The 144179-nt window shown below is 47.6% G+C and overlaps 2 protein-coding genes across 3 annotated transcripts in view; one reads left to right on the forward strand and one right to left on the reverse strand.

Annotated features, from left to right (window-relative positions):
* Positions 1-16530: 16530 nt before the first annotated feature.
* On the reverse strand, positions 16531-113252 carry CAPZB (capping actin protein of muscle Z-line subunit beta). 2 transcript variants are annotated; one of them, XM_068241744.1, is made up of 10 exons: positions 113121-113252; positions 52937-53026; positions 40773-40894; positions 39169-39282; positions 32325-32466; positions 30930-31046; positions 24017-24082; positions 23230-23306; positions 21615-21722; positions 17195-17283 (listed from the first exon to the last, which is right to left on the reverse strand). In XM_068241744.1, exons 1-9 carry the CDS (start codon positions 113121-113123, stop codon positions 21620-21622), a joined length of 834 nt encoding a protein of 277 aa, XP_068097845.1. In that variant the 5' UTR covers positions 113124-113252; the 3' UTR covers positions 17195-17283; positions 21615-21619. The 2 variants fall into 2 exon arrangements, with proteins under 2 accessions (XP_068097846.1, XP_068097845.1); XM_068241745.1 differs by lacking the exon at positions 21615-21722 and having other exon boundaries at positions 16531-17283; positions 113121-113250.
* Positions 113253-132273: 19021 nt separating this feature from the next.
* Positions 132274-144179, forward strand: part of MICOS10 (mitochondrial contact site and cristae organizing system subunit 10) — an 87940-nt gene continuing 76034 nt past the window's right edge. The window contains exon 1 of the mRNA XM_068243167.1: positions 132274-132419. Coding sequence (XP_068099268.1) covers positions 132356-132419 — 64 coding nt within the window. The 5' untranslated portion in view covers positions 132274-132355. The remainder of the gene's footprint in view (positions 132420-144179) is intronic.

Here is a 144179-nt window from a genome sequence, read left to right on the forward strand (position 1 = left end):
TGGCAGTCAGTTGACACAGGTGAGAGCTCAAATTACAACTTGTGATTAGTCACAGATGAGGGGGAATTAGACAGGCTAAACTCTCTAAATACACACAGGGTGCATTTCTCTTTAACAAATCAAATTTTATTGCTGGAGTAGAAACAATACAACATAGGGGAAACAGTGCAGAGCACAGTGCATTTCTCTGTTTTCCTTCTGTACTGTGCCAAGTCCACTTTAAATCCACATTTTTGAGCATAATTGAGCTGCAGCTAGTTTACTATCAGTATAAGTACAGAGTAGAAAATTATATTGTATAAATATATTGGAGGTAGCAGGGATCACACACTGCAGCTATTTTACTATCAGTATAGGCACATGGAGACGGATTATATTGTACATACTGGAGGAAGGAGGTACTGGAGGAATTTAAATAATCCAGATTAACTTTATTGGCAATAGACTGTAATCAGATGATCATCTTACAGTGCGGAAACAAAAACGATGTTTCAAATGAGCATGTGAGAGTAATACCTCGGAAATGTACGGAAATCCTTTAACAATACTGAAATTGTACTGCCTGAATGCGGAATACCGTCGGAATGTAGCTGCAGCAGAATTTTTCTTATTACGGTAGGCGGAATTACCGCGATACCGGAAATCGCCTCTTCCGACCATCCCTAATCAGCACACGCTGCAGCTAGTTTACTATCAGTACAGGCACAGAGTAACAGCTTATACTGTACATACTGGAGGTAACAGAGATCAGCACACACTGCAGCTAGTTTACGATCAGTACAGGCACAGAGTAACAGATATACTGTACATACTTGGGGAAACCGGGATCAGCACACACTGCAGCTAGTTTACTATCAGTACAGACATAAAGTAACAGCTTATATTGCACATACTTGGGTTGATTTGCTTGTATCTTAAAAAGAGGTAAAATACAAAGTCTACAGCATGTTGCTTTATTGATCAGAGCCTGTGTTAAGCAATGTAGAGCACATTTAATTATAATTACACTAATGCTTTAGGATACGTTTTAAAACTTGTGTGTGGGACAAAGCAACTCTGCTGGACAATATTTAGGTCAGCGCCATCCAGCAATTCACACTGTAGGAGGACAGAGCTCTGTGTGACGATTGTGGCTGAAGAAGGGGTTCCTGGCCAGAATCTTTGTCTGACTTGTGCTATAGGCGGAGCTTCTGGAGAGAGCTGAAGCAGCTCCGCCCCGATGCAGCTCAGGACTGAGAGATGGGGGGTGTTGGGTTATTCACTGTCACTAGATGACAAGATAATGTAAGGGAACGGAGGTAATTGTAGACCTCTGACATCACTATACTGTAAAGACCAGCCTCCCTGAAGGAGGCATCTGCTGCTTTTTGTACAGGCGATAAGGGAAGGGATTGTACAATACGAGATACTCGCAGATCATCTTGGGGCACTTTTGCCTCTGCACAATAATGTCTGAAGGGAAAGAGAATGACTTACAGAAGATGCTGCGGTTGCTTCTTTTGGGCCCTTTTTCACTAGCTATCACAATCGCTAAACACTAGAGTAGAGATTGCTTTTTTGTAAATACGTTTTTAACACGATTGTGATTTTGCAAAAAATCACTTTAATAACCGCTCCTGAACACGATTGTGCTATGGGCAAATTTGCTATGTTAAATCAATAGGATTAGCCATACTATGCCAGGAAAATACACACACCTACACCCACCTACACACACACACCTACACATACCTACACACACACACCTACACCCACCTACACACACACCTACACATACCTACACATACCTACACACACACACCTATACACACACACTCACATTCAAAGAGTTTTCTTTATTTTCATGACTATGAACATTGTAGATTCATACTGAAGGCATCCAAACTGTGAATTACCACATATGGTAATTACATAACATATGGTGGTACATAACCAAAAAGTGTGAAATAACTTAAAATATGTCATATTCTAGGTTCTTCAAAGTAGCCACCTTTTGCTTTGATTACTGCTTTGCACACTCTTGGCATTCTCTTGATGAGCTTCAAGAGGTAGTCACCTGAATGGTTTTCACTTCACAGGTGTGCCCTGTCTGGTTTAATAAGTGGGATTTCTTGCCTTATAAATGGGGTTGGGACCATCCGTTGCATTGTGGAGAAGTCATGTGGATACACAGCTGATGGTCCTACTGAATAGACTGTTAGAATTTGTATTATGGCAAGAAAAAAAGCAGCTAAGTTAAGAAAAACGAGTGGCCATCATTACTTTAAGAAATGAAGGTCAGTTAGTCTGAAAAATTGGGAAAACTTTGAAAGTGTCCCCAAGTGCAGTCTCGAAAACCATCAAATGCTACAAAGAAACTGGCTCACATGCGGACCACCCCAGGAAAGGAAGACCAAGAGTCACCTCTGCTGCGGAGGATAAGTTCATCCGAGTCACCAGCCTCAGAAATCGCAGGTTAACCTGCCTGGCGTTCTATTAAGATCGCCAGGCAGGCTGCGGGAGGGTTTTTTTTTAATAAAAAAAAAACTATTTCATGCAGCCAACTGAAAGTTGGCTGCATGAAAGCCCACTAGAGGGCGCTCCGGAGGCGATCTTCCGATCGCCTCCGGCGCCCAGAATAAACAAGGAAGGCCGCAATGAGCGGCCTTCCTTGTTTTGCTTACATCGTCGCCATAGCGACGAGCGGAGTGACGTCATCGACGTCAGCCGACGTCCTGACGTCAGCCGCCTCCGATCCAGCCCTTAGCGCTGGCCGGAACTTTTTGTTCCGGCTACGCTGGGCTCAGGCGGCTAGGGGGGCCCTCTTTCGCCGCTGCTCGCGGCGGATCGCCGCAGAGCGGCGGCGATCAGGCAGCACACGCGGCTGGCAAAGTGCCGGCTGCGTGTGCTGCTTTTTATTTGAGCCAAATCGGCCCAGCAGGGCCTGAGCGGCAGGCTCCGGCGGTACTGGACGAGCTGAGCTCGTCCAGACCGCCCAGCAGGTTAACAGCAGCTCAGATTAGAGACCAGGTCAATGCCACACAGAGTTCTAGCAGCAGACACATCTCTAGAACTACTGTTAAGAGGAGACTGTGTGAATCAGGCCTTCATGGTAGAATATCTGCTAGGAAAACACTGCTAAGGACAGGCAACAAGCAGAAGAGACTTGTTTGGGCTAAAGAACACAAGGAATGGCCATTAGACCAGTGGAAATCTGTGCTTTGGTCTGATGAGTCCAAATTTGAGATTTTTGGTTCCAGCCACCGTGTCTTTGTGCAACGCAGCAAAGGTGAACGGATGGTCTCTACATGCCTGGTTCCCACCGTGAAGCATGGAGGAGGAGGTGTGATGGTGTGGGGGTACTTTGCTGGTGACACTGTTAGGGATTTATTCAAAATTGAAGGCATACTGAACCAGCATGGCTACCACAGCATCTTGCAGCGGCATTCTATTCCATCCGGTTTGCGTTTAGTTGGACCATCATTTATTTTTAAACAGGACAATGACCCCAAACACACCTCCAGGCTGTGTAAGGGCTATTTGACCAGGAAGGAGAGTGATGGGGTGCTGTGCCAGATGACCTGGCCTCCACAATCACCAGACCTGAACCCAAATGAGATGGTTTGGGGTGAGCTGGACGGCAGAGTGAAGGCAAAAGGGCCAACAAGTGCTAAGCATCTCTGGGAACTCCTTCAAGACTGTTGGAAGACCATTTCAGGTGACTTCCTCTTGAAGCTCATCAAGAGAATGCCAAGAGTGTGCAAAGCAGTAATCAAGACAAAAGGTGGCTACTTTGAAGAGCCTAGAATATGACATATTTTCAGTTGTTCCACACTTTTTGGTTCAGTACTAAACCTCAACATGTGTTAATTCATAGTTTGGATGCCTTCAGTGTGAATCTACAATGTTCATAGACATGAAAATAAAGAAGATAGTGTGTGTGTATGTGTATGTGTATATATATATATATATATATGTGTATATATATATATATATATATATATAATGTGTATATATGTATATATCTTGATCTACTTACATAACACATGTATTATACTGTCCATGTTTTGATTTCAGTGAATGTAATATAGTATATAAAGAGAATATTGTTCCTGGTGGGGGCCATGTCTTTTGCTCACAGTTTAGGCTAAATCCTGATGTCATTTCTGCCCTTCACTTTTTTTCCTTTGCTCCTCCAATCGCTGAGTCACCTCAGCCTTGCTTGTAAACACAAGTGAGCAGAGGATCGTGTTTCAGCTAAGCAGCTAGACAGGGAAATAAAGGGAAGAGGAGTAATATATTATAGATAAAAAGAACCCCCAGCATGCAATTCTTTGGCACCGACTACTAAAAGGCCAGTGCTCCTTAAGTATGTGATAACTCCAAACCATAACAACAGAAAAAGTTTTGAATGCAGGATTAGCATCTTTATCACTTAATACACTCAGACCAGTTGCTGTTGAAATTTGATTTTTATGGTGACAAACCCGCTTTAATAGCAAAACCTAGTGATTTAAAAATCACTAGCATGTAGCCATTTAGCAGTGCCGTGGAAAAGGGCCCTTAGCTATAAAATGTTTGCAAGAAAAAAGTTATAGCAAAGCAATGTTTATTTAAAGGGAGATTTGTTTATTAATGATTAAAGGGAAACGTTTTTGCTCGTGTTTCTGGTTGTTGTTGTTGTTTTTTTTTTTTCTAAAGCGTTTGTAAATCAAATCTGTAAAAACAAAAATTTAAATACAACCTCACCTGTACACACGTGTAGCCAGCCTCCAGGTGTTCTGATGCTGTTGAGGGGGGTGGAGGGACGATGATTGGAAATAACCTTGATTGGTCATGCTCAAGCATTGTTAAAAATCTGTCTGTGAGCGTTCTGCGCATGTGCAAAGCACTCGTGGCCGTGGGAGCGCGATCAGGAGGCGCACAGCTCGAGGCCACACATACGCAGTAGCTGGCGACTCACAGCAACTGGCCAGCTTTGCGGGGGTCTCTGCTGCTTACTGGAGGGATACAAGAGGATATTGTGGGCACAGGAGCACTCCAGGGGGCTGCAAGAAGCTCCAGGTAAGTTAAAATAATTTTATTTTTTTTCTCACTTAACTGCTCCTTGAACTCCTGACTACCCTAGTGATTCTTGGCAGATACAAGGAAGAAAAAACTGAGAGCCCTTGATAGTGTTAGTATGTTAGTAATTATGGTATAACATAGCAAAGGAACGGTACTCACAATGGTGGGTTACCACTAAGGCAACCACTGTAACAGTAGGTGCGGAGAATAGACCTGACGCAACTCAGGTTAAAAAGTCGCTTTCTGTAGAGTAGGTAACATCCCTCCACCAAGGGTGGACTTAGATTGCTCCGCCTTCAGTCTCCCAGCGGCGATCGCCGCTAGGAGACTGTTAGACGGCGAAACCGCCATCTATTTACTTGGTACAGCGCTGCGATCTAAGACAGCGCTGTACAGGGGACACCCGGGTCACTCGGCTGTCCCCTCCAGAGGCACAAAAGTGATCCGCTGTGATAGGCTATCACAGCTGACTGCGCTGATTGGCTGGTGGGGAGGGAGGGAGGGCTGGGGAAATAATTAAAAGAGGAAATTTATTAAAAACAAAATTAATATTTATGAAAAATAAACATTGCTGGGGGTGATCAGACCCCACCAACAGAAAGCTGTTGGTGGGGATCACTTGTGTGCTGAGTTGTGCAGCCCTGCAGCAAGGCCTATGTGCGCGATCTCCTGCAAACTCCGCCCCAAGGACCTTACGCCAATCGGCGTGGAGTGGTCGTAAAGTAGTTAAAGAAAACCGGAGATACAGCAGTACCTTTAAAACAAACATTCCCCCCCCCCCCCCGAAAGTGTATGCCAAATACACACCACTCCTACAATTCTTGTTGCCCTCCTGTGCTCGTTTCATGCTTAATTTTTCTTTTTTATCCTGTCTAAAATCCAAGATGGCTGCCATCTGCTTCCGGGTTAGCGTCACTGTGTGTAAAGTTCTCCATCAAACAATGTATGCAAGGACATGGATATTAGGAAAAAAACCTGCAGACATATACACACAGGCACAATTACTTTTACTTATTCCTGTAAAACCAATGACAAGCTGCTGCTGCTGCCTGGGATCTGTTTGTAGTCATCATCGTTATAGAGCAGTGTCCCTGTATGTTCCTGGCTCAGATGGGGAGAGATAAGCGTGTAACGCAAGTCGGGACACTGATTAGCTGGGTACATAAATAAATCTGTTTACTCAGTTGTCTCTCCCATAAAGCCCAATCTACACGATACGATTCTTTTTGCGATTCGATTTTGATTCTATTTACGATCCGATGAAATCTGACACGTCCGATCGAGATTCGATTCAATTCGATTTGCCATTGCAAAACAATGGTAAATCAAATTGAAACTAATCCCAATCGGGCATGTCGGATTTAATCAGATTGTAAATTGAATCGTAATTGAATCGCACAAAGAATCGTATCGTGTAGATGGGGCTTAACAGGCACTGCTCTCTATGATGCTGTTCAGCACTCCGCACACAGATAAGGAGAGCACAGGCAGAAGGGGGGGCGGGCTTGAGCAGACTGCTCTCATGGATAGGCAGAACACAGGCATAGAGGGGGCGAGCTTGAGCAGAATACAGGCAGAGAGGGGGGCCAGCTTGAGCAGAACACAGGCAGAGAGGGGGGCAGGCTTCAGCAGAACATAGGCAGAGAGGGGGGCGGGCTTCAGCAAACTGCTCTCACAGATATGCAGAGAGGGGGGTGGGCTTGAGCAGACTGCTCTCATGGATAGGCAGAACACAGGCAGAGAGAGGGGGGTGGGCTTGAGCAGACTGCTCTCACAGATAGGGAGAACACAGGCAGAGAGGGGGGCGAGCTTGAGCAGAACACAGGCAGAGGGGGGGGGGGGGTAGCGGGCTTGAGCAGACTGCTTTCACAGATAGGCAGAACACAGGCAGAGAGGGGTGCAAGCTTGAGCAGACTGCTCTCACAGGCAGAACACAGGCAGAGAGGGGGGTGGGCTTGAGCAGACTGCTCTCACAGACGGAGAACACAGGCAGAAAAGGGGCGGGCTTGAACAGACTGCTCTCACAGATAGGCAGAACACTAGCAGAGAGTTGGGTGGGCTTGAGCAGACTGCTCTCAAAGATAGGCAGAGAGGAGGGCGGGCTTGAGCAAACTGCTCTCACTGCTATAGAGCCTCCTGATAAAGCAGCCAACTGAGAGCTCAGTTGGTGGTTTTTACAAGGGTTATTACAAGCTCCCAGGGCAGATCATAATGAAACAGACAGCAGGGTAAAGTGTCTGTTCTCATGTCCCAACTAGTGTATAGTAATAATTAAAGCAGGTTGCTTCATCACTGGTACATTTTAACTGCCAAAATAGTAAGATATCAGCCAGCCTCCCTACTCACTTGCACACTATTTTGTCAGACTTAGCAACTGCTGTTCAGGAAATGCTGTTGAAAAAAACCCCCAAAAACCTGAGAATCTCCCATGAGGAGGCCCAAAACCTGTCTGTTCTGTCAGATGTTAACTGCCTACTATTTTCGCGATAGTGGTCCTTTAACCTCCTTAGCGGTAACCCCGTGTGTGACACGGGGTAAGCCGCCGGAGGGTGCCGCTCAGGCCCTGCTGGGCAGATTTTCATAATTTTTTTTTTTTTGCTGGACGCAGCTAGCACTTTGCTAGCTGCGCCAGCACCCCGATCGCCGCTATCCGGTGCGGCGCGCGCCCCCCCCCCCCCCAGACCCCTGCGCTGCCTGGCCAATCAGTGCCAGGCAGCGCCAAGGGGTGGATCGGGTCTCCCAATGACGTCCCGACGTCGGTGACGTCATCCCGCCCCAAGCCCTCCACGAAATCCCGTTCTTTGAACGGGATTTCCTGATCGCCTATCGCCGGAGGCGATCGGCGGGGCTGGGGGGATGCCGCTGAGCAGCGGCTATCATGTAGCGAGCCCTGGGCTCGCTACATGATTTAAAAAAAAAAAAAAAAAAAAATCAAAAAAAAAACTGCTGCGCTGCCCCCTGGTGGTATTTTTCATACCGCCAAGGGGGTTAAGGCTTCCCTGATCCTCTGAAACACCAGTTCTTTTGCGGTTGCATCAGTGCAGCTTTACACACTTTACATTGTCGTCAGAAACCGCTCCAACTGGTTGCCTTTCTTAAAGTGGACCTGAACTCTGAACTTCCTCTTTGCTCTGAAAGATAGGCAACAGCTTAATAAGCTTTAAAGAAAAACCTTTTCTTTTTACAGCTTATAGAGCTCCTACAGCGATACTGCAGTGTAGTTACTTCCTGGTATCCTGGGAGCACAGAAAAGGTTAACCTCCTGTGTTTACATATTGCTCAGAACTCAGCAGATGGCTGACAGCCCAAATGACACTAGCTCAATTCCTGATAAGGTTTTTAGCCAGCGGTTTAGACATTAATGGCTGTGTGTTAAAGAGAATTTGAAGCCAAAATGAAAATGGCTTTTTAGCTTATATCCCTATGAGACGTGTGTGCCCCTGTTAAAACGCCGCTATTTCGCTGCATAATGAGGGGTTTTTACCCCTCAAATCCCTCCTGTGCTGCCCGGGGAGCTCTTTCGTGTGAGGCAGGACTATGAGCTGCAGCCCTGCCTCACACGTGTCTGTCAGCGGCGGATCTCCGCCTCTCCCCCGCCCCTCAGTCTTCCTTCGCCGAGAGGGGCGGGGGAGAGGCGGAGACACGCGCTGACAGACGTGTGTGAAGCAGGGCTGCAGCTCATAGCCCTGCCTCACATGGAAGCGCACAGGGGCAGCAAAAATCCACAACCAAGAAAGTCGTGGATTTTGCGGGGGGATTTGGGGGGTAAAGACCCCTTGTTATGCAGCGCAATAGGGTCATTTTAGCAGGGGCAAACATGCCTCATAGGGATATAAGCTAAAAAGCCATTTTTATTTTGGCTTCAGATTCAGTTTAAGAATTAAATAGGCTGTTCTCTATAAAAAGAGACGGGGTGGATTTGTTTTCCTTGTCTCCTGTGCAAGAGTTCAGGGCAGCTTTAAATGTAGTTTAAAGCATAACTGTAGTGAAAATAACAAATGTTTCTTACAATATTCATTTATGAATGATGTAGCCAGTTTGCTCATTGTGAAATCTTTCCTCACCCTATTTACATTCCACAGTTGGCAACATCTTTAGTCCAGTCATTTGCAGCTCTGCAGAATGTTTGTTTACTGAGAGTTCCAAAGCCAGTACAAAATATACCTGGTCTCCCAGAATGCTCTGAGAGGAGAATTACACATTGCTAAACAGTCTAGGCTGTGACATCACTAATAGGGCAGGGCTACATACCAATATACAGCTATATCTAGATATAGGAAGTGTTTCTGATGGTGAAATCTGGATAATTACTGTTATGGTGGCCATACATGGTACAATTTTTTCATACAATCTTACCATCTCTATGTAGTATAAGGGTAAAGTAAGTCAATATACTGAAAGGATAATTTAGGCAGTTCCCTTATACTACATAGAATTGGTAAGATTGGATGAAAAAATTGTACCATGTATGGCCACCTTTAGAGTGGGTATATTGAACAATTTACTGCACTTTGCTACTGGCTTTTGTACTGGCTTTGGAACTCTCAGTAAACAAACAATGTACTGCACTCTGCTATGTGTCTGTCTATACAGCGGTTTTAAAATGCACTAAATTGCAGTTTCATGCATTTGCCACAAGAGGGTAATAGACACTCATAAAAACCTGGTTAACATAAGACTATTATCAAATAGATCATAGTGATTGTCCATGACAATAATTCTGCTGGCATGCAAATTGCACTTTCTGCACTTCTAAATTGGCCTAATTCCAAACTATGCCCAATCTGCATGCAAGGCTGCAATGTTTGCATCACCTGACCACCTCTATCTACAGCATCTCAAATGGAAGAAACAATTAAAACCTGGAGCTCCAAAGTGCAGTACAGGTACAAACTGGAGCTGCTGACGGCTCATTCAGGCATGCTAATGGTGGCCATACATGGTACAATTTTTTCATCCATTCTTACCATTTCTATGTAATATAAGGGAATTGCCTAAATTATCCTTTCAATATATATTAACTTAATTTACCCTTATACTACGTAGAAATGGTAAGATTGGATGAAAAAATCGTACCATGTATGGCCACCAGCAGATAACTGTAACCAATCTCCACCCAGGCAGGTCATATGACAGGATTTCCTGGTTGTCTGCCTAACGCAGCTAAACTGACACTGGGAGTGACCTGGAATCTGCCCACTTCTCCATTCCCAATAGTGATCTCCTATTTAACACAGCTTTATTCTGTTAGGGCTTTCCTATTAGCATACTCCTTTATACCTAATAGAGTGGCTTCCATATATCACCACCAATAGCTGGGCTGCATAAACACTTCTTCCAGGCAAGACCCTGGTGGCCTATGTGAGATTTTGATGGCCGCATGCTCGTTTCGGGGCCGGTTCCGCCAGCTGTTCCACGTGGGTCAGTCCACTGGCTGCACACTTGTTCCTCATGTCACTGGCATTAGGGATGGTCAATGAGAGGGAATTCTGAGCTCATGCAGCATTATGAAAATGTTGTATGCAAATTTATGAAGCCCACCAAGGTTTGACTTCATTGGTCCATTTTCAAGTCTGATTTATTTGCATAATCTTGTATCAAATTAGAATTATTAGCATCTTATTAACCATCCCTAATTTGCAAAGATACAAAATCAGCAAGACAGCCGGGGAACTGGAACTTTCCTACAGAGAGATGGCCACCTCCACATTTCTCCCTTTCAGCCTGTTGAGAAGTCCTCCCATCCAGACTCTTCATTTAAGTTCAGCTCAAAAGTCAGACTCGTCACCAGACTGGCTACTGAATTACTCCATAGAGCCAAATTAATCCATGCCATGCACTGGTGAGGATCAAACAATCCGAAACAGTCTGTATGCAAGTTGGATTATTATGGCTCTGTACATATTAACAGGCTGACACATCATTTCATTCCAGCGGTTCTGGAGGTGTGTTTAGCGTCTAAGGGTAACAATGGTTAATTTGCATATATTCAGCAGTGATGCACTGGGAGACATCTCAAGCTCACTCCACCCTGAATTATCGCAAATTCATTCTGTTTTAGGAAAGCAAACTTTTGTTCTACTGAATTAGAATAAGACTACTTTTTAAAAATGTATTGACCTTCGTAAGTTACCAATTGCAAAATGTAACATCCCTCCCATTTCAAAAATTTAACAAATCATTCGGAGTGGAGTGTGGAGAGTCTAACATTCTAGAAACAACTATTTCAACTCTGTGTGACCTCATGCAGTAAGCGCACAAATGGATTACTTTATTTTTGCAGTTCTAGACAAATAACATTTATATTGCTCTTTTCTCCTGGCGGACTCAAATCCACTATGATAGCCACGACGAGACCTGTTCTGAGTGGAACCTGTCTAGTTAAACCACTGTAGTCACTGCTGCAGCTCAGTTGCAGCCAGGGTGTTGGCAATTTTCTTATAGCCTAGGCCAGCAATGGCTAACCTTGGCGCTCCAGCTGTGACAAAATTACAAATCCCATCATGCCTCTGTCTCCCCAAGTTATGCTTAGAGCTTTCAGAGTATTGCAATGCCTCATGGGACTTGTAGTTCCACCACAGCTGTAGTGCCAAGGTTAGCAATCACTGGCCTAGGCCATCTGTATGTAGAGCAACAAAAAGTTCTCTGCTATGAGGTGCCATGTTGAACTACCAGTGACAAACAGGAGAGCAATCGCACCAAATTTAACACACCTAAAGGTAGGTACACACATCAGATAGAAGTCTTTGCAAAATTAAAGATCAGACCAATTTTACCCCCTTCCATGTAGTATGAGAGCCATACTCTACACAGTCTATTGAGCTGAACTCCCCATCAGATACAATTTTTTGCAAGATGCTGCATACATGCAAAAGATTAGTATCAGCAAAAAAAATCAGTTCCTGCAAAACGCATTCATAGTCTAGGATATCTACATATCTTATACACACCTTGTTTAACGAACAATCATCCGCAGATCCAATCCACCAGGGCGGATCTTCAGATGATTGTCTGATCTACAGGTATATGTCCATTAAATATGAGATCTTCAGATATCATAGACCAGGGGTCTCAAACTCAATTTACCTGGGGGCCGCAGGAGGCAAAGTCAGGATGAGGCTGGGCCGCATAAGGGATTTCACAAAAAGCTGCAGAGCCCCCAAATCCCCCGGTGGGCAATCCGCCGGCATTTCCTGGAAGGGGCAGAGCTTTCAGCTTCAGCTCTGCCCCTCCTGTCAATCGCGGCGCATCGCCGCCTCTGTCCGCCCCTCTCACTCTTCCTTCACAGAGAGGGACGGGGAGAGGCGGCGATTGACGTCAGGAGGGGCAGAGCTACAGCTGGAAGCTCTGCCCCTCAGTGCAGCAAATCCACAAACATCGTGGATGTTTGCCCGGGGGATTTGGGGGCTCTGCAGCCCTCGTTTAGCGGCGGGAATGCGACGGATTACTTGGGAGCACTGAAGCGAACTAGAAGGTAATATAGGCAAAAATAGTTCGCTTCAGTGTCTCTTTTGCTGGCGCGGGCCACAAAATATTGTACCGAGGGCCGCAAATGGCCCGCGGGCCGCGAATTTGAGACCCCTGTCATAGACTATGATTGCATTTTGCAGGAACTGGTCTGTTGCGTGTGTCCAGCATCTTGCAAAGATTTTTATCTGATGGGGGAGTTCAGCTCAATAGAATAGACTGTGAAGATATGGCTCTCATACTACATGGAAGGGGATAAAATTGGTCTGTGATCTTGCCTTTTCCAAATACTTTTTTTCTGATGTGTGTACCCACCTTAAGACCTTGTAAGATGACCCCGGGGAAGGAAAATGTCTAATTGGGCAGAATTTTGACCTTCTTCACTTAGAGGTGCACTCACTTTTGTTGCCAGCGGTTTAGACATTAATGGCTATGTTGATGGGACAGCACATTTATGCTGGGCATACACGGCTCGATTTTGCCAGTCGATGCCGCACCCAATTGTTTTTCCCGCTCGATTCTGCAGGCGATTCGCTTATCTTCCGCTCGTTTTTCTTATCTTTTCCCATTGTCCTTCATGCTAAATGGTGCGCGGAAACGATCGGGCGGGAGATTGGACATGTCGCAAATTATCTATCGAGCCATCTAAATGGCTCAGAATCGAGCCGTGTATTCCCAGCATTATACAAGCTGTATGCTGACTATTGTACATTGTATCAGTGTCATATCTTCTTCATTTAGCTTCTAAGGGTAACAATGGTTAATTTGCATATACTCAGCAGTGATGCATTGTGGGAGACATCTCAAGCTCACTCCAACCTGAATGATCACAAATTCATTCTGTTTTAAGAAAGCAAACTATTGTATATCTTCACTGTTGTCCCATGAAAACCTATAATAAAATATCTCCAAAAATGTGAGAGGTGGACTCAGCTTTTGTTAGATATTTTACATTCGTGGTCTTTATAAGTCTTTACAATTGCAACTGCCATTTCAGTACGCATAACTGACTTGCTCCATTATCCTCTATCATTTGTAAGATAGCCCGCTCCATGTCCTGGCGGTCATCCCTGTAATGAAAACCCTTTCAAATATTAAAAAGGACCCCTTCAGGTCCTTACACTTCCACCACCTGGGAGCATAACACTAGCTCCTCCCCAAATCCACCTCTATAAAAATCACCTAATGGGGTCCAGCACTGAAATTTCTGGTGCAGACATTGCCGAATCTGTTTGTGCCTAAACTTCTGGGTGCTGAAATGAACCGAGCCAATATTATACCGTTTAAGATGTTTGGTACCTACAGATTCAATGCCAAGGGAGTTTCAGAATGTTTAAAGGGAACCTGAGGGGAGTCTCATATGGAAGCGGCCATATTTATTTCCCTTTTTGCCTGGCAGTGCTGCTGCAATTTCATGCATTAGTAGTGTCTGGATCACCCAACTGAAACAAGAATGCAGCTGATCTTGTCAGATTTCTGTCAGAAACTTCTGATCTGCTGCATGCTTATTAGGGGTATACGGCTAAAACTATTTGAAGCAGAGGAGCAGCACGACAGCCAGGCAATCTGCATTACTTAAAAAGGAAATAAATTTGGCAGCCTCCAAATTGCTCTCACTTCAGGTGTCCTTTAAAAGGTTTTCCTTTAAAGGACACCCGAGGCGAAAATAAACTAATGAAATAAATGATTTAATCTATCCTCCTTCTCCTAAAAATGACTTTAAAGAGACTCTGTAACATTAAAAACCTCCCCTGGGGGGTACTCACCTCGGGTGGGGGAAGCCTCCGGATCCTAATGAGGCTTCCCACGCCGTCCTCTGTCCCACGGGGGTCTCGCTGCAGCTCTCCGTGCAGCCGGCGACAGAGCCGACTGTAGCTGCAATATTTACCTTTGCTGGCTCCAGCGGGGGCGCTGTGGTGGCTTTCGGCACGGAAATAGACGGAAATACCCGATCTCCGTCGGGTCCGCTCTACTGCGCAGGCGCCGGAAACTTGCGCCTGCGCAGTAGAGCAGACCCGACGGCGATCGGGTATTTCCGCCTACTTCGGCGCCGAGAGGCATCAGAGCGCCTGCGCAGGAGCCAGGAAGGTAAATATTGCGTCACCGCTGCACGGAGGGCTACAGCGAGACCCCCGAGGGACGCAGGACGGCGTGGGAAGCCTCATTAGGATCCTGAGGCTTCCCCCACCCGAGGTGAGTACCCCCCAGGGGCCGTTTTGTCGTTAGTTCCTCTTTAAGATATTCCACAGTTTTATTTTATGTTTAAATCTACTTTTTAAGTTTTAACTGTTTCATTGTTTTTGCTCAATGACCCATCCAGAGCTACTTTAAGTTTTTACTGTTTTATTGTCTCTGCTCAATGACACATTCATTGAAGTATGCCAGTGCTAAAATCTAGGAACTATTGACCCTTTTTAATCGCTTTTCTACTCTAAGAAGCCATTTTCTGCTAGGAAAGTGTTTTATAGTTGGAATTTCTTATCAGTGAGGGTCACACTGTAGTCACTTCCTGTCAGTCAGGACTGAGTCAGCCACTTACATACCTTATTTTTAACTCTTTCAGGCAGAGAAAGAAAAAAAGGAACACAGCATAGTTATTTGTGTGCTAAGCACTGTACATACCCATGGCTATCTCATGTCACCTCGGGTATCTTTTAAGCATTATTCAACTCAGTAGATTGCAGAAGCTGACTGTTGAGCGTAAGCTATATTGTCACTTGAAACTATCATGAATGTTTTGGACAATGAATATCTTGCATGCTTATTTGGCTTTAGCACAACAGTTGTTGACACGTCCCTTTGAGAAAGTAGTACAGAGGCGCCAACAGGGTAAAAACAATATTTCTTTAAAATGGATAAAATGAAGTAGGTAGCGGTGGACTTACCCCTCCAAAACAGACACAAAAATTGCTGTTTTAAGCAAAAATCAGTTTATTTACATACTCCGAACAAGGTGCAACGCGTTTCGCGGGTATATCCCACTTCCTCAGGCAATAAATAGGAGCATATCGCCAATGCTGTCGGGTACATAGCCTGGCGCCTCTGACAGAGGCGCCAGGCTATGTACCGGACCACATTGGTGATATGCTCCTATTTATTGCCTGAGGAAGTGGGATATACCCGCGAAACGCGTTGCACCTTGTTCGGAGTATGTAAATAAACTGATTTTTGCTTAAAACAGCAATTTTTGTGTCTGTTTTGGAGGGGTAAGTCCACCGCTACCTACTTCATTTTATCCATTTTAAAGAAATATTGTTTTTACCCTGTTGGCGCCTCTGTACTACTTTTGCAGTTGTTTCCACCCCTGGTGGAGGGAAATTCTTGATTTTTCCCGATCTACAGAGAGCGACTTCTTAATCCTGAGTGGGGACAGGTCTAGTCTCCTCACCTGCCTTCATAGTGGTTACCTAGATGGTAACCCTTGTTTGTGAGTATAACCTCTCTATACTTACCTTCCATACCCAATTTACAGTACATACTACACTATACTGGGCTCTCGGCGTCTTCCCTTATATAAGTCCCTTTGAGAAGTTACTGTTAATCACAATTGATTACCACCTAAAGCCCGTGAACCACAAGCCTTTGTCCTCAACATAGAGGACACACATGTTCTACTTCAGTACAGGGTTGCTGGGAAATGCTACATTTATTGTCCTTACTACATAGTGTCACATGGTCAGACCACACTGACCCACCCACCAGCTGCTGCCAGAAGGAACAGGAAAAGAGCTGCAGTGGAGTTGGGTAAGCATATCTGGCTCATAAACCAAACTTCCGTCCACCATTTTCATTTACTTCTCAACCTGCTTCGCTATTATGAATTTACTATGCTCAGTTCTGGGTTCACTAGGACTTTCACACAATGTAGTTTCATAGCTATTGCTCATAACAAGAAAAAGAGGTAAGGCTTGTGTGTAGACAGCCTGCAATGGTGAGTCCTCGGGGGCGGAGCCTCTTCTCCGGGTGCTGCAATAGGTCGCAACCTTGTCCATCACACATTAGCCGACAGCCCGGACCTCGTATTTCCAATCATTTTATTGTTAGTATAGGAAGGCTCAAAAAGAAGACTTAAAGCTTTACAAAAAATATATATAACAAAACAAATGGAAAAAAACCCTAAAGCAATTCCCAGAGTCACCAGGAAAAAAAAAATAAGAGTAAAAGGGTTAGAGGGATCTGTTGTTCTGCGGATCAAGTCTTTACATCCACCCTTCAGTCGGCCATCTTTAGTACCCGGTGCTGGCGCTCTGTGGCGGGGGTGGGGGGGGTTTAAACAGTATGTGCAGTATACAGCAGGCAAAAAGGACCACTTGCAACCAGCCAGGAGTTGATGAACTAAGAGTCCCAGCATGCCTTGAAAGTTTGCCGGCTGACCACAAGCTGGCCATGCCCGTTACAAAGAACCGCGGGGGAGGGTCTATCCAAGAGGGGAGGGTTAGCACAAAAAGTGATGCGTAGGGGAGGGGGCAAAGCAGCAGTAAAAGATCCCCCCCAAGACTGTGAAAGGTTCATACAACTTTATTTAACAGGAGCGGACTGCGCTGAATGGCTATGTATGGGCTGCAGACTGACGTAACAAACGGGGGGGAAAAAAATTGGGGGGCAATGATGAATGGGCACGGGAGAGGGGGCGGGTGGCCAAAGTTTTAAGAAATAAAAAGGGTGTGGGGGAGGGGGAACATTTAACTTTGCTGCTTTCTCTTCAAAGCCTCCACTAAGTCGTTCTTCAAAGCCTCCTGTTTTGATTTGTCTGCAAATGTCTGAACGGACCTGTAGGGGGAGAGAAAAGAAGGTATGAGGGGACAAAAACAGTAATAAAATAACACTAATAAGAATGTCTACAATCTGGTACACCAAGGGCCCGATTTACTGAGAAATTTCCAGAGATTCCCGAAGATCTCCCAAGCGATTCAGCAAACCTGCACTGGATTCATTAACCGTTTAAGGAGTTCAGTAAGGCCACCCCATGTCCAATCCAACTAGATTGTGTAAAATGCGGTCCAGGGCTGCTGGACCCCTCATGATATCCCCAATGGGGCGATCTTTCTAAACCAGACCTGTAGACTTTCCAGTCAATGCTGTGAGGGGTGTGACAAGAACCAGCTTTGTACATTTTCAACAGCTACTGGCTTATTACTCAGTATCCTCCATGATCATTGGAAAAAGGGTAGGGGAGAGTGAGAGACCTACGGAATACTGAGCTATCTTGGGGGGGCCCAAATGGCTGGACCAGGGCTACGCATGGCCAACAAGGTTCTTACGTTTATGGTTTGGACCGAATTGAATACAGACTGTATTGGAAACTGCATAATCCAAATTGTCATAGAGAAGATTGGGGATTGGTCCAAGCTTGTATTAAACGTGATTAATTCGCATCTCTTTAGACCTCATTCCCAGTGGTGTGTTGCACTGCTGTGTAATGGGTGCTCTGTAACGCTGCTTACTGCTCTGAAATCCACCACACATGTTTATAGTGTAGCAGGAGCAATGCGGGATTGCAGTAAGGGTGAAGCATACTTCTTACTGACTGTATGCTTCACTGTACCTGACGTAACACTCGGATAACGTGCAGTGCCTCTTTCCCGCTGTCACAGGGAACACAACCCAATGGTCACTGTGAACGTGGCCTACAGCAAACTAGTCATGGGTAGATACTTACCTCAGCAGCAGGAACCCCTATCCTCCACCATTCCTTTACCAGACCATCTTCTTGTATCCGCACTCCCATCTGTGTAGGAATGCAACCGGACAAGCAAAGGCTTTATTCTACTGGACATGCCTGGAACTTACTTGCACATGCCCAGTCTGGATGTGCTCATACACAGCTGGAGCAGATTTGACAAGCTCTTCAAGTTTAGGGGGATTCTGCGCTGGAACACTGGGCTGCGGGGGGGGGGGGGATCTGGAACACCTCTGGACTATCCCACTAATGAGGTAAGTATCCATATTTTTTTTTTTATACTTAAGTTACACTTTAACCAGATTTAAATGTGCCTGTGCTGTTCTGGAAGGTTTTGCCCAATGGCCTGATGTTCCCCCAACGTCAGTAGTGAGCAGGAACGTTCTTGCAGTTTATTTAATCGTAATTAGGTAGCCAATTAATAAGGTGAAGAGGAAAAACTGAGAAATTAGGTAAAGCCAGGGTGATGAATGTAATAAAGAACACAGAGGAGGCTGCACTGCCCTCGTGTGGCTGCTTATGGGTGGCACAGTCACTTGACATCGTACGGTAAGTACAGTGGAGGCAGTGGTGGATCATATACTGTAGGTTCACATATAAGGCACCTCACCGCAGCTAAAGATATTTAATTACCAGAGCACTGGGATGAATTCATGATGCATGTAGGACGTTTCTCTTGACCGTTTGTGTCCTTGGAAAGCTGTAGTGAGGACAGAGTGTAAGCTCCTCTGGTGCAGAGACATAGCAATGCATCAGTGATCCCTGTATAGAGTAGTAGAATACACTGATAAGCAGCCCATTAGAACCACCCATGTAATACAGGATTGGCTCTTCCCTCTGGCACCAGTGCAGTATGGAAGAAAGCGATTGGTTCTTCCCTCAGACATCAGTGAAGTATGGAAGAAATTGATTGGCTGCTGTGAGGAATGAGATTTGATCTTCCCTCAGACACCGGTGCAGCATGAGAGAAAGCGATTGGCTCTTCCCTCGGACACCAGTGCAGTATGGAAGAAAGCGATTGGCTGCTGCGAGGAATGAGATTGGCTATTCCCTCAGGCGTTGGAGTAGTATGGGAGAATGTGATTTGCTGCTGTGAGGAATGGGATTGGCTCTTCCCTTAGGCACTGGTGCAGTATGGGAGAATGTGATTGGCTGCTGTGAGGAATGGGATTGGCTCTTTCCTTAGGCACTGGTGCAGTATGGGAGAATGGGATTGGCTGCTGTGAGGAATGGGATTGGCTCTTTCCTTAGGCACTGGTGCAGTATGGGAGAATGGGATTGGCTGCTGTGAGGAATGGGATTGGCTCTTCCCTTAGACACTGGTGCAGTATGGGAGAATGGGATTGGCTGCTGTGAGGAACAGGATTGGCTCTTCTCTCGGACACCAGTGTAAGCACAAGAGCAGAGTGCTGCTGCTTCTTGATGAACAAAGACACAATCTCTTATACTTATCCAGTCCAGTTAAACTGTAATAAGCAAATCACAGCAATCTGTAATATCCAATCAGAATCCGCCTTTTGTAACATCACCTGCAGTGAGGTGTAATCTGATTGGTTGGTTTGGGTTACAGAATAAGCGGCAGTGTGAGATGCGGTCACCCACTTGTAGTACACACGTGGTTAGGATACATGCTCAGTAAACTCCACTCTAGGGTTAGTCACTCCATGCATTCTATAGTAAGTGCTGCCACCCCAAACCTTCCCATCACACATTGCGCCACATTCAGCAGCCCGCAAGAGGAACTGTCTGTGCTGCCCATAGAGATCTCCCTTACGTATCACAGCCATGAAAGGGAATGTCTGAGTATTTGCTATGGGCGACACAAGGAGACCAAATGGAATGCTTGTGTCCATCACCACCCCGCTGCCCCCTGCTGGTTGGGGATAGAGCGCCAGTCGCTGCAAGCAGACATGACAAGGGGCAGCGAGTATTCCAGTTGTGGGCGGAGGATGGAACCATCTGGGGGCAGAGAGATTCCAGCAGAGACATTTTTGTTCCCTCCTCTGCCTCAGAGCCAATAAGCCTGTCCCCCCCATTTAACTATTAATGTCACCCACTCTCCCCCCCCCCCACCTAACTACTAAGACCCCCCCCCCCCCATTTACTAATGTCACCTGCTCCCTTGCCCCACCCAACATCATGCATCATGTACCCCCCTAAACTACTAATGTCAGATGCTCTCACCTAACATCACCCCCTCCCCACAAACTACTGTCACCTGCTCCCTCCCCACCTAACTAATATCACCTGCTCCCCGCCCCCTCCTAACAAAGGCCGCCCGCTCCTCCCCTCCCAACATCACCCATTCCCCACAGCCCGCAACTACTAATGTCACCTCCCCCACACACACTGCTTATGTCACCCGTCCGCTCCCAACTACTAACATCAACCCCCAACTACTGTCACCCGCATCACCCTCCCACCCTTACTAAGATACAATAACATTTGTAAAGCGCTTTTCTCCCATAGGACTCAAAGAGCATAGTTGTGTCTCAGATTAATACAGTGCTGCAGGCTGGGTTGTGTTACAGAGGAGATAGTCAGATGTTCATGCTCCCCCCCCCCCCCAAACTACTGACGTCGTCATTCCCCCTCCCACCTAACTACTGACCTCTCCCTGCTCCCCCCCCCCCCCCCAACTACTGACGTCACCCTTCCCCCTCCCACCTAACTACTTACTGACCTCTCCTGCCCCCCCCCCCCCCCCCCAACTAGTGACGTCATCCACCCCCCCACCTGCTCCCCCACCTAAATGAAAACATCACCTGCTCACCATTAATGTCATCTGCACCCCCACTAATGTCACCTGCTTCCCTTCCACCTCCCCACTATGGTCACCTACTCCATTCCACAAACAGAATAGCACACCAGTCCTTTAACAGAAAGTTCAGAAATAAAGACCAGTGAGGGCAAAGTGGGGGAGAGTTAGAATTCTGCCCAAAAGTAAAATAAAGACACACCTAGAATTTGACATTCAAATTTTACTGAAACCAACTAGAGATGTGCCAAGCCAACAAGTGCTTAACGGCTCCTCATCCACCCACAACTGGAAACCAGCAATGCGTCACCTGACCTCTGGCGGGACAACGGTCATGTGACCCCCTAGAAGCCGGGTATACTCACTCCGTGTATCTGCTGGCTTTATAGGCTTCAAGCTGGAGAGTTCTCATTTCTGCTATTTATTCAGCCCCAGCCATGCTAAACGTCACACACTACAAGACCTGGGCACGCTGAGGACCCGAAGCTCCTGGCAACTCCAGTGGAGAGACGCATGCACCATACTGAGGGCTCAGTGCTGCCGGAGGTATCCGGGCCATGCAGGGGGCAGCACTGCTGTGACAGGTACTCTTAGGCACACACCATGCGGCCACGGGCCAGCCAGTACCGGGCCAGTGGTGACAGGCTGGCACAGTAAGGGTACCTGGACTAGTTATCGGGCTGGAGGTAGATCTGCCGCTGGGTCAGGACCTGAGACAACTCTCGCTGGAGCTGCCTAAACTTAACGTTGTCGGGGATCGCGTCTATAGATCTGCACACGAGAGCGCAGGGAGAGGAGGAGACAAAGAGGAGATGGGATGAGACAGATACAGAACATATGAGAGTGCAGGAGCATATATGAGCAAGAGGAAAAGAGACAGACAAGAGAGACCATGATGTGACAACAGCACAAAGGAGAGGAGAAACATGACCAACATACAATTCAAGAATCATCCAATCAAACCTAGGAGGCAAAAAGGTAATGGTTAAGTCAACACAAATCTAGAGGTGCCCAGTCCAATTTTTAGCAAAGAATCTTTTGAGCGATTAGTTACATTTGAGCAGAAAGAACATCTCATAATACAATGATTCTTCGCTAAAAAACAGTGGGTGGCGCCTTAAATAGGAACTTTAACCCAGATTGAACTTCATCCCAATCGGTAGCGGATACCCCCTTTTCCCCAAGAAATCTTTACTTTTCTCAAATAGCTCATCAGGGACATCTGTGTGGCTGATATTGTGGTGAAACCCCTCCCACAGTGTGATGTCATAGCTATGACCGTGACCGTTTCCTGTCTGTGAACCTTGTTGCATTGTGAGAAATAACAGCTGTTTACAACTGCCAAGCAAGCAGCATCTCCCACATTCATGCAAAATACGGGTAAATTCACAGATATTCTACTACTAGAAGAGCAAATTACGAAAGTAAAATATCAGTAAATGATACCAAAATGTTACTATAGCTAAACCTAACCCTATTCACACACATAATCCTCCTACCACCTTTGCCTACACCTAACACCTCTGCTGATCCCCACAGGTGCCTAAACTTAACTGCTCCGCCAGAAACAAAAACATTTGTGCGCTGAGGGCGCCCCCTTTAGCCTATCATATTGCTAGTGGGTGTGTTTATAATTAAGGGCAGTTAATGCTTTCTGCAGGGCCGGTTCAAGTAACAATTGGGCCCTAGGGCAAAATTAGCCTGGGGGCCCCCTCAACAGGCACCCCCAGACCAAAAAGCGTCAGAGGCCCTTTGTTGCAGCCAAATTTCCCTCCTGGGCCCCTGACCTGGCTGCTGACCCTCCCCCAATCACCTCCCAACTTAACAGACTCTGCACAATCCCTGGGGAGCAACAGTTAAGATGGGGAGTGACACCTTGGGGGCCCCTACAGGCTCTGGGGCCGTGGGGCAATTGCCCATTTTTTTCTATGGTAGCTCCGGCCCTGGCTCTCTGTTTTTCCCCCATGCCTGCCAGCAGTAAAGATGATGAACTGCAGGCTCACAGTGGATCAAAGAACACAAACAAATGACACGGCAAGTATCAATCATTACGTGATCTAGCTTCTGTTTTTGAACTTTTCTCTTTGCAGTGTATTAATTTATCCCCCCCTCCACCCCAACTGACTTTTGGTAAAGTTCTCTTTAGGGATGACACGGATTTGTATTGTATAGTGTGGGACATTATTCTGTGATAGGAACAGAGGCTGGGACTGGTAGGAGTACAGCCGGGATGTGACAGGCACTCAGGACAGACTGTTGTGTAAAGTGCAGACATTACCTCAACCCGTTCACTATGTCCTTGGTTTTTCCAAAGTAGATCTCGTTCAGAGTGCTTCTTATTTTGTTCTCCATGTCCTAAGAGAGGAAACCAATGAAGAGCTTAGAGAGAAAACACGGGAGACTAAAAATGAGTGCTTAAAATGGACCTGAACTCTTGCACAGGACAGAAGGAAAACAGAGAAATGCACCCTGTATGTATTTAGAGCATTAAAGCGGACCTGAACTCAGAACTTCCTCTCCTCTCTAAAATATACGCAACAGCTTAATAACATTTAAAGAAAAACATTTTTGTTACAGCTGATACAAATCATGCAATAAATCTGCAGTGTGTCTACTTCCTGCTTTCATGAAAGTAGACATAGGGTTTACAGCCGTGTTTACAAATTAGCTGCTCTGCCATGGCAGAGGAGCTTCTGAGCTGACACAGCTGAGAGATCAAATTACGGTGGTGATTAGTTGCAGATGAGGAGGAATTAGACAGGCTCTGCTGTCTAAATACATACAGGGTGCATTTCTTTATGTTTTTCTTCTGTCCTGTGCAAGAGTTCAGGTCCACTTCAACCTGCCCGAACCCCTCCCCTTCAATAGCCGCACTAATCATATACAGAAAATAAGGTGTTTTACACATACATACAGCTATCCCACCACCATCCTCTATCATACCAACCCTGAACAGGTGATTTACTGATTGCATTGCACAAAAGGAAGCTATATGCTAGGAAGAAAATAAAAAAAATACAAATAACGATAGCAGGATAGATAGAGGGTGAATGGAGAGAACGTACCTCTACCAATCGGCCAATATTTGCTATATGTGGGGAAGAGTCGCTCACAGTCTCATCTTTCTCCATCTGGAAGACAAAAAACACCAGTGAGAGAATGCCCACAGATATGGAAGGAAGGAAGGGGGGGGGGGATTAGAGGAGTGGGTAAGTAAGGGACCTCTTCCTACTGAGTGAGGAAAGGAGGACCAGCCCGCCGGGTGAGGAAAGGAGGACCAGCCCGCCGGGTGAGGAAAGGAGGACCCGCCCGCCGGGTGAGGAAAGGAGGACCCGCCCGCCGGGTGAGGAAAGGAGAACCTACCTGCGGGGTGAGGAAAGGAGAACCCGCCCGCCGGGTGACGAAAGGATAACCCATCTGCGGGGTGACGAAAGGAGAACCCGCCCGCCGGGTGAGGAAAGGAGAACCCGCCCGCCGGGTGGGGAAAGGAGAACCCGACCGCCGGGTGGGGAAAGGAGAACCCGACCGCCCGGTGAGGAAAGGAGAACCCGCCCGCCGGGTGAGGAAAGGAGAACCCGCCCGCCGGGTGAGGAAAGGAGAACCCGCCCGCCGGGTGAGGAAAGGAGAACCCGCCCGCCGGGTGAGGAAAGGAGAACCCGCCCGCCGGGTGAGGAAAGGAGAACCCGCCCGCCGGGTGAGGAAAGGAGAACCCGCCCGCCGGGTGAGGAAAGGAGAACCCGCCCGCCGGGTGAGGAAAGGAGGACCCGCCCGCCGGGTGAGGAAAGGAGGACCCGCCCGCCGGGTGAGGAAAGGAGGACCCGCCCGCCGGGTGAGGAAAGGAGGACCCGCCCGCCGGGTGAGGAAAGGAGGACCCGCCCGCCGGGTGAGGAAAGGAGGACCCGCCCGCCGGGTGAGGAAAGGAGGACCCGCCCGCCGGGTGAGGAAAGGAGGACCCGCCCGCCGGGTGAGGAAAGGAGGACCCGCCCGCCGGGTGAGGAAAGGAGGACCCGCCCGCCGGGTGAGGAAAGGAGGACCCGCCCGCCGGGTGAGGAAAGGAGGACCCGCCCGCCGGGTGAGGAAAGGAGGACCAGCCCGCCGGGTGAGGAAAGGAGGACCAGCCCGCCGGGTGAGGAAAGGAGGACCAGCCCGCCGGGTGAGGAAAGGAGGACCAGCCCGCCGGGTGAGGAAAGGAGGACCAGCCCGCCGGGTGAGGAAAGGAGGACCAGCCCGCCGGGTGAGGAAAGGAGGACCAGCCCGCCGGGTGAGGAAAGGAGGACCAGCCCGCCGGGTGAGGAAAGGAGGACCAGCCCGCCGGGTGAGGAAAGGAGGACCAGCCCGCCGGGTGAGGAAAGGAGGACCCGCCCGCCGGGTGAGGAAAGGAGGACCCGCCCGCCGGGTGAGGAAAGGAGGACCCGCCCGCCGGGTGAGGAAAGGAGGACCCGCCCGCCGGGTGAGGAAAGGAGGACCCGCCCGCCGGGTGAGGAAAGGAGGACCCGCCCGCCGGGTGAGGAAAGGAGGACCCGCCCGCCGGGTGAGGAAAGGAGGACCCGCCCGCCGGGTGAGGAAAGGAGGACCCGCCCGCCGGGTGAGGAAAGGAGGACCCGCCCGCCGGGTGAGGAAAGGAGAACCTACCTGCGGGGTGAGGAAAGGAGAACCCCGCCCGCCGGGTGGGGAAAGGAGAACCCGACCGCCCGGTGAGGAAAGGAGAACCCGACCGCCCGGTGAGGAAAGGAGAACCCGACCGCCCGGTGAGGAAAGGAGAACCCGACCGCCCGGTGAGGAAAGGAGAACCCGACCGCCCGGTGAGGAAAGGAGAACCCGACCGCCGGGTGAGGAAAGGAGGACCAGCCCGCCGGGTGAGGAAAGGAGGACCAGCCCGCCGGGTGAGGAAAGGAGGACCAGCCCGCCGGGTGAGGAAAGGAGGACCAGCCCGCCGGGTGAGGAAAGGAGGACCAGCCCGCCGGGTGAGGAAAGGAGGACCAGCCCGCCGGGTGAGGAAAGGAGGACCAGCCCGCCGGGTGAGGAAAGGAGGACCAGCCCGCCGGGTGAGGAAAGGAGGACCAGCCCGCCGGGTGAGGAAAGGAGGACCAGCCCGCCGGGTGAGGAAAGGAGGACCAGCCCGCCGGGTGAGGAAAGGAGGACCAGCCCGCCGGGTGAGGAAAGGAGGACCAGCCCGCCGGGTGAGGAAAGGAGAACCCGCCCGCCGGGTGAGGAAAGGAGAACCCGCCCGCCGGGTGAGGAAAGGAGAGTAAGTCTTCCATGTGAGGAAAGGAGGACCCGCCCGCCGGGTGAGGAAAGGAGGACCCGCCCGCCGGGTGAGGAAAGGAGGACCCGCCCGCCGGGTGAGGAAAGGAGGACCCGCCCGCCGGGTGAGGAAAGGAGGACCCGCCCGCCGGGTGAGGAAAGGAGGACCCGCCCGCCGGGTGAGGAAAGGAGGACCCGCCCGCCGGGTGAGGAAAGGAGGACCCGCCCGCCGGGTGAGGAAAGGAGGACCCGCCCGCCGGGTGAGGAAAGGAGAACCTACCTGCGGGGTGAGGAAAGGAGAACCCATCAGCGGGGTGACGAAAGGAGAACCCATCTGCGGGGTGAGGAAAGGAGAACCCGCCCGCCGGGTGAGGAAAGGAGAACCCGCCCGCCGGGTGGGGAAAGGAGAACCCGACCGCCCGGTGAGGAAAGGAGAACCCGACCGCCCGGTGAGGAAAGGAGAACCCGACCGCCCGGTGAGGAAAGGAGAACCCGACCGCCCGGTGAGGAAAGGAGAACCCGACCGCCCGGTGAGGAAAGGAGAACCCGACCGCCCGGTGAGGAAAGGAGAACCCGCCCGCCGGGTGAGGAAAGGAGAACCCGCCCGCCGGGTGAGGAAAGGAGAACCCGCCCGCCGGGTGAGGAAAGGAGAACCCGCCCGCCGGGTGAGGAAAGGAGAACCCGCCCGCCGGGTGAGGAAAGGAGAACCCGCCCGCCGGGTGAGGAAAGGAGGACCCGCCCGCCGGGTGAGGAAAGGAGGACCCGCCCGCCGGGTGAGGAAAGGAGGACCCGCCCGCCGGGTGAGGAAAGGAGGACCCGCCCGCCGGGTGAGGAAAGGAGGACCCGCCCGCCGGGTGAGGAAAGGAGGACCCGCCCGCCGGGTGAGGAAAGGAGGACCCGCCCGCCGGGTGAGGAAAGGAGAACCCGCCCGCGGGGTGACGAAAGGAGAACCCGCCCGCCGGGTGACGAAAGGAGAACCCATCTGCGGGGTGACGAAAGGAGAACCCATCCGCGGGGTGAGGATAGGAGGACCAGCCCGCCGGGTGAGGAAAGGAGGACCAGCCCGCCGGGTGAGGAAAGGAGGACCAGCCCGCCGGGTGAGGAAAGGAGGACCAGCCCGCCGGGTGAGGAAAGGAGGACCAGCCCGCCGGGTGAGGAAAGGAGGACCAGCCCGCCGGGTGAGGAAAGGAGGACCAGCCCGCCGGGTGAGGAAAGGAGGACCAGCCCGCCGGGTGAGGAAAGGAGGACCAGCCCGCCGGGTGAGGAAAGGAGGACCAGCCCGCCGGGTGAGGAAAGGAGGACCAGCCCGCCGGGTGAGGAAAGGAGGACCAGCCCGCCGGGTGAGGAAAGGAGGACCAGCCCGCCGGGTGAGGAAAGGAGGACCAGCCCGCCGGGTGAGGAAAGGAGGACCAGCCCGCCGGGTGAGGAAAGGAGGACCAGCCCGCCGGGTGAGGAAAGGAGGACCAGCCCGCCGGGTGAGGAAAGGAGGACCAGCCCGCCGGGTGAGGAAAGGAGGACCAGCCCGCCGGGTGAGGAAAGGAGGACCAGCCCGCCGGGTGAGGAAAGGAGGACCAGCCCGCCGGGTGAGGAAAGGAGGACCAGCCCGCCGGGTGAGGAAAGGAGGACCAGCCCGCCGGGTGAGGAAAGGAGGACCAGCCCGCCGGGTGAGGAAAGGAGGACCAGCCCGCCGGGTGAGGAAAGGAGGACCAGCCCGCCGGGTGAGGAAAGGAGGACCAGCCCGCCGGGTGAGGAAAGGAGGACCAGCCCGCCGGGTGAGGAAAGGAGGACCAGCCCGCCGGGTGAGGAAAGGAGGACCAGCCCGCCGGGTGAGGAAAGGAGGACCAGCCCGCCGGGTGAGGAAAGGAGGACCAGCCCGCCGGGTGAGGAAAGGAGGACCAGCCCGCCGGGTGAGGAAAGGAGGACCAGCCCGCCGGGTGAGGAAAGGAGGACCAGCCCGCCGGGTGAGGAAAGGAGGACCAGCCCGCCGGGTGAGGAAAGGAGGACCAGCCCGCCGGGTGAGGAAAGGAGGACCAGCCCGCCGGGTGAGGAAAGGAGGACCAGCCCGCCGGGTGAGGAAAGGAGGACCAGCCCGCCGGGTGAGGAAAGGAGAACCCGCCCGCCGGGTGAGGAAAGGAGAACCCGCCCGCCGGGTGAGGAAAGGAGAACCCGCCCGCCGGGTGAGGAAAGGAGAACCCGCCCGCCGGGTGAGGAAAGGAGAACCCGCCCGCCGGGTGAGGAAAGGAGAACCCGCCCGCCGGGTGAGGAAAGGAGAACCCGCCCGCCGGGTGAGGAAAGGAGGACCCGCCCGCCGGGTGAGGAAAGGAGGACCCGCCCGCCGGGTGAGGAAAGGAGGACCCGCCCGCCGGGTGAGGAAAGGAGAGTAAGTCTTCCATGTGAGGAAAGGAGAACCCGCCCGCCGGGTAAGGAAAGGAGGACCCGCCCGCCAAAGGAGGAAAGGAGGACCAGCCCGCCGGGTGAGGAAAGGAGAACCCGCCCGCCGGGTGAGGAAAGGAGAACCCGCCCGCCGGGTGAGGAAAGGAGAACCCGCCCGCCGGGTGAGGAAAGGAGAACCCGCCCGCCGGGTGAGGAAAGGAGAACCCGCCCGCCGGGTGAGGAAAGGAGAACCCGCCCGCCGGGTGAGGAAAGGAGAACCCGCCCGCCGGGTGAGGAAAGGAGGACCCGCCCGCCGGGTGAGGAAAGGAGGACCCGCCCGCCGGGTGAGGAAAGGAGGACCCGCCCGCCGGGTGAGGAAAGGAGGACCCGCCCGCCGGGTGAGGAAAGGAGGACCCGCCCGCCGGGTGAGGAAAGGAGGACCAGCCCGCCGGGTGAGGAAAGGAGGACCAGCCCGTCGGGTGAGGAAAGGAGGACCAGCCCGCCGGGTGAGGAAAGGAGGACCAGCCCGCCGGGTGAGGAAAGGAGGACCAGCCCGCCGGGTGAGGAAAGGAGGACCAGCCCGCCGGGTGAGGAAAGGAGGACCAGCCCGCCGGGTGAGGAAAGGAGAACCCGCCCGCCGGGTGAGGAAAGGAGAACCCGCCCGCCGGGTGAGGAAAGGAGAACCCGCCCGCCGGGTGAGGAAAGGAGAACCCGCCCGCCGGGTGAGGAAAGGAGAACCCGCCCGCCGGGTGAGGAAAGGAGAACCCGCCCGCCGGGTGAGGAAAGGAGGACCCGCCCGCCGGGTGAGGAAAGGAGAACCCGCCCGCCGGGTGAGGAAAGGAGAACCTGCCCGCCGGGTGAGGAAAGGAGAACCCGCTGCCGGGTGAGGAAAGGAGAGTAAGTCTTCCATGTGAGGAAAGGAGAACCCGCCCGCCGGGTGAGGAAAGGAGGACCCGCCCGCCAAAGGAGGAAAGGAGAACCTACCTGCGGGGTGGGGAAAGGAGAACCCGCCCGCCGGGTGAGGAAAGGAGAACCCGCCCGCCGGGTGAGGAAAGGAGAACCCGCCCGCCGGGTGAGGAAAGGAGAACCCGCCCGCCGGGTGAGGAAAGGAGAACCCGCCCGCCGGGTGAGGAAAGGAGAACCCGCCCGCCGGGTGAGGAAAGGAGAACCCGCCCGCCGGGTGAGGAAAGGAGAACCCGCCCGCCGGGTGAGGAAAGGAGGACCCGCCCGCCGGGTGAGGAAAGGAGGACCCGCCCGCCGGGTGAGGAAAGGAGGACCCGCCCGCCGGGTGAGGAAAGGAGGACCCGCCCGCCGGGTGAGGAAAGGAGAACCCGCCCGCCGGGTGAGGAAAGGAGAACCCGCCCGCCGGGTGAGGAAAGGAGAACCCGCCCGCCGGGTGAGGAAAGGAGAACCCGCCCGCCGGGTGAGGAAAGGAGAACCCGCCCGCCGGGTGAGGAAAGGAGGACCCGCCCGCCGGGTGAGGAAAGGAGGACCCGCCCGCCGGGTGAGGAAATGAGGACCCGCCCGCCGGGTGAGGAAATGAGGACCAGACCGCCGGGTGAGGAAAGGAGGACCAGCCCGCCGGGTGAGGAAAGGAGAACCTACCTGCGGGGTGGGGAAAGGAGAACCTACCTGCGGGGTGGGGAAAGGAGAACCTACCTGCGGGGTGGGGAAAGGAGAACCTACCTGCGGGGTGGGGAAAGGAGAACCTACCTGCGGGGTGGGGAAAGGAGAACCTACCTGCGGGGTGGGGAAAGGAGAACCTACCTGCGGGGTGGGGAAAGGAGAACCTACCTGCGGGGTGGGGAAAGGAAAACCCGCCCGCCGGGTGAGGAAAGGAGAACCTACCTGCGGGGTGGGGAAAGGAGAACCTACCTGCGGGGTGGGGAAAGGAGAACCTACCTGCGGGGTGGGGAAAGGAGAACCTACCTGCGGGGTGGGGAAAGGAGAACCTACCTGCGGGGTGGGGAAAGGAGAACCTACCTGCGGGGTGGGGAAAGGAGAACCTACCTGCGGGGTGGGGAAAGGAGAACCTACCTGCGGGGTGGGGAAAGGAGAACCTACCTGCGGGGTGGGGAAAGGAGAACCCGCCCGCCGGGTGAGGAAACGAGAGCAAGCCTGCCGGGTGAGGAAAGGAGAACCCGCCCGCCGGGTGAGGAAAGGAGAACCCACCTGCGGGGTGAGGAAAGGAGAGCAAGCCCGCCGGGTGAGGAAAGGAGAGCAAGCCTTCCATGTGAGGAGAGGAGAACCTACCTGCGGGGTGGGGAAAGGAGAACCCGCCCGCCGGGTGAGGAAAGGAGAGCAAGCCTTCCATGTGAGGAGAGGAGAACCTACCTGCGGGGTGGGGAAAGGAGAACCTACCTGCCGGGTGAGGCTTCCTCCCAGGTTCATAGTGCCGGACCCGGTCTTGTTGGTCTGCAGCCACAACATCACAGTAGAGGTCAGTTTGTAATGGGCAGTGCGGCCGCTTGACTTCTCCTATAACCACACAAACATAGTTACATCCCTGATTCTGTGATATCTACAAGTCATTTATATTTGCCTGCTGTAAGGATTAATCACACATCCACTTGCATAGGATTGGAATTTGCTAGATTATATAATTGTTTTCAATTGACATCACTAGGTAGCAGGTTATGTATCAGTACACAGCAATATAGAGCTCAAGAAAGGGTTTCTGATGCTGAAACCAGGATAATTTATTGTAAAATTGGGTATCCTGAATAATTTACAACATTCTGTGTATTTTTTAAAATGTCTTTAAAGGGAACCAGAGGCCCCAGAAAAAAAAGATTCTATACATGCCTGGAGCTTCCTCCAGCCCCATACGCACGGATCGCTCCCACGCCGCCGTCCTCCGCTTCCTGTATCCGGCGGTACCGGGTCCCGTAGTTTCGGCCAGTTGGCGTCAGCACGGGGCCAATTGTCCGCATCACAGGGGCTCCCGGCATACCCTTATGCGTGCGGCTGCATACTGCGCAGCCGCACGCGTAAGGGTATGGTGGGAGCCCCTGATCATGCGGACAATTGGCCGCGTCCGCCAGAAGTGACGGGCCCGGTACCGGCGGATCCAGGAAGCGGAGGACGGCGGCATGGGAGCGATCCGTGCGTATGGGGCTGGAGGAAGCCCCAGGTATGTATAGAATCTTTTTTCTGGGGCCTCTGGTTCCCTTTAAAGACATTTTAAAAAATACACAGAATGTTGTAAATTATTCAGGATACCCAATTTTACAATAAAATTATCCTGGTTTCAGCATCAGAAACCCTTTCTTGAGCTCTATATTGCTGTGTACTGATACATAACCTGCTACCTAGTGATGTCACAGCCTAGGCCAGTGATGGCTAACCTTGGCACTCCAGCTGTGACATAACTACAAATCCCATCATGCCTCTGCCTCCCCGAGCTATGCTTAGAGCTGGCAGAGTATTGCAATGCCTCATGGGACTTGTAGTTCCACCACAGCTGGTGTGCCAAGGTTAGCCATCACTGGCCTAGGCTGTTAAGCTATGCCGAATTCTCCTACCAGAGAATTCTGGGAGACCAGGTGTTATTTCTGCCCGCTTCGGAACACACAGTAAACAAACATTCCGCAGTGATGCACCTATCAGCAGTACAGATGTCGCCACCTGTGACAGGAATGTAAATGTGGGTGAGGTGTGCCTTGCAGTCTGAGGCCATGCCTGTATTTTGTGGGCACACTGTATGTCCTCATATCCGTGTGATTTCACCATGTGTCCTCAGGGGGGCGCCGTTACCTGTACTTCCACCACGTGAATGGAGTCCCAGCAGCCTTTGATTTTCTTGGAGCCGTCGCCAGCTTTCTTAATGAGGATTACTCCGGCGAATCCGTGGTCCAGATCCCACAGGTAGACGGAAGACACGCCTCCTTCAAAATACCTGCAAAAAACAAACCGGAAGATGGTCATGTGACGAGCTACTGGACCGTAACACCTATCCTAACGCTGCACAACACGCTCCGCAGCCACTCTCTGACTGCTCCGGCTGCCATGCTAATCCTCTGGGGACAATTATTTCACCAACCAGCTCTTAAAGTGACTAAATAGCGTCTGAATTCGCCAGTGAAGTTTCAGTGTGGTCAGCAGGGATGGGAATGGCAAGCAGTGGGGTTACCCTTTAGTTCATGTAGGCCTTTGCACCCCCATGGCATCCCGAAACGCCGGTACGGTCCCACTTCCTGGTGTAGCGTGGGTGCAGGTTGTGATCAGTCTATGAATTGTCATTCATGGCGCCGAGCGTTCAGCGGGAGGAGGCAGAGATGTCATCTCGCCCACAACAGCTTTTCATGCTTAAGAACAACATGGAACAAACTAGAGGCGGAGAGGAGGGGGCGGAGGAAAGGACGCAGCGTTTCATGTGGTTCAGCCTGATGACTTTTTACATAACGGTTTTGTGGGTATTTAAAGAATGTGCTTAAGCGATGTCTGAAACCACACAAGGTCCCCCGGAGAGTGACCGCGCTGCCAAACGTAACAGCAACCACATGGCGTTGGTCCCAACGCGCTCCTCCAGGACGGGAACAGCAGAGGGTCGTCCAGCGGGGGCTCATAGGAATCCACAGCGAGGAACGGGGTCACCCTGACGCTACAGAAATAACCTCTCCAGTGTTGCTGAACACAAACTCACAGCCCAATTCAATCCAGAATGGTTTATTTTTTTATACTTCTGAATAGCATTGAATGGGGTTTAAAACATTCTGGAGCTTTTACTGCTGTCAGTGTCACCACTGTGGAGAGTTACCCCTTTCCTTCCTGTACCTAAGACCTCTCTGGAATTGCATTATGAAAGATGCTAGTTTCAGGAATAGGAAACAAAGCACAATAAAAAGCAGTCAGGGACTCTAACTCTTCCCCGCTCTACAAAAATGTGTCATGTCTTGCCGTTTCCCTGCTTCCTGTCTGGACAGGAAATGGTGGAAATAAATCACACACGGGAATGCAGACATCAATAAAAGTCCAAGGAAGGTCCCAACCTTTTACCACACAAAAGTAAAAATGTTTCTTAAAAATGGGCTTTGACTGAAGTAACATAAGGCTCTAATTAATATTACAACATGCTTGCACTACTGATTTTACTGCCTTTAAACGACCACCATCGCAAAAATTAACACAATTTAAAATACATGTGTATTACTTGTACATTTGTCCCAGAGTAATATGCACTAGAAATGACTTTTTTCCTATGTTGCCGTCACTTACAGTTGGCAGTAGAAATGACAGATTTTGGATTACCGTAATTCATCAACTTCATGATAACTTTTATCTGGAAATTTTGGTGGCATGTTTTAGTAATGTTGCTGAGCCACAACTTTGAAACCACCATCCTGCATTCAAACTGCAGATACCCCCAGTCCGAATAAGGTTGTTGAGGCTCGGGGATTGGCAGGTGTCTAATAGACGCCCGGTAAGCAAGCGCCCAATCGGCATGTTGGGCGCACAGATGCAGTTAGCCGCCAATACTATATAAGAATTAATGGTTGGCATCTACAATTAGCGGTTGTTAGGGTGCCAGGGTCAGGAGCTTGGTTTTTGGAACTAGGAGGAGGTGGTAGTTTTAGGTGCTAAGTGGGGGAATTAGTGTTATGGTGGCCACTAACCATCCAATTGCTAGAAAAATAAATAAATTTGAGCGATCAGATAATTCTGATCAGAAGAAAAATCGTTCACTACACCACCAACGAATCATCGTTTTATGAAATTACAATCAAACAACTATTTTTATAATCATTTGTAATCGATTGTGCCCATCAACTGAGATTATTTACAACCAATCTATCAGAATTTCTGATCGCTCCAACGATTTTTCACTAGGAATTTGACCATTAGTAACCACCTTTAGGCCTCAGGTGGAGCAGGGCTGTGGAGTAGGTATAAAAATCTTCCGACTCCAACTCCTCAGTTTCTGAAACAACGACTCCGGGTACCCAAAATTGCTCAGACTGCGACTCCTCGACTCCGACTCCTTAGTCTAATACTTAACAGGGCTGTGGATTTTGTACAAAAATCATGCGACTCCGACTCCCGACTCCTCAGTTTCTGAAACTACGACTCCGACTCCGGGTGTCCAAAATTGCCCGACTCCGACTCCAACTCCACAGCCCTGAGGTGGAGTGGGGTTTTTTAGGCACTAGAATGGGTGATGGGTATGGCATAGTAAAATAACAGTAAATTAAAATAACCAATATTTTATTAGTAGCAGCACCACCATCAGGCATTTCATCGCACACACCAGACTCTTCCTAGCAGGTATGCTCTGGTGAGCGACAGATCTCCTGTACATAACCGTGACCTCTCTACCCAAGGATGTGTCACTTTGAAGTGTCTGCGTGGAAAAAGTTCCACAAATAGTAATGTGACTAATGGAGGGAAGAATATAAAAATCACACTTCACATCCGAGCGGCGGGGAAGGAAACATTTCATCGCCATGACAAATAAACAGCGCCGGTTCCGGATGAAGTCACTCAGTCAATGCCGCATTCAGCTCACTTACTGTCCAATGTGTGGGCTCGGCAGTCTGTGGTTGGCTATGGAGGGACCACGGATATAAGTGTTTGCTGCCAGCCAGGGGGGACGCTCATCCCACCCACACGGAACATTCTACGCTTCCCAGATCTCTACCTCGGTTTCCTTAATGAAGAACTTTAAAGAGAACCCGAGGTGGGTTTGAAGAATATTATCTGCATACAGAGGCTGGATCTGCCTATACAGCCCAGTCTCTGTTGCTATCCCAAACCCCCCTAAGGTCCCCCTGCACTCTGCAATCCCTCATAAATCACAGCCACGCTGCTGACAAACAGCTTGTCAGAGCTGGCTGTGTTTATCTCTATAGTGTCAGTCTGCTGCTCTCCCCTCCTCCTGCAGAACTCCAGTCCCCGCCTGCATCCCTTCCCTCCCTGCTGATTGGAGGGAAGGGACGGGGGCAGGGACCGGAGCTATGCAGGAGGCGGGGGAGCAGCTGAGACTGACACTACAGATGTAAACACAGCCTCACAGCACAGCTGTGATTTATGGGGGATTGCAGAGTGCAGGGGGACCTTAGTGGGGTTTGGGATAGCAACAGAGGCTGGGCTGTATAGGCAGATCCAGCCTCTGTATGCAGATAACATTCTTTAAACACACCTCGGGTTCTCTTTAAGTCAGGATTGAACTTCATCCCAATGAGTAGCTGATACCCCCTTTCCCATGAGTAATCTTTACATTTTCTCATATAGATCATCAGTGGGTCTGAATGGCTGATAGTGTGGAGAAAACCCTCCCACTGTGTGATGTCATGACCATGGACCTGACTGTTTGCGGTCTGGAAACCTGGTTGCATTGTGGGAATAACTTATTTTTCCAACTGCCAAGCAAGCAATATCTCCCTCTGTGCATAGAACTCTCAGTAACGAACATTCCGTACAGATCACCTGGCAGAACTAAAGATGTCACCACCAGTGATAAATTTCACAATGTATATCAGGGAGAGGAAATATTTTACAAAGGGCCAACACTGACCAAATAATCTATAAATTAATATTGTACGAAATAAGCAATTTCATTCATTATGTAATGCTCACTACAGTTCCTCTCCACTGCTATCCCCGCTTCAACCTAAAAAGATAAATAAAGCAATTCTGATTTTGAAAATGATTGAAATGCGATTCTCTGTTTTCCAAAACTGACCAAAATTACGACCGATGTGTCTCATTGCGTCACAGATAACCGGCAGATTTGAATTACAGCCAGACACGCAGAGAAAGATCCAACATCAGAAAGATCAGTAAATGTATGCTAGGCTAGCGATGCCTGCTGGGACTTGTAGTGAAACAGGCTAGTTCTTGCTGGGATGTGTAGACAGATAGCACCAGCTTCCTGGAAGCTGTTGGCAAACTCCCTGAGGACGGCTGTCACTGTGCATAATACAACTGGCACATCGCAGTACAACTGGCACAATACAACTGGCACATCACAAGATGGCATCAGGCCTCCGCTAGCAGGTCCTGGCGAAGGAAGGGGCGTATCAGGTTCTACAGAAGCGGCGCAGGTGTGCTGTCACCGAGCCAGCATGCCAAGGCTCTCACGCCAGAGGCGGGCCAACGCCAGCTGCACGCAGCCCGGGACACATCTGTACATCAGATACTTGTAAGAGGAGCGGGACGCGGTGTCCTCAGCTCACACCAAACAGTCCTCACATATCCTGTACTGTCTGCTCCCCCCACCGCCAGGCACAGGGGACACAATGCACATGGTGCAGACAGACTTCCTGCTCTATTGCAGCACACAAAACATCTGATATCACTATGGGAGAGCTCAATACAGCGTGCAGCTAATGCCTCCACTCGTGGGCCTGCAGCCTGATTATCCTGGGGGTGGGCAATGTGGCTACTATACAACACATGTCCCTGCTGCAGTCACTGTACTCTGTTGGTTGACTTTTCTCTGCTTTTTCTTGCTTTACCAATGTAAAATATCTTTTACTGAGGTCCATATAGTAAAGATATTCCCCATCTCTCAGTGCAGCCACTGCCCCTCCTCGACATCTCTCCGTGCAGCCCCTGCCCCTCCCCAACATCTCTCCGTACAGCCACTGCCCATCCCTGACATCTCTCCGTGCAGCCGCTGCCCCTCCCCGACATCTCTCTGTGCAGCCACTGCCCCTCCTCGACATCTCTCCATGCAGCCACTGCCCCTCCCCGACATCTCTCTGTGCAGCCACTGCCCCTCCCCGACATCTCTCCGTGCAGCCACTGCCCCTCCCCGACATCTCTCCGTGCAGCCACTGCCCCTCCCCGACATCTCTCCGTGCAGCCACTGCCCCTCCCCGACATCTCTCCGTGCAGCCACTGCCCCTCCCCGACATCTCTCCGTGCAGCTGCTGCCCCTCCCCGACATGTCTCCGTGCAGCCACTGCCCCTCCCCGAAAAAGGAATGAATACAAGGGTAGAAGTTTGATTTTGGATTTGGAAAATTAAGGGCATGTTTAAACGGTCAGCTATTCTGCATATTACCAGCTGCAGTTTTAGAAATGGAGCAAAACAGCTTTAAGCTACACTAATTCTTAATGAGATATTGCTGGGGGAGTGGTCTTCATCCTCTGCCAATCACCTGCTAAGAAAAAAATAATGTAACCATAGCTAGTATTCCATTACATAAACAGCAGCACTGCACACAGTGTTCCCTCCCACGGCGGTCGGCTTCCCGGGGCTCACTATGCTGCTGACGCTCTAACAGCTGGAGAATGCTTTGTTTGAGGTTTGGTGTGATGTAGAGACCGCACTCGCTGGTGAGAACAGTGACCTCATAATGACATCACAGACTCGGAGCTGTGCTCAGGACAATTGTGCAAGGATGGTTGCCTTAGTGCTCAGGGCCAAAACAAAAGGATCTGGACTCAATCAACCTCATCCCACACGCTGAGCTCCCACTTTTATAAAACACAGACCAGGCAGCTGTTCTGCAAGACCCCATCATGAGCCCAGACACATCTTCCACCCCCAAGACAAGGAAGAGAGAGGAGAAAAGAAATAGATAAGAAATGAGGAGAGGAGTAAAAAGGGGGGAGAGTAAAAGAGAAACTGATGAGAAAAAGGGGGCGAGGTGGGGAGAGGGCAAGAAGAGAGAAGCATGGAGGGAAAGGTGGGGGGGGACATAAGAGAGGGGGACAGAGAGGCAAGAAGAGCGGGAAAGGGGAGTGAGAAGGTAAAGGCATGGGGTAAAGTGGAGAAGGGGGGACTAGAGAGGGGGAGAGGAGGAATAAAAGAGGAAGCTAGAGAGAAGTGATAGCGGGAAGGGTAGTGGTAGAGAGGCGGGGGGGGGGGGGGGGGGGGTAGAAGAAGGGTAGTGGTAGAGAGGCGGGGGGTGCGGGGGGAGGTAGAAGAAGGGTAGTGGTAGAGAGGCAGGGGGGTGGTAGAAGGGTAGTGGTAGAGAGGCGGAGGGAGGGGGGGGGTAGAAGAAGGGTAGTGGTAGAGAGGCGGGGGGGAGGTAGAAGGGTAGTGGTAGAGAGGCGGAGGGGGGGGGGGGGGTAGAAGAAGGGTAGTGGTAGAGAGGCGGGGGGGGGGAGGTAGAAGGGTAGCGGTAGAGAGGCGTAGGGAGGGGGGGGGGTAGAAGAAGGGTAGTGGTAGAGAGGCGGGGGGGGTGCGGGGGGAGGTAGAAGAAGGGTAGTGGTAGAGAGGCAGGGGGGGGGGAGGTAGAAGGGTAGTGGTAGAGAGGCGGAGGGAGGGGGGGGGGGTAGAAGAAGGGTAGTGGTAGAGAGGAGGGGGGGGGAGGTAGAAGGGTAGTGGTAGAGAGGCGTAGGGAGGGGGGGGGGGTAGAAGAAGGGTAGTGGTAGAGAGGCGGGGGGGAGGGAGGGGAGGTAGAAGGGTAGTGGTAGAGAGGCGGAGGGAGGGGGGGTAGAAGAAGGGTAGTGGTAGAGAGGCGGGGGGGAGGGGGGAAGGTAGAAGGGTAGTGGTAGAGAGGCGGGGGGGGGGGGGAGGTAGAAGGGTAGTGGTAGAGAGGCGTAGGGAGGGGGGGGTAGAAGAAGGGTAGTGGTAGAGAGAGAGAGAGAGAGGCAGATACAGGCAGACACGGTATTGCACAGACAGACGTGACATGCAGATATCGTACAGGTCTCGGTACTGGTCGAAGGCATTGTTGGCTTCCACTTCCAGCTTGCGCAGACGGGCAGAGGGCATGGCTCCATCTTCCAGAGGAGGGTCGTACTTATTGCTCCAGGGTGACCTGGCGGGAGGAAAGGAGACGGAGTTATTTGAGGTGACGGTGTAAACATGAGGTCATGGCAGGCGGCAGCTCCAGCGGGTCAGATTTCCTGTGTGCCTTTTCACCAATATGCTTTTTCTCTTTTAGGTTTGGACATATTTGGGGGATGATTGTGATCTACGAGTCCCCGGTGATCTGCTTTGTCTCCATAAAAGAGAAAAGCATTTTCTGTGAAGTTTCAGCTGCGGAGGAGTCAGGGAGACGGAGACACATTACATAGCGGGATGAAGGGAGGGGGAGTCATGAGCTCACAGGACAAGGATTGCATTTTACCGTTTACTCAAACCTGCGGTGCCAGCAGCACAAACATCACTGCAGCCCATAGCAACCTTACAGACCGCGACTGCAACCGGAGCCAGCGCCAGCACTACAAACCCCACACAGGGGCTCTGTGCTATGTGATGACATCACTGTCCTCCAAATATAACCTAAATCACCGCTATAACTCATGTATTATCCTACAGGAGTGACATCACTGCAGCCCATAGCAACCCTACAGACCGCGACTGCAACCGGAGCCAGCACTACAAACCCCACACAGGGGCTCTGTGCTATGTGATGACATCACTGTCCTCCAAATATAACCTACATCAACGCTATAACTCATGTATTATCCTACAGGAGTGACATCACTGCAGCCCATAGCAACCTTACAGACTGCGACTGCAACCGGAGCCACCGCCAGCACTACAAACCCCACACAGGGGCTCTGTGCTATGTGATGACATCACTGTCCTCCAAATATAACCTACATCAACGCTATAACTCACGTATTATCCTACAGGAGTGACATCATCCCTACACCTCACATATCCTACAGGAGTGACATCACCGCTATACCTCACATATCTTACAGGAGTGACATCATTGCTCTCACCAGAGAAGTTATATTTTACAGAAGTGACATCACTGCGGTTCCATTACAAGGTGATTATGTTGCCCGCTCCTGTGCGTAAGACATTATTATTATTATTTAGTATTTATATAGCACTGACATATATTGTCTTGTCACTATGTAAGCCAGGGATCTCAAACTCGCGGCCCGCGGGCCATTTGCGGCCCTCGATACAATATTTTGTGGCCCTCGCCGGCAAAAGCTTCCTTATAGTTCGCTTCAGTGCTCCCAAGTAATCTGCCGCATCCCCGCCGCTAAACGAGGGCTGCAGAGCCCCCAAATCGCCCGGGGGGGGGGGGGGGGGTGGAATCCGCCGGCATTCCCTGGAAGGAGCAGAGCTTTCAGCTTCAGCTCTGCCCCTCCTGACGTCAATTGCCGCACGGATCGCCGCCTCTCCCCGCCCCTCTCTGTGAAGGAAGAGTGAGAGGGGCGGGCAGAGGCGGCGATGCGCCGCGATTGTGAAATTCCTTATGCGGCCCAGCCTCATCCTGACTTTGCCTCCTGCGGCCCCCCAGGTAAATGGAGTTTGAGAACCCTGTAGGAGTTTGAGCCTTACCTGTAGGAATCTCCATCTCTGTTGTAGTCGCACAGTAAGTAATCCTTGCCCACCACCTTGTCTCGGGCAATCTTCAGCGGCTGATCGACGGAGGACAGGAGGTCTTCACAGAGGCTGGGTACCTGAGTAGACAAAGGAGACCGAGTGATCAACAGGCTCGTGCGGTTTCCTTCAACTCGCTCCATCACCTCTTGCCAAAACAGATCCCCGACAAGACAGCAAGGTGGATTCATCACAGCCGGCACACTGAAAGTACGGGAAAAAAACCTGCTACAGAAGCGACCAATCAGAATCCTTCATCTAAACATCCGCTCCAGTATTGTGCCAGTTCTGCATCAGTTACCACGGCACCAATTTTGATAAATCAGACCCACTATTATGACTTGGGTAGAGAGACTGGGCACATAGCTAACATGAATCTAAGCTGTATGACACCAATCATTACCTTTACCCATGGCCAGATCTACCTACTTGCTTAAAGCGGATCTCCGGCCTGTTAGTTAAAATTTGGCAGCTTTCCTGTAAGAAAAAAGTTATAATTACCTGCGCTGCTTTCTCCCTCAATGCCACCCCAAATCACCCGACCCCCATCGCCACCTCCCCAAAGAAAACCAGCAAGATGTTTACCAAAGTTTACTGGAGTAAGCATCTTGGTGTTTTTCTCTGGTTAGGGAGGGTAGATGAGGCCACGCACTGGATTTGGGGTCTTCAGAACGGCCTCAAGGGAGAAGGCAGTGTCGCGGTACGCTCCCCCTTCGCAGTGGCAACCAATCTCAATGAGATTGGCCACTACCTGTGGTGCAACGCAATGTGGAGGAAGTGCTTATGACGACGCAGACTCTGCAGCGTGTTGCAGAGCGGCATTGCGCGGCAGACATTTGCATAGGAGTCTATGGCGGTGCGGCGTGCATGCATCGATCGGCCAAAAAAAACTTCCTGTCCAGAGGGAGGTTAGTGCAATCTGCCACAGGGTAGTGTGCATAGGGGCAATAGTGCTGTATGAGGGTCCTGCCCCGGGCTGTCCATATATGGAACTAGCATAACTAGAACACAACAGACAAGAGAAACAGCAGTGAGAGGAGTCACAGACCGCGGCCTGACAGCCGTTTTGCTGAGCTACAGCTTCTTCAGAGGCCTTATGCAGAACTGCAAGTTATTCTGCATAGGGCCTTGAAGAAGAGGTAGTCCTGCAAAACGGCTGTCTGTGACTCCCCTCACTGCTGTCCAACTCGTGTCTATGCTGTGCTCTTAAACTTGTTAAAGACTGAATGAAGCGTGGATTCACGATACCTACGTGCCCAGTCTCTCTAGCTGAATCTACTTTCCAGAGCACAGGCACCTTTCATATGTTACTTGCGCACCCTGCCTGCATTGTGCAGCAGACACACATCACCCAGCACGTGCCGGCAGCAATAACAAATATCTGTACAACCACAAAATACACAAACGTGGCGGGATGAACCACCTAGAACAGGTAAAATAAATGTCACGGCGGAGGGGAGAGCTGGTTGTGTTATTTTCTCCATGCCATTTATTAGTGGGGGTTCAGTGGGGAGGTAGGGGAGAGGATATGGAGGCTGGCATGGCCTGGCGTAGGTAGAAAAACAGACATGAAAGGGGAACACGCCTCCCTGGCCGCTTCCTCTGCTCCCAAATAAAAGAGGAATGTCAGGGCATGGCTGGAGCCAGCGCTGTGCTTGCATTCCTTCTCCCCGCGTAGGTCCAGCGCCCAGGCCCAATTAGCACAGCCTGGAAGGAGGAGGGGGGCGGCGGACGTAACCCTTTGCTCTCTACAGGGGATAAAAGTTTAAATTAATAAGTGTGGAAAAGTTTGCCCAACAGTCACGGGTGGATATTTCCCGCAGATTTCATTGCTTTAGGTCAGCATACAGCATCGGTCGAGGCCACGGATCAGTAAAAACGTAAAACTATTTCCTGGAAAGCGTCGTGCACACACACACACACACTATTACATCAGATGTCAGTGGACATGATGCGATATCGGTCAGACCTCTACAGCACAAAGCCTACGCACGCATCAGCAGTGCAGCGTTCTCCCCAGGCTTCTTTAGCCGGGTGCTCCACCCAGCTAGTTTTGGTGACCACCCAGCTGTTATCAGCTCGTCTCCTCCTATGCTGAAAGCAGAGTTGGGCACAGACACACCGGCCCTGCATTCTCATCTCGCCCCACCCGGCTACTTTTTCATGACACCCGGCTGGAAAAATATTCTGGGGAGAAAACCAGGGCTGTGGAGTTGGAGTCGGAACAGTTTTGGGTACCTGGAGTCGGAGGTTTTATAAACTGAGGAGTCGGGAGTCGGACGATTTTTGTACCAAATCCACAGCCCTGGTAAGTTTTAGACTTAGGCCCCGTTTACACTTAATCAGTTGGTACGCGTTAGTGTGCGTTAGCAGGGACGGATCTAGGTGGGGGGCAAGCGGGTATCTTGCCCCAGGCGCAGTTTGTTGAATTCTTAAAAAAGCGGCAAAATTTGGATGGGGAATGGCAGTTTAGGCGCCAAAACCCGACCTTGCCCCAGGCGCAACTTGGTCTGGATCCGTTCCGGTGCGTTAATATGCGTTTTTTCCATAGCAGTGCATTAGGAAGAAGATTTCAGTTAAAACGCGTTAAGTGTGAAAGGTGCCATAGGAAAACATGGGACATACTTTGAAAATCAGTTTTCTTTCTTTTTTAACTGAGAGCAACTGATTAAGTGTAAAAGGGCCCTAAGGAGTCTGAGCTATTTTGGGTACCCGGAGTCGGAGGTTTCATAAATTTAGGAGTTGTAGTAGGATGATTTTTGCACCGACTCCACAGCCCTGGAGAAAACTGCAGTCTATTATGCTCGGTACACACCATGTAATTTCCCATCAGATAGACGGGTCATAGATTATTTCCGTTAGGTTCGACCTGATTTTCAATCGTTTATCTGATCAATTTTCCCATCACTTCTATACAAAAATCAATCAAAAATCAGAACGGACCTGTTGGAAATAATCTATTCGACCGTCTACCTGACGGGAAATTGCATAGTGTGTACCAGGCATTAAGAATATCTACTGTTGCAAGGTGGCCTTCTGATAAATCAGCGAGTGATCTTTGCAACCCCGTACAAGCCTGATTGATAAAGGTCACACACCATGCATTTTTTTTACCTCAGGTCCAATTTGAGCGAGTGATCAGATCAATATTCAGATCTGACGTCGCATACAGAATGTTGCTAGCATACACATGTACGCAATTTTTTTTTCAAATTCCGATCAGAACCATAGGTGGTATTTTGAATGATAATGTCTAGAATGTCTGGAGGCAGATTGATGATTTGGGGCCTAGGCAAGTAAGAACTGTGGGCGTGTGTGTGTGTGTGTGCGCGCAGGTAGGTGTGTGTGTGTGCGCAGGTAGGTGTGTGTGTGTGCGCAGGTAGGTGTGTGTGTGTGCGCAGGTAGGTGTGTGTGTGTGTGTGTGTGTGTGTGTGTGTGTGTGTGTGTGTGTGTGTGTGTAGGTAGGTGTGTGTGTGCGTGTGTGTGCGTGTGTGTGTGCGCAGGTAGGTGTGTGTGTGTGCGTGTGTGTGCGCAGGTAGGTGTGTGTGTGCGCGTGTGTGTGTGTGTGCGCAGGTAGGTGTGTGTGTGCGCAGGTAGGTGTGTGTGTGCGTGTGCGTGTGTGTGTGTGTGTGTGTGTGCGTGTGTGCGCGCAGGTAGGTGTGTAGGTGTGTGTGCGCGCAGGTAGGTGTGTAGGTGTGTGTGCGCGCGCAGGTAGGTGTGTGCGCGCGCGCAGGTAGGTGTGTAGGTGTGTGCGCGCGCGCAGGTAGGTGTGTAGGTGTGTGTGCGCGCAGGTAGGTGTGTGTGCGCGCAGGTAGGTGTGTAGGTGTGTGTGCGCGCAGGTAGGTGTGTAGGTGTGTGTGCGCGCAGGTAGGTGTGTAGGTGTGTGTGCGCGCAGGTAGGTGTGTAGGTGTGTGTGTGCGCAGGTAGGTGTGTAGGTGTGTGTGTGCGCAGGTAGGTGTGTAGGTGTGTGTGTGCGCAGGTAGGTGTGTAGGTGTGTGTGCGCAGGTAGGTGTGTAGGTGTGTGTGCGCGCAGGTAGGTGTGTAGGTGTGTGCGCGCAGGTAGGTGTGTGCGCGCAGGTAGGTGTGTGCGCGCAGGTAGGTGTGTGCGCGCAGGTAGGTGTGTGCGCGCAGGTAGGTGTGTGCGCGCAGGTAGGTGTGTGCGCGCAGGTAGGTGTGTGCGCGCAGGTAGGTGTGTGCGCGCAGGTGTGTAGGTAGGTGTGTGTGTGTAGGTAGGTGTGTGTATGTAGGTAGGTGTGTGTATGTAGGTAGGTGTGTGTGTGTAGGTAGGTGTGTGTGTGTAGGTAGGTGTGTGTGTGTAGGTAGGTGTGTGTGTGTAGGTAGGTGTGTGTGTGTAGGTAGGTGTGTGTGTGTGTGTGTGTGTAATATTTTTTGGGGGCTAGAATCTACCAGGCCCCTACCTGGCTCTGAGCATGTCCGATCTGCTTCCGATCAACAAAGGGATAGATTTTGAGCTTTGGATCGGTTGGTGGCAATTAGTAAGCTGTATATTTTTCACCCCGATCTACTCTCTCGATCTGAAGTAGAATCTGACATAAAGACTGCATAGTGTGTACCAGCCTTAAAGTACTACACACATGGTTGTGGTTACATTTGGGCATGAGGAGGGTGCAGGCGTGGGGGTGATAAGGTTACGCAGAGCTTTAAAGTGAACCAGAGACGAAGCACCCTCATGTATTTACCATATATATCAGTGGAAACATTAGAGAAAACACCTACCCTGCTCTCGGTTTCATTCTTCACTGCTCAGCCTGCTTCTTAGCAGTAAAGGTTAAGAGGCGCCCAATGTATATAAAACACTCTAAAATCAATAAAATAAAGGATGAGGTGGCTTACCTCACAGACGACAACTCACTATAGGTAAATTAATTTAATACAAAATAAGCACAGGCAACACGTTTCGTGGAACCACACCCACTTCCTCAGGCCAAATAAAAGTGCCGTTGCAGTCTGATTGCCGCATACGGGGTGGCAATGATTCCTGAGAAAAGCCAGACTGAATGCTCAGTCTGGGATGTTATCAGGGCTGATAATAAGCAAGCTGAGCAGTGAAGAATGAAGCAGAGAGCAGGGTAGGTGTTTTCTCTAATGTTCCCACTGATATATATGTTAAAATACATGAGGGTGCTTCGTCTCTGGTTCACTTAAAAAGGGAAGGTCCGAGGAAAATGAAGGGGGGGGGGGAAGAGGATTTACTTACCTGTGGCCTCCTCCAGCCCCTGGCAGGCAATCTGTCCATTGCTGCAGCTTTGCTCCCAGCCAGTGGCACGGGGGTCCCCTCCGTTACAGGTACTGACCTCGCCAGGTCAGCATCTACTGTACATGCATGAGCACCGCTCACGTTCGCACTGACATAGTCTGGAGTGTTCTGCACCTGCGCAGAACACTCCAGACCACATGAGCTTGATCGTGAGCGGTGCTTGTGCAGGTACAGTAGATTCCGGTTGGCATCTGTATAGGAGGGGACCCCGGCTGGAAGGGAGCTGCGGCAATGAACGTATCGCCTGCCAGGGGCTGGAGGAAGCCCCGGGTAAGAAGATTTACCCCCCTCCTTGCATCGGTCTTTAAAGAGAACCCGAGGTGGGTTTGAAGAATGCCTTTAGGACACAGAGGCTGGTTCTGCATACAATGACCAGCCTCTGTGTCTGTACTGTGTCCCCCCAGGCCCCCCTGCACTCTGCTGTCCCCCATAAAAAAACCCGCCATGCTAGCGACATGCATCTTGTCGCTAGCTGGCTTTTAGCTGCCGGTCACCGCTGCTCCCCCGCCTCCTGCATATCACCGCTCCCCGCCTGCGAACCTTCCCTCCCCGTCTCCGTAAGCTGATTGGAGAGAAGGGACGCAGGCAAGGAGCGGTGCTATAGCGGAGGTGGGGGAGGGGCGGTGACAGGCAGCATTAAGGTAAACAGCCTGCATGTCGCTAGCACAGCGTTTTTTTTAATGGAAGACAGCAGAGCACAGGGGTGGCCTTGGGAGACACAGTACAACACAGAGGCTGGTGATAGTATGCAGAACCAGCCTGTGTCCTAATAGCATTCTTCAAACCCACCTCGGGTTCTCTTTAAGGCTTGATACCAGTAAAAAGTTAGTTTTTATGTTTTTGAAACTTTTAAAACTTACGTTGACTGACTAATAAAGTTCTCACTAAAGCTCCATCTCTCACAGCCTTATTATAGTTGGTGCTGATGTTCTATTAAAAAGGAACTGTAACAACATATAGAATGCAGTCAATATTCAGGATACCCACTTTTAAGTTAAATATCCTGGTATCAGCATCAGAAACAGTCCCACTATCTATACATTGCTGTATATTGGTATTGAGCCCCGCCCTCCCAATGAAGCTTAAAGGGGTTCTGTGGGGGTTCCTGAGGAGAAAATCTGCCACTTACCTTGGGCTTCTATCAGCCACCTGCAGTGGTAATGTCCCACGCCGTCCTGCTCCCATCTGCCGTTCCCCGCAGCCGGCACCGGGCTATTATTCGGCTGTCACACAGACGAATAATGTGCGTTGCCGTGCCTCCGCTCGCGTCATCTGAGGCTTACTGCGCAGGTGCAGTACAACGGAGCCTTGTACTACGCTTGCGCAGTAAGCTTCCGATGACGCAGGCGGAAGTGAGCGGGTGCGCGGCCACTGTAGCGCAGCCGCAGTTGGATCCCATGCCGCTTAGACCGGGGCCGGCGGCGGAGAATAGCAGATGGGAGGAGGACGGCGTGGGACATTACCGCTGCACGGGGCTGATAGAAGCCCAAGGTAAGGGTCTGTTTTTCTTCTCAGGAACCCCCACAGAACCCCTTTAAGGTCCGTACACACGCCGGACTGAAGGCAACGACGGGTCCGTCGTCACCTCCCGCTGAGAAACAGCCGTATCAGTCCGCCGACAGACTGTACACACGCCGGACTGTCGCTGGAACGCCCACCCAGCGAGAGGTGACGACGGACCCGTCGTTGCCTCCAGTCCGGCGTGTGTACGGACCTTTAGTCTAGGCTGTTTATTATGCAGAATTCTCCTCCCAGAGCATTCTGGGAGACCAGGGCCCAAGTGCAATTGACCTTTTCTCCTGAGCTTTCTCCTGGGATATATTTTTTCCTCATCTCTTTAAAATAACTTCTCAGCACTCTGCAATTAAAAAGTACCAAATAATAGGTGAAAAGGTACTACCCAATTATTTTGAGTTTTTTTTTTGCTTGCAGGCGCTTTAACAGGCATTTTATAGACAGGGTCCGAATATATCACCTAGGAGAAAACTCAGGAGAAAAAAATAAAATTGCATAGAGGCCCAGGTGTATTTTTACTGGCTTTAGAGCTTTCAGTAAATGAACATTCCACAGATATCACCTGCTACAACTAAACATGTCGCCACCTGTGATACATTTCAGAAAGTACATCGGGAAGAGGAAAGATTTTGCAAATGGGCAAACAGACAAACATTTTTAAATATTGTAAAAGAAAAAAAAAGGCAATTTTATTAATTATGTTATTTTGACTACAGCTCTTTATTAACCCATACGCAACTTCAATAGCGTTATCTCCTTTGAGATGAGTGCCCTGCTTTTGACTTCAGTCGGCAGAACTCCTTGTGCTGTAAATTCTTGGAATGCTTTTCTCTCTCTCTACTAGCAGAAAATATAGAAACTGAAAGCAGAAGTCCTCTTGTCTCGCACTGCCCTCTAGTGACAAGTGGCAATAAATACACATTACAGCTCTACTAATTAGAAGCAGGGACATGTAACAAATAAGAAATTAAAACAAGTAAAGAAATACATTGGCCTGGAGCATTTGCAAACCTCTAAATTGGCTGCTAAAGGGTTAAAGTCATATTATATATATTTTGTTTCCTGACTTTTCTGACCCCCTCCCTTATAGTATAATCACAAAACGCTGATTCCTTGCAGACTTGTTAGGTCCCAGTAAAGAACATGAAGATCCCTGTACTACATAAATAACAGACTGACTCTTATCCTGTCCAGGTGTGTAGTGAGGACAGTGCGGTCTTTCACGTATGGATGAGAGTGGAGATTCGTGGGTGGGCTGTGGAATGGGTCGGGGGTCAGATGGTAACATGCAGACAGATCAACTATCAGCACTGTCCGGATGGAAATAGGGGACGGGGAAAGCTCAGGATGCGTTTGGGGGAGATGGAAAGAAGAAAGTCCAACAATGAAACTTAAGAAAAAGTCTTCAGGGGACATTCAAGGAGGTCGCACACAAAGAAGACAAATTGAAAGAAGTTAATGAGATTCTGATAGGCGTCCACGGAACAAGGTTCCTCTTGTCAGGATGGGAGATGCATACCCTCTCGGCCCTCCGTATCTTAACAAACTTAATTAAAGTTAACCACTTGCAAACCAGGTTCTACAAGACTAAGGCCTTTGTACGCTCCGAAACTGGATACCTCCAGAGATGGCCAGCTGGGCTTCAGACCAAGAGGTGGATGAAAGCAGCGCCCCATCAGCGGCTGACAGCTGGGAAGTGGAGAGGAGGACAGGACATGGTTCGCATATCGCCTTACAGCATCGGGCCCCGACGTTCCTTTCAATCGCTCCCCTCCTACAACGCTTAAAAGCAGTCATAGCAGCAACAAGGTACCAGAAGTCGCTGTGAAACACAATCCATGCACTTTCCATCAGCCAACAGTTCCAGGCTGGTGAGTGGCCCGCAACGGGAAGGTTGGACTGTGAATAGAAAATACATGAAAGTACGCAACCTAGCTTCGAAGTGTACCTGAGTAGACTAGAAGAATTTATCCTTGAGCAGGGCTATGGAGTCGTGGTGCTGGAGCTATTTTTGATTACCTGAAGTCTGAGTCAGTGGCTTCATAACAGAGGTCAGAGTCAGATGATTTTCATACCAACTCCACAGCCCTGGTAATTATTAGACTGCGTTGGAGTCAAGGAGTCAAAGTAATTTTGGGTACCTGGTGTTGGATTTGGTGGTTTCATAAACCGAGGAGTCGAAATTGGATGATTTTTGTGACGATTCCACAGGCCTGTACTAGAGATGGGATGAATCCCAAATTTCCTCGAATTCAAATCCAAAAAGATTCTCGATTTTCTGGAATCTTTTGAATCCTGTACATAAAAATTGTGTGATTTGTGTAAGAATAGTAGTTAGACTTATGGTGGCCATACATGGTACAATTTTTTTCATACAATCTTACAATTTCTATATAGTATAAGGGTACATTAAGTGAATACACTGAAAGGATAATTTAGGCAGTTCCCTTATACTACATAGAAATGGTAAGATTGTATGAAAAAATTGTACCATGTATGGCCACCATAAGTCTAACTACTATTCTTACACAAATCACACAATTCTGATGTATGTACAGGATTTGTTAGATTCAAAAGATTTGAGAATCTTTTTGGATTCAAGTAAATTATGGATTCATCCCATCTCGAATTTATACTTACCCGAGGCTTCCTCCAGCCCCCATGTATTCGGCGGGCTCCCTTGTTTTCAATTTTTTCCGTTAGAAAGGCTTCAATTGCATGCGCGGCCCGGACGTGCTCCAGTCGCCGGAAGCGTTTTTGCCTCTGCGCAATGCAGCCTGACTGAAGCCTTTCTAACTGAGAAAACTGAAGAGGAACTGAGCCACCTGGAAGGACAGCGAGGGAGCCCGCAGAGTACATGGGGGCTGGGGGAAGCCACAGGTAAGTATAAGTTTTTCTATTTAATATATTGTTTCAATATATATTTGGGGAACAAAGTTTTATAGTTTTTTTTTTTTTTTTTTTGAAGAAGTGCTTCATTTTTACAATAATCCTGTATAATAAAACACCTGTGTCTCTGCATCCTCCTGTGCCTGTGCTTCCAGGCAGTTTGCTGTCTGTAAACCTCATTGCATTGTGGGAAATAACCGCTTTTTCCAAATGCCAAGCAAGCAATATCTCCTTGTGTGCATATACATTGGACATCGGTGGGGGACGGACGAGTGAGATGCGTCTTTGAGCACGTTGTGTGGGGGAGGGAGTGTAGCCACCGTGGCCTAGCGCTCGTTTTTTAATGGGCAGGCCCTTTTACTAGTTATGTATAAATGATTTAGTCAGTGTTTACCCATTGTAAAATCTTTCCTCTCCCTGATTTACATTCTGACATTTATTACATGGTGACATTTTTACTGCTGACAGGTGATGTCAGTGGAAGGAGATGCTGCTTGCTTTTTTGGCAGTTAGAAACAGCTGTAAACAGTGGTTATTTCCCACAATGCAACAAGGCTCCCACAGTGTGATGTCAGGACCTTGGTGCTCACATCACACAGTGGGAGGGAGTTCACCACAATATTATCCATACAGATCCCCTGATGACCCGTTTGTGAAAAGGAAAATATTTCTCATGGGAAAGGGGGTATCAGCTACTGATTGGGATGAAGTTCAATTCTTGGTTACAGTTTCTCTTTAAAGAAACAAAGTGGGACATGATTAGTTCTGCAAATAGCACTGGCAACCGATATTACCTGTTATGTGACAACACAGTACAGCAGCAGTGCCCGTCATTGATCTCTGCCAGGTACGGAATGTATGTTACTGAGAGTTCTATGCACAGAGGGAGATGCTGCTTGCTTGGCAGTTGGCAAAAGGCATTATTTCCCACAATGCAACGAGGTTCACAGACAACAAACTGTCAGGACCATGGTCATGACATCACACTGTGGGAGGGGTTTCACCACATTATCAACCAAACAGAACCCCTGATGATCTATTGGAGAAAAGGTAAGGATTTCTCGTGGGAAAGGAGGTATTAGCTACTGTTCAGGATGAAGTTTAATCCTTGGTTACAGTTCCTCTAATGCAACCTATAGGCAGCTTGCAGTTTGGCTATTCAGGTGCACTTCCCGGCGACTTTGAATCCGCATAGTCTAAGTTCCAAACACTATGGATTAAATTGGAATGGAATTCAATCCATAGACATTCTGGAATGTCTGGCTTGTAAGGTCATCCTCTTGCTGAGACATAATTGTACAGTCCAGCAGGGAATGAGCTGGGAGACGCAAGAAGAGACGGCCTGAAGGAAGACCTCCCCCACCCTGAGACAGAGGGAGCTGTTTCAGGGCTTAATAAAGGCATTTTGGGTGGAATAGTCCTTTAAGAGTCTTCTGGCAGAGTTGATTGTGGCAGATTACTTCCCTCCTCACCGCGGGACGAGCTGCCAGTGTGGATCACAAGATATGTGACTGGCAGGGCCGCTAATGTGACCTAATTAGAGGCGCTGAGGAGACAAGAGCCGCAGTAAAGAGAAGTCAAGAGGTGCCGCTAATGAGGATATGCAGGCTGCGCAACTCGTGACCCACCGCGCTGCCCTCATTAAAGGGGATCTGTCACGAGGGGAAAACACCTGTGTGAGCAGCATCTGAGGGAATCTGCTGTCCATCAATTCCCATGGGAATGGGGCTCAGCGTCGCCGCCCTGGGGCTGCAGCAGCAAAGGATAAAGATCTGCAGCCGATGCCGCTGTCCATTCTCCTAAAAGAATAGCTGTGTACAAAGTAGAGTAAACTAAAATTCAACCCCCATACCTTACTGAAAGCACCCTAAGACCCCAAGATTCCTGCCAGCTGCTCACCTCATCCGCACCCCAAGATTCCTGGCAGCTGCATTCACCTCACCCACACCTTAGATTCCCAGCACCTGCTCTCACCTCGACCACACCCCCAGATTCTCGGCACCTGCTCTCACCTCACCTGCACCCCCAGATCCCCAGCCATCTGAATTTTAACTTGAATTCACTTTGCAGCGAGCACTGAAAGGGTTAAGTCTCTGTGTTTACTGTATGGGCAAAGCTGCCTCAGCAGAGCTCCTGCAGTCTATTCACAGCTGCTAAAAAGAACCAATTAGGCACTTAAATCTGGCAGAATACAGAGCAGTGGATTTCTTCAGCAACTATATGTGTAATAAAAACTTTTCATTGTGTGTTGTGCAAGAGTTTTTGTCCACTTTACACATTAAAGTAGGGGTTGCCCCTGACAACCGGTCCCGCAGCTACGCTAAAGCTGGTAATTCAGACTTCACCACCAGAGTCTGTTGCGTGTATTGCACCTGTTGCTGGATAATCTATGTAATGAAGGAACCTCTGTTTATGAAGAACATGTGAAGAAGTCCCTTACCAGATCAATGAGGTCGCTGAGGTTCTTCTCGATCTGTTGGGGAGGGAGTCGCCTCATCAAATCCAAGGCACAGTCCAACTGCTGGTCACTCTGCAACAAAAAAAACATGGTCAGCCAAATACACAGAACCACAGGACGGCCATATTGTCAGGCATACACAGACTCAGAGGGTGGCCATATTGTCAGGCATACACGGACCCAGAGGGCGGCCATATTGTCAGGCATACACGGACCCAGAGGGCGGCCATATTGTCTGGCTCACTCCATGAACAGACACATTTGTTGTGATATGGGAATAAACAAAGCATGTTGAACAAGACAATGGCCAAATAGTCCCTACTGCAATACTTCAGATGTTTATTTTGCTGTAGCACAGCACCAGCAGATACCAGCATCAACTAACCATGTCAGCCTACATAGTTACCATTATTATTATTATATATTATTTATGTAGCACCAACATTTTGTCATGTCACTATCTGTCCTCAGAGGAGCTCACAATCTAATCCCTACCATAGTAGTCTAGAACCAATTATGCCTTCCTAGACTCATTTCTTCTGCTCCTGTAACCAAATTATTATTTAATATTTATATAGAGCCAACATCTTCAGCAGCGCTGTAAAGAATACATAGTCATGTCACTTAACTGTCCCTCAGAGGGGCTCACAATCTAATCCCTACCATAGTCATTTGTCTATGTATGTATGTATTGTGTAGTGCCTAGGTTCTCAACGTGTGGTACGCGTACCCCAGGGGGTACTTATGATGGTTCCAGGGGGTACTCGGGCTTGATATACTTAACCAAGAATAACAAATTTAGAGTTTTAGAAAATGATAAAACTTATTTAAACAATGCCAAATTAGTATTTTAGCTAATTAAAAGCAATAGTGAATGCTTGAAAATTGTTTAGAACCAAATCTCATGTACTACGATTAAATACATATTTGTCAAGGGGTACTTGTGATAATGTTTACTCTGCTAGGGGGTACTTGGTGAGTACAGGGTTTTATAAGGGGTACATACCAATAAAATGTTGAGAAACCCTGGTGTAGTGCATGTATCGTAGTCTAGGGCCAATTTTAGGGGAAGCCAATTAACGTATCTCTAGGTTTTGGGATGTGGGAGGAAACCAGAGTGCCCAGAGGAAACACAGACGCTGGGAGAACATACAAACTCCTTGCAGATAGTTCCCTGGCTGGGATTTGAACAGGGGACCCAGCGCTTCAAGGTGAGAGCGCTAACCACCATGCCCGGTGCTGCCCACCCTGATCAACTAAGCCTATTAGGTGAGATATGAGCCATAATGTCCACCCATCTACATTACTGTATGGTAGATGGTTTGTTTGGTGCAGGTCACAAGCGATATTGTTTACGCATCACAATTACAGGTGATCATTTTTGTGCCACAGACACTGTATCAGCTTCACCTAAATATACGAGACGAGAGAGAAGCCATATTGTCCACCTATTTACTTTATGGTTGTGGTAGACTCCACAGATGCTGCTCCAAGATCTACGAGACATGTGAGACATCATCATTGTTCTGTTGTAGGAAGTGTCTGCGGTTAGGAATGGTCAATGAGATGGAAATCATTTTAAGTTGATGCAGGATTATGCAAATTTTGCATGCAAATACTTTTGCAGCTTGAAAATAGACTAATCGAATTTCAATCAGGATTTGATTGGTTCAGGTTCACGCTGCATTACTTAGCATACAAAGTTTGCATAATGCTGGATCAACTTGAAATTATTTGCATCTTATTGGCCATCACTATCTGCTGCGCTGAAGGGAGGGCCCCATATACCGCACAACACAACCACAAAGTAAGTGAATCAATGGAGCAGTCAATTCTGTCCGATTTGATCACAAGAAGTATTTCTTGAACTAAAGTTATTCACAGATGCTCTCAGAGAGGTTACATCTGCCCGAGTCCTAATCCAAGAGACATCTGTGGTAGTAAGAGCTACAGATTCTGAAGTGAAGATGCCCAAAACTGGCACAAAAAGGACCCCGATGCAGAGAGCTACCAAATGGGTTACCTCTGCTGGAAGGTGATTTTTGTTTGGATGCTGGGTTACCTCTGCTGGAAGGTGGTTTTTGGTTGGATGCTGGGTTACAGTTGTTGACTGGAAGGAGGTTTTTGATTGGATGTTGGGTTACAGCTATTGATTGGAAGGAGGTTTTTCATTGGCTGCTTTAGTCAGCTGCTTCAGTTTTGTGAACACAAGTCCCAGTATGTAGATATCCTCACAGCTGCCATATGGCATGTTTACTGTTTATTGACACCAGTCAAGTTTGTAAAGTCAAAAGGAAGCCTGTACATTTTAAGCCCATCCATATTGATATATATATATATATCATATACCCTCTTGAGGACTGCAGGGCTAAACCCCCCTAGTGACCAGGCAATTTTTAGTTTAAAAGGCCACTGCAGCTTTAAGGCCAAGCTGCAGGGCCGCACAACATAGCACACGAGTGATTCCCCCCCCCCTTTTCTCCCCACCAACAGAGCTCTCTGTTGGTGGGGTCTGATCGCTCCCCCCCTGTTTATTTTTTTTTTAATAAATATTTATGTTGCTGCTTTTTTTTCAAAAACCCCTCTTCCTTTAAATCCCCTCCCTCCCTCCGTCCCTCCCTCCCCCCCAGCCGGCCAATCACGCAATCGGCTGTCATAGGCTTCTGCCTATGAGAGCCGATCGCTCTCTTGTCCCCCATGGGGACAGCCATGTCACACGGCTGTCCCCAGTGCAGCGCTGCTGCTCATCGCAGCGCTGCACGTAGTATATAGACGGCGTGATCGCCGTCTAACAGAAGGCGGAGCTCCGCTCCGCCCACCAAGCAGGAGATGCGCGCGCATCATGCGCGCGATCTCCTGCAAATGCAAGCCCCAGGACTTTCCGCCAATCGGCGTTAGGCGGTCCTGGGGCTGCCGCCGCGGCCACGCCTACTGGCGTGTAGCCGACGGCAAGTGGTTCCTCTCTACAAAAACAATTGCTTGATGTAGCCATGTTTATCTAGTGCCTAGTAGTACTGTATAAATGTAGTTCTGAGAAACTGGAGTACAGCGGCTGTGCTGATATCGCACACTAGGGGGAGCTGTGTCCCTCCCTGTGGTCAGCACAATCCAGTGCAGATAAAGAGATCTGGAAGGAGCTACTTAGCTGCTGGAAGTCATTGCCCGAAACCCTGCCAAGCGCACACCCTGATGTATCCGCGCACTATAGCTGCCTGGCGATCTTTCATGCAATTTAATGGAGCATTTAGACTTGGCAGCTTTCAAGTTCTTTGTTTGCATTTGCTCCACTAGAGAGGAGAGAAAGTTGAAAGGGGAGAGAGATGTTGGAAATTGATGGACCCATTTCAAGACTTTCACGCATTAAAGGGGGAGAGCAAAAAAAATACATTCTACTGGGAGTAGAGGAATCCACAGTGACAATCTCTGCACACTATGCCACAGCATGCCACAGACAAGAGGAATTCACAGGGAGAATCGCTGCACACTATGTCACAGCATGCCACAGACTGAAGAGTAATCCACAGTGACAATTGCTGCACACTATGGGCTTGATTCACTAACCGGCGCTAAGTGTTAGCGCCGGAGTGAAAAGCCCTTTTTGGCCGCTAGTGTGCGCAAAGCTACTTTGCGCGTGGCCCCGTGCACTGCACGCGCAGCGTGGGTGCGCCGATCTTAGTGCGCGGTTCGAGGATAACGTTGCACCCGCTGGTGGCGCATCATAGCGCTGCTTAACGGGCACCCGATGCATCATTTTCGTCGCAACGGGTGCGACTTTTGAAGGCCAGCAGCGCGCACTATTACCCGCACAGCGCGCGCAATGAGCAGGATTGTTTCAACTGTGTGGGCGCAAACCACCTAACGCCGTGGTTAGCGCCCACTAACACTTAAGGTACACTAACCGGCTTAGCGCCGGTTAGTGAATAAAGCCCTATGTCGCCGCATGCCTCAGACTGAAAGGAGTAATCCGCAGTGAGAATCGCTGCACACTATGTCATAGCATGACTCAGCGTGAAAGGAGTAATCCACAGTGACAATCTCTGCACACTATGTCATAGCATGACAGTGACAATCGTTGCACACAATGCCACAGACAGAGTAGCACAAATGAAATGTAAACCGAAAAATGCTCCCAGACTGCTTACATAACCTACTATACCTCTATCCCACCACCAACCCCAGTACTCCACCCACTTTCCCCTTGCTTCAGCAATGCCTGTATGAGAGTGTGAGTGAGTGAGTGAGTGAGTGAGTGAGAATCTGCAGATATATCAGAGCAAGCCTGTGATCTCAGTGCCAGCATAGCACAGGCGTATGGTGCTCACGCAAGGTAAGAACTTACACAGGATAGGAAGGTGGTAGCTTCTCACCAACAGCACATTCATCTGCTGGTCACTAGTTACACCCGTTCGTTTTTTTTCCCTGCCAGTCCACCAGGACGTTTTAGTTTACTCTGTGACTTCATTTTCAACCTTACAGCCCAAATAAACCTAGTTCACAAAACAGTCATATTCAATACAATAAAGCGTACAGATAGAGGCCGTACAGTTACTCATCTACCGTGATCGTCAAGTCTGCATCCTCACTAACAAAGGTTATTTTCTCACTAACTCCTCACTAACAAAGGTTATTTTATGCAAACGTAGGCAGCTGATGACCTGGATGGGTCCAATTTAAAGTTGCATAAAATTAACGTTTGTGTCAACAAAAAATGACGGTTTCTTAAGGACATATTCAACTGTAGCGCAAGGATGCTGGGAAGTGTAGTCTGGAATCTGAGGTTCTTCCTCCTCTGTGCCTCACATGATTGCACCAGACTGACCCGGCCCATCCGCTGCATCCAGACAACAGAGTAAGAAAGCCACGGTGGAGTTTTCGAGGTCAGATTTGAAACGAGTATTCTGTGTAGCACTTTGCTTCTGTACACTGTTTATACTGGCTTATCCTGATTGGGATTTGATTTTGTTTTAAGTTCTGGAGTTAGTTGGGCCTTTAAGCAAATCTGGATAAAACGTGGTGGAGCGCCCACTACAGGTAAGGCAGCATTCTGTGCAGCCTGAGGCCTGCTCCACACTAGGCCACTTTCCCACGGCATTTCAGCACTGGCGGCGATCAGCAAAGCACTCTGTATGATCTATCCCTATAGGAATAATTATCATGGTAGCCTGTACTTCCTGGTGTCAGAGAAAAGAGAAAACGACAGTACAGTATTCCATGTCCCGACCCTCCCAGCCTGAGAGCAGAGTCCACCTTGTCATATAGCTGTACTATAGCAGGTGGTGGGCGTGGCTATCCAAGACTTGCTCGTGCCCATTGGCCGACCACCTCCCTATAAGTAATCTTCTGCACCATAGCGGCTTGTACCAGGAAGTACATAATGCACTTTCTACCCACGAGAGCCTTCTACATGCTCCTTCCATTAAAACAAAACAAAAAAGAAACACAAAATAATTAAACACCCTAAAGATGCTCATAGACGATGCAATTTCCCAATCAACCGGCCAATCTGATAAATGTAATTGGTCGGAAACGATCGTTCCACATTTTTGGAAAGAAAACGTACCCAATCCAATCAGTAGAACGGTTGATAAACTGATCATTCGTTGTCGATTGCTACCACCAACGATGCCTGATCTGATCAATCGGACAGGTTCATTAGTAAGTACCGTTAGAAAACTATACATATACAGCATTATAAGTGGCCCCACTGTCACTGGAAAGAAGATATATTCCTGCTGCAATGAAATTACACATCACATTAAAAGATCAACAGGGAACCTTGAAAAGCAAAAGGTCAGAGGGGATGAACTTCCTCCTGACACTGAGCGACTTCCTCCTGACACTGAGCGACTTCCTCCTGACACTGAGCGACTTCCTCCTGACACTGAGCGACTTCCTCCTGACACTGAGCGACTTCCTCCTGACACTGAGTGACTCTACTAGCAAAGTAGTACTTCTGGAAACATTTTACTGTGCAGCTTTCACTGAACATAACCTCTGATTATTTACTTCATCATAGGTTCAGTTCATATTACATCAAGGTCAGTTTAAATAATACAGCTGGTACCGAACTTTTAAGAAGTTCTACACTTGTGAATTAACTAAATGAGCAGGTGCTGGCCAGCTCGCAGCCGCTCATGCGGCAAGAAAAGCCAAACTCAAGTCACCCTTTATTAATGCACCCTGGTCCTGTCGATAAGTCCTTGACGAGAAGCTTGGGGGGACAGGCTCACAGTGCTGGAAATAAGTGGAATGGGAGATTATTCAAAGCCTTCCCTCTACTAAGGTGAGCATTAACTCAGGTATCACTTAAGGCTGCTTTCACAGTGGGACGTTACAGGCGCACGTTAGAGCAGCCTGTAACGCAGCCCAACTCACAGTAATGAAAAATCAATGGGCTGTTCACAGTGCCCACGTTGCGTTACAGTGTAACGCTGGACGTTCAAAGAAAGTGCAGCATGCTGTGCGTTATATGCGGTTTTAGCCGTGTTAGACTGTTTGCACATGCTCAGTAGTGTGTGTGTTTTTTTATTTTTTCGTGCAACAGAGGAGGAGGGGAGAGTCCGCTATTGTGGCCAGCCACATGGCTAATTAATATGTACTGCACTGCAGTGTTTACTTCCTGGAGTGGCCACTTATTGGCTGGCGGGACCACGTGATGCGGAGCGTTCCGATCGTGTGGTCTCCACAGTCTATACAACAAAAACGGCGCACCAAGAGCCGCATAACGCGGCTCTATGTAGCATCCTACATAAACACCACCATGCGTTGCGTTGCGTTAGGGGCACGTTTTGCCACCTAAAAGTCCCCTCTAACGCCACGTCCCACTGTGAAAGCAGCCTAAAACAGAAGACGGGATTATTATGGATTTGTAAAGCACCCGCATATTCTGTGCTGCTGTGCAAAGTAAGAAAAAAACAAAACATGGGGTACATAATACAGACAATGGTATACACCAAATATAGACACTGGTATAAAATACAGAATTGGTCATTACAGTGTCAAAAGTAATGTGATTAATATAATCTATAACAAATTACAAGACACAAAACAATGATTCAGCCCTGCCCTTGTGAGCTTACAATCTAAAGGAATGGGGGGGGGGGGTGGTATGCAATATTCATACCTATAGGAAGTGTGTTTTTAGGTTATCTAGTAAGGGGTACATCTTGGCCAGATGTCAAAGGGGGAATGGCCTGAGGTTCAGCGTACGTTTTTCAGAAAAAGTGAGTTTTGAGGGAGCGTTTAAAGATTTAAAGGTTGGAGAGTGATGGATGTGTTGTAGAAGGGCATTCCAGAGGAGGGATGAAGCATCTGAGAAATCTTGTATATGTACATGAATGTGAGGCGATTCTAGAGGAGGACAAAAGAAGGTCGTGTGCAGATCTGAGATTGCGGTTGGGTTAGTATCTGGGCATGAAGAATGACTTTACACATTCCATGGGCAGACAGAGGAGCAGCATCTGTTTTGGTGGAACAAACTCTCCCTTACATTCCCATATCCATGCCAGGAAGATGGAAAGCAGCGCTGGGTGCTGAGCGTGGGAAAGCCTGCAGGAAGGCCACAGAGGAGGTCTCCTCATGGGGAATATACTTCTGGAAGACACCGCCATAGATTGACTAATGGTGCTAAATGACCAGAAGGACAAATGACCATCCCCGCATAAGCCAGGACAGATTCCTGCAAAAGTTACAGTCCTAGGGGAATCAGTAGGATGGACATGGCAGGTCCTCCTCCACCAGCCCATTCCAGCACTGTCTCTTCCACAAAACCGCACTAGCATGGACCGATCGGAGGTCAGCAGAGAGCCACCTGTACCTGCGCAGTAGCATTGACCTGATTAGGCTCAGCTTTTGCCACTGAAGCCAGAACGGGTCTGTGCTACAGAGCAGATGCAGTGTGATCGCACTTCAGGGTTCTCATCGTTGAAAGGTGCAGGGAGACGGGGATGTCTCTGTAGACGCAGAAGCTTACCTCTCCCGAGGTAACTATCTCAGTCATTTGCAAACCTCACAAGTTTGCTTTAACTTGCCCTTTACTTCTGAGTCCCCTTTTACAAATGCAGGTTAAAGAGGAACTCCAGTGAAAATAATGTAATAAAAAAGTGCTTAATTTTTATAATAATCCTACCTAATAATAGGCAAGTGTCCCTGCGTCTGTCCGTGTGTCAGTGCTTTTTAGCACTGCGCCTGTGCAGGGACAAGACACAGACACTGCAGAGAGCCGGAGGAGGACGGGGCCAGAAGGGGCGGTCCTGTGTGCGCGCGCACGGCGGGCGCGCGCACGGCGTATTACTGACAGACCTAGCCCAACGGGCTAAGGTCACTAGTTATGTATAAATGATTTAGTCAGTGTTTGCCCATTGTAAAAGCTTTCCTCTCCCCGATTTACATTCTGACATTTATCACATGGTGACATTTTTACTGCTGGCAGGTAATGTCACTGGAAGGAGATGCTGCTTGCTTTTCTGCCAGTTGGAAGCAACTGTTATTTCCCACAATGCAACAAGGCTCCCACAGTGTGATGTCAAAACCTCAGTGGGAGGGGTTTCACCACAAAATCATCCATACAGAGCCCCCTGATGGTCCGTTTGTGAAAAGGAAAATATTTCTCATGGGAAAGGGGGTATCAGCTACTGATTCAATTCTTGGTTATGGTTTTTCTTTAAATCTGTGTTATCCCATTTTGCCGCAAGGGGCCACAAAAGAAAGGAAAGCTATGGAGACTTTCACACACTTATTGCGGTGTCCCGGCAGGGCTCTGGAGTCAGAGTTGAGGAGTCGGAGCAATTTTGGGCATTTGGAGTCGGAGTCTTCATAAACTGAGGAGTCGGATGATTTTTGCACCGACTCCACAGCCCTGGCCAGAAGTATTGACTAGCAGCTACCACTGTGCACTTGGACTAAGGGCCTTCTTCATACTGGGAATCGCAAAATGCTAGCAAGATCACAAGTGTTTTACAAAAAGAGATTTTCCACTGTACAGGAAAGCGATTTAGGAGCGATTGTGTTTTGTGCTTCTATAACACTGAAACACAATCGCTCCAAAATGCTGCATGCAGCGCTATTGTGATTTCAGTAAATCGCTGGCGAGCGCCAAGTGTGAACACTGCCATACATATTACACTGCAGTAGAGCCAAGACAAGGTCCTCCAGCACCCAAGGCTGAGACACCAAAGTGCGCCCTCCATCCCTGCCACCCCAACCGTCACACACTGATTGCTATTAGACTAAGAGGTGCCCCAGGGCCCCCAACACCTTAAAGAGACACTTAAGCCAGAAAACAAAAATGAGTTTTACTCACCTGGGGCTTCTACCAGCCCCCTGCAGCAGTCCTGTGCCCTCGCAGCCACTCACGAATCCTCTGGTCCCCCGCTGCCAGCTAGTTTCGTTTTTGCCGACAGGCCTGTCAGGACTGGCCACACGTAGAAAAAATACGCGCTGCCGCATTACGAACGCATAGATATGCGGCAACGCGTATTTTTGTACGCGTTGCGGCCCGCAATAGCGCTAATTGCAGTCGGGAATGCGGAAAAGGCTATGCGTGGCCAGTCCTGACGGGCCTGTCGGCAAAAACAAGACTAGCTGGCAGCGGGGGACCAGAGGATTAGTGAGTGGCTGCGAGGGCACCGGACTGCTGCAGGGGGCTGGTAGAAGCCCCAGGTAAGTAAAACTCATTTTTGTTTTCTGGCTTAAGGTTCACTTTTATCTCTAGTTATCTGGCTGCAGACACTGCCATGTATCCCCTTTTCTTATTTCTCTCTGCTTCGTTCACTGCGCCCTGAGGCTGGAGCCTCTCTTGCCTCTGCCTCAGCCCGGCCCTGCACTGCAGTAACTTTTTTCAGAACGCTAGCAAATGCCATCGACTGAAAAAGCTGCTGAAATCGCTAGTTAAACACTCCAATGTGAATGAGGTCATACAGTTTGGCCACTCCTGTTCTAGGAGGTAAAAAATAAAATTAAAAAATAAATAATGATAGCGCTTTTCCCTGGATGCCGTGGGTAAGGGCAACAGTCAGTATAGAGGAAGTAAATGAACTGCAATTGCCCCGGCTGTGAATGAGCCCCCATTGAACCCGCGGTGTGATGCGGATGAGTAGAGCACTTTACAAGGCCCCCCCAATGTTGGCAGATACACAAAGCTTCATTAATCACAGAGAGCGCAGGCTCTTTGCAGCTGCAGAGATGAAGGAGGCACCCTGGGGTCCCGGCTACAGTGGAGCACCTGCAGGCCTCAGCCATCTGGGAACCATGTTTCCTGCTTTCATCAGAGGTTACGGCTATTCTGTGACCCCCAAACTATTCTGCAGGAAGAGACTCTGAGGTCGCAATGCTAATTTCACAGCAGAGGAATGAACTACTGACACAAAAGAGACACCCAGACAATGCCTCATATGCCACAACACAGTGCCACAGTACCAGCCTGTTGCATAGGCCAGAATACCAATGGCCTCACCACTCACCTGCAGATTATAAGCTCCGCTGTCAGAGCCAGTGTCACACCTCGCTGGTATACACAGGAGAGACACCTCAGTACCAGAACAGAGTAACAGCTTATACTGTACATCCTGGAGGTAGCAGAGATCAGCACACACTGCAGCTAGTTTACTATCAGTACAGGCATGGAGTAACCGCTTATACGGATCGTTCCGAAACAGCCTTATCAGTCCGCCGACAGCGCGTTACTGTCAGCTAAAAGACCACCCAGCGGAAGGGTCCGGCGGACCACTCGTTTCCTTTTGTAGTGCGTGTGTACGCACCTTAACAGCTTCTACTGTACATACTGGAGATGGCAGAGATCAGCACACACTGCAGCTAGTTTACTATCAGTACAGGCACACAGTAACAGCTCATGCTGTACATACTGGAGGTGGCAGAGATCAGCACACACTGCAGCTAGATTACTATTAGTATAGGCACAGAGTAACAGATTCTACTGTACATACTGGTGGGAGCAGACAATACAATTTACAGACTGCTGGTATTTTAAATTAAAAAGTTTTGGAAAAAGTTGGAAAAAGCAAAAATTAGCACACAGTATACAAAAACAATACTCAGGACAGGCTTAACATCTTTGTAACATCTGAATACAACAGCTATAAAAGTGCATGATACAAGGTTAAAAGCAGATGTAGCAAGTAGAAAAATCTGTCCATACACACATCCAATGCTGGGATTTCAATATGAACTTGGCTTCAGTTTCACATCCCTCTCCCCAGTGTCTGAAACATGTCAGGAAACATTACAATGCAGCCTTACCACCCTGCAGCACCTCCTTTTCCTGCAAGCATTTGAAAATCGCTAATGATTGGGCAGTTAGTGAACCTGAAAAGCCCAGTTTTCAAGATACATGCAATTTGCATTGAATCTGCATGCAAACTGTAATTATTAGCTTCTGACTACTTTCCCCTAGCGACAACCTCTTTTTACTCTGTCCAAATCTACAGTAAAAACTCTTCATGTGACGGTTTTCCCCGGAGTGCCTCCTCAACCCCACCACCCTGTTTCCTGGGAGCCGGCTTTGGACGCACCGTACTGATCACACGTAAAGGGAACATGAATGGAACAGGATATGGAGGTTGTCATATTTATTTCCTTTTAAACAATACCAGTTGCCTGGCTATCCTGCTAATCTCTATGACTGCCGCAGTATCTGAATCACACACCTGAAACAAGCATGTGGCTAGTCCAGTAGTCCAGAAACACCTGATCTGCCGCATGCTTGTTCAGGGTCTATTGCTAAAAGTATTAGAGGCAGAATAAAGCGGATTCTGACTGGTATTGCTTAAAAGTAAATACATATGGCAACCTCCATACTCCTCTCACTTCAGGTTCCCTTTAACCCGTCTGAGATAAGTGCACTGCTTTTGCCCTCAGTCGGCAGAACTCGTGCTGTAAATTCTTGGAATGCTTTGATCTCTACCTGCTAACAGAAAATACAGAAACAAACCAGAAGTCCTCTTATTGTCTCACACTGCCCCCTAGTGACAAGTGGCCATACATACACATTACAGCAGTACTAATTATTAGCAAGGAAATGTAACAAAGAAGAAATAAAATGTGTCAAAATAAATTTGCCTGGAGCACTTGCAAACCTCTTCGTGAATTAGCTGCTAAAGGGTTAATACCACATGACAGACGCATGTAGCAAGGGTGTATACACCACTGGAGGAGTCATACAGAAGAGATGGGTCGAGCTCAGAGAGCTGCAGCTGGTTAGAGACTGCCGCAGCTTATATCAGATCATAGTGGGGGTGGGGAGGACAGAGACGTCACACAGAGCTGCAGCTGGTCAGAGACTGCCGCAGGTTATATCAGATCGTAGTAGGGGGATTTTAGCTCCAGATCCACGTGCAGCCAGCGATTACGGTGCCAGTGTTTAGCTTACGGACGGGATGTTTACTTCTCCAGAGCATCATTTTTTTTCTCCCCCTTGTTAAAGGCAGAGAGGAAATCTGACTTCCTTTTATGTGCTGCCAAAATTCCCCTGCGTGATGAGGTCGGCTGGACGCCTCGCTGCGAGCAATCTGCGTCTGGGATGCCTCTCGCAGCAGCTGGGATCCATTCGATGGTGACGCCATTTATCCCCGCGCAGTCACGCACTGCCGCTCCTCTCACGGCAGCATCGCCGCTGCTTCCAGGCAATCCAACGTCTCCTGAAATGACGAGCGGGCTTATTGCACACACATGCTAAATCACTTCCTCACTACTCCCCGATCTGTGATGCAACTGGGGCCGATTCCCACTGAGAAACAACAACAACGACACATTTGTAAGGCGCTTTTCTCCCATAGAATCCAAAGCGCATAAGCTTGTCTCAGATCAGTACATAGTGATGTGTACAGGGAAAAGTTATGGGATTATAAATGCCAGGCCAAACAGGTGGCTTTTCAGTTTTTGATTTAAACGTGTCCAGGGTTATTGTTATTTATTGTATTTATAAAGCGCCAACATATTACGCAGCGCTGGGTTGGAGCGGTCTTGATTACGTTTGGGAAAGTACTCCACGGGGTAGGAGCAGCATGACAGAAAGCTCTGGCTCCAAATGTTTTTAGTTGGACTCTCAGGGCTCGTTCACACTAGAGGCGTTTTTCTAATTTTTTAAGCACTGGCGATTTTTCAAAATCATCCTGAATGTGCTTACTCCATTATTCTGTATGAGACACTTCACAGCTGAGCGATTAGTTTGCGATCCGCACAGCAAAGCAGTGCTTGGGCCATTTTTGAGGCGATTTTGCCTCAATGGAAGGTATAGGAAAAATGCCAACGCTCACAAAATTGCTATGTGCAGCATTAGCGATTGCGGTTTTAAGAATAAATACATTGTATTTATTCTTTTCCGGATCAAAGACTGATGTCAGGAAGTGAAAAACATCGCTCGGCAAAACCGCTTAGAAAAGCAGTTCATAATAAAAAAAAAAACAGCGCGCAAGTAATCACCGGGAATCGGAAATAAAAATTGCGTTAAATACATGTGAACAGAACGCAATATGAACAAGGCCTGAGGGAGGTCAAGCTATTGGATCCTGTTGATCTAAGGTTGTGGGAGGTGTGAGGTAGGTGCAACAAATCCTTCAGGTATCCAGGGCCTAGGTCATGTAGGGATTTGAATGTCAGCATGCCAATTTTTATAAGGATTCTCTATTTTATGAGTAGCCAGTGTAGTGAGCAAAGGATTGGCGTAATGTGGCAATGGCAGAGTTGGCTTGTTAACAGTCTCGGACAAAAATTTGCAGAACAATGCTGTACAAACACATTCCTAGCCTTGAGGCTAGCGATGTGTTCTGTTGCTATGGAGGGGGGAGAAGGGATGATGATTAGCGGACAACGGAATGGCTTCAATCGGTGGGGCTAGTATAAAGCATTGCAAACAGTGACGCTCAGGCATTGGGGGTTGTTAAGAATCCAACAGGATGGATCTTTAACGATGTCCGATCAATATCGATCGGTGGCCGTTGTACACACATAATAATCATCTGCTGAAATGGTCATTATCGGCAGTTCCAGGCAAGTAATCACATGGTAAAGCAAGCTTGCGTACAAATTTGGGAACTGTATTCTAAGACACAAAAAAACAAACAGATACTTACCTAAGGAGGAAGGCTCTGGGTCCTACAGAGCCTTCCCACTCCACTCTCGGCCCCCGTTACAGTGCAGGATCCCCCGTAGCAGCATTCCACCAATTTGGTCAAACACTGCTGTCTCCACCGCTGAAGGGTGGCTTCAGAAGTCTTCGGGAGCCCGAGTGCTTCTGAAGACGGGCTGCTCCATACTGCGCACATGCACCCTCTATCGTGCATTTGCACGTGCGCAGTATGGGGCTGTCTGTCTTCGGGAGGACTCAGCTCCCGAAGACCTCCAAAGTCCCCCGCGGCGGGGGATTCAGGCGGAGAAGCTGCCGCCACAATGAAGGCACCGGGAGAGGAGAGAAAAGGCTCTATAGGACCCAGAGCCTTCCCTCTTCTTAGGTAAGTATCTGGATTTTTTTTTTTTAGAATACGGTTCCCATTGACTTTAAGAACAGACCTACAAATCCCCATCTCATTCACTAACCGGTGACTGTATCTAATTAGAACTTTAATCATGTGACCATTAAGCATACCTCAAATATAAAATCGAATGTGCAGTCATGTGACACCCGGGCTCACTCCCTTATTCTGAAGGAGAATCTATGGAGACTCACACCAACTTTTAGCCCAGTAAAGGCCATAGAGAGTTAAAAGAAAAGAATTTCACTGGCGATTTTCAGCATTCATAATTTATAGCCTAGTGAGAAGACTTGGCTGGTGGGACATTTTTCTTGAAAGGATGCTGAGAATAAGATGCAGGATGAGGAAATCAGCACCGGGAACGCAGAGTACCTGGAAGACGGCGCATGTACCGGCCCACCGGGGAATACCAGCGATGTAAGAGGAAAAAGCTATAGCATGTTCTGTTCTACAAGGATGATGCCGGAGACGGTCATCTCACAGCGCAGTGTCAATACTTTTTATTTTAAAGGAACACTATTGCAAACAAATGTTAAATACATGTAAACACATACAAATAAGAACAACGTTTCTTCCTTTTCTTTCCTTCTTCTCTCCTATGTTGTTGTCACTTAGAGTAGGTGGTAGAAAGCAGTCAGTACTGACAGATTTTGAACTAACGCATCTTCTCACGGGGGATTTTTATTATTTTCACAAAAGCACACCCTGGAAAGGATGTATACAAAGTTGCTGGCTTCTTGAGGAGATGGGCTAGTTGAAAACCTGTTAGTTCTGCCTGATTTCTACTACCTCTTGTAAGTGACAGCAACATAGGAGAGAAGTAATTTATAGCTCATGTTATGCTGGGAATACACGGCTCAATTTTGCCACTCGATTCCGCAGGCGATTCTCTTATCTTCTGCCCGTTTTTATATTTTTGCATTGTCTTCAATGTGGAATCGAGCGGCGAAACGATCGGGCGGGAGATCGGACATGTCGGAAATTATCTATTGAGCCATCTAAATGACTCAGAATTGAGCAATGTATTACCAGCATAACTCTGGGGGAAATGTACTTCGTTGTCTGTGTTTACAACACATTATAAAGTGTACATTTTTCAATATAGTGGTCCTTTAATAAATAAATAAAAAATTCTACAAACCACTAAATTAGTTATTTGGATTGAAAAAAGACATCCATCCATCAAGTTCAACCAGACAACCAAGTACAACACTTAATCGCTCAATTTATACCCGTTATAAAAATTCAATTTCAAACTTTATTTAGTTGCTAATAATCTACTTTGAAATATGGATTAAAACGGATCTTTCTGAACCTGAAGCATATATGCTTAAGTATGCAAAGCCAAAGAGATTCTGAGATGGATACGAGTATCTGTGTCCCTGCAGAACCCCTCTTAACCTCGGAGGAATGCTATACTATGGCCCTTGCTGCCGTGCGCTCCCGCTGTTGATCGTAAGAGGGGAGATCAATGAATGGGAAGTCTGCATGCTATCTAGGGCCTTCCCTCTACATAGAGGAGTATCTAACCTGTCTAATGGTTCCTTCTCAGCAAGTAATGAGCTAGTGTAATTTGAGCCATCAGCTCTCTGCTTAGCCTGCCGAGTTGTGAGCTAATATGTAAACACGGGAGGTTAACCCTTTCTGTGCTCACAGGATACTAGGAAGTAACTACACCGCAGCATCTCTGAAGGAGCTCTATAAGCTGTAACAAGGGCTTTTTTTACTTTAAAGATTATTGCGCTGTTGCTTATCTTTAAGTGTAGAAAAGAGGTTCTAAGTTCACATCCGCTTTAAGTAAAATCTGCTCAACAGCCACAACATTTCCCGTATGGAGAGGCAGCAGAGGGCACATCGAAATACTGAATATGGTTCTGTCCAAACAGCTGAAGTGATCATCACAGAAAGTACACAGTGGCCTCAATTCACAGAGCATTATCAAACGTTTATCAAACACTTTATCAAACGTTTGATAATTTACCTCATGGGTAAAATCTCACTAAGGTGTTATATATTTGTTGAACGTTTTATTGGTAAAACATTCGATAAATATATAACACCTTAGTGAATTTAAAATGAGATTTTACCCATGAGGTAAATTATCAAACGTTTGATAAAGTGTTTGATAAACATTTGATAATGCTCCGTGAATTGAGGCCAGTGTGTCCGGAGCAAACAGTGCGGAGGCTCCCCTGACTCTCTGTGCTGCTTATACACCTCAGCTGGTTCCGGTTATACACTTGGAAGATAGACAGCGAGTCCAGGAACACATGCTGCTGCCAGGAATCCACCCGCCCACCTTTCTGGGAAACCCAAGGAATGTCAGGAACATAAAGGCAAGGGCACATTAAAGAGAACCTGCAGTGAACACAATAATTTTTTTTTTATTTTTTTTTTACAATATTCATTGTAAAATGTGTCCTCATCCCAATTTACATTCTGAAATTTATTAAAAGTGACATCTTTACTCACGCCAAGCAATCTCTGCGGAATGTTTGTTTTTGAGTGTTCCAAAGCCAGTACAAACAAGACCTGGTCTCCCAGAATGCTAGACACCACTGAAAGGGCGGGGCAACATACCAATATGCAGCAATATATAGATATAGAAAGTGTTTCTGATGCTGAAACCAGGATAATTACCGTAAAAGTGTTTAACCTCAATCCTTTACTGCATACATGTCAAACTCCGGCCCGTGGGCCAAATCTGGCCCTCAGAGCCATTAAATTTGGCCCCCAAGTGGTTTTCCCACTTTATGTCTGGCCCTCTCTAGACCACCAGGGAAGCTATATTGGAGGTGAAGCCCTAGACCACCAGGGAAGCCATATGGGAGAGGGAGGGGGGAAAGCACTAAACACTAAGGAACAGTATAGGGGAGGGTGGGGGACATTAGACACCAGGGAACTATATAGAGGAGGGAGGGAAGACCGCTACACACCAGGGAACTGTATAGGGAAGGAGGAGGACCACTACACACCGGGGAACTGTATAGGGGTTGGAGGAGGGCCATTAGACATCAGAGAACTGTATAAGGGAGGAAGGTGGCCAGTAGACATTGAGGTTGGCCCGCGACTAGGTCCCAGTGTATGATTCCGGCACACTTTGCATTTGACTTTGACACCCCTGCTTTACTGCATTCTACAATGTGTCACTACAGGGCCTCTTTAGGCGAGTACTCCAGGAATATGCTTTAGACAGTGCATTGGGGAAAATATGGAGACCGCAGCAACGCAAACATGTGAACACGCCTATTTAAATGTATGTGCAGTGCGCTTGCGTGTACTAAAGCATTACATCATTAAGCCACGCAGAGAGTGCGAACAAAGCTCAGGTCACTCTGGAGCCTAAATCATCATGAAAGGGACCGACAGACTTGTTAAAGAGTAACTGTCAGGCATAAAATCAAAAATCAAATTCTTTATTTTTATTTGGTAAACAAGTAATAAGGATGCTAACCAGGCAATCCAAACGTTAAAATCACTATTACTTTGCTTGTTGATAAACGATCATTCCCCAGTTTACCTGACTCTTATTTGGTACACAAAAAGGAAGTTGCAGGGCATGCTGGATTGTACTTTTTGCTTCTCTACTTCCCCTCAGACTTAACTACTGCACCCTGATTGGCTGAAGCCTCTTTCCCTCCTGTTTTCCCCTCCCACACCTCTGTTCCTCTCTGATTGGCTTATATTTATCATGCTGAGGCAATGCACTTTTTATAGTGGAGGGCGGACAATACATCCACAATCAGGCAGAGAAGAGTAAGGCTCCCTGCACACTGCATGCGATTCCGATTTTTATTCGGTTTTCATATTGAGTTCAGATTTTTAATCGTTACTGCATGCTGCATTTTTTCCTCCGTTTTTCTGTTGATTGTATTCAGGGAAAATCGGAATTGCAAATCAGAATCGCAAAACGGATTTGCAGTGTGCAGGGAGCCTTAGGGAGGAAATGACATCAGGTTTGGCTTCAAAATAGTCACAGTTAAAATGGGAAATGCTAAGAAGGATTTTTTTTTTACTGTAGAGAAATCACTAAAATAAAAATGGACAGTGCAATACATGTGTTATGTAAGTAGAGCAAGTATTTATCTACTTATATATGTGGGATTTTTTGAGATATGGCTGACAGCTCCTTTTTAAAGGGAAGGTCCAAGCAAAATAAAAAAATGAGTTTCACTTACCTGGGGCTTCTACCAGCCCCATGCAGCCATCCTGTGCCCTCGTAGTCACTCACTGCTGCTCCAGTCCCCCGCTGGCAGCATGCCGACCTGGGAGGTCGGCGGGTCGCATTGCGTACATTTTTACGCATACCCACTAGTGCAGGAACATCAACACATACATTTTTACGCGTTAGTGGTTCAATGCGTAAAAATTTACGCATTGAACCACTAACGCGTAAAAATGTATGTGTTAATGTTCCTGCACTAGTGGGTATGCGTAAAAACGTACGCAATGCGACCCGCCGACCTCCTAGGTCGGCATGCTGCCAGCGGGGGACTGGAGCAGCAGTGAGTGACTACGAGGGCACAGGATGGCTGCATGGGGCTGGTAGAAGCCCCTGGTAAGTGAAACTCATTTTTTTATTTTGCTTGGACCTTCCCTTTAAGGAATCCCATTTTTAACATCTGTTCAGACCTGCAGTGACTGAAGGCAACATTTCAACCTTGACAATTTTTAGGGACACGTCAACAAGGGGTTCCTGTCGTAGGTGGTGGCAGAACACTATGATGACACACCCCTCATAGTGTTGCCTAGCAACTCAAACATAAAAAATAAATAAAGGCTTTACAAACAGAGTTATGCTTAAAGGGAACCTGAGGCGAGAGGGATATGGACTGGGTGCCATGAACTTCCTCTCTGCTCTAAAAGATAAGCAACAGCATAATGACCTTTAAAGAAAATCATTTCTTTGTTATTTTTACAGCTGATACAAATCCTGAAATAAATCTACATGGTTTATACTTCAGACATATTGTTAACATCCTGTGTTTTCAAATGAGCTTATCTGCCATGGCAGTCAGGTGACTCAGGGGAGAGGTCAAATTACAACTTGAGATTACACACATAGATGAGGGGGAATTAGACAGGCTAAACCAGGCATGGGCAAACTCGGCCCCTCCAGCTGTTACGGAACTACAAGTCCCACAATGCATTTGCCTTTATGAGCCATGACTGTGGCTGTCAGACTCCTGCAATGCATTGTGGGACTTGTAGTTCCTTAACAGCTGGAGGGCCAAGTTTGCCCATGCCTGGGCTAAACCCTCTAAATACACACAGCGTGTATTTCTCTATATTTTCCTTCTGTCCTGTGCAAGAGTTCAGGTCCACTTTAACTACTTGAGGACCATAGGCTTACACCCCCCCCCCCCCTAGTTTTTTTTTTTACAATTCAGTGCTCTGCAGCTTTAAAATCTCGCTGCAAAGCCATAAAACTGAGCACACAAATGAATCCCCCCCACCCTTTCTTGCCACCAACAGAGCTTTCTGTTGGAGGCATCAGATTGCTGCTGCTATATATATTTTATTTTCATAATTTTTTTATTAAAATGTGCTTATTTTCTTTTGCTTTCCCTTTCGTCCCCCCCCCCCAACCAATCAGTGTGATCGGCTCTCATAGGCATTAGCCTATAAGCGGCAATCATCATCAGAGCCACTTGAGGGGACAGCTCAGTGACAGAGCTGCCCCCGTACAGCGCTGCAGGAGATTGCAGCGCTGTACATATAAATAACGGACGCTTTCAGCCTGTCGGGGCTGAACCCGGAGCTCCACGTCACGGAAGAGAACAACTGCGCATGTGTTCTCTGCAAATCCCCACCCACCGCTCGACGCCTTTCGGTGTTCGGCGGTCCTGGGGATGCCACCTTCCCGATGCCCATTGGCGTTAGGCAGTCGGGAAGGGGTTAAATGTCAACTTAAGTGAGAGGGATTCGGAGGCGGCCATATTTATTTCCTTTTAAACAATGCAGATTGCCTGACTGTCCATCTGCCTCTAATACTATTAGCCATAAACCCTAAACGAGCATGCACATAAGATGTTTCTGACTGAAGTCGGACAGAATAAGCTGCATGCTTGTTTCTGGTGTGATTCAGACTACTGATGCATGAAAGATCAGCAGGACGGCCAGGCAACTGGTATGGTTTAACTGGAAATAAACAGGCCAGCCTCCATAGCCCTCTCACTTCAGGTAAGGATCAGACATGGTGGATTTATAACACACAAATAAAGCAGTAATTATTTTATGACTATTTTCGCCCACGTGTACAACAACTACAAAGGCAGCCGGCTGGTCGGTGATCCTGTACAAGGAGAGTTGATGGAGGACTGGAGGGTGTGTGACTGGGAAGAGCAGCCGGATTGCTGGAATTCCTCCTCCGGCAGGTACTGGGCTGTGACATGTGAGGAGGAGAGGCGTGCGCAGCTACACAGATGTGGAGATAACTTCTCACATTAGCCCTGCGGCTCACAAACGCAAACCTGTCCCAAAAGCAGATCCTGACCATCCTGCCCTGCTGCAACCCCCCTACCAAACCCACACAAAAATACACTACCCCACTAGGGAATAAAAAACTCCCCAACAGTGCCTCGCTGATGTACTGTCACCTCTTGCTGCCTGCTTCTCTAGATCTCCTGGATCTGAGATCAGGGCTGTGGAGTCGGTACAAAAATCACCCGACTCCTCAGTTTATGAAACCACCGACTCCAGGTACCCAAAATTGCTCCGACTCCAAAATCACAGCCCTGTCTGAGATGCCACATCACCGGGGCTGTGGAGTTGGAGTCTCGGAGTCGGAGCAATTTTGGGTACTTTGAGTCGGAGTTGGAGTCTGTTTCATAAACTGAGGAGTCGGATGATTTTTGTACCAAATCCACAACCCTGGTAAGTATTAGACTAAGGAGTCGGAGTCGAGAAGTCGGAGCTATTTTAGATACCTGAAGTAGGAGGTTTCATAAACTGAGGAGTAGGAGTCGGATGATTTTTCTACCGACTCCACAGCCCTGCACATCACAGTGGTGGTCCAGCATTCCTATAGTCACTCACCCAATAATGTGATCTATCCTATGAGCTGGTCACACTGGCTACAATCTCCAATCATCTCCTGTTGTCCAAAGTGAGGACGTCAGGATATATGCTCCTAATCTTTAAATAGGTTGATGCACTAAGGCCTCCTTCACAGTGCGACGTTAAAGTCGCACGTTAGAAAATGTTTCAACGCAGAATAACGCACAGCAATACAAAGTCTGTGCGACATTCACAGTGCGCACGTTGCGTTTGTGTGTAGTGTTATTAGAAAGTGCTGCATGCTGTGCGTTTAGCAATGAATCCGCTGCATTATTTGTGTTGCACATGCTCAGTAATGTTTTTTAAAAATGTAACGCATGCACCGTTTTCCTTCCATCACTGTGCTGCGAAAACCGCAAACCAAGAGACGCATAAAGAAACCGTCCAAGTTAAAGTCTATATGCGTTGCGACCGCGTTGTGCGACTTTAACGTCGCAATGAAACGCAACATCCTACTGTGAAAGAGGCCTGAATGTTTGTACTATCACATCTGCACATTTAAGCCTCAGAAGAGGCTACTACAGCGAAACAGTCCTCAGGCCATGCACCAGTCGGCACCCACTGCCCATCCCACACCTCCTCCATCTTATGCACGATAAGTATTATCCTCAATGTCAATTGTTTGAATATGAATTTCATTTTTTTGTTTTTACAAGAATTGAATGCAAGTGCATCAGCAATAAATCAATGCTAGCAGTGCCAAGCTTTTCACTGTCTTTTGTTGTTGCCATGTTTGTACTATGCACGTTACAGGACCACGGTTAAGACACATACAATCTCTGGGCAGCCTCCACCCCGCGTATGTGACTACACAAGCGAATGTATTCCTTTGTAATGAAGACCCTGGCTTGTATCTTAGCTGTAGGGATAGCAGTGGTTCCTGATGATTGATTTGCATGAAAGTATTTGCATGTGAGTGCAAAGGGTTAACTGACTTTGTTTTGTTGGCCACACCCCTTTGGCGCTTTCCTTAAGGGCCCATTCACACTTGCTGATCGCAAAACGCTAGCGCTTTTGTTAGCGTTTTGCTATGGCGATTTACAAAGAAAAAAATCCCCAATTTTTCCGCGATCGCATTTAGCGATTCTATAGCACTGACACGCGATCGCCGGGAAATCGCCTGAAAATGGTGCAGGCTACGCATTTGCGTTTAGGGGCGATTAGCGCAAATCGCCCAAGTAAGAACGGACCCATAGGGTTTCATTACACTAGCGCTTTCAAAAGCGCTAGTGTTTGAGCGTTTTGCTGAAATCTCTGGCAAAACACTCAAGTGTTAATGGGCCCTAAGGGCTCGTTCCCACTATCGCGAATCCGCATGCGTCCAATGCATGCGGATTCGCACATGTAATGCAAGTGGATGGGCCTGTTTCCACTGTAGCGTTGTTGAGGTGCACTTTTTTCAGCGGTAAAAAAACGCACAAAAGAGCCAACGAATTCACCTGCGAGTGGAATGCATGCGAATCGCCGCTAATGTATTTAATAGTAAAAACGCATGCGTTTGTTACATGCGTTTTTACCCGCGATTTCGCACCTTTTTCAATGTTATTTTGCCCTGGCAGTGTCATGGTTAATTTCGCATGGCACCCTGCCATGCGAAATCGCACGCGAAATCGCGGGTAAAAACGCATGCGGAAGCGTCGGAATGCCGGCGAAATTGCGTCGCAACAGTGGAAACAAGCCCTCAAGGTAATTAAATGATTACTAAAGTGAGAGGGATATGGAGGCTGCTTGGCAGCCTGGCAGCCCTGCTGATCCTCTGCCTCTAATACTTTCAGCCACAGCCCCTGAACAAGCATTCTGATCAGACGTTTCTGACATTACTGACAAATCTGACAAGATTGGCTGCATGCTTGTTTCTGGTGTGATTTAGACACTATTGCAGCCAAATCGATCAGCAGAGCTGCCAGGCAACTGGTATTTTTAAAAAGGAAATTAATATAGCAGCCTCCATATACCTCTCACTTCAGTTGTCCAAACTTGTGCTGAGTAGCAAGGATTTTGTGTTTTTTCTTGTAACGAAGGGCTGATCCACATTCTCTGCAGAAATAGAAGATTCTATCATATTTTCTGTTTTAATATAATTTACTAGCTGATTGCCCGGCGTTGCCCGGGTATGTATTTGGCTAGTGTTGGCTCCGCCCACTTTTTCTAACCCTAACACACAATTACTCAATGACCAAGTTTGTGAGCTTTGCGGTCTTTGGAAACAATAATTTGCATTGAAATGAAAAAAATCTGATTGGCTGTTTGTGGCTCCACCCCTTTTCTGAATTTGAACCCCAGTCACCCAATGACCAACTGTAGCAGGTTTGAGGCCTGTGCCATTAACAGTGCAAGAATGGCAGCAATTAAATATTCCCCTTGAGAAGCAATAGGTGAAGTTTGATTCACTTTTGTAGGCTCCACCCACTTTTCTGAATATTTAACCCAGTCACCCAGTGACCAACTGTGCAAAGTTTGAGAACCCTACCATTAACAGTGTAAGTATGGCTGCAGTTTACATTTTCCCAGTGAAATTTGCATTTGTCTCCACCCACTAATGACGTGGAACTGCCTGTGTATGTATTTGACCGGTTTTGGCTCCGCCCACTTTTTCTAACCCTAATGCACGAACACTCAATGACCAAGTTTGTGAACTTCGGGGTCTTTGGCATCAATAATTTGTATATTCCCATAGAAATTAAACAAATCAGATTGGCTGTCTGTGGCTGCACTCCTCTCCAACATTTGAACCCCAGTCACCCAATGACCAACTATAGCAGGTTTGAGGCATCTGCTACAGCCCCGTTTCTATGGGTGTGTGATACGTGCAATCGCCCGGGGTGCTTTATTGTGCGGCAGGAGGGGGGGCGCCGGAGCGGGGGAACGGACATAATAGTTATAACTCACCTTCTTCATCCGTTCCCCGCAGTTTCAATATCTTTCCTCTCCCGGCGTCCGTCGCCTGGTAACAGCGCCCCCTGTGATGACATACCGCATGTCATCACAGGAAGCACTGTGACTAATGAGATAGATGCCGGGAAAGGAAGGACATTGAAGCAGCGCGGGTTCGGCGGAAGCAGGTGAGTTATTACTATTATGTTCGCTCCCCCCGCTCCTGCGCCCAACTCATACCGCCCATACCAACTAACCTAAACTGTGGGAACCTACCTAACTAACCTAAACTGCAGGAACCTACCTATTTATCCTACACTGCAGGAACCTACCTACCTAACTAACCTATACTGCGGGAACCTACCTAACTAACCTATACTGCGGGAACCTACCTAACTAACCTATACTGCGGGAACCTACCTAACTAACCTATACTGCGGGAACCTACCTAACTAACCTATACTGCGGGAACCTACCTAGCCAAGCTATACTGTAGGAACCTACCTAACTATCCTATACTGCGGGAACCTACCTAACTAACCTATACTGCGGGAACCTACCTAACTAACCTATACTGCGGGAACCTACCTAACTAACCTATACTGCGAGAACCTACCTAGCCAAGCTATACTGTGGGAACCTACCTAACTATCCTATACTGCGGGAACTTACCTAACTAACCTATACTGCGGGAACCTACCTAACTAACCTATACTGCGGGAACCTACCTAGCCAAGCTATACTGCGGGAACCTACCTAACTATCCTAAACTGCAGGAACCTACCTATCTAACCCATACTGGGGGGACCTACCTATCTAACCTATACTGGGGGAACCTACCTATTGAACCTATACTGGAGGAACCTACCGATCTAACCCATACTGGGGGAACCTACCTATCGAACCTATACTGCGGGAACCTACCTATCTAACTTATACTGCGGGCACCTACCTATCTAAACTATACTGGGGGCACCTACCTATCTAACCCACACTGGTGGCAACTATACGGGCTACCCTATACTGGAGGCACCAACGTAGATAACCTATAAAGCAGGCACCTACCTATCTAACCTACACTGGGGGCAACTATGCAGGCTACCCTATACTGGAGGCACCTACGTAGCTAACCTGTTCAACCTGTACTGCGGGCACCTATGCCTGGCTCCATGGGGGTGGGGTGGGGGGCGATTTTTACACCCTCGCCCTGGGTGAAATTTAGCCTAGAAACTGCTCTGATCTGCTAATACCAGTGTAAAAATGGCAGCAATTTAAATATTCCTTTTGAAAATCAACAGGTGAATTTTGACTATTTTGGCTATTATAGGCTCCACCCACTTCCCTGAATATTAATCTCAGTCACCCAGTGACCATCTTGGCAAAGTTTGAGATCCCTGCCATTAACAGTGAAGAAGGGCTGCAGTTTACATTTTCCCATTGAAATTTGTTTTTGGCTCCGCCCACTTTTTGTAAACTGTACACACAGTCACTCAATGACCATGTTTGTGAGCTTTGGGTCCTTGGCATCAATAATTTGTATTTTCCCAGTGAAATGAAACATCTGATTGGCTGTTTGTGGCTCTATCACAGGCATGGGCAAACTTGGCCCTCCAGCTGTTAAGGAACTACAAATCCCACAATGCATTTGCCTTTATGAGTCATGACTGTGGCTGTCAGACTCCTGCAATGCATTGTGGGACTTGTAGTTCCTCAACAGCTGAAAGGCCAAGTTTGCCCATGCCTCCTCTATCCCCTTTTCTGAATTTGAACCCCAGTGACCCAATGATCAACTGTACCAGGTTTGAGGCTTGTGCCATTAACAGTGCAAGAATGGCAGCAATTTTAATATTCCCTTTGAAAATCAACAGGTGAATTTTGATTGTTTTTTTTAGGCTCCACCCACTTTTCTGTATAATAATCTGTGCCATTAACAGTGCAAGAATGGCAGCAATGTAAATATTCCCCTTGAAAATCAAAAGATGAATTTTGATTGGCTGCTGTACACTCCACCCACTTTCCTAAATATTAATCCTAGTCACCCAGTGGCCAACTGTGTCAAGTTTGAGAACCCTGCCAATAACAGAATGGCTGAAATCAATCTAACAAATCTGATTGGCTGCTTGTGGCTCCACCGCCTTTAGTGAATTTGGTCCCCAGTCACCCAATTACTGACTGTATCAGGTTTGAGGCCTCTGCCATTAACAGTGTAAGAATGGTAGCAATGTAAATATTCCCCATGAAAATCAATAGCTGAATTTTGATTGGCTGTTGTAGGCTCCACCCACATTTCTGAATAATAATCCCAGGCACCCAGTGGCCAATTGTATCAAGTTTGGGAACCCTGCCATGTAAAAAATTAAGTTTCTGGCACCGCCCACTTTTTGTAACCTTGACATATAGTCACTCAATTACCAAGTTTATCAGCTTTGGGATCCTTGGTATCAATACTTTGTATATCTGATTGGCTGTTTGTGGCTCCGCCCCTTTCTGAATTTGAACCCCAGTCACCCAGTGCCCAGCTGTACCAGGTTTGAGGCATCTGCTATTAACAGTATAAGAATGGTTGCAGTTTAAATATTCCCTTTGACAATCAAAAGTTGAATTTTGATTGGCTGTTGTAGGCTCTACCCACTTCCCAAAATCTTAATCACATTCACTCAATGACCAACTGTGCAAAGTTTGACAACCCTGCCATTAACAGTGTAAGAATGGCTGCAGTTTATATTTTCCCAGTAAAATGTGTTTTTGGCTCCACCCACTTTGTGTAACCTTGTCACACAGTCACTCAATGACCAATTTTGTGAGCTTTCAGGTTCCTGGCATCAAAATTGTGTGAATGGAAGCAGTTTATCCAGCAAAGAAATCTGATTGGCTGTTTGTGGCCCCGCCCCTTTAGTGAATTTGGACCCCAGTCACCTAATGACTGACTGCAGCAAGTCTGAAGCCTCTGCCATAAACAGTGTAAGAATGGCAGCAGTTTAAATATTCCCCTTTAAACACAATAGGTGAATTTTGATTGGCTGTTGTAGGCTCCACCCACTTTCCAAAATCTTAATCTTATTCACCCAGTGGCGAAGTGTGGCAAGTTTGAGAACCCTGCGATTAACAGTGTAAGAATGGCTGCATTTTTTCCCATTTAAAAGGAATGGCTGAATTTTGATTGGCTGTTTTATGCTCCACCCGCTTTTCCTGGATTTGTAACCTCGGTCACCAAGTGACCAACTGTGCCAAGTGTGGGGACTCTGGCTTGATTACTGTGAGAATGGCAGCCTTTTACATTTTTTCCATTGACTTGAATGGGTGGAATCTGATTTGCTGTTTGTAGCTCCGCCCAGGTGGGCAGGGGGGCCGCGAGACCCCCAGAACCTATCATCCCAGGTAGTAAGGAACCTGTATACCAAGTTTCGTTCAAATCGGTCAAGGGGTTTTCGAGTGATCGCGGCACATACACACACACACACATACACACACACACACACACACACACACATACATCCGATTTTATATATATAGATTAATAATTGGTGCATTTTTTTCCGAGGTATCCAAAAACTCTCCAGCCATGTTTCAGGTGCGATTCAGACACTACAGCAGCCAAACAGATCAGCAGAACAGCCAGGCAACTGGCATTGTTTACATGGAAATACATACGGCAGCCTCCATATTGTTCTCACTTCAGCGGTCCTTTAAGGCTGCTTTCACATTAAGACGTTACAGGCGCACGTTAGAGCAGCCTGTAACGCAGCCCCACCACACAGTGATGAAAAATCAATGGGCTGTTCACACCGTTGCGTTACAGTGTAACGCAGCACATCCGTTGAGTACTGCATGCTGTGCGTTATGCGCGGCTAAGCCGCGTTAGAGTGTGCGCACATGCTCAGTAGTGTTGGGGAGGAGTGGAGAGCGGCCAGGCACATGGCTAATATTCACTGCACGGTGTGACGTGCAGTGTTTACTTCCTGGAGCGGCCGCTCTGTGCGACGATTGGCCGGGCGGGACCACGTGATGCCGCATGCGTCCAAGAGTACGCATCACGGACGCCAGAGTGAGCTGCACAACGCGGCTCACTCTGACGTCCACATCAGAGAGCACCAGGCGTTGCGTTAGGGGCACGTTATGTGCCCAATAACGTCCCCTAAACGCAACGTCCTGGTGTGTAAGTAGCCTAAATGTCTGCTATGTTCTGTGCCAAGGTGGGAAAGTGTATATATTCTGATTTGGAGTGAAACCGAACATAAAATTTAGCATGCCATTGACAGTCTGTAGAGATAAGTATTACAGCAAGTCATTCCCCTCATGTTTCTTTCCTACAGTGCAGAACGCAGACGCCGCGCAGCCTCCAATGCAGCCCAGCGAGCTACCGCCTGGAATGTGCTGACGCAAGGCATGCCAAACACAGGCCGGTTATCAGGTTGTCTCCCAGCACCAGTCAGCAGTGTAAGCCGAGAGGAGGCACATTCCCCAAACGCTAGGCAAGCTACGAGCATCTCCCGTCCTGAACATAGAATCATCCCTCTGCTATGGCCAATGCCAACCGCCTCTCTCTGAGCTCTGATCATCCAGAGATGTGAACTAACAACTGCTTGTGCTGCCCCTGGGAACCCAATAATCTATCCCTGCACTCTGCACTGCTCTGACAACAGCCAATCACAGCTGAGCTCCAGACGGACATGAAATAAGACCACATAATGCACTCTGTATTTCATAAGCGTCATTAAAGTGACACTGAAGCGAAAAAAACCCTTATGATATAATGAATTTGTGTGTAGTATGGATAACTAATAAACCATAAGTAGTAATGAAAAAAAAAAAAAAAAAAAAGAGGAAAAAAAAAGTCATTTTTATTTTCAGTTCTACAACTTTTTGTATAACATTGCATCATTCTCTAATATTTGCAGTTAAACAACACTCTGCATTTTAAACTATGAAACAGAGCAGAGCTAATGACCCTTTGAACTTCCTGGCAGAAAAAAAAAATCTTATCTGAAGTTGTCTTTCATTATTTTTTTTTTCTATGTACTTCCCGTGCTTCAGATATAGCATTGCTCTCTGACTAAATTAGTTGGAGAGCTCAGAGAAGCTCTTTTGCATGCATAAGCGCTTCAGTGTTCCCACCAGAATTTTTTCCAAGCCAGGTGGCATGAAAAAGTAGCCGCCTGGGGTGAGATGAGAGAATGCAGTGTCGTTGCTTCTGTGTGCAAATCTGCTTGCAGCATAGGAGGAGGTGAGACGATGACAGCCGGGTGGAGCCCCCGGTAAAAGAGCCTGGGGAGAACGCTGCGCTTAGCAATTTTGCTATACTTTCTATTGAATCGCAAATGCTCTTGAAATGGTGCAGGAGCCACATAATCTAATAGATAACCTAATGCAGCCACGTAAACTAATAGATTTATACTGGGGGACTCCTGAGGCTAGCAAAACCTCTTGAGCGGCATGCCCGACACAGTGTCCAGCGTACCGCTCAGGAGATTAAACGTGAGAACACGGTTGGCAGGTTAGCGAACTTGCAGCATCAAAAGAAAGGGTGAACACACTAGTGACTATGCTTTCCTGTGCCCCCATCTGGGTCACTCCCTCTCACTTCCTGTCCAGACAGGAAGCAGGAATATTCCTGAGGATGATAAGAATATTTAAAGAGGCTTTGTAACGACAAAGTAGAATTATTCAGGATACCAATTTTTGCAATAATTTTCCTGGTTTCAGCATCAGAAACACTTTCTATATCTATATATTGGGCTGTAGTCCCGCCCTCCAGATTACGTCACAGTATAGGCTACTTAAGAGCCGGTTCAGATGAATAGCTGCCGGCGGTTACCGCTCATGCTCCACTGCTTTGAGATTGCGTAGTCATTGAAATAAATGGATGCTTTCAATTCATGCCATTTCCCATCACTTAGTCGATCACGTTTTCCCAGATGCGTTGTCCTGCTGGCGGATGGTAAAGCCGGCAGAGTTGGCTATTCTGCGCCTGCATGGGCTTTGGTGCCTGCACCTCCCCGTCATCTGGGGCGCACTACGCCTGTGCAGTAGTTGTGCGCATGTGCAGTATGCGCCAAATGACGTGGACACACGGGCATGAATGCCTGCACAGTCGCAGAAGAGCTGACCGCGCCGGCGGTATCGCAATCTTTACCAGCAGCCATCGGGACAATGTGGAGGACCGCAGCTGCAGGCGAGTGACAGACTGTTGCTAGGGGCTGGGAGAAGCCCCAGGTGAGTAAAATCTGTGGGGTATTTCTTGCATCGGAAATCCTATTAGTAGCTCCAGCAGGCTGCGTGCCATGCAAAACCCTCTCTGACACACCCACTGTAATGACACTATTGTGCTGCTGCTATCAGGAAGTGCAAAATTACACAGCAATGTGATAAGAGAAATATTACCTACACACACTAGATGATCTTATAGTGCTGGTATGTACCAGGGAGCTCTAAGAGGAAATGAACTGAAAAAAAGAGAAGCTTTGACCCTACTGAACGCACAGCCTAATAAATAGAAAATAAGATACTACCTAGCTGCTTCTCCGCCATTGTTTAACATTATTAACCACTTGCTGTCCCTATGATGTTAAAATAAGTCTCTGCACTCTCCTTCCTACAAAATCTTAGACAAGACTGTTTATCTCTGACCTGATCAGATCAGTACGCGCATGTGTACGCGCTGTCGGCGGACCGATAAGGCTGTTCCTGAACGTTCAGAAACAGCGGATCGTTCAGAAACAGCCTTATCAGTCCGCTGACAGCGCGTACACACACGTATACTGTCGGCTAAAGACCGCCCAGCGGGAGGGTCCGGCGGACCCGTCGTTGCATTTGGTAGTGCATGTGTACGCACCTTAATACATTATCAAAACAAATGAACTATTTAAATAAACAGGAGAGAGACAAACAAATTGTGTGGGTTTAATGTACAATATAGCTGTTTACATTAAAACTATAATGTATGAAAAAAAAGTGTATTTTTTCACCTTTTTCCTTATTTTCCTTTTAAAATGCATAGAAAATAAGGTAATTACTAATAACAAATATCCACAAATAGCCTTATTTGTCCTGAAAAAAAAAACAATATATAGATCATTTAGTTGTGATAATTATTGATAAAGTTATTGCCAAAGTAATCACAGCCGAGCAGAACTGTGAAAATTACCAGGTTAGCGAAGTGGTTAACCTCCCCGGCGTTCTATTGAGATCGCCAGGGAGGCTGCGGGAGGGTTTTTTTTTTTAATTAAAAAAAAAACTATTTCATGCAGCCAACTGAAAGTTGGCTGCATGAAAGCCCACTAGAGGGAGCTCCGGAGGCGTTCTTCCGATCGCCTCCGGCGCCCAGAATAAACAAGGAAGGCCGCAATGAGCAGCCTTCCTTGTTTGGCTTTCCTCATCGCCATGGCGACGAGCGGAGTGACGTCATGGACGTCAGCCGACGTCCTGACGTCAGCCGCCTCCGATCCAGCCCTTAGCGCTGGCCGGAACTGATTGGTCCGGCTGCGCAGGGCTCGGGCGGCTGGGGGGACCCTCTTTCGCCGCTGCTCGCGGCGGATCGCCGCAGAGCGGCGGCGATCAGGCAGCACACGCGGCTGGCAAAGTGCCGGCTGCGTGTGCTGCTTTTTATTTGAGGAAAATCGGCCCAGCAGGGCCTGAGCGGCAGCCTCCGGCGGTGATGGACGAGCTGAGCTCGTCCATACCGCTCAGGAGGTTAATAAGTGGGTTGCTACTGGGCATGGTCAATGAGATGCAAATATTTTCCAGTTGAAGCAGGATTACGCAGCTTGAGAATGGAGAAACTGAATTTTACCTAAGCAGGATTTGATTGGTTCATTTTCAAATTGCATACATTTCCATACAAAATTTGCATAATGCTCCATCAACGCGAAAGTATTTGCATCTTACTGACTATCCCTAGTCGTATCAAATTCAGGCTACCTCCATTTTTAAAAACAGGAACACATGAGAAGTTAAATATTTTTTTTTTTTGCAATTCCATTTGTGTTTGCTATTCTGGGAGGCTGTCTAGAAGTTCTCCCAGTATGCAACACGATCCTGTTGCATAGGGTTCTTATATTACATACATATTAAGTACTTGCATATAAGCCGACATGTGTATAAGCCGAGGTACCCACTTTCCCCTCAGAAACCAGGACAAAGTGATTGACTCCCATATAAGCCCCCCAGTATAGCCAGATGTGCTCCCAGTACAAGTCAGCCCCCTTCCCCATAGCCAGATGTCATCAAGTATGATACAGCTGTGCCTCACGACACCACTAGATGGCTTCATAGATATGAGACACAGCAGTTGCCACACAGGAGGAATCCCCGATCATTGCACCGCTGACACATTGCTGGCACGCGCCGCTCCACAAGCTGGGGACAAAGGTAGTCTTGAGCAGCGCACTCTGAAGTGGATGGGGGCACGGACACAGCAGGGAGCCAGCTGGCAAGAGCAGGATTACTAGCCCCCGATCCTTATGCTCCTCTGCCGGCAACAAAACCTGCACCACCATCCGTTCTGCTCCACTGACTCCCATATAAACCGAGGGGGTAACTTTGCAGCACTTTTTTATGCTGAATAAAATAGGCTTATACGTGAGAATATAAGGTAGTTTGAAGAATGCTTATACTTTAAAGTCAGGATTTTTATATTAAATATTACTGTTACCTATTTTGCTCCAATCAAACTAACACTAGCACGGCATGCATTACGGTGGCCAGGAACACACGACACTGACGTGTGCACTTCAAGTGGACCTGATCTCAGAACTTCCTCTTTGCTCTCAGTGTTCTCCCCAGAAATTATTTCCAGCCGGGTGGCATGCAAAAGTAGCCGGGTGGGGAAAGCTGAGAGAATGCAGGGGCCGATGCTTCTGTGCGCAACTCTGCTCACAGCATAGGAGGGGGTGAGCTGATAACAGTCGAGTGCTCACCAAAACTAGCCTGGTGAAGCATCCAGCTAAAATAGCCTGGGGAGAACAGCCTCTAAAACATAAGCAACAGCACAATAACCTTTACAGAAAAGCATTTGTTGTTGTTGCAGCAGATTCAAATCCTGCAATAAATCTGCAGTGTCTACTTCCTGCTTTCATGGAAGCAGACATAGGGTTAACATCCTGTGTTCACAAATTAACTGCTCTGCCAAGGCAGCCAGCTGACAACTAAGAGATCAAATTACAATTGTGTTTACTTGAAAATGGGGGGGGGGGGAGGAAGTTTGTTACACAAGCTCTTCTCTCTAAAAACATTTCTCTCCATTTTCCTTGTGTCCTGTGCAAGAGTTCAGGTCCACTTTCAAACTGCAGTACCGGCTGGAGAAGATGGCCAAGCGCATATTGATGAGGGACTAGGAAGCAGCCCACCTTAGGGCAAGTACGGCCCACACAATTTACAGGAAGAGGCATGTTTTATTTATTGTAGTAATTCCGTGCTACTTTCATCTTCGTGGAGCATTACCCCAATCCCTTCTCACTGACCGAAGTACAGGCAGTGAGTAGGGCTCCACCTAGTGGGTACAGACAACAATAAAAACTCTTCCCCAATGGAAGCAGGATGGATGGAGAGCTGGGCCGGATGTTGGAGGGCACACAAGGCAGGGGCAGCTCCCAGGATCAGATGAGGGCCTCGGGCAGCTCTTTCTATTTAAAGCAGGAATGAGAGTCTAGCAGCAGGAAGCTGGTGACGAGGGACACATGGGGATAGGGTTACAGCATATGTAAAAGTACTAATGTGTTAGAATGTGCAGAGGGCTCTGTGTGCAGTGTGTGATCCGAGCTGGGAGAAGAGACGGGATTAGTCCAGATCAACACAAGGGCCATTATTTCATCACACGTTGCGCAGGGGCTTCCGCTGCAAACTGCCTGCAGGGTCACATATTTCCAACACAATTACCCACACATTAACTCCTGCTGGATATCGCTAAAGCCGAACTTAGAGAATTTGAAGTGAAAGGGATTTCGAGGCTGCCATACATACTTACTTACTTACTTTTAAACAATACCAGTTGCCTGGCAACCCAGCTAGTCTATTTGGCTGCAGTAGTGTCTGAATCACACACCTGCAAGTAACATGCAGATAATCTAGTCACACTTCAGTAAACCACCTGGGGCTTGATTCACAAAGCGGTGCTAACTGTTAGCACACCTGTGAAAACCCCCTTAGCACATCTAAACAAGCTTTTCGCACGTAAAACTTTACGCACGCACTGCACAGGGCGCTCCACGCAAAGTGCCCATTAAAGCCTATGGGACTTAGCGCGCGCATAGGACTTTGCGCGCGGTAGTTAGCGCGCGATCTGATTGACAAAACCGGTGCTAACCTACTTAGCACCCCTAAAGACTTTAGAAGTGCTAAGTAGGTTAGCACCGCATAGTGAATCAAGCCCCTGATCTGCCTGCTTGTTCAGGGTCTATGGCTGAAAGAATAAGAGGCAGAGAAGCAGCAGGATAGCCAGGCAACTGGTATTGGTGCCGATCGCGGGCGTTTTGCGATTAGCGCCAATTGCAGAATATGTTCCCTGCAGCATTTTTCCGCGATTCTGGAGCTATTGCGGTACAGTGCTTAATAAAGCTCTGACCGCAATCGCTCTGAATCACGGAAGTATCCAGTGATTTTACCATACTAACTACGGTAAAAATCACTTGCGCAAAACGCCACCATTTTGCGCTTTTAGACGTGAACAGGGCCTTAGGGGCTGTGGTTATAAATAATGGCAGTTGGTGCTGTCTAGTTTTTCTTTTCATGTCTGCCAGTAGTAAAGAGGAGTATGTGCTGGCTGATCATGGATGAAACGATATGAACAAATTGAATGGTGAATATCAACCATTTATTGATCTCTCACAGAGTTATCTCTATGTATAAAATGTTTTCATTATATATTTTTGTTCTTAAAGAGTCTAAATCGAGAATAAATCTCGCTTCAGACCTCATAGATAGCAGGGGCATGTGTGCCCCTGCTAAACCGCCGCTATCCCGCGGCTTAACGGGGGTCCCTTCACCCCCAAATCCCCTCGGTGCAGCGGGGGATCTCTTCCTGGTTGGGGCAGGGCTAACCACCGCAGCCCTGCCTCACACACGTCTGTCAGCGCGTATCTCCGCCTCTCCCCCGCCCCTCTCAGTCTTCCTTCACTGAGAGGGGCGGGGGAGAGGCGGCGATGTGCGTCTGATAGACGCGACTAGAGGCAGGGCTGCAGCCGTTAGCCCTGCCTCCAGGAACGACCAATTCCACGACTAACGTTTGCGGGGGTGGGTTTGGGGGTGAAGGGACCCACGTTTAGCGGCGGTTTAGCAGGGGCACACATGCCCCTGCTAACTATGAGCTCTGAAGCGAGATTTATTCTCGCTTCAGAGTCTCTTTAAATGTTGCAGTATTGTATAAACGGTTTTAAATAGTTAAAAACACTTTAAAATCATATTGCAAACAACCAACAAACAAATGTACGAATACAGAGCTGATGAAGTGAATAATTTATCTGCGTTTCACCATGTTTAACACGGGACGCAACTTAAAAACAATCTCCTGGAACAGAACATATTTGTAAGTAGGAACCTGTCTGTATATTGAATGTAGTCCTGCCCTCCCAGAGAGCATACCTATGAAACAGCCACTGGGAGATTTGGGCACAGGATACAGCCAATACACAGCTTACCCTGCTCCTGCACAAGTCCTGGCAGCGTTAATTACTATTCCCCCTCCAGGTCCATGTGGATAGTAGGGAATTACAGTGTCTTTATAGTAATTTGTGCTCCGTCTTTTGACGGCACCTAACTTATTCATTGAGCGCCGTAATTGCTATAAGGGCCTATGGTAGCGCCAGCTGCACCCAAATCTCCTGCGCTGTTTTAACAGCACTCGCCCAGAGATGCTTAGCATAGGTCTTGTATTTTGCAGAAGTCTCTCTCCTGCCAGAGCATTCTGGGAGACCAGAGCCACCGGCTTAATTTTAATTCAATTAACTCACTTTTTACAATACATTTGGCCGCAGCGAGACAGCCAATAAAAACAATACAATCGGTTGCATTAACACTTTTGTTACGTGAACTATTAATGTAATTAGCGTCACCTGCCGGATGCGCCCGGCTAACGGAAAAGTGTATAATTTTTCCACTTCACAGGTGTGCCCTGTCAGGTTTAATAAGTGGGATTTCTTGCCTTATAAATGGGGTTGGGACCATCAGTTGCGTTGCGGAGAAGTCAGGTCGATACGCAGCTGATAGTCCTACTGTTAGAATTTGTATTATGGCAAGAAAAAAAGCAGCTAAGAAAAACGAGCGGCCATCATTACTTTAAGAAATGAAGGTCAGTCAGTCCGAAAAATTGGGAAAACTTTGAAAGTGTCCCCAAGTGCAGTCTCAAAAACCATCAAACTCTACAAAGAAACTGGCTCACATGCGGACCACCCCAGGAAAGGAAGACCAAGAGTCACCTCTGCTGCGGAGGATAAGTTCATCCGAGTCACCAGCCTCAGAAATGGCAGGTTAACAGCAGCTCAGATTAGAGACCAGGTCAATGCCACACAGAGTTCTAGCAGCAGACACATCTCTAGAACAACTGTTAAGAGGAGACTGTGTGAATCAGGCCTTCATGGTATAATATCTGCTAGGAAACCACTGCTAAAGGTCAGGCAACAAGCAGAAGAGACTTGTTTGGGCTAAAGAACACAAGGAATGGACATTAGACCAGTGGAAATCTGTGCTTTGGTCTGATGAGTCCAAATTTCAGATATTTGGTTCCCAATGTGAAGCATGGAGGAGGAGGTGTGATGGTGTGGGGATGCATTGCTGGGGACACTGTTGGGGATTTATTCAAAATTGAAGGCATACTGAACAAGCATGGCTACCACAGCATCTTGCAGCGGCATGCTATTCCATCCGGTTTGCATTTAGTTGGACCATCATTTATTTTTCAACAGGACAATGACCTCAAACACACATCCAGGCTGTGTAAGGGCTATTTTACCAGGAAGGAGAGTGATGGAGTGCTGCGCCAGATGACCTGGCCTCCACAGACACCAGACCTGAACCCAATCGAGATGGTTTGGGGTGAGCTGGACCGCAGAGTGAAGGCAAAAGGGCCAACAAAAGCTAATCATCTTTGGGAACTCCTTCAAGACTGTTGGAAGACCATTTCAGGTGACTACCTCTTGAAGCTCATCAAGAGAATGCCAAGAGTGTGCAAAGCAGTAATCAAAGCAAAAAGTGGCTACTTTGAAGAACCTAGAATATGACATATTTTCAGTTGTGTCACACTGTTTGGTTATGTACTATACTTCCACATGTGGTCATTCATAGTTTGGATGCCTTCAGTGTGAATCTACAACGTTCATAGTCATGAAAATAAAGAAAACTCTTTGAATGAGGTGTGTCCAAACTTTTGGTCTGTACTGTATATTATGTTATTTTCACTACAGTTCCTCTTTCAGCAACCGACTGATGCAATGCTGAACAAAACCATGACAACAACCGCTAATGTGTGCTATCCGTATCATTCCTTTACGCATTTTCCCCCGGCAGTCCTGCTAGATTGCGCACCAATCCTTCCATGTCCGGAGTAGAAGATATTTGCGCTTCGTTCAGTATCAATGTGTACTGAGCTCAGCCTGTTCCTGTCTATTTCACTTCCTCCCAGCGGTATTCATGTGTGCAGCTATTCCCAGCCACAACCAGTGACCACAAATCACACTTCATCCCTCACCTGTCACTCCACCGCCATATAGAGTATCCCCACCAAACATGTAATATATATACACTGTGTACGTACATAAATACAGGCACCTCTACAGACTACAACTAGCCAATCACACACCACTTCCTGTTGATTTTGATTGGACCAATTCCAAGCTTCATTCAGTTTGCATGCAAGTTGATAAAAGTTTGACTCCGTCACGGAACTTTTGGATGATGGATACATTTATAGCCTTCTCTTTATTTTGCTTTAATAGAGATATACCTATGGGTGAAGCTTTTAGGTGGCATGCTGTAGTCCAATAGGGTCACGAAGAGTCGGACATGACTAAATAACGACTGAACAACACCTATAAACAGATTGTGTAGGTAAGCTCTTCCATACTACATGGAAAAGGTAAAATTGGCCAATCAAAATTGGATGAAACTAAAGTTGTTACTAGGATGAGATTGATATGTATCCACAGTAAAGATTCGACCAACAGATAGATCCCTCTCTGATCGAATCTGACCAGAGACGCATCGTATGGCTGCCTTTACTGCAAACAGATTGTGAATCGATTTCAGCATGAAACCGATCACAATCTGTGGTGGTGCTGCCAGCGCTCTACTGTTTAAACTTCCTGCCAGGACAGGAAGTTCAGTGAAGCTGCAGCCCTGGAGCCCAGAGTGGAGAAGAGACAACGGTGACCGGGAGGACTTGCGCCGGCCGGAGCATGTAATGTATTGCCGCTGTATTGTGTCGGTCGTTGGGCATTCGAACGCCACTATCGTCGCACTCCCGACCCGCCGGCGATCGAGCAAAATCTTCCGCACGGGCAGCTCGATGGGATTAATTTCGGACGGAAATCAATCGTTTGCACAATGATTTCACAGCAGATTTGATCACAGTGATTGAATCTGCTGTAGATCGTCAGGAAAATAGTTAGGTGTATGGACCCCTTTATTTCGTTACGGACACTTTTAGCAAACGGTTATAAAATTGGTGTGCAGAGACAGCGCAATGCAGTTTTACCGTTACTAGAGGCAGCTATGAAGTGCGCAACTCGCGTTACTATTGCTAGTGGAATGTGCGTTATGACAGCAGCGAAACCCGCGGCATAACAGCAAAGCGTGCGCTGCCTTGGTAATGAGAGTTCCACTGTCGGTGCAACATGCACTACGTACCTGACATAATTATCAGCAAATGGCATTAACCAATTTTTACACAGTTTGCAGCATATACCACCATGTCCCATGACCATTCAGGTATGCTTTAAAGGACGCCCAAGGCGAAAATAAACGAACAAAACAATTGTATCCATTTTCCTACTCCTAAAAATGACTTTTTAAGCTATTCCATAGTATTATTTTATGTTTAAATCTACTTTTTAAGTTTTTACTATTTTATTATTTTTGCTCAATGACACATTCATTGAAGTATGCCAGAGCTACAATCTTTTTATCCCTTTCCTGCTCTCAGAAGCCATCTTCTGCTAGGTATTTGTTCTATAGTTGTAAATTGTTATCAGTGAGGGTCACACTGTAATCACTTCCTGTAAGGACTAAGGGCTGGTTCAGACGGACGCTTGCAGAGCGTTTACAGCCAGCGTTCAGGACATGGTGTTAAACGCTCCCATTCAAGTGAATGGGAGCGTTTGTACCAAGCTTTCAAGCGCGTTTACACGAACGCGGCGTTTGGGTCCCGATTTTCCCTGGCGTTCAAGGAGCCCCTGGAAGAGGTTAACCGCGACGGCTAATGTCCCCCTAGGGGAAGAAAAAACGCGACCGCATCCAAACGCACACGAACGCTGCTGAACGCGACGCCAGCAAACGCAACGCCTCCAAACGTCCGTCTGAACCAGCCCTAAGTCAGCCACTTACATACCTGATGTGTGGTCTCTTTAAAGTGGATCTGAACTCTTGCACAGGACAGAAGGAAACAGAGAAATGCACCCTGTATATACTTAAAGTGAACCTCCAGACTAAAAATCTACTCGGCTTGGTGTTTAACAGTTCACAGCATCAGAACTTTGTTTTTCTTACCCAAGCCTCATTTTTAACTGCACAGAAGAAAACTGCCCGGGCATTTTCCCCTGATGCTGTGCAAAGCATGATGGGATTTCTGATATTGTTCTGCTTTTTTGGCGTCATTTTTTTTTTATTTGATATATGAAGGCTAGCCCGCACAGCTGGGAGGGGTGATCAGGACACAGGACAGTTGGAACTCTGTCTCATGTTCCCTGTCACCCTCTTTCAACCAAAAAGATGGCTGCCCCCATGAAATCACATACATTTGCCTGTTCTTTTAAAACAGGGTGGGTAAGAGATTATATTACCTACAGTATCTATTTTAACATAACTAATGTAACGTAATGACAGTATGTTTGTTTAGGCTGAGGTTCCTCTTTGAGAGTTTAGCCTGTCTAATTCCCACTCATTTGTGATTAATCACAACTGTAATTTGAGCTCTCAGCTGTCTGCTGGCTGCCTCAGTAGAGCAGCTAATTTGTGAACACAGGATGTTAACTTTATGTAAAGCAGGAAGTAGAGACACTGCAGATGTATTGCAGGATTTGTATCAGCTGTAACCAATAAATGTTTTTCTTTAAAGGTTATTATGCTGTTGCTTATCTTTCAGAGCAGAGAGGACATTCTAAGTTCAGGTCTGCTTTAAATCCAGCTGCATGCAGGCAGATTACCATGTGATTTATAACAATGGAAAGACAGAAATAAACAAGGGAAGAAAGAACAATTTAGAAGGAATGGCAACATTTTCAGCCTTGCAGACATGTAGGAGGATTCCCGGCACCAAAATCAAAATGTTCCCAATCATCTCAGAATAGCTGAACAGAGAGATGCATGTTCTGTCCTATGGAGGGGGAAGGGAGTATGACGAGGTGTTCCACTGGGAGTTATGAGGGAAATTACAATTACCAGTCATCCAGGGACTTTACAGCATAGGACCAACATGCAAAGGAGGAACCTGTATGCACAGACCACCTCCAAGCAAATGATTGTTTCACAAAGGCTTGAATAGCACACATTGCAGCTATAGGAACTTAGCAATATAGGAACCAATAGCTTAGACTTCACATACTGGGGTTAGCAGAGGTCACCACCTTGCAGCAACTAGATTATCAGAACAGGCACAAAGTAACAGCTTATACTGTACATAAATACTGGGGGTAGCAGAGATCAGCACATGCTGCAGCCAGGTTACTATTCAGTACAGGCCCAGAGTAACAGCTTATACTGTGCATACTGGGGGTAGCAGAGATCAGCATCAGTGCAGGCACAGAGTAACAGCTAGCTTTTACTGTACATACTGGAGGCAGCAGAGATCAGCACAAACTGCAGCTAGGTTACTATTCAGTACAGACCCAGAATAACAGCTTATACTATACATACTGGAGGCAGCAGAGATCAGCACCCACTGCAGCTAGGCTACTATTCAGTACAGGCCCAGAGTAACAGCTTGTACTATACATACTGGAGGCAGCAGAGATCAGCACCCACTGCAGCTAGGTTACTATTCAGTACAGACCCAGAATAACAGCTTATACTATACATACTGGAGGCAGCAGAGATCAGCACCCACTGCAGCTAGGCTACTATTCAGTACAGGCCCAGAGTAACAGCTTGTACTATACATACTGGAGGCAGCAGAGATCAGCACCCACTGCAGCTAGGTTACTATTCAGTACAGACCCAGAATAACAGCTTATACTATACATACTGGAGGCAGCAGAGATCAGCACCCACTGCAGCTAGGTTACTATTCAGTACAGGCCCAGAGTAACAACTTATACTGTACATACTAGGGGGTAGCAGAGATCGGCACCCACTGCTGCTAGTTTACTATCAGTACAGGCCCAGAGTAACAGCTTATACTATACATACTGGTGGCAGCAGAGATCAGCACACACTGCAGATAGTTTACTATCAGTACAGGCACAGAATTACAGCTTATACTGTAAATACACAGGTGGTAGTAGAGATCAGCCAACACTGCAGCTAGTTTACTATCCAAAAACAAACAGAGTAACAGCTTATACTGTACATACTGGGGGGGGTGACAGATATCAGCATACGCTGCATTTAGTTTACTATCAGTACAGGTACAGAGGAACAACTTATACTGTACAATATAATTTGAGTAGTAAAGACCAGCACACACTGCTGTTTCAGAAGTTGGGATTTAGGGTTGTTTCTCAATGCAAATGCAGTGCTACTTTGTTATGAGTTTTATAATTTTCCAGAAAAGGATTCTCTCCTGTTTTCTGTTTTTGGGTATCTGGGTTTTGTGACCGTCACCGGTTGGACTTGGGAGGGAAATTTTTTTTTTTTTTATGAGTAAATCACATGAAAAATGCACTTAGCGCTTTTTCCGCACTCCTATACTGTCTACACAAAAGCTGAACTGATATTTGCCATCAGGCTAAGTTGGATGAAATCAGATTACATTGGTGGGAACCTACCTTGCAAGGGACAATATAGAGCCGATATCCTTGCGCTTTGGAGATCACAAACTGTGTTGCAAAAACGCAGCAAAGTGCATACAGTAGAAAACAGCCCTTAACACTGTGCATACTTTGTGTCTACTGCTGCTTCAGTGTGTGCCCTGAGAAGCTTGTCTAATAGCTGGAAAATGCTAAATAAACACTGATTAAACGCCTATTAAGTGTAGGAAAAACTTAAGCAATGGATCATGTTCTCAGGGAAAAACAAAAAAGCCACAACCATTTGAATATGCATCTTTTCCGATAGCTGTGTTATCTTCTACCTCCAATGCTGGTCATATTTCAACCATGATCGTTCAACAGAATAGACAACTTGATAAATAATTACACATTATAGGACAACTGAAGAGAGGGATATGGAGGCTGCAATATTTATTTTCTCTTAAAGAAAACCTGTAACTAAAGTTAAAGGGGTGGGGGGGACACCAACCTCAGGTGGTGGAAGCCTCCAGATCCTATCTAGGCCTTCCCCGTCCTCCTCAGTCCCACGATGGTCTCGCTGTGCTCCTCCGAACAGCAGGGATGTAAATATTTAGCTTCCCACTCCAGCGCAGGCGCAGTATCAGCTCTCCACTAGGAGATAGGCAGAAGTAGCCGATCGCTGTTGATCCGCTCTACTGCGCAGGCGCAAGTCTCCTACGTAGTAGAGCGAACCCGACAGAGATCGGCTATTTCCGTGCTGAGAGCCGCAACAGCACCACCAGCTGGAGCCAGGGAAGGTAAATATATCAAGCCTTGTCAGGCTTGTCGAGCCAGGATTGCAGGACTCTTCGGGGGGAGCCAGTGCTGGAATGCCTGCAGCTACAGGGGAGGGGGAAGCTTCATTAGGACGCTGAGGCTTCCCCCTCCCCTGAGGGCCCTTTTCCACAAGAAGTGCTTGCTTCTTCCTGGAAACTTCTCGCTGAGCGCGCTTAGGGCCCTTTTCCGTAGGCAGCCAAGTGCACGCTAGACTGCGCACAAGTAAATTGCCAGGAGCAGTTGAATGATCTGATTAAGGCAGAGCTCCACCGAAACAAGTAATGTAGCATTTGGCACAGTAAACAATCAGGTCACTTCAGTCCTAATGTCAAGTACCCACAGACCATCTCAAAGATGCACTGCTGGCAACAGTGAAGGGGCATCGTTTGAACACTGGCATCCTGATGAGGCCTTGGATCCTGCACATTGGCAGTGAGATATGCTCGAAACCTGCATGCATCTTGTAGGTCGTTGTTGCATCTTGTTTGAATAAAAGGTTAAATGCAGTAGAGAGCGCTCTATTTCCTAAATAAAAAGAGACCAGCCCTGCAGCCGGTTGATTGACTCTGCATGCTGCCTCCACATTCCTCTGAGCTTCGTTCGCCTTTAATCACAAGTGCTGACTGTCTCTTGACAAGCCGATACTTGTACGGGGGTCACTTCCTGTGAGGCATCACCCGCTTGTGCAGCCTTCCCATCAGCCAGAAGAGGAAGCAGATTGTGGTTTAGTGTGTACATCTCCACTATGATATTGTGTAATGACATCACATTATATGGCTGCCGGCTCGCACAAAGCTATTCTCATAAATCAGCTGGCAGATCACTGCACAATGCTCCTCCTACATGCATCCTCAGGGATCGTTCACACTAAGGGCGCTTTTTTTGCCCCTTTCTTCAAGCGCAGGCAATTTTCAAAGTCGCCCTAAAAGCGCTTGTGCAATGATTCCCTATGAGAGAGTTCACATCAGAGCGGTACGTTTCCGATCCGCTCAGCAAAGCGCTGCCTGTAACATTTTTGTGTCGATTTTACCTCAAGACAAAACGACATTTATATCGCGCTTTTCTCCTGGCGGACTCAAAGCGCCAGAGCAGCAGCCACTAGGGCGCGCTCTATAGGCAGTAGCAGTGTTAGACTTGCCTAAGGTCTCCTACTGAATAAGTGCTGGCTTACTGAACAGGCAGAGCCGAGATTCAAACCCTGGTCTCCTGCGTCAGAGGCAGAGCCCTTAACCATTACACCATCCAGCCACCTCGATGGAAGGTATAGGAAAAACGCAAACCGCTCACAAAATCGCTTTGTGCAGCATTTGCCTTATTAAGAATACATTGTAATTATTATTTTCCGGATCAAAGAGTTACAAAACGGCTCTGGAAAAGCGATTTTACCGTAAACAACGCAGTGCGCAGTGGAGCACCGGGGGGGAAGCGCACAGAAGCGCAAAACATTTGCGTTTTAGATTTCAGGTGCGAATGAGGCCTAAACGCCTTATTGATGACCAAAGACTGACCCACATCTAAAAGCCTGGTACGCACATCCAATTTTGATTGGCTAATCAATGGCCAATTTGACCACTTGAATGTAATAACAGGGCTAACAGATTTTGAATACTACGAGCAGATTGTGTAGCTAGACTCTCATACCACATGTAGGTGGTAAATAGGCCAATCAAAAAATTGGATGTGCGTACCAGACGTTATGCTGGGAATTTTTTTCAGCAGATAGATGGCTCGATTGACAATTTCCGACAGGTCCGATCTGATTTTGATCATTTTTTTCTGATCGATTTCCTCATAGAAGTGAATGGAAATCAATCGGAAAGAAAATCTGCCAATAAAACTCATTGTGTATTCCCAGCATAAGTTATTCCCTTCTGTTCAGGGCCTTGACTGATGTTGACTTGGACGTCTGTGTTTACCTACACAAGTTGTTCATGGTATTCAAAGGCTCAACAACTATATGGCGGTGGTAAAATTGGGAAGTGATTGGCCAATCAAAATTGGATGTGTGCATGCACCTTAAAGGTGTGCCGCGTGCAACCCGTGATTCCCATCGTGATCGTGTTCTAGTGTTAAGGTGCCCGTAATTCTAGCGATGCATGGGCAGGCTGACCAAAAGCCCAATCTCTCTCTGAGACCTGCCCATACACCACAGGCCGATTCCAGATAGATTTTAGCACGCAATCGCTCAGGAATCGGCCTCGCGATGCCATCGATTCCGACCGCCTTGCCGCAGACAGGTGGTGAATTCACCGCCATCAGCTCCCCAGCCTGCATGATTTCTGGCAACCTGTACAGCATAAGTGCAGGGAGCTTTGAAGCATAGAGGGCACAGGAAATGAGCCAATACGGCTGCCCCCACCTAATTACAGCATACAGCAAGAAGTGGCATTCTTACAACATCAGTATATACTAATGAAATTAAATGGTTTACACATCTGCTCCCTTCCCTCTTTCATATGGTAAAAAGTGCAAATGTGCAACCAAAACACCCAATTCTAACCACCCAAAATACTGGGTGACCTCTGGCCAGGTTTAAAAAGGGTTCATGAACTGACATGCGACATGATGAGATAAATGTGTATAAACAGTGTAATTCCTGCACAGAACTAGGCTATCCAGGCATGCTAATTATAGTTTCCTTCTAGTTGGATTAAAGCAGTGGTCCTCAAACTAAGGCCCGCGGCCCGAATGTGGCCCCCTGAGCCATAATACACAAAATGTATTATAGATGCGCTCAGCTACATCTTTAAATATTGGTGGTCCACATATAGAATGAAGGCAGAAAGCAGTAATTTGCTGGTTTCCAATTAAATTCCACATCAGGTGACACTGCTGTCCAATTGGACTGCAGGTTGTCACCTGGGTATGCTTCACTGTCTGGCATGAAAAGACTCCAGCAGTCTGAAGTATGTTGACCCGGCCTTCGACCCAAAACGTTTGGGGACCCCTGGATTAAAGCATAACTCTGAGGGCCCGTTTCCACTTTTACGAATCTGCATGTGTTTTCTGCACGCAGATTCGCACAAGCAATACAACTTAATTAGCCTGTTTCCACTTGTAAGGAAAACAGAGCGTTTTTATATGCAGGAAAAATCTGCCCAGCAGAGCCATCAGAATTCGATTCGCATACAATGTAATTAATAGGAATTTCGCATGTGTTTTCACAATGCGAATTTTCCATGCGTATTTGCGTATGTTTTCGCCTAAGATCAATATAAAAGCACACAGGCACCGCCATGGTTAACCACTTTAGCACCTCCCGCTGCTGTACGCGCTCCCACTCGCTCATGTGCGCACTCCCGCGCTCGTGCTCACCCGGAGATCAATGAACGGGGAAAACCGATCCCGTTCGTTGATCTCAGCCCCCCAGCAATTATCGGCTGCTTCTATGAGAAGCAGCGCAATCGTGAAAACAAAAACGTTGCCCAGCCTCATTGAATGTCCTGTAAGCGTACGTCCGATGCTTACAGGTCGCATGAACAAAAAATAACTGTGGCCATCTTGTGACCAAATAGTAAAATTACATCCAAAACATTTTTTCATATACAAATACATACTTTTACACTACACTAACTCATTACCTCCCACACTCCCCAATTTATTTATTTTTTGTAATAAAAAGAAAAAAAATTTACATAAAAAAAAATACATAAATAGTTACCTTAGGGACTGAACTCTAAATATTTATGTCAGGAGGGTATAACATTGTTACTTTATAAACTATGGGCTTGTAATTAGGGATGGACGCAAAACTGGAAAAAATGCACCTTTATTTCCAAATAAAATATTGGCGCCGAACATTGTGATAGGGACATAATTTAAACGGTGTAATAACCGGGACAAATGGGCAAATACATTTCATGGATTTTAATTACAGTAGCATGCATTATTTAAAAACTATATACTTCCTATATTAATAATAAAGTTATAGACGAATGAATGGAAGGAGCGCTGAAAGGTGAAAATTGCTCTGGTGCTCAAGAGGTAAAACTCGCATACTTACAAAAATAACACAAAAACGTACAGGAATTGGTGGTAAAATTTGCATCCACATGCAAATTTATTTTTGCGTTTTCCGCAATGAATTTGTACCGCACAATTGGAAACGGGCCCTCACTGATAGCCACTTACAAGCCATAAAACTCTTGCCTGGCAAAGAACAACTTTTGAATGCAAGGAATAGATGAGAAAAGTTCAATAGTTCATAGATTATAGCTCTGGAACACTAAAAGAGTTGAGGAGTTCATGAACCTCCTTTAGGAGGAGGTTTATTTGAAATGTTTTTAGAAAGAAGTGCAAATTTCCCTTAAAGGGAAGGTCCGAAGACTATAAAAATAAAAAATCCACTTACTTGGGGCTTCATCCAGCCCGACAGCCATCATGTGTCCTCGTGCAACTCCTGTGGCTCCGGGTCCCCTCCGGTGGAGAAGCCGACCTCGCCAGGTCGACCTCTCCAGCGCTTCAGCGCGCGGCTCACTGAGTCGTACGAACATCAAACAAGCTGTTTGAATGTATTTCCATACTGCCCTCCATGGCAGATCACTGGTGAGGGGGAAAAAAAAAAAACCTTCCAGCTGGGGACAGCAATGAATAACTTGCATATTTCAGCAGTGATGCATTGTGGGAGACATCTTGGTGCTCACTCCAACCTGAATTATTGCAAATATTTTCTGTTTTAAGAAAGCAAACTTCAGTTTTCCTTCCCAGGCAGCAGTGAACAGTTACCAGGCAGCAGCAAGCAGTTGTGAGAATACGAGAGGCTTTTCACCCAGTGTTCTCCCCAGACGGGTGCTCCACCCATCTAGTTTTGGTGACCACCCGGCTGTCATCGGCTCACCACCTCCTCTGCTGTAAGCAGACTTGTGCAGAGAAGGGCCAGCCCTGCATTCTCTCATCTCGCCCCACCTGGCTACTATTTAATGCCACCCAGCTGGAAAAAAATTCTGGGGAGAACACTGTTTTCACCGCCTATCAACTGCTTGTGGAAAAGGGGCCTAACTTACTGGGAAAGCAAAAGAAATGTCAATGGATTTGCAGGAAAAGGTAGTTGATCTCTACAAAACAGGAAAATGATATAAGTAAATATCCAAGGAATTTAGAATGTCAATCAGCAGTATTCAAACTAATTAAGAAGTGGAAAATGATGGCCTCTTGTCAGACCAACTAAAAATTCAAGCCATGACTGCCTGAAAAAATGTTCCGGATGCAAGGAAAACCCCACAAATAACTTCAGGTGAAATACAGGAAAAAATGTGGTGAGGCAGTTTCAAGAAGCACAAGGAAGCAGTTGAAGAAAGATGAGCTGCATGGTCGAGTTACCAGAAGAAAGACATAACTACGCAAACGCCACAAAGTACTGAGCTTACAATATGCCAAACAGCACAGAGACGAGCCTCAAACCTTCTGCCACAGTCATTTGGAGTGATGAGACTAAAATGCAACTCTCAGGCCACAATCACAAATGCTACATTTGGAGAGCAGTCAACAAGGCCTATGATGAAAGGTACACCTTTCCTACTGTGAAACATGGTGGTGGATCGCTGCTGTTTTTGGGGATGTGTGACCTATGAAGGCAGTAAGTTATCAAACACTGGAGGAAAATCTGCACTTATCAGCCAGGAAGCTGAGCATTAAATGTACTTGGACATTCCAAAATGACAATTATCCAAACCACAAGGCCAAGTCAACCCTGGGAGACCTCAAACGTGAAGCTCATGAAAGACAGCCCAAGATTTAAAAAGCGTAAACACAGTTCTTTGACAATAAATAACTACCACTAGTGACGACCAATAACCATTAGTGGAATAAAAGTTTTGTGTTATTCATATTCTATAAAGAACTAGTGACGGGCTAGGTCTGTCACTATCCAGCCATGCGCATGCACACGCCCGTCGCACACACACGCCCGCCCCTTCTGGCCCCGCCCTCCTCTGACTCTCAGCAGTGTCTCTGCGTCTGTCCCTGCACATGCGCAGTGCAAAAAAGCACTGACACAGGGACAGACGCAGGGACACTTGCAAATTATATATAGGAGATGGTGAAAGTGTACCCGAGCCCAAGCTCGGGTATAAAATGAGATACTTACCTAAATAGAGGGAAGCCTCAGAATCCTTTTGAGACTTCCCTCCGTATTCTAATGTCCCCCGTCGCTGAGCGAAGCCCCCTGAAGATTAGCAACAAGGCTTTGTCGCTAATCACATCGGGGCCGCGCAGCTCTTCTCCCTGTATCGTGGCCGTGCAAGTCCGCCCACGCGGTAAGCTGGAGCCACAGGCTTCATGCTACTGCACGTCTACACTGCAAGATGGGAAGGAGCGTGGCCCCAATCTGGAGGGGCGTGGCTACTCCCCCATTGCTGAGTGTGGCACTCAGCAATGGGGGACATCTGAGTAGCAAGGGAAGCCTGAATAGGATCCTGAGGCTTCGCTCTCTTAGAGCTTGTTCACACGGTCAGCGTTTGCCGATTTCTTTTTTTAAGCGCTGGCGATTTTGCGAAGTGCTCTAAAAGCGCTTGTGTAATGATTTCCTATGACAGTGTTCATGCGAGTGTTTCGATTTTATTAAAATTGCAAATGCGCTACATGCGCCATTGTCTGAGCGTTTTGGCTCAATGGACGGTATAGGGAAATCGCAAAGCGCTTTGTATAACCATTTCCCTCAGCGCTTTTATGAATACATTGTATTTATTCATTTCCAGGTTAAAGAATTCACTTCACGTCAGGAAGTGAAAAAAACTATCGCTCAGCAAAAGTGCTTTTCTAAGCCGAAATCGCTCTGAAATCGCTTTCAAAATCCCTGCCATGATTTATAATGTGAACAAGGCCTTAAAGGGACACTTAAGTCAAACAAAAAAAATGAGTTTTACTCACCTGGGGCTTCCAATAGCCCCCTGCAGCTGTCCGGTGCCCTCGCCGTCTCCCTCCGATCCTCCTGGCCCAGCCGGCAGCCACTTCCTGTTTCGGTGACAGGAGCTGACAGGCTGGGGACACGAGTGATTCTTTGCGTTCCTGGCCACAAAAGCGCCATCTATGCTGCTATAGCATATATCATATACCACATAGCAGCATAGAGGGTGCTAATGTGTCTGGGAACGCGAAGAACCACTCGCGTCCCCAGCCTGTCAGCTCCTGTCACCGAAACAGGAAGTGGCTTCCGGCGGGGCCAGGAGGATCGGAGGGAGACTGCGAGGGCACCGAACAGCTGCAGGGGGCTATTGGAAGCCCTAGGTGAGTAAAACTCTTTTTTGTTTGACTTAAGTGTCCCTTTAAGGTGAATATCTGATTCTGATCCCGAGCTTCCGCTCGGAATCATTTTAATGCTAGGTACACACAGATTTTTTGGCAGATTTACCGTCCGATCGATTATTTCCAACATGTCTGATCTGATTTCCAATCGATTTCTAATCAAAGTGAACGGAAAACAGTTGGAAATTGATCGAAAATCAGATCGGACATGTTGGAAATAAATCGATCTGACTAATTTGCCAGAAAATCTCATCATGTGTACCTAGCATAAGGAACCATAAATTCTGCCAGGGTACGTAAACTTATAAGAACAACCGTAAAGTAGCCTCCGTATCCTCACTTCGGATTCCTTTAAGGCTACCATGACACACAAAACCGCGATGTATGTGAAAGGGGCCTTAAAGAGAAACTCCGACCAAGAATTGAACTTTATCTCAATCAGTAGCTGATACCCAGTTTTACATGAAAAATCTATTCCTTTTCACAAACAGACCATCAGGGGGCGCTGTATGGCTGATATTGTGGTGAAACCCCTCCCACAAGAAACTCTTGAGTACGTACTCCTGGCAGTTTCCTGTCTGGGAACCTTGCTGCATTGTGGGAAATAGCTGTTTACAGCTGTTTCCAACTGTCAAAAAAGCATGCCACAGCTACATCACCTGCCAACAGTAAAAATGTCACCATGTAATAAATGTCAGAATGTAAATCAGGGATTTAAAAGATTTTACAATGGGCAAATACTGATCTTATTTGGTGGTGCTGCTCTACAGCCTGGTACACACAATGTTCCCACCTCCATGTAATATGAGGGTTTACCTACACAATCTGCTCATAGTATTCAACGTCTGCTGACACTCATACTACATGGAGTTGCTACAAGTGGTCAGTGATTGGCCAATCATAACTGAAAGTGTGTACCAGGCTTAAGGCAGCGCTCCTTCCAGCATTGTAGGTGTACAGCTCTCTCCAGCCAGCAGTCTAGTAAACTATGGGATGATGTACAAAACAATCTGAAGCCAATGTACACTGCAATCCGTCATTCAATCATTAAAGGGGCACTGCAGCGAAAATCTGTAAAATGTAAAATATGTGCAAACGTATACAAATAAGAAGTACATTTTTTGGCAAAGTAAAATGTACCATAAATTACTTTTCTCCTATAATGCTGTCACTTACAGTAGGTAGTAGAAATCTGACAGGAGTGACAGGTTGTGGACTAGTCCATCTCTTCATAGGGGATTCTCAGCATGGCTTTTATTCTTTATAAAGATATTCCCGAAAAAGGATTTAAACAATGATGCTGTCCAGCTTCCCTGCTCCCTACACAGGAGCAGTTATACAGAGCAACTGCCATTCACTAAGTGCTTTTGAAAATAAATGAATCCCCCATGAAACGATGGACTAGTGCAAAACCTGTCACTTCTGTCAGATTTCTACAACCTACTGTAAGCGACAGCAACATAGGAGAAAAGTAATTTATATCTCATTTTACTCTAGGAAAAAAAAAAAAACATACTTATTTGTATATGTTTGCACATTTTAAATTTTACAGTTTTTCGCTGTAGTACCCCTTTAAGTTTTTTAATAGTTCTTAACTCTTCATTGGATACGATGCTCACAGTGAAGACAGCTTTACGTTATCTGGCAAGGTAATGGCGGAAGTTATGCAGAGATAGGGAAAGTCTCATGTTGAGGTTACGCTCAGGTGATGTGTACACAAGGGAGCGAGTGCTGCAATAAAACCCTCGCATGCGGGTTACAGGAGTGCAGCCATTTCTCGTCACATGGGCTGACACTCCAAAAAAACTTTCTACAAGGTAACCAAAGGATCCGACCCAAAGCCCAAGGTGCACCCAATCCAAAGCCTGAGGTGTGCCAGATGGAGTGTGCAGCGATATCTGGTGTTATACAGCTAAGGGATGTACGGGCAGCACGGTGGCGTAGTGCTTAGCACTCTCACCTTGCAGCGCTAGGTCCCCGATTTGTATCCCAGCCAGAGCACTATCTGCAAGGAGTTTGTATATTTTCCTTGTGTCTGTTTGAGTTTCCTCCATGCACTCTGGTTTCCTCACACATTCCAAAAACATACAAATAAATTAATTGGCTTCCCCTAGATTAGCCCTACACTACAATACATACAACACATATGACTATGGTAGGGATAGGATTGTGAGCCCCTCTGAGGACAGTCAGTGACATGACAATATACTCTATACAGTGCTGCAGAAGACGTCTGCACTATATAAATATGAAATAATGAAAACATACAAGTTCCATAGAGGTGACAGAATGTACAGGGTGCAGAAGGTTAGAGAGCAATTATGTTACATACAGGAAAAGGGGGGATATAGAGAATAATACACCACCAGTGAGGTTACATAAAGCACCAGTGTTCTCCCCAGGCTCTTTTAGCCGGGTGCTCCACCCGGCTAGTTTTGATGAGCACCCGACTCTCATCTGCTCACTACTTCCTATTCTGTAAGCAGAGTTGCACACAGAAGTACCAGCCCAGCATTTTCTCATATTGCCCCACCTGGCTACTATTTCATACCACCCAGCTAGAAAAAAAAATTCTGGGGAGAACACTGAAGCACTATAAAAAGGTCACAGCATATATTGGAAATAGGCTGTATATACATTTAATGGAAAGCTATACCTTGTTATAAACACAGAATGGTTTAGGCAGCATTCACAGTGCCACGTGGCGGAGCTGCGTTATAGTCTTATAACGCAGCTTACCACACTGCCATGATAATCCTATGGGCCGTTCACAGTGCGGCATTGAAAAATGTTGCGTTGTGATAACTCACTGCTTGCAGTGCGTTACCTCTCAACCCAGACACGTTACGACTTTAACATCACATTAAAACGCAACGTCCCACTGTGAATGCAACCTTAAGATATTTTCCATACAAAAACAAAAAAGTGATAACATTTGCTGTATACAGGAGGTAGGGGGGAAACCAGGCGAAAAATACTCAGACTTCCTTAAGGAACTTGTAGACCTCCTATGCAACCTAACACTGGAACACCCCAGATGGATTGTTCTTGGAGATTTCAATACATGGGTGGACGACTCCTCTTCACAATTTGGAAAAGAGCTACCTCGTGCCTTACATGAACTGGGCTTCCTCCAATCAATCAGCTCTGCTACTCACAGGAAAGGTCACACTCTGGACCTTATATTCCATACTGGGCTGTCAATAGCCAATGTGGAAATTAATCCTGTTGCCTGGTCAGACCATCACACTATCCACTTCTCCCTCTCAATACCAGCCGTCAAACACCAGGTCAAGAATCAAATAAAATATCGCCGCTTAAAAGGGCTAACACCTCAACATATCCGAGATAACCTTAGCTTTGATGAATTGACTGACTCCAGCTTGGACCCTGATACTCTGGTGTTTAAATACAACAAATGTGTGTCCTCCACCTCTGAGACCATTGCTCCTCTGCGCACCAAATATCTTACTCCACACCATCATGCACAGTGGTTTGATAACGCTATAAAAGAGCTGAAAAGACAAGGCCGAAAACTTGAGAGGCTGTGGCGCAAATCTCAGTTCCCAGAAGACAAACATGCCTTAATCTTCCACTTGAAGAGCTACCAAAAGGTAATCACGGGGAAAAAAAATCATCCTTTATATCACAAGAGATTGCAAATGCAGTTAACAAACCAGCCCAACTGTTCTGCACAGTGGAAAAACTCTGCAACCCAGCATGTCAAAAACTTAATATCGAGTCTTCAAAGGACCTCTGTGACCAATTTGCCCATTTCTTCACAGACAAAGTCTCCGCTATAAGGTCCGCCATCCAACTTACAGCATCTGAGCCTAATATAGCGCCGAAGATCATTAGCAGAGACAACGTAACACCTTGGTCAAACTTCAAAGAAATTGATGAAGAAGTCACATCAAGCATCCTCCTTCACGTCCGCCTAACTACCTGTGACCTGGATCCTGGCCCAACACAGTTCATGTTGAACTGCCCCGACCTGTTCGTACCGGTATTCCTCAAAATTGTTAACTGTTCCTTACAATCAGGGATATTTCCTGCTTTACTGAAGGAAGCAATCATCAGGCCTCTCCTCAAAAAACCCTCCCTGGACCCAGAAGCAATGACCAGCTACAGACCTGTCTCTAACCTCCCCTTTCTGGGCAAGCTAATTGAAAAAGCTGTATACCTCCAGCTAGAAGCCAGAATCCTACAAAAGAACAGTTATGACCCATTCCAGTCTGGCTTCAGGAAACACCACAGCACTGAAACTGCCCTCATCCAAATATGCAACCACCTGCTCATGGCAAGAGACAGAGGAGAGTGCTCGATCTTCATACTGCTAGACCTTTCTGCAGCCTTTGACACAGTTGACCATGACATCTTGATAAACAGGCTACAGGAATACTGCGGCATTGATGGCATAGTACTTCAGTGGTTCCAATCCTTCTTGAGTGGCAGAACCCTCAAAGTGTCTATGGGGCCCTTCCTGTCCACCCCTGTAACACTTAAGTATGGGGTGCCCCAGGGCTCAATTCTCTCTCCCTTGCTTTTCACGATTTACATGCTACCGTTGGGAAAACTAATCCAAAAACATGGCCTGACATACCACTGCTATGCAGACGACACCCAACTATATCTTTCCTTCAAGCCTGGTGTGACAGACCCAACTCTAACTATAAACGCCTGCTTACGTGAACTACAGCAATGGATGAATGACAACTGGCTGAAACTAAATGCAGACAAACTGTTAAGTCCTTCTGATTGGAGGGCAGAGCATGATAACAAAACAACTTAACTTGCAGTCTTCAACACTGGGAATAGGAGGCACGGATCTACGCAGCTCTGATCATGTGCGTAGCCTGGGAGTTCTAATTGATGGGGATTTAAACTTCAGAACTCAAATCTCTGCTGTGGTGAAATCATCCTATTTTCACCTGAAGAACATTGCAAAAATCAAGCACCTCATACCCCCAGAAGATCTGCCAACCTTAGTCCACGCCTTCATCACATCCCAACTGGACTACTGCAATGCTCTCTACACTGGCCTTCCAAAAAAGGTCTTGTACCGCCTACAGCTGATACAGAATACTGCTGCCAGACTGCTAACCAACCAACCCCGTCACTGCCACATAACGCCAGTCCTGCATTCCCTTCACTGGCTACCTATAGAATGGAGGGTCCTATTCAAGATCGGCCTACTGACATTTAAATCCCTGAATAATCTAGGCCCTGGATACATGAAAGATATGTTACAGCTGCGTAGCAATCCCCGCATTCTCAGATCCACAGGTTCTAATAATCTAGTCATACCCAGAGTCCACTTGGAAACTTTTGGTCCCAGAGCCTTCTGTCATGCTGCCCCTACGTTTTGGAACTCCTTACCTCAACAGATCAGGACAGCCCCATCCCTGGACGTGTTTAAATCCAGACTGAAATCCCACCTGTTCAGTCTGGCATTTGCAGAAATATAACTTTTGTTGTGTGAATACTTCATCCTACTAATTACTGAATCTGAGAGAGCCTAAGCGCTTTGAGTCCTATGGGAGAAAAGCGCTATAGAAATGTTATTGTATTGTATAAATATACAGGTTACAAAGCATACAGTTTGTGGTCTATAAGTGCTGAGGGATTTATCTACTGGTAATGGGGTTCTATACATATCAAATGTACAAAGTTTTACTACACAATAGTTTTGATATAGGTGAAAGGGTTTATTATATAAAGCAGTGGTCCTCAAACTAAGGCCCGCGGACCGAATGCGCCCCCCCCCCCCCCCTAAGGCTTTTTCACTGGCCCCCAAACACAATGTAAAAGTTATAGATGCGGCCCACTGCACCTTTAAATATCGGTGGCCCACATATAGAATAGCAGTGCTGACACCATCCATCCACATACTGTAGAAGCCAATGAGCAGTTATTTGCTGGCTTCCAATCCAATTCTGCATCAGGTGACACTGCTGTCCAAGTGGATTGCAGGTTGTCACCTGGGTATGCTTCACTGTCTGGTGCTCAAAGAAGTACTTCGGGCGCCGCATGACTGAATGGCCGCTGCTGGGAGTTCTCCTCCAGGAATGATTGGGGGGAAATCAATACAAAGATTCAATGTAATGTTTTTCAACATCATTTTATGTATGCTCCGGCCCCCCGACAGTCTGAAGTATATTGACCCGGCCCTTGACCGAAAAAGTTTGGGGACCTCTGATATAGAGGGTGTGTATCGTGCTATCTCCATTGAACGGGGTAGAGGGTGTTTCACACAGGCAGATGGACACAGATAAGAGGTGTATGAAATGGTATATACAAGTAATAGGGTGTTAGCTATACAGGTAAAGGGGGTGGTCCAAAGTATTCTATACAGGTTATGTGGTGTGTAGAATATCATATGCACAGGTAAGATTTTGTTCAGGGTGTCACACACAGGCAGCGGGGTGCACATAAAGACAGCAGCAACTGATGCAGGGCAGACTGGTGTCTCGTGAAATTCTGTACATGCTGCACACATGGATGAGTTGTGAAATGCTGGTAGTGAGGGCGTGTACAGTGTGATATCCAGGCAGTGGGGTATTATTGTACCCAGACACACCTGCAGCAAACAGGAAGTAGTGGCTGATAAGCGTAGGTAATCAGACGTTCTCGTGATGTTGGCAGTAGGTTGTTGAACATGGACATCGGAGAACAGAAGCATCTTATATAAAAGGAAGCAGTAGGGAGGTGTGTGTGTGTGGGGGGGGGGGGAAGCACTGTAAACATGATCTATACAGATAATGGGGTGTATAGGGTAATATATACAGATAATGGGGCGTATTTGGTTATACAGACAGGAACTGGGGAGAATGGTGGGGCGCTAGTCTACTGTAGGGGACACAGCAGGAAACCTCATAGGGAACAGCGCCATCTCAAACTGTTAGAATTCAAATAGATTGTACTGTTCGGACAACCACAAGGTTTTGTGCTATAAGCATGTACTGTGATTGTAGAACTGTTCGTTATGAGGTTTCCTGCTGGGTCCCCTAAATTAAACAAGCACCGGTGTGGGAGGTAATGGGGCGAATAGAAAGATATAGGCAGGCAGTGAGGAGGCAAGGGAAAATATGGTGTGTGCATATGGGGGATAGGGGCACAAAATGGGGAGGTGGGGGTACTGTACACACAGCACACATTATAAAGGTAACGGAGTATACAGGGGGATATAGGCAGATAATGGAGAATACAGGGACATACACCACACAAGCAATGAGGGAGCTCTGCACACAGGCAAAAAGCCCACATTATATATACAGATAATTGTGGTGTATAATGTTAAACAGACATGCACTGGGTAGCTGAGCGAGAGCTATACACAAGAAATAGGCACTTCAAGGGGTAAAAAATACACAGGGGGATAGGGGCAGCCAGTGAGGAAGCAGATAATGGGGTGTATAGGATACAGGTTAGATAATGGGGGACACACACAGACCGGGAGTGTATATGTGGATTACAGGCAAATAATGGTATAGGGAGACACACAGGATACAGGTAGATAATGGTGTATATAGGGAGACACAGGATATAGGCAGACAGAAGGGTATATAGTGATAAACATGCACGCAGTGTGGCAGCTCTGCACACAGGCAGGCATCTATACACAGTGTATAGGCAGACAGTATGGTACACAGGGACACGCAGGCAGTGAAGCAGGTCTGCACACAGTGTACAGGCAAGCAGTAGGGTGTACAGGCAGTTAGCAGGGCTGTGGAGTCGGGACAAAAATCTTCCGACTCCAACTCCGACTCAGTTTATGAAACCACGACTCCGGGTACCCAAAATGGCTCCAACTCCGACGTGTAATACTTAACAGGGCAGTGGATTTTGTACAAAAATCATCCGACTCCTCAGTTTATGAAATCAACGACTCCGACTCCGGGTGCCCAAAATTGCCCCGACTCCGAGTGCCCAAAATTGCCCCGACTCCACAGCCCTGGCAGATAGCAGGGTACATAGTGATATACACAGTGTACAGGCAGGCAGCAGGGTGTATAGGCAGACTGTAGGGTACACAGGGACACGCAGGCAGTGAGGCAGCTCTGTACACAGAATATAGGCAGACAGTAGGGTTCATAGTGATATACACGCAGGCAGTGAGGCAGCTCTGCACATAGGCAGGCACAAGGTGAAAGAGCTCTATACACAGTATACAAGCAGACAGTAGGGTATATAGTAATACACAGTGTATAGGCACACAGGCAGTGAGGCAGCTCTGCACACAGGCAGGCACAGGGGAGGGGAGAGAGCTCTATACACAGTATACAGGCAGCAGGGGACACTCAGCTCTGCACTCAGACACGCAGCACACAGTGTATATGCAGGCAGCTCTGCACACAGGCAGGCACAGGGGAGAGAGCTCTATACACAGTGTATAGGCAGACAGTAGGGTACACAGGGACACACAGGCAGCTCTGCACACAGTGTATAGGCAGGCAGCAGGGTGTATAGTGATATACACAGTGTATAGGCACACAGGCAGTGAGGCTGCTCTGCACACAATGTATAGGCAGGCAGCAGGGTATATAAAGATATACACAGTGTATAGACAGGCAGCAGGGTATATAGTGATATACACAGTGTATAGGCACACAGGCAGTGAGGCAGCTCTGCACACAATGTAAAGGGCAGGCAGCAGGGTATATAGTGATATACAGTGTATAGACACACAGGCAGTGAGGCAGCTCTGCACACAATGTATAGGCAGGCAGCAGGGTATATAATGATATACACAGTGTATAGGCACACAGGCAGTGAGGCAGCTCTGCACACAATGTATAGGCAGGCAGCAGGGTATATAGTGATATACAGTGTATAGGCACACAGGCAGTGAGGCAGCTCTGCACACAGTGTATAGGCAGGCAGCAGGGTATATAATGATATACACAGTGTATAGGCAGGCAGCAGGGTATATAGTGATATACACAGTGTATAGGCACACAGGCAGTGAGGCAGCTCTGCACACAATGTATAGGCAGGCAGCAGGGTATATAGTGATATACAGTGTATAGGCACACAGGCAGTGAGGCAGCTCTGCACACAGTGTATAGGCAGGCAGCAGGGTATATAATGATATACACAGTGTATAGGCAGGCAGCAGGGTATATAGTGATATACACAGTGTATAGGCACACAGGCAGTGAGGCAGCTCTGCACACAGTGTATAGGCAGGCAGCAGGGTATATAGTGATATACACAGTGTATAGGCACACAGGCAGTGAGGCAGCTCTGCACACAATGTATAGGCAGGCAGCAGGGTGTATAGGTAGGCAGCACTGCACACAGGCAGGCACAGGGGAGAGAGTTCTATACACAGTGTAACAGGCAGTGTGGCAGCTCTGCATACAGGCAGACAGTAAGGTACACAGTATACAGGCAGCAGGGGACACTCAGCTCTGCACTCACACACGCAGCACACAGTGTATAGGCAGGGTATATAGGCAGGCAGCAGGGCACACTGGCAGCTCTACACTCAGACACGCAGCACACATGAAGGGACCCCCCAGAGGCCTCGGCGCCGTTATGAAACCCGCCGAAGTGACGTAACCTGCGGGCGCCCCTCCCCTGCCCCGGTCGGGTTACCATGGCTGCGGTGGGTGGGGCCGGCTCCTCTCCGGTTCGGTGTCGGTTTGGTCTCGCAGGCCCGGCAGCGCCTCCACTTCCTCAGGACCTGGGAGTGAACTTCCGGGTCAGCGGCTCCGCCCACCGCTGTGCCCCGTGCACCAATCACAGCGCGGCCTCGCGGCCATCACCAAGTATGGAGGTTTACGTCACTGACACCGAGGCGGGGCGGAGCCAGAGGCTGTTCATATTCATGAGGGAGCTGACAGTAGGGGCGGTGCCTAGTAGCCAGAAGGGCGCGATAGAGGGGGCGGGGGGTTGTTTGACACTTGTAATGTGGGCGGGGTCACTGTCATATCAGGGAGGGATAATCTCTCCCACATTCTGTTACCTGGCGTTCCTGTCCCAACATTCTCTGTGGGCTGCTAGTGACGTCATCATACTCGTACACCATCCTATGGCCATCACTGTGTCACATGACCGTATTATACTCATCATATTCTAATCACTGTCACATGACAAAAACATCCCATGTCCATCGCATGACAACACCATCCTAGTATAGCCATCAATTATCACATGACTATATTATACTAAAGGTGGCCACTAACTCTCCAGTTTTTAGCAAAATATCATTTGACAAATGAGATAATATTTATGATCAGATTGGTCAAAAACAAGCCTGGTTGGTGTTCCCAATCTACTGTAAACGATTATTAAGGTGGCCACTAACGGTCCAATTTTTAGCGAAGAATTGTGATAAATTCGATCAGAAATAAGATGTTGTAATGTATTAATTATTTCACTATCAACGAACAAATTCGTACTTCCTATCCATCACAAACGATTATAAAAAAAAATTTCTGATCAACAAAATTGTCGTCAAATGATTGCCCACTAATGAGCTAATCTTTTTCATCCAACTTTAACATTTCTATGTAATATAAGGCATTGCTTAAAGAAAACCTGAACTGAAAATTAAGTCAAAATAAACATACACAAGTCATACTTAACTCCCATGTAGTCTACTCCTCAATCTCTTTCTCCTGTCCCGTGTCGTGTTTGTTCACTGTGATCAAGGGAATTCTCCGTCCTCCATTTTGAAAATGGCCATTATCCCATAACAGCTTTCTGGTCAGCACACTGTTAAACTGTAACATTGCCCACTTAAGCAATAGGGAAACATGGACATTACCGGGCACATCAGTTGTCCACTCAGCTATAACTGACAGCAACTGATAACTGACAGCAACTGATATACAGTATTTCAGTTCTGACAAAATGTTGTCAGAACTGGAAGGGATCATTGTCAGAAGAAAATGGAGAGCTTCTGAGAGGTAACTATTTAATGTTCATTTGAAGTTACCTCATGTGTTTATTTTAAATAATTGTACTTAGTACAGGTTCCCTTTAAAGTGAACCAGAGATGAATAATCAAAAAGATTTTATACAGTCTGCAGCTACGAGAACCAGGTCCCCGCACTGCCGTCAGTCAGACTCAGTCTAGAAGTGTGCTCTTTGCGTATCTCTCCAGCAGCACTTCTCCTGCGTAGGCTGGTTCCGATGACGTCAGTGACGGGACCCGGTTCTCGTAGCTGCAGACATCGGAGGACGGCGGCGTGGGAGCGATCCAGGTGCATGGCTCCAGGTATATATAAAATCTGTTTGATTATTCATCTCTGGTTTCCTTTAAAGCCAATGGGTACCGCTATCAAAATAAAAAAGTCAGATACTCACCTAAGGAGAGGGAAGGCTCGGTCCTAATGAGCCTTCCCTCTCCTCTCCTGGTGCCTTTGGTGCTGCGCTGGCTCCCCCGTTCACGTCCGCCGCTGCAGGGACTTCGGAGGTCTTCGGGAGCACTCGGGAGCGTCATAGAGGACGCTCGCGCATGCGTAGTATGGAGCGGCCCGTCTTCGGGAGCCCGAGTGCTCCCGAAGGCTTCCGAAAGCTCCCTTCGGCAGCGGAAGTGGCAGTATTTGACCGAACTGGTCGAATACTGCTACGGGGGATCCTGCGCGGGACCGGGCACCGGGAGAGGAGAGGGAAGGCTCATTAGGACCGAGCCTTCCCTCTCCTTAGGTATCTGACTTTTTTATTTTTATAGCGGTAAACATTCACTTTAAAGGGAAGGTTCAGGCAAAAAAATAAACGAAAATCAACTTACCTCGGACTTCCTCCAGCCCCTGGCAGCCGTCCTGTGTTCTCGCCACAGCTCTGGTGGCTCCCGGTCTCCTCTGGTGCAGATGGCGAGGTCGGCATCTACTTGCGCGCCAATGTGCAGCTCATGGAGTCGCACTGACGTCATCCGGATTGTACTGTGCAGGCGCAGAACTACTGCGCCTGTGCAGTACAGCCCAGATGACATCAGCATGACTACGTGAGACGCACGGTAGAGCGCAACTAGGCCTCTGATACTGGAGGGGAGCCCGGGACACCGGCGGGGAGCGGAGCTGCGTCGAGGGCACAGTACGGCTGCCAGGAGCTGGAGGAAGTCTGAGGTAAGTTGATTTTTGTTTATTTTTTAGCCTGGATGTCATGCGATCAGACCCCACCAACAGAAAGCTCTGTTGGTGGGGAGAAAAGGGGGGATCACTTGTGTGCTGTGTTGTGCGGCCCTGCAGCTTGGCCTTAAAGCTGCAGTGGCCTATTTTGCAAAGAAAAAGGCCTGGTCTTTAGGGGGGGGGGGAGGGGTTTAACACTGTGGTCCTCAAGTGGTTAAAGAAAAAAAATGACCTTTGACCTTTAATATTTAAAGTGTATTAGAGACGATACACACAGCATTATTTATACTTACCTGGGGCTTCCTCCAGACCCATGAGGTGTGTGGGCTTCCTGCCCGTCCTCCTGGCCACTCTGTTCTCTAGTAACAGCTACCGGAATTTAGAGCCAGTCATCCTCTTCCATGCATGCGCGCCCCGGCCGTGTGCGCTGCTGTTGCGCTCTTGCAGCCAATCGGCCAGTCTGCGCAAGGGCAGTGTGCTCTTACAGCGGAGAAAAGTACTACGCAGACGCAGTACTATTCTCCTCCAGAGAGAGCGCGCTTCTCTTGCGCAGACTGGCCGTGGCTGGCCAAAGTTACGGGACCCGGTAGAGAAGACGGAGAAGACTGAGGACTGCGGCGTGGGAGCAATCCATGCGAATGAGGCTGCAGGAAGCCCAAAGTATGTATAAATCTTTTAATATTATTTCTATCTGATTTTCTTTACACTTTTAATAGAATCTATAGGGCCTTTTTTTACAAAACCACTGTAAAATGTATGTGCGCAGAGAGCACACGCAAAGTTTACCAGGATTTATGCAGTCTAATTGAAGTGGACCCAAACTAAAAATACAAGATTTCAGAAATAAAATCTATTTTCTAAATTATAATAATAAATAGCAGCCTTTTTTCAGCTGCATGATGACAAATATAAAATATTTTACATTTATTGGAGAAACCCCTCCCTTCCTTTCATATTGCAGGCAAATAATCTGGCAAACTGGTGGAGTAGATGGTGTCCAGCAATGGAGGAATTGCTAATGGCTGCCCCCAGTATAATCCTAGTTATGCAAAGAGAAGGGAGGGTGAAAAGCATGCACTGAAATGCTCATAGGCTTGAAGGCGTGTTTATTTATCTTTGTATGTGTCAGAGTGGTGCAACTAAATATTTTGAATTAAAAAAATGTTTGGTTTGGGTCCGCTTTAACACATTAGCCTTCCTAGCATTGCAGACGATCCTGACTCGTCCTAACAAAAAATAGCTACTAACGGTAAGGACGAGTCAGGCTTGCCCAGTTATTACAATTACTCACCTGCGGCACCTCAGGGCTTCCCTGTGCGCGTATATTCTCGTCTTCTTCCCAGCAGTAATCTCCTTTTCTTCCTCCTCCGTTGCTTCCTGTCCCTCGGGATCATGTCTCCCAGTGTGTCCCTCTGATGATGCTGTGTGCGCCCCCTAGTGTCAGGCACACACAGAGTCATCACATAAGGCATTTTCCATATGTATCCATGGCATGCACAGTCGGGTTAAGCCCCGCCCACTTGACCCCCAGAGGACCAATGCTATCAATGTTTCCCCATGGCCCCCCCCCCTGCTAGTCTTTTTTGTCCTCTCACCACCTCATCCAGGGATCAAGTTGCTATGCGGAAGGTGCCTCTTACCTGCCACTCTGGTCTGCCTCGCCAGTGTGAAGTCCTGGGCACAGGAGTCTAAATGACACAGAGCCCAGGAGATTCCGTTGCTGGTCACGGACCGAGCGACCGCCAGTGAGGTAAACCCTCCATTGCCGTCTGCTGCGCCTCTCTGTGACTAAACGTCACTGGCATCCTGCTCCCTGTCCGGTAGCCCAGACGGCGTGCGCTCCACTGTGCGTTCCGCCCCTTTATGTCATCACTTCCGGTCGGCACTTCCTTCCTTGTGGGGCTGGCGCTGATTGGAAGCCTCTGAGCCGACTGCTGATTGATGCTGGGCTGGGAGGCGGCTATTTAGGTTTTAGAGAGCTGGTGCTCAGCGCTGGTCATTCTGACTTACTGTCAGCGCGAGCAGGAGCTCTCTAGCAAGCTCCAGCGGATTTGGGTTGTTTTCTGGACTTCTTCTTATCTTAAGTGTAGGTAACAGGGCTGTAGCAGGCTTGGGGCTGTACACTCTTGATAATTTTTAGTAACTAATTTTATTTGCTCTGCAGCAGGTGCTGGCAGAATGGAGCAGGACGTGCCTATTGAAGATCAGGTTGAGATTATTAGGTAAGAGGCCCGTTCTAGCCACCAACCAGGTATGTATTTCATTTTCAGAGATGTGGGGAACACGTTAAGGACTTATATTGAGAAGACCAAAGAACTGCGTAAGACATAGAGACTTTTCGTCATACCTTCAGGCTATAGAAAGGGCCAAGCAGCTACGGCAAGGACAATAGCGGGCTGGATGGTCAAGACGATACAGGCATGCTATAGGGCTAATAATCAAACACCTCCACAACAAATAACGGCACATTCAACGCGAGGATTAGCCGCATCTTGGGCCGCTTTGAATAAGTTTCCGCAGAGAAGATCTGTCAGGCGGCCAATTGGACCTCAATCAATACCTTTATGAGACACTATAGGGTGGATCCAGCAGTCAATTCCACCATACAATTTGGTTCTGCTGTATTAAAGGCTACCTAGGAAGCATTAAAATTGTGTGTTAAAGCATATCACCTTTGCCCTCCCTGAGTATTTATTCTAGTTAACTCCCGACTGTGCATGCCATGGAGACAGATGGAAAACGGAAAATTGAATACTTACCTGCCGGTAATTTTCCTTTCCATATTTATCCATGGCAGCACAGGGCTCCCTCCCTTGGATTCGGTGATTTGAGTAACGAAGACTAGCAGGGGGGGGGGGGGGGTCATGGGGAAACATTTATAGCATTGGTCCTCTGGGGGTCAAGTGGGCGGGGCTTAACCCGACTGTGCATGCCATGGATACATATGGAAAGGAAAATTACCGGCAGGTAAGTATTCAATTTTCCGTTATATGCATGCTTGCATACAGCTTGCAAGAGCCCAACTTGCAAGTAATCCGCAAAAATGTTTACAATAGGCACCACACGCTACACACCGTCTGCGAGCGCGTAAGGGGCAAATCGCCCCCTTTTGCACAGTTTGCACTATTTCCATAGAGCAACACAGTTTGGACTTGATTCACTAAGACAAATAGCATGCCTTATTCGAGTTTACATGCCTTGGGCTTGATTCATTAAACGGTGCTAACCTACTTAGCACGCCTAAAAACTTTAGGCATGTTAACCAGGGTGCTAAGTAGATTAGCACCGTTTTTTCAAATCATCCCGCGTGCAAAGTTCTTCGGGCAAAACATTCCGCAACGTCGCATCGCGGTGCGACAATAACGGGGCACCCGATGCGCCTATAAGATGGCATGGGATGCAACCCACGTATCCCATGCCACCTTTTAGGCGCATCGGGTGCCCATTATCGTCGCACCGCGATGCGACGTTGCGCGCGCACCATGCTGTGCGCACGGAATGTTTTGCCCGACGGACTTTGCACGCGAGTGCTCATTATCACGCAAACACTGAGTTTAGGCGTGATAATGGACTGATAATGGACTTTTCAGAAGCGCGCTAACAGTTAGCACTGCTTACTGAATCAGGCCCCTTATCAGAGATAACACGCCTTATCTGAGTTAACACGCCTTATTAAAGTTAACACGCCTTATCAAAGTTAACACGCCCTATCAGAGTAGCATAGTGAGCGCTATGTACCTGCAGGGGCTCAGGGCAAGAGGAGTGGAGCTCTTGTCATTGCCAATTAGCAGGCATACGTTCGTAGCGCTCGCTATGCTACTCTGATAAGGTGTGTTAACTTTGTGGCTTGTAGCCACAAATAAGGTGCCTGATTTGTGGCTACAAGCACGGTTAGGCACTGCTATTTAGCCTGAAGAAGTGGGTATGCATCCACAAAACGCGTTGCTAGTGCAATAACATTCTATTAATACGTGAATTTGTCTTCATTGAGGTAAGCCACCTCACTTTTTTTTGTTTTATTTGTTTTTTACGCATTTTATCTTCTCTGGACGCCTCTTTTTTATTTATCCTGTGCCTTCACCTCCCTTTCAGAAGGGGATCATCCCTCTTTGACTAATTTAGGTAATTTGAGGTTTGCTTTTTACCAAGAGTGCGACCATCATCAGCTCCATCTGGTCACCCAAGTGGAGTCGGAGTTATACATCTCCACCTGCTTCTAGTGGTCAGTTGCCCTTCTGTAAATCCACCTTTGTGAGTATAATCCATCCGCATATTTTATATACTTTAGCATCCATAAATGCGTGTCTAGTGGATTTACAAAATTGGATGAACGCCAGCGGGTTGAGGCTGAACTCTGACAAAACAGAGGTGTTGGTGGTAGGAGGTCCACACATGATGGATAAAGTTCAAAATGCTCACCACCTCAAACTAGCAATTGGGGGAGATAGCGTACAGTATAAAGACTCTGTGAGAAACCTTGGGGTGATCCTGGATGGAAATCTAAGGAAGTGACAGTGACCCCCAGTTAGGTGGTGACAGGCGCCCCCAGGTTAGGAAGTGACAGGTGCCCCCCAGATTAGGTAGTAACAGGGACCACCAGGTTAGGAAGTGACAGGGACCCCACAGGTTAGGTAGGGACAGCTGACAGGGACCCCAAGTCCAGTTAGGTAGTGACAGTTACCCCCAGGTTAGGTAGTGACAGGGACCCCAGGTTAGGAATTGACAGGCGCCCCCCAGGTTAGGAAGTGACAGGGACCCCCAGGTTAGGAAGTGACAGGTGCCCCTCACTCACAACCCAGCATCAGACCTCGGTATCAGCCGGTGACCCGACCAGTAGGGATGCTCATTCGTATTCCACGGAAATGCAATTTCCGAAATTCCGATCGGAAATTGCATTTCCGCATTGGAATGCAGAAATCGGTAATGCAAGTGCGTTAGGCGGATTTCCGCCGGAAATCGTGGAAATTTCTGCCGGAAATCGCGGAAATTCCGCCCGACTTTAACATCGATTTTCTCAAAAACTATAAGGTCTTTTTGAAAACTTTTTTTGCATCTTGTTCAGGAGATTCTGCTTAATAAATGGTGTTTCTAGGACTTACGGGGGCTTTGCTATTAACCGCTAAAGTCGGCGGATTTTTACTGTAAGGTAAAATGCAGAAAATCTGCATCTGCCTATTTTCTGCATTTACATTACAGTAAAATTCCGCCGACTTTAGTAGTTAATAGCAAAGCCCCCGTAAGTCCTAGAAACACCAAATTTTCAGGGTTTATTAAGCAGAGTCTCCTGAACAAGATGCAAAAAAAGTTTTCAAAAAGACCTTATAGTTTTTGAGAAAATCGATGTTAAAGTCGGGCGTAATTTCCGCGATTTCCGGCGGAAATTCCGCATTGGAATGCGGAAATTGGTAGCGGAAAGCGGAATCGGTATTTGGCAATGGCGGAATGCGGATTTACCGCGGAATGGGAAATTGGCATTTCCGACCATCCCTACCGACCAGTTAGAGCGGGCGCACCACGCTCTATATGCGGAAGTGATGTCACTTCCGCATATATCAGTGGGGTGTGCTAGGTCCTAGCGCCCGCACTATTGGTCGCCGGCTGATCGAGGTCTGACACTGGCAGCAGGGACGGAAGCGGCGGCTAGGGGTGGGGGGGGACGGGGGCAACGGGTGTCCGGGGCAGGGCAGATGCCCCAATTTGCCCGACGTGCGGATGCCCGTGTACAGGGCACCATTTCATGCCCTCGAATATCGCACTTCCCACTATAGTTGCCCGGTGTTAGTCTTTTCTCTCTTTCCTCTGCATTTTCTGCACACACATCCTTAGTTCTGGCATCCCACATGCCACATTTTATGCACACCAATGTAATGTTTGATAACAGTTCTTTGGCCATTGCACCAGTAAAGAACAAGCAGGGCAGCTGGAATTCAGGATGGGCAGAAAATGAGTGAAGAGGACATTGAGAAGCTAGGCGCATCATTGTTACACTCTCTGAACTTCTCAGCTGAAGCAGCTCACCTTGAAGAGGAAACCTGCCAGAAACCCCTGCAAAGTCCTCAAGGAACGTTGGGGTTCCAGGGAACGCTGGTAGAGAAAGACTTCTGGATCCTCCAGAGGCTTCCCACAACCTCCTCCAGACCACGCCTTCTCATTGGGATCCTCTGAAAGCTTGCGTTAGTGCTTCCATACGTGCGCAGTAGTATGGAGCTGCTTGTGCTTGGTGGAAAAAGCTGAGCTTGAGCAGCTTTGTGCTACTGGTGTGAAGCATCCAAAACAATAAAAACAATTAAAAACAAAGCTGAGGAAGCTGAAAAGAGCAAATTAGGGCAAAATAAATCCTCATAAACTATATAGGTTCCTATAGGTACAAGAAAGGGCCGGCCTCACCATGAAGCGGACTGAATCATATGATTCAGGGAAGCAAACTGTAGACAACACAACTGAGCACTGTGAACGGGGCCTTATACCATGACCTACATAAACTGAGAAACTTAACAGACATATAAACATCATATAATAACACAACTTTATATAAATATCACTACATAATAATATGTACACAGTGTAATAATAATAAGACCAACAAACCATCATACAATATTATTAGTTACAATAATAAATATAATAGCAAGGCCCGGTTCACATCTGCGTTTAGCTGTATGCTTGTTTCAGGTGTGTGATTCAGCCACTTGTGCAATTAAAGTGATCAGCAGGACTGCCAAGCAACTGGAATTGTTTAAAAGGAAACATCCATATCCCTCTCAGTTAAGGTTCCCTTGAAGAAATGTACCGTTCCACGGGGGATGGGGAGTTGTGGGGACGCGAACCTGAGCGGCTGGAGGGTGAAGGCAGCCAGGCGGGTGGGTGAGCGAGGGTAACCAGGCTTTAAATACATACCTAAAGGCCGGCGGTAGAGGCTTCCGTCTTCTTCCACGTCATGTGACTACATGATGCGTCATGTGAGTAGTCACATAACGTGCTGTGTAATCACAGCGCAAGAAGAAGAAGCCTCTGCCATTAGGTATGTATTTGCTGGCAAACGGAGTGAAAACCGATCCGATCCATCGGTGATCAGATCAGTTTTCACAATCCGTTTGCCAACGTGCACAGAGACACCCGAATCTGGTGAAGCGGAGACTGGATCTGCTCACCGGATCCGTTTGACTCATACAATTATATCACATTGTACCATAAAGAATAGCAATAATAATACACCATCAAATAAAATCATTAAATGACATAATACAGTTAAAGGGTAAAATAACAAAGATTTAAATATAAAATGCAATCATCTAAATAATACACATATTATACAGTATTGTACAAGTATTTCATCACAGAATAATAAAGAATATGAATACTAATACAAGATTGTACAAATATAATTACATGACACGATAATATAAAGTATAATACTAAGAAAACACCATCATATAAACATCATTAAATCACACAACAGTAAAAAGGTATATTAACAATTACTATAAATATTATACAGCACCCCACAAGTATTGCATCAAAGAACAATAAAGAATATAATAGAACAGTGTATTAATATCATTACATTATATGATGATAATAATAACATTGCAACCTTGTATAGATATTACATCCCAGCATAATAAAAGTATAAAAGCAATACACTGTCATATAAATATTACACAATATCATAATAACAATACAAAATATGCATGGAATAACAATTTATTAATGTGAAAGTACAGCTCAAGTGTCAAAAAACCTTAAAGAGAATCTGTATTGTTAAAATCGCACAAAAGTAAACATACCAGTGCGTTAGGGGACATCTCCTATTACCCTCTGTCACAATTTCGCCGCTCCTCGCCGCATTAAAAGTGGTTAAAAACCGTTTTAAAAAGTTTGTTTATAAACAAACAAAATGGCCACCAAAACAGGAAGTAGATTGATGTACAGTATGTCCACACACAGAAAATACATCCATACACAAGCAGGCTGTATACAGCCATCCTTTTGAATCTCAAGAGATCATTTGTGTGTTTTTCCTCCTGCAGCTATCTTCCACTGAAGTGTCAGGCTATTTCTTCCTGCAGAGTGCAGACAGCTGTGCCTGTATGTAATTCCTCAGTATGTGAAAGCCCAGCCAGCTCAGAGGAGGATTTATCCAGCTTGTAAAAGATAATAGAACAGAGAGAAGCTGCACTAATCTAAATATCACACAGGCAGTGTGCAGAGAGGGGCCTGGATGGGGGAGTTCATAGCAGAACCACAACACTGAAGAACTTGGCAGCCTTCCAGACACCGGCCTGACAAGTCTGACAAGAGAGAGATAAGTTGATTTATTACAGAGATGGTGATAGTAGAACGTGCTGCAGTAAGCCAGAACACATTAGAATAGCTTTTTGAACTTGTAGGATGATAAAAAACAGGATGCAATTTTTGTTACGGAGTCTCTTTAAGGCTGGTTTCACACCAGGACGTTGCGTTAGAGGGGAAGTTAAGGTCGCATAACGTGCCCCTAACGCAACGCCTGGTGGTGTTGGAGCAGGACGCTACCAAGAGCCGCGTTACAAGCAGCTCTTGGTGCGCCTGCTCTGTCGGAGGCACTGCGGAGACCACGTGAGCGGAGCTCTCCGCATCACGTGGTCCCGCCAGCCAATCCGCGGCCGCTCCAAGAAGAAAACACTGCAAAGTGCAGTGAATATTAAGTAGCCATGTGCCTGGCTACGTAGCGGCCTCTCCCCGCCTCCTCTCCACCCCCAAAATAAAAAAAAACACCCGTACTGAGCGTGTGCAAACAGTCTAACGCGGCCTAGCCGCGTGTAAAGTACCGCATGCAGTACGTTATCTGGACGTGCTGCGTTACAATGTAACGCAACGTGGGCACTGTGAACAGCCCATTGATTTTTCATTGCTGTGAGTTGGGCTGCGTAACAGGCTGCTCTAACGTGCGCCTGTAACGTCCCACTGTGAAACCAGCCTAAAAGGAAACATACTTTACAATGGGCCCGCTCTAATTCAAATATTCAGAGAAACAGAACTTTTTCACCTACTTTTTAGTGCCCAATATCTCCTTATATATAACCACTGATAATATGATGCACATGGGTTATAAAATATTCAACTTATATACAATGGGTGTAGGTTAATCAAATGGACAACCCTTGGCAGCTATTGGTCAGCGGAACGCCTCCTGTTCTTACACCTTTTTCTCTCCCGCACAGGACGCTCCGTTTAGGAACTTTATTTTTTATACTGGTGGTTATTAATTGGTTATACTGGTGGTTCTAAACCTTTTCAGCCAATGTATCCCTTTGCGGGTCATCACTGAGCCTATGTACCTCCTATGTTATGAAACATAATTAGACAGAGGTTAGCCCAGAAATACACATAACTGGCAGCGTTTCCCTACAAAATACACATAATGTGGCAACATCCCCCCCTACATGATTGTGCAATTTACCCAAAAATACACAAAACGAGGCTGCATTTCCCCAAAAATACACATAATTAGGCCATTTTTTCCCACAAAATACACATAATTCGGCAGTGTTTCCCCACACAATACACATATTTAGGCAGCAGCTCCCCCCAAAATACACATAATGTAGAAACATTTCCCCACAAAAAAACACATAATTGGTAGCACTTGCCCCACAAAAAAATATATATTTAGGCACTTCTCCCCTTAAAATCCTATTAGGCAGTGTTTCCTCCATAAAATTGATTAGGCAGAGTTCCCCTTTCAACTTAATTCTCTTTCTCCCAGTTAGTGCCTCCTAATACCCTTGGCAACTTGGTGTCATCTAAAAACAAAAATAAAGTACTCTTCTGTCTTCCAACACTGCTCCCCGACCTCCATTGCTGCATTTCTGGCTGCAAATTTCCTGCGCTATGCTGACAGGCTGAGCAAGGCTACAGTAAAATGGCAGCCGGAGCCCAGCACTGGAGACACAAACAGACTCTAGTGCTGGGCTTCAGACGCCATTTTCCCATAGCCCTTCTGCCGGAGTGCCACCAAAACTCTAAGAGCTGTACCAGACATTGTACCTAAACACCTGGGGGAAAGGTCCGCCATTTTGTCTGTGGCCCCCGGGGGACCCCCTGACAGATGCCACCATATCCCCCCAGGTTAGGAAACACTGCTGTATACCTAAGCACTGTTCCCACATAATATGATCTACCTATAGCTAGTATAGACTTACTTTATGCTTTGCGACTAAGACCCTAACGAAGTGATCACTGCTTTACGAAATGCATTGAGCAGGTTTTCCATAATGTTGATGAAAACACCCGCAAGAGAACCTGTTAGGTTGTCCCCGTGGAGTTGATTGACTGACACTTATTGTATGTAAGTTGAATACTTTGTGACTCATTTTGAGATACTATCAGTGGTTATTTATAAAGAGGAGTTGTAGCTGTTAAAGCTCATAGATGCTTGAGTGGTCATTTTTAATGCATATTGATAAATTGTGATTTTTGCATATGCTATTTTTTGTTTCATACATTTTTTCTCAATAAGGCCCGATTCACACTTATATGAATTCACATGCATCGTACTGGTTTGTGTTTTTGCATTTTCCGCACAGCTAATGTATTTTAATGACATCACACTTGAGCAACTATCTACCTATTTTGTTTGTTTGGCGTCTTCTGTATTTTCAAAACACACTGCAGTGAGGCTTTTGTTTCCATGTGCCACGTGCCAATCACATGTGATGTAAGTCAATGCGTTGCGTTACATTTAAAAAACAAAACAAAAACCTTACTGAGCATGTGCCACACACATAACGCAGCAAATGTACTGCTAAACGCACAGCATGCAGCACCTTCTAAATATTGCTACACGTTACACACAACGCAGCATGTTCACTGTGAATGTCGCACAGACTTTGTATTGCTGTGCGTTAGTCTGCGTTGGAACATTTTCTAACGTGCGACTTTAAAGTTGCACTGTGAAAGAGGCCTTAATGTAATCTGGACTCTAAAGAGGATTCCTCCGTTCTCCTCCGCAGGCCCTTTCTAGCACCAGGACACCTGAAAGCAGGGCCGGGCCGAGGCATAGGCTGGAGAGGCTCCAGCCTCAGGGCGCAGTGTAGGAGGGGCGCAGAATTCATTCAGCTGTCATTCCTAATTGTGTTTGAAGCAGAAAGAAATAAGAAAAGGGGATACATGGTAGTGACTGCAAGCCAGATAACTGGAGATTAAGGTGTTAGGGAGGTTGTGGCCCTGTGGCGCCTCTTAGTCTAATAGCAATCAGTGTGTGACGCCTGGGGTGGCAGGGATGGAGGGGCGCACTTTGGTGTCTCAGCCTTGGGTGCTGGAGAACCTTGTCCCGGCTCTGCCTGAAAGAGAGCTTGAAGACAGCTTGTGCATGCGCACAAGCACTGGGCTGGATCGAGCGAGCTGCCTGCGCAGTAGTACGGACTTGATCGGACTCAACTTTTTTCCACCAGAGCCTGAGTGGGACGGCTCTACTGTACAAGCAAGCCACTCTTTGGGGGGTACCAGCACTGGATCGGTTTGGCTGAGCAGGACGGGGGAATTCTCTTTATGATCCACAGGTTTTCCCCTATTGAGGTAAGTATTTAAATTAATCCATTGCAATTCTCACAGGCTTCTTTAAAGGTTTTTATCATTTTATAAGTAAAAAGCGTATTACAAGATTATTATAGAAAAATATTATGGCCAACAAATGAAAATGATGTAGCCAGTAATTAAAATAAAAAGGAGATAAAGGACAAACAATACATTCCGATGGAGTCCGTTTTTAGTCTTTGGAGGGCGACAGGGGCGTAACTAGAAATTACTGGCCCCCCCTGCAAAAATTTGGGGGGGGGGCAGAAGGGGACGCAGCAATGAGGGGAGAGTGTGGCCACACATCGGCCGGGAGGGGGACAGTCTTCCCCCCGGGCTCTCCCCTGAACGCTCCCCTCCAGCATCAATCAGTAGCAGCAGGCGTCGGCGGGCAGGAACACATACCTCCATCCACCGCGGAGGTCAGATCTCTAAGTGCCTCACGTTACTTCCTGTTTAGACAGGAAGTAGCGTCAGACACTTAGAGAGCGGAACCTCCAGCGCATGGAACGCATGAAGGTATGTGTGCGCTGAGGGGAGAGCCCGAGGTGGGGGAGAGGGGGGGGGGACTGTCCCCCCTCCCCGCCGATGTGTGGCCACGCTCTCCCGTTATGCTGCGACCCCTCCTGCCCCCCAAAATGACCCCCCGTGGCGCCACTGTTTAGAGGTGTGAACATTTCCTGTTAGGTTTCCTATGAAAACTGCACACGGTGAGGACACTGTTTCAGTATTAAAATAAACTTTTTCATAACAATTTTGCATTAAAAAACGATTGTTGCTCTGCAATTCACGTGCGCCAGCTGTGACATTACCAATATTGTATTAGAGGCTATTTCCAGTGCCAAAATTACCGTGTCGCTTTGTTTACATGTAGCCCTCTGCTTGGGATTATTATATTTAGATACAATTAGGGCTCAGACACACTATAAGCATTTTTCTGAGTGCTTTTTGGCCTCCAGAGCTTTCTGAGAGCTTTTTAAAAAAACGCGCACATTGACTTATATTAAAATCGTGGTAAAATCGTGATCGCGGTAAAATCGCACAATTGTACCGCAATTTTAATGTAAGTGGGAGCGTTTTTTAAAAAGCTCTTAGAAAACTCTGGAGGCCAAAAAGTGCTCAGAAAAGTGCTTATAGTGTGTCCGAGCCCTTAATGGGGGTCCCAGTTGCACCAGTCAGGCTGAATTGCACATGCACATCCCAGCCGCGCCTGCCCACATCACGCTCCCGCTGCTGGGAGTGTTGCGCACCTCTAATACGTTTGCGTGTCATGTCAGGCTGCACATGCGCAGTGTAGCCCAATTGGGACCTAATTGCTGCCATAGATTGAAGAGAAAAGAAACCACCCGGGAAAGAGAGAGCCCTTTAAAGTGAATATGTAGCAAAAATTAAAAGAAACACAGATACTTACCTAAGGAGGGTGATGGCTCTGGGTCCTACAGAGCTTTTCTGTTCCTCTCCTCATCCTCCTGTTCCCCGGCAGGCTCCTCCATTTAAATCTCCCACCACAAGAGGGTTTGGATGGGCTCCGGAAAGACAGACGGCTCCATACTGTGCAAGCGAGAGTGTGCGTGAGAGAGGGTGCTCAGGCGTGTGCAATATGGAGTGGCCCAAGAGCTCCCGTAAACTTCTGCGGCCATCCAGGGAGAAAGAGAGTAGTCTACGGCCCATCAGTCGGAGACTGCTAACAGGGGAGCCAGCACAGGAACGGCAGGATGAGGAGAGGAACGGGAAGGCTCTAAAGGACAGCACGGTGGGGTAGTGGTTAGTGCTCTTGCCTTGCAGCGCTGGGTCCCCCGGTTTGAATCCCAGCCAGGGCACTATCTGCAAAGAGTTTTGTATGTTCTCCCTGTGTCTGTGTGGGTTTCCTCTGGGCACTCTGGTTTCCTCCAACATCCCAAAAATATACAGATAAGTTAATTGGCTTCCTCCTAAATTGGCCCTAGACTATGATACATACATGACTACACCATACATAGATATATGACTATGGTAGGGATTAGATTTTGAGCCCCACTGAGAGACAGTTAGTGAAAAGACTATACAGTGGGTTGCAAAAGTATTCGGCCCCATTGAAGTTTTCCACATTTTGTCATATTACTGCCACAAACATGAATCACTTGTATTGGAATTCCACATGAAAGACCAACACAAAGTGGTGTACACATGAGAAGTGGAACGAAAATCATACATGATTACAAACATTTTTTTTACAAATAAATAACTGCAAAGTGGTGTGTGCATAATTGTCCGGCCCCCTTTAATCTGAGTGCAGTCAGTTGCCTATAGACCTGATGAGTTGCCTGATGAGTGCTAATGACTAAATAGAGTGTACCTGTGTGTAATCTAATGTCAGTACAAATACAGCTGCTCTGTGATGGCCTCAGAGGTTGTCTAAGAGAATATTGGAAGCAACAACACCGTGAAGTCCAAAGAACACACAAGACAGGTCCAAGACAGGTCAGGGATCAAGTTATTGAGAAATTTAAAGCAGGCTTAGGCTACAAAAAGATTTTCAAACCCTTGAACATCCCACGGAGCACTGTTCAAGCGATCATTCAGAAATGGAAGGAGTATGGCACAACTGTAAACCTACCAAGACAAGGCCGTCCACCTAAACTCACAGGCCGAACAAGGAGAGCGCTGATCAGAAATGCAGTCAAGAGGCCCATGGTGACTCTGGACGAGCTGCAGAGATCTACAGCTCAGGTGGGAGACTCTGTCCATAGGACAACTATTAGTCATGCACTGTACAAAGTTGGCCTTTATAGAAGAGTGGCAAGAAGAAAGGCATTGTTAACAGAAAGCATAAGAAGTTTGCAGTTTGCCACAAGCCATGTGGGGGACACAGCAACCATGTGGAAGAAGGTGCTCTGGTCAGATGAGACCAAAATGGAACTTTTTGGCCAAAATGCAAAACGCTATGTATGGCGGAGAACTAACACTGCAAATCACTCTGAACACACAATCCCCACTGTCAAATATGGTGGTGGCAGAATCATGCTCGGGGGGTGCATCTCTTCAGCAGGGACAGAGAAGCTGGTCAGAGTTGATGGGAAGATGGATGGAGCCAAATGCAGGGCAAACTTGGAAGAAAACCTCTTGGAGACTGCAAAAGACTTGAGACTGGGGCGGAGGTTCTCCTTCCAGCAGGACATTGACCCTAAACATAAAGCCAGGGCAACAATGGAATGGTTTAAAACAAAACATATCTATGTGTTAGAATGGCCCAGTCAAAGTCCAGATCTAAATCCAATCGAGAATCTGTGGCAAGATCTGAAAACTGCTGTTCACAAATGCTGTCCATCTAATCTGACTAAGCTGGAGCTGTTTTGCAAAGAAGAATGGGCAAGGATTTCAGTCTCTAGATGTGCAAAGCTGGTAGAGACATACCCTAAAAGACTGGCAGCTGTAATTGCATCAAAAGGCGGTTCTACAAAGTATTGACTTAGGGGGCCGAATAATTACGCACACCCCACTTTGCAGTTATTTATTTGTAAAAGATGTTTGGAATGATGTATGATTTTCTATCCACTTCTTACATGTACACCACTTTGTATTGGTCTTTCACGTGGAATTCCAATAAAATTGATGCATGTTTGTGGCAGTAATGTGACAAAATGTGGAAAACTTCAAGGGGGCCGAATACTTTTTCAACCCACTGTATATACTCAGCGCTGTGCAATATGTCGGTGCTATATAAATAAATAGGACCCAGAGCTTTTTTCTTCAGACTCCTTTTAAACCAGGGGTCCCCAAACTTTTTTGGTCAAGGGCCGGGTCAAGCTACTTCAGACCGCTAGGGGGCCGGAACATACATAAAATGATGTTGAAAGCATTACATTGAATCTAGGTATTGATTCCCTCAAATCATGTCTGGAGGAGAACTCCCAGCAGCAGCCATTCAATCATGCGGCTCCCGAATAACGTCTTTGTGCACCAGACAGTGAAGCATACCCTGGTGACAACCTGCCGTCCAGCTGGACAGCAGTGTCACCTGATGCAGAATTGGAAACCAACGAATGACTACTCGCTGTACTATGTAGATGGGTGGTGCCAGCACTGCTATTCTATATGCGGGCCGAGGATATTTAAAGGTGCAGTGGGCCACATCTATAAGTTATCCATTTTGTGTTAGGGGGCTAGTGAAAAATCCTGGAAGGGCCGCATTTGGCCCGGTGTCCATAGTTTGAGGACCACTGCTTTAAACTGCTTACAATGATGCACATTTGAAGCTCTTAAGGGCCACATCAAATGGCAAGGAGAGCCACAATCAGCATGCAGGTTTTGAGTCTGACTCCCATGCTCTACAGGATGCAGAGGATTCCTTCTTCTTAGGTTTTCCCTGAGTACACTTCAAAGGCAGAGAATCAGCAGGACTGCAAGCAGGCCCGGATTTGCATCCCAGGAGCCTATAGGCACCTCCGTCATGAACCTACAAACAGCTGCCGAACCGCACCGCAAGTGTACTGGCTGGCCCAGCTGTTACTTCTCCCTTACCCGTCATAGGTAGCTACCCCTTAGTATTATGTAGCCGGGGCTATCCTTAGTAATCGGTAGCTAGTTACCTACAAGTGTTAGGTAGCTAGAGGTGCCCCCAAGTGAAAGGAGATCTGGTCAGTGGAATGTCGAGACCCTAACCTCTTATTTACAATCCGCTTGAGACTAGATAAGGCAGGAGGGAAGGACTTGGGGAGGAGAGTGAGCTGCCTTTCCATCATCAGGCGCCTGTAGGCACATACCTAGTGCCTTATGGTAAATCCGGTACACCGGTCCTTACTGCCAGGCAACTTGCATTGTATAAAAGGAAATACATCTCAGCCTCTACAATATCCCTCCCACTTCACGTGCTAAATTCCCTCATCCTCCATAGAACGGAATTATGCATTCATTTTACTGCTGTTGCACACAGCAGCAATAATACATTGCAATGATTGCACAGTGCACACAACATAGTGGGCGGAGCCACAAGTGCGCAGATACGGCTTCTCACTCAGCGCAGCAACTAGCTAGGATTGTCCGCACCACGCGGCTGTGGATAAAGTTTTACCAAGGCGGCGGACAAGGTCAGGGCCACGTGATTCCAGTCACCTTGACGACCGGGGGGAAGCCTAGTCGTATTCTCGCGAGACTCTGCGCTTTTTTTCTACGACGCTCTCGCGAGATTGTAGCAGCCGCTCTTCCTTCCTGCTGGAGGTCAACATGTCTGAGAAGGAGCTCGGCAAGAAGTGGGACCGGTGCCTGGCGGACTCCGCTGTCAAATTCGGTAGGCACGTGATAGCGGAGGGGGGCAGGGTGGGCGTGTCACATGCTGTTGCCCTTAGCAACCAATGGAGTGGCGGGAATACGCTTCACCTGTCACGTGGCTTTCTGTCCCCTCCGCCGCAGGCCCTTTCTACGCCTCCGCTGTCCCCTCCGCCGCAGGCCCTTTCTACGCCTCCGCTGTCCCCTCCGCCGCAGGCCCTTTCTGCGCCTCCGCTGTCCCCTCTGCCGCAGGCCCTTTCTGCGCCTCCGCTGTCCCCTCCGCCGCAGGCCCTTTCTGCGCCTCCGCTGTCCCCTCCGCCGCAGGCCCTTTCTGCGCCACCGCTGTCCCCTCCGCCGCAGGCCCTTTCTGCGCCACCGCTGTCCCCTCAACCGCAGGCCCTTTCTGCGCCTCCGCTGTCCCCTCCGCCGCAGGCCCTTTCTACGCCTCCGCTGTCCCCTCCGCCGCAGGCCCTTTCTACGCCTCCGCTGTCCCCTCCGCCGCAGGCCCTTTCTACGCCTCCGCTGTCCCCTCCGCCGCAGGCCCTTTCTACGCCTCCGCTGTCCCCTCCGCCGCAGGCCCTTTCTACGCCTCCGCTGTCCCCTCCGCCGCAGGCCCTTTCTACGCCTCCGCTGTCCCCTCCGCCGCAGGCCCTTTCTACGCCTCCGCTGTCCCCTCCGCCGCAGGCCCTTTCTACGCCTCCGCTGTCCCCTCCGCCGCAGGCCCTTTTTACGCCTCCGCTGTCCCCTCCGCCGCTGCCCATCCGGCACTACTATACTTTAGGGGACCCAGCAGGAAACCTCATAGGGAAATTTAGCTAATGTGATTAGGTGGACTGTATCCTCTCGAACTGCTAAGTTTCCAATAGGTTGTAAAATACACTCACATAATTAAGCCAGTCACTATGCTTTGTGCTGTGATTGGCATCTGTTCCTTTATGAAGTTACTTTCTGGGTCCCCTAAAGTAGACTAGCACTGCCATTTCTACACCATCCCTTTTCCCTTCTATTGCTGCCCTTTCTACACCAATGCTGTCCCCTCCACCACTGCCCTTTGTACACCACCACTGTTCCCTCCATTGCTACCCTTTCTACACCACCGCTGTCCCGTTTGGCCTTCACCCACCCCTGCTCTCACCATCGCTGCCCTCTCTACCATCACTGGTGTTCGCACAAATTAGGATTAGAAAGAGTATACGGAAATTTGATGGTGAGGATTGGAGAGTGTAGATCAGCATTATGTTTGGAGTAACAGAAGGAATTGGATAGAATTTTGAAGTTACAAATTGAGGGATTAATACCAGTATTGGATAGAGTATAGTGTGACAGCAGGGGTTCCGAGTGATGGTTGGAGAATATACAGTGTGACAGAAGGGGTTCCGAGTGATGGTGTAGTAGTGGTGACTGAAGAGCAAGCAAGTCAAATTGTATGTTTACACGCCAGGAAGCAGGGATGAGCATGCGAGATTCCAAAACTGAACCAGCATGTTTAGGACAGTTAACTTGCCTATTTTGCTGCTTCTAGTTTATACCCTGCTCTCCATTTTCCCTACACTTCCTCCTCCGCAGCCGCACTTCTGGCTGTATAGGCGCGCAGTGTGTGGAGAGCGGCATGCAGCACATCAGCGAAAGCTGGTGAGATGTAGGTTCACCCTATCCGGTGTAGCTGGCTCAGATGAAACTGTATCTTGCTCTCACCTGCTCATCCCTGCCAGGAAGTTTCCATTAGTCCGTTTCCACTTGTGCCAACATTAGTCTCAGAGACGGACGCAGGCACATGTGGTGATGCAAGTACGCACACTCTAGCCATGCTATGGGGCGTCGGATGTGTCGTCTGAAAAAATGCAGCAAGCGCACTGCGCATTGCGAGCGCGTGAGGGACCGCTGCATATCACCCCTGAGGCTGGGAGCACACTAGGCAGTGCAGAAAACCATGCCTTTTCTGCAATGTGTTTCTGTTTTTTGTGTGTTGTTTCACTTTTGTGTGTTTAATACTTTGTGCATTTCAAGATTGAATTTTCATTTCCTTAATCAATGAAGTTAAATACAGAATCAGAATTTTTCGCCAAGTACAACGGTGGATTGTATCCGGAATTGGTTTTGGCGCATACAGGGTCGTTGATGAAAACAAGAAAATAGAACGGTTAAGCATGGTACATACATAGATATGGGACAAGCATACATAGGACAACATAACAGCGTGTGCGTACAATTAAGCAGAGCGTCATATACAGTTAAGCATGGTACATACGTACAACAATAAAAGCAAAATAAAAAGCAAAAACACAGAGCATTACAGCATAAATGTACAGTTAACTTAATACAAACAGAGCAAAACATACACTGATAGCAGGAACAGAAAGAGAGTGGGACTGGAGGAGCAGCCTGAGAGCTGATATGAGCGCTGCCATTTTCGGCACTGGACGCTACACAGCGACACGCTCCCAACAAGACAGGTGCTCCGATTGTCCACGAAAAGTAGAGAGGAAACTGAGGGGGATCATGATAGAGGCAGACAGCAGAGATAGAGAAGGGATAGCTAAAGAGAGAATGAGGAATGAAGAGAGAGAACCGAAGCGAGAGGAGAGAGGCAGTGGCAGTAACCTATTGATATAAAAAGTATGTAAAAGCTCATTCCTCCGTATCTCTATTGGGATACAGTATGTGTGTTTTTACGTGTTTTGGCAAAATATGCAGCAAGCTGTGCAGTTTCTAAAGCGCACACTGTAAAACGCACATATGTATGCATTTTTACGCCTAACCCTTTAGACTTGCATTAGCGGCAAGAACACTAGCAATTCTCTTTAGGGTTTCCAGCCTAAGGGAAAGGACCCGCTAGCAGTGCTATTCTAAGTGCTTGTGATTTAAAATGCTCTTGCTGATGCAATGCTATGGGGGATTAAAAAAAAAAAAAAAATCACTCAAGTGGGAGCACACCCATAGTGTTACATTAGCAAGGACTTTTGCAAACCACAAGCACTTACAAAAGGCTTAGAAAAGCACTGCTAGTGGGTTTCAGGCCTAAGAGCCCATTCACACTAGAGAGCTTTTCTAGAGATTTCAGCATCGCTGGAAAGCGCTAACATTTCAAAAAGAGCTACAACACTGTTAAAGGAAAGGTTCAGGGAGGGTGGGTAAAAAATAAAAATCAAATTCCACTTACCTGGGGCTTCCTCCAGCCCGTGGCAGGCAGGAGGTGCCCTCGCCGCCGCTCCGCAGGCTCCCGGTGGTCTCCGGTGGCCGACCTGGCCAGGCCGGCTGCCAGGTCGGGCTCTTCTGCGCTCCAAGGCCCGGAACTTTTGCGTCCCACGCCGGCGCTCTGACGTCATCGGACGTCCTCCGGGCTCTACTGCGCAGGCGCAGAACTACTGCGCTGACAACCTGGAGCTAGAAAACTCAGAACTCTTACAAAACGCTCTTTGTACAATGTAAAAACCGCTGCAAAATCACTAGCAAAAACTGCCAGAAAAACTCAGCTTTTGCAATTGCGTTGAGCGCTTTCTAGTGTGAATGGGCCCTAAGGGCTAGGTCACGCTACAAGAGCTTTATCTAAGCGCTTGTGATTTTTAAAAGCTCTTGCTAATGTAATGCCATGTGTGTGTTCTCACTTCTGCGTTTGTGATTTTTATAAAAATCCCCCATAGCAGTGCGTTACAGGGTTGTGGAGTTGGAGCAATTTTGGGTATCTGGAGTCTGTCTGTGGTTTCATAAACTGAGGAGTCAGATGATTTTTGTACCAAATCCACAGCCCTGTTAATTATTAGACTTAGGCCCTGTTCATACTGTCAAGGTTTACAGAACGCATAGAAATTCAAAGAAACACAAGTTGAGAAACGCATGCATTTATATGCGTTTTTCTTGCGTTCAAATGTGTTTTCTATTGCATTTTGCACACACACGTCACACAGGAAACAGAAAAGAATTATGGGAAATGCAGAGGGAAACATACGCGAAAAACGCAATAGTACGCGTTTTTGATATGCATCTATAGACTTTCATTGAGTCCGTTTCTGTGCGTGACGCACAGAACTGCGTGCAGCAATGCGGATGAGAAACGTATGCGTCTCATGCGCATACATGTGAACGAGGGTAATAGAAAACATTAGTAGCCGTTTCTATGCGTAAAGTCTGCCTGTATGCGTTCTGTAAAAACGGCTAGGAACGCACATAGTCTGAACGGGGCCTAAGGAGTCAGAGTCGAGGAGTCAGAGTTGGAGCGATTTTTGGGTACTAGGAATCGGATGATTTTTTTTTTGTACCGACTCCATGGCTCTGGTGCATTAGCAAGAGCTTTTCAAATCATAAGCACTAAAAAAAAACCTCTTGCAGTTTGAATCGGCCCTAGAGCTCAAACCCACTAGCAGCCTTTTCTAAGTGCTAGTTGTCAGGAACCGGCACGCCTGCGTATACGGTTCCCGACTGTGGGTTTGACCAGATCGAGAGGGGAATCGGCCTTAGTCAAGCTAAAACAAGGCTGTGACCCCTCAGAACACTTCTTACTGCCACCACTAGCTGTTGCTAGACACTTCCACTCTGCTGCTGAGTTTCTCGCACTGGCGTTTTCGTACGTTGGGTAAGCTGCGCGCTTTAGGCCAACGTATGACAAACGCCCCCCACACACGCACAATTGCAATCTTACACTGTAGTGACGCAAAACCACTAACAGTCGTTCCGAACGATACTGTTAGCTGCTCCGGGACTTCCCACTCTGCTGTCGAGCGCAGAAGTGCCCCATGCACACAATGCAATTACAATCTTATACGGTAGGGTTGCTCAATCATACAATCAAGCATGGACTAATACCCAGTTACACTTCAGTCTCTTCTAGGCTATGAGTGTTAGTTTAGTACAGCAGAAGTCAAACGTATTAAATAACGATGTAATATTCCAGGAAAAAAGTGGAACAATGCAGAAAATAATATATACAAAAGATTTACAAAAACAAAGTAAAAATTACAATGATACAAGTTGCAAGGATAAAAGTTACAAAGATACACACAAGGCTATTTGCTTACCAAAATAAACAGGGTAAATTAACGTTACCAGCATTGTTTGAACGTCATTGACGGGAGACCGCCGCTTTCGACCAGTAGTCGGGCAGCCCTAGCTGCTATCTACCTAGTTTGCTATCTCCAGAGAGCTACCAGTTGTGAAGGACCTGTGCAGGTTCTTATAGGCTCATTTGGGGCCTGGGGCATTGAATGTTCCATCCCCAAAACTAACGCAATTTCCCTGTTTGCGACATCACGGTCTGTCGAGCCACTTGTCACATCTGGGCTAGCTGTGACATGCGAATTTCAAGGCCTTTCCTGTCACACCTTGCAGACTTCAAAGCAATTCAGACCACAGGTAAAATTGTATCAAAAAGACTTCAAACCACTTCACCCACTTCCAGGTAGGCTGTCATCTGAAAACTTCAAACATTCCTGTGTTAGCTTCCATTGTCCAGTCTGGATTGTATTTTGGCTTGTTGACATATGCACAAAGTTCGAAGCAAGGCAACAAAATACAAAAGAGGGGCTCATTATCTAATTACCTCTTTCCCAATTAGGAGCAGACAATGGCTCCCCTGCTGGCCATTGAATGCAGAGCTAATTTACATTATATTAGGACTCCAGGAAGCCAGCTGCCAGCCTTCAAAGTCAGACTGGCTAGCAGACAATCCCATATGATACAGTAGTACACAGCAGACATAAAAATGGGAAAATGAAAATATACTACTGTATTATCCTTAAAGGGATACTGTAGGGGGGTCGGGGGAAAATGAGCTGAACTTACCCGGGGCTTCTAATGATCCCCCGCAGACATCCTGTGTTGGCGCAGCCACTCACTGATGCTCCGGCCCCGCCTCCGGTTCACTTCTGGAATTTCTGACTTTAAAGTCTGAAAACCACTGCGCCTGCGTTGCCGTGTCCTCGATCCCGCTGATGTCATCAAGAGTGCACAGCGCAGGCCCAGTATGGTCTGTGTATGCGCAGTACACTCCTGGTGACATCAGTGGGAGCGAGGACACGGGCGTGCAGGCGCAGTGGTTTTCTGACTTAAAAGTCAGAAATTCCAGAAGTGAACTGGAGGCGGGGCCAGAGCATCGGTGAGTGGCTGCGCGGGCACAGGATGTCTGCGGGGGATCATTAGAAGCCCCGGGTAAGTTCAGCTCATTTTCCCCCGACCCCCCCTACAGTATCCCTTTAACATCATAACACTAGTGATTTGAAAAGCTTTGCTGACACAATGCAATGGGGTATTTTAAAAAAAAAACAAAAAACACATAATTCAAGTGCGATCGCTCCCATAGCATTACATCAGCAAGAGCTTTTCAAATCCCAAGTGCTTAGAAATGGCTTAGTAATGTACTGCTAGTGGGTTCCAGGCCTAAGGGTTGATTTTGAAAGTCTTACAACGTCCGGTTTTGATCATAGAAACAGCTGGTGTGAACTGAACCAAAGGGTTCTATTTTTGGAATAGCTTGCAATGCTGGTACAATGTATCTCACGCTGAGATTTTTTTTCCTTTTTTTTACTGTGTCCTCAGGGGTCGAGGTTCTCTTCTTACTCCTTTTTTTTTCTCCTATCTGAAGTTAAAATGTTTTGCCGACATTCATAACCGTTTAGGCAACCTGTAGTCTGACAAGCGGCCTATGGTCTGCTTACTAGTGGCGGATAATGCCATGTACACTGCAAAGCATTGTCTGTTGATGGTCTTATTGCCCTCAACACGTGTCTGGCAGCTCAGAACTATTACAATTGGTGTGCTAGCCAGATCAATGCAGTTTCTGGGCTCAGGCCATCCAGGCAAAGGGCTAGAACACACTCTATTGTACAATAGTGCACCTTTTTTATAATGGACTTTCTAAAGTTACCGCAGTATCCGGGAAGAGTACTTATTCATTATGCTTGTATGTAGTCTGCAGTGCACAGAAGTTTGCACCTGCATGCTGTCTTGTGTATCTGGCCTACTCTGTTTGTACCTATTGTGCTTGAGTTCCCGAGGAGAGTATAAAATGGGGCGTATTATAGACCGTGGGCTGTGTGGTTGCCAAGATGAGCTGGAATATGTCAGATGGACTGGTCTTTTTAGCTCTAGATATATGGTGAATGACTTAGGGTCGCTTGTAATAGTTTGGGTGCTGCCTGTATGAATTGGAGACATACTGTGCCTAATTATGTTATTTGGGGACATGATGTACCTAATTATATTATTAGGCTGCCTGCTTCCTAAAAAAAATTAATACAAAAAATCCTGTGCCTACCACTAGATTTTAACCACTAGGCTCCGTTCATTCTATGGCACTAGGAGATAGTGCACCTGAAGTGAGAGGAATACAGCGGCTGCCATCTTCATTCCCTTTATAAACTATGCTGGTTGCCTTTTCTGAGCTTATGGTATTAGTTGTTTGAGTCGCACATCTGTAACAAGCATGCGGCCAGTGGAGTCGCACCGGGAAACATCTGATCTGCATGCTCATTCTGGGCTACTGACTTAAAGAACAATTGTAATGAGAAGGATATATAGGCTGCCATATTTATTTCCTTTTAAACAATGCTAGTTGCCTGGCAGCCCTGCTGGTCTATTTGTAAAAAGAAAGGCGCCAGGTCTAACTCTGACATACTGCTGTTGTGTACTCCTACCCTTATTGCCTAATGAAGCGGGTATAGGCCTGCAAAACGCATTGTGATTAACCCTTGGAGTGTACCAATAAATATACCTTTGTTGAATACACAGCTTGTTGTGTCTGCTTGAAGGAGGTAAGTCCACCACTGCCTCCTAAGCAATTTTTAAATATTTTAAAAACTGATTTTATTCTTTTGGCGCTTCTGTTCTATTTACAATACTGCTGATCTATTTGGCTGCAATAGTGTATGAATAACACCAGAAACAAGCATGCAGCTAATCTTTTCAGATCTGACAACGTTAAAAACGCCTGATCTACTGCATGCTTGTTCAGGTTCTATAGATAAGTATTAGAGACAGAGGATCAGGAGGACTGCCAGGCAACTAGTATTTTTGCTAGGCAATCCTAGTAATCTAGCTCACCATGGGGGTCACTAAATAGATTTGCATAGAATCTGCTGCATGCTTGTTCTGGCCTATGAATAAAAGTTAGGGCTCGTTTCCACTATTACGGTGCAGAATCGCCTGGATACCACCGCTGTTGAAATTCCATGAATTAGCATGCGGATGCGAATTTTTGCGCGTTTTTTGCCGCGAATTCGCATAGGTGAGGGTATATGCGAAATTAACCATGTCACTGCCTGTTTGAATTACATTGTTACCTATGCGAATTCGCATGCGAATTCGCATGAAAATTCGCATACCATAGCCGCATGCGAATTTCCTATTAAATACATTAGCGGCGATTCGCATGCATTCCACTCGCAGGCGAATTCGTTGGCTCTTTTGTGCGTTTTTTTTACCGCTGAAAAAAACGCACCTCAACAACGCTACAGTGGAAACAGGCCCATCCACTTGCATTACATGTGCGAATCTGCATGCGTTGGACGCATGCAGATTCGCGATAGTGGAAACGAGCCCTTAGAGGCAGGATAGCCAGGAAACTGGTATTGCTTAAAAGGAAATAAATATGGCAGCTTTCATAAAACTCTCGCTCCAGTGATCCTTTGAGTACATTTATTTCATTTTATTTTTTTTAGTTACTGTAGAGTGCTCCTTAGGCCAGAAACCTGCTAGGAGTGATTTCTAATCGCTAGTGATGAGAAAAAGCTCTTGCTAATGCAGTGCTATGGGGGATTCTTATAAAATCATATCGCTCAAGTGGGATGACACATGTAGCATTACATTAGCAAGAGTTTTCAAATCGCAAAACGCACAGAAAATCGCGCCCAGTGGGTTTCTGGCCTTACTCTTGTTCCTTGCTATCTTGCATTTCCAGTAGAAATAACTTTAACAAAGGGATCACTCGGGACAGAATTTCCCATTCTCTGAGTTCCAGGTCTCTTTAAATAAACAGGGTGTCTGGTTGTGCGTCCAGCTCCAAATAGGAACCAGAGAGCGCACGTGTGTAGGTGAGGCACGTTTTCTGAAGCCCCCAGAGACGGAAGCCCTTTAGGTGGTTGCATGGCAGCTGTAAATGTTGGAGCCTTCCTCAGCCTTGTCATGTCTTTTCCCATCTGGGCACGTTTGTATTGAGATAAGTCGTCATCTTTTCCATACGTCTGATTTCCTATGCTCAGGATGACAGAAATAGTGCTGAGTTGGCTGGATTAATGCATCTTCTCCTAGCTAGAGGCTGGGCAAGCTAAGACCGTCTCACTCAAGCAAATACAAAAAATATTAGATGAACTGTCGCAAAAATCTTACAATTTAAAACACATACACGTAAGTACATTTCTTCCTTAGTAAAATGAGCCATAAATTTACTTCTCTCCTATGTTGCTGTCTCTTACAGTAGGTAGTAGAAATCCGACATTACCAAAAGGTTTTGGGCTAGTCCATCTCTTCATGGGGGATTCTCAGCATGGCTTTTATTCTTTATAAAGACATTCTCTGAAAATGATTAATACAACGATGCTGGCCGGCCTCCCTGTTCGCTGCACACTATTTTGGCAGTTGAACGGAGCAACTGCCATTCACTAAGTGCTTTTAAAAAGAAAGAAAACCCTGAGAACCCCCGTATGAGAAGATGGGCTAGTCCAAAATCTGTCGGTAATGTCAGATTTTTACTAACTACTGTAAGTGACGGCAACATAGGAGAAAAGTCATTTATGTCTCATTTTACTCTGGAATAAATGTACTTCATATTTGTATGTGTTTTTTTTTTTTTTTTTTTTAAGATTTTCGCAACAGTTCCTCTTAAAGTTGTTATTTTAAAGGGAAACACACTCTGCTTATAAAATTGCCATAGATCTAGGTGTGCAAGTCATTTATTCAGTTCTGTCATGCAGTTATTTTTTTAATTTCACGCTGCGGCTGGATAGGACTTTCTTGAAAGAGGGGCTGTAGTGACAATAACAGTGGATAAAATTGCTTAAATTTTTTTTTAACCATTTAATGGCAAACATACGTATTAAAACGTCATGCTTTCCCCTATTAATGGCAACATGACGTTTTAATACGTCGCGCGTTCCCGCCGCCGCTCCGTACGTGTCCGCGCCGCTACCGCCGCCGTTTCCGTCGGGTTCCCGTGCTGGGTGATTGGGGAAGAGGGCCGAGCGGTCCTCTAACCAATCGCACTGCCTGGAGTGAATGGACGCGACCGTGAACTGTGGCCGCGAACAGCGGCCGCATCCATTCACAAAACGGGAAACTGTCACAGTTGTTAAAATGTTAAAAAAAGTGATCACTTCTTAATGGGAGAGTGTTCACTAGCGCCATCTTGTGGCCAAAAAGTATATTGCACATACAGGCAAATACATAATATCCACACAATATTAATAAATTACATTTCCACCCTTCCCCCCCCCTCCCCCCCCCCCCCCCAAAAAAAAAATACCCACTTTAAAAAAAAAAATCAGCTATAAATAAATAGTTGCCTTAGGGACTCAGCTTTTTTTAATCTATATTGTATGAGGGGAAATTAATTTTACTTAGGGGCTTGTAATTATGGCCAGAACAAAAAAAACAAAAAAAACAAAAAAAAACAGAAAAATAACACCTATATTTCAAAATTACATTTTCGCCATACATTGTGATAGGGACATAATTTAAAGGGACTCCGAGCTCAAGTAAAAAAAGAAAGTTGTACTCACCCGGGGCTTTTTCCAGCCCAGTGCTGGTCGGGAGGTCCCACGACGGCGTCCTGGCTCCTCTCCTAGTCCCCGCTCCTGAATGGCTGACCGGCCGCAGCCCGGGCGACACTCTGCTGAGTGTCGGGCTGTTCCTTCCGCGTATGACGCGGATTACGTCGCACGCCGGCCACCTCGCGTCATTACGGCGGCTGGCGTGGCAGTACGGCGCATGCGCGCTTTAATCGCGCATGCGCAGTACTTTCACGCCGGCCGCCGTGATGACGCGAGGCGGCCGGCGTGTGACGTGATCCGCGTCATACGCGGAAGGAACAGCCCGACACTCAGCAGAGTGTCGCCCGGGCTACGGCCGGTCAGCCATTCCGGAGCGGGGACTAGGAGAGGAGCCAGGACGCCGTCATGGGACCTCCCGACCAGCACTGGGCTGGAAAAAGCCCCGGGTGAGTACAACTTTCTTTTTTTACCTGAGCTCGGAGTCCCTTTAAACGGTTTAATAATCGGGACAACTGGGCAAATACAATGTGTTGGTTTTATCCACAGGAGAATGTTTAATTTTAACACTATAATGGCTGAAAACTGAGAAATAACGATTTTTATTTATTTTTTTTTTTTGTATTTTTCCAATCAAAATGCATTTAGAATAAAAAAAATTCTTAGCAAAATGTACTACCCACAGAAAGCCTAATTGGTGGCGAAAAAAACGAGGTATAGATCATTTCCTTGTGATAAGTAGTAATATAGTTATTAGGGAATAAAATGGAGGAGCACTGACAGGTGAAAATTGCTCTGGTCCGTCAGGGTAAAAACCTTTGGGGGTGAACTGGTTAATTCTCATTTTTAGATTTGGTCAGTGTTTATCCATTGTAAAATCTTTCCGCTCACTGATTTACATTCTGAAATGTATCATTGGTGGTGACCTCTTTACTTCTGCTAGGCGATCTGTACAGAATGTTTTAGGGCTGGTGCACACCAAGAGCGCTTCTGAGCACTTTTTAAAACTCTTGCGCTTCAAAAAGCACTTGACTAAGGTGTTTGAACGGGATGGATCACACCAGAGCGGTGTGTGTGTGTGTGTGTGCTTT

Source organism: Hyperolius riggenbachi, chromosome 6 (assembly GCF_040937935.1).
Source record: "Hyperolius riggenbachi isolate aHypRig1 chromosome 6, aHypRig1.pri, whole genome shotgun sequence".
NCBI lineage: Eukaryota > Metazoa > Chordata > Amphibia > Anura > Hyperoliidae > Hyperolius > Hyperolius riggenbachi.

Bases quoted from the DNA above. Each gene is read 5' to 3' on its own strand.
- CAPZB (XM_068241744.1), bottom strand. The intron at 32,467-39,168 runs GTACGATATCTG...TGTTTTTTGCAG, and splicing joins TTCGACCAGTACCGAGACCT to GTATTTTGAAGGAGGCGTGT. The intron at 23,307-24,016 runs GTACGTTCTCTC...TTCCTCTCTTAG, and splicing joins ATATTGGCCGATTGGTAGAG to GACATGGAGAACAAAATAAG.